The following is a 144,179-nucleotide window of genomic DNA, read 5'->3' as shown; positions in this document are numbered from 1 at the left end:
CAGAAAAGATCCCCACAAGAAACACTGGCTCAGGCAGGCTGTTCCATAAAAATATATAGTTTTGCCATTGCCTTGCAGCTCGCAGTTCAAGTGGTTTAGTTTTCCAGTAATGTCAGTCAAGAATACAAGTTCAGATTCACCATATTCATATTCACCATATTCAGCAGATATCTCCACCAATAGCACCTTAAAAATCCTGTTCTGTTTTGCTTTGCAGCTGAGGTTTTTTTTATGATTTTCACAATAGGAGTCTTTATGTGTCCAGAGCCAATCACTTCTGCACATAAGGCCTGCTGGTGAATGACGCAGCAGTAATGCAGACATTTTGGAAAGTCTGGGTCAGCTTTACAGCTTACAGTGAGTGATGAAACCTGTCTGCAGTCACTGCTACTGGCTTTTCTAATGGTACCTTTTTCTGCACAAAAACTCCTTCACCGTGTAATACATTTCAACTCCTCTTGTAGTTGTCTGTTAGGGCAGATGTGTCAGGAGTTCTTCTCTTGTGGAAACCAAAGGCTATGCTGTACTGTTGCCGTCCACAGACTCATCACACTGGACGTTAACCACCTGCACTTTGCAAGATCCCGGTCCAGCTAATTGGCCAAGTTATCAGACATAGCTGACACTCATCTAGACATTGTAGTGGAAATTGAATGAGTTCTATTGTTCTCATTCTTAGGAACAGTGATAGCAATTATCATCATTGCTTGTTTCTTAATCTGATAAAAACCTTCTTCTACTTGATGAGAAATTGAGCAGGTCTAAACGAGGCTTAGATTTAAGAATTTTTTTCATGCTATATGCATAAGTCTTTGTCCTTTAAGGAAACAGATTACAGTCCCCCCCCCCCCCCCCCCCCCCACAGGCTGCTGTCATATTAACATTATCTTGGAGCTCCAGAATGGACAAGAAAAAACAACGAGAATGGCTCGAGCAGGGCGTTGCCCACGGGGCGGTCGCTCGTGCCAGGCGGTCGCACGTGCTCGGGCCCGCTAAATGCTACTTGTAGCTTTAATTATTATTATTATTATTATTCTACCGGAAGAGTCGCCTTTTTGAGGCCTTTAACATACCCCAAAACTCACCAAATTTAGCACACACATCAGGAGTCGCGAAAAATTTCGTATTTTATAGGAGATTGGCATGGGCGCAGAAAAACGGCTCGATAGCGCCACCTACAGTGACTTTTGTCCCGACGCCCCGCATACGCTTTAACGTACAAGCTTGATTTTTACAGGGCATGTTCTTCAGATGGAGACCTACAAAAAAGTCTGAAAGGACCCACCTGTCACTCGCACAGGAAGTCTGATATATTGAGGTCAATATGTCATTTTTGCTTCATTTTGGACATTTGCAGGCCTCACTCTAGAGCGAACTCCTCCTAGAGATTTGTGAATAATGACTCCAAACTTTGGTTTTGTAAACTAAACACATGTCCGATGTTAAATTGCGAAGCTTTTACGTTTTTACGGTTGTTTGTGACCGTGGCGGCGCGTCGAAAATGGAGGTCATTTTGAAAACACGCCATGAAAAGAAAAATGGCCATTACTCAGCCATGCAAAATCCAATATGATCCAAAGTTGATATGCATGATTGTAATCTGACTTTGAACACATCTGCAGTGGAAGAATCTGGAATAGGTGTAGCGCCACCTGCTGGTAAAAGGAAATGACATGTTTTACTTGGAGCATCACTGCTCCAAGTAGGATGAGCCGACACACCTCAAAATGATGTCCACCTGTTGAAAAGCCATTGATGTTTACTCTGATAAAAAGCCATAACTTTCAATGCGGGGGTGTGGTCGTGACAGAGCGGCGAAGTTGGGCGTCTCGCCATGCACACAAAAGTTGCTCTCACGTGCACATTCCTTGTCCAATCTCACTGAAATTCAATAGAGGTGATGAGGCTTCCATTCTGAACCCATGGATATGACAATCTTGGACGAGCTCCATAGCGCCACCTAGATATTAACAAATACATTTTATGTCACATTCTGACCTATCTTTTCTCTGTGCTTTGTCCGACATTCATAAAATTACAACAGGAGATACTCATAAGGGTCTTCTCTCATCGTCTAAAGTTTCATGGGTGTACACCTGACGGTGCCTGCGCAAGCCACCACCAAACAGGAAGTGGTTGATTGCGTTGCAGTCAGATAATTAAAAATTCATAAAAAATCAGCCGTTTTTATCACGAGGCTGAGATTTCAGAATGAGAGGCCTCTTACATATCTCCAACTTAGATACACAGCACTTGCATGGGTGAACAAAAAACGGCTCAATAGCGCCACCTACCATGTTTGTTTTTGAGAGCCCCGCCATGTTCTTTAACATACAAGCTTGATATTTACAGGACATGTTCATCAGATGGAAACCTACAAAAAAGTCTCTTGGGACCAAGCTGTCAGTCGCACAGGAAGTCTGCTATATTGATGTCAATATGTCAGTTTTGCTCTATTTTGGTCCTTTGCAGGCCTCGTTCTAGAACGAACTCCTCCTAGAGATTTTTGAACAATGACTCCAAACTTTGGTTTTGTAAACTAAACACATGTCCGATCTTAAATTGCGAAGCTTTTAAGTTTTTACGGTTGTATGTGACCGTGGCGGCGCGTCAAAATTTGAGGTCGTTTTGAAATCACGCCATGAAAAGAAAAATGGCCATTACTCAGCCATAAATAATCTAATCTGATCCAAATTTGTTGTGCATGATTGTAGTCTGACTTTGAACACATCTGCAGTGGAAAAATCCGAAACAGGTGTAGCGCCACCTGTTGGCAACAGGAAATGACATGTTTTACTTGGAGCATCACTGCTCCAAGTAGGATGAGCAAACACACCTCAAAATGACGTCCACCTGTTGAAAAACCATTGAAGTTTACTCTGATGAAAAACAAATCTTTCAACGCGGGGGTGTGGTCGTGACAGAGCGGCGAAGTTGGGTATCTCGCCATGCACAAATGTTGCTCTCACGTTCACATTCCTTGTCTGATCTCACTGAAATTAAATAGATTTGATGAAACTTCCATTCTGAACCCATGGATATGACAATTTTGGACGAGCTATATATGTTCATAAATGATCATGAAGCATGATCATATAATCAAGCTTCATAGGAAATCAGCCGTTTGTCTCAGGAAGCTGAGATTTCAGAATTAAATGCGTCTTACAAAGCTTCACGTTTGAAAAGCAGCACTATACGTACGAGAAACATTTAACCACCTTAATCACCCTATTGTGCTGAAAGCAAATTTTTGGACATTTTGACTCAAACAAATATTTTTATCATAACATCTGTTTAGTTTATCAGCACCAAAATAAAAAATATTTACATTTATAAAATGAACTGGTCAACTCTAGGATTTTATTTATTCAATCTTACATCCTCAAGCTTTTCATCAGACTCCCCTGCTGCAGGAGTGGAGTTAGCCCCCCCCCCCCCCCCCCCCCCCCCGGCTGTGTGCTCACATGTAAATTAGCCAGGAGTGGCAGACAGAAAGTAGAACAGTTAGAAAGCCTAGTTCAACACTAAAATACAGCAATTTCCTTTGTTTTGTTTGTCTTTTATACATCCTTAGCACTAATCATTGCTTTTTTATTCATCCAAAATACAATTAACTTTATATTTTATCTTTTTTTTTTTTTACAAACAAAATATATGAATGTGCTCCAAAACAAAACCCAGTCTCAGTACACTCCTACAGATGTAACATCAGACAGTAAATGTCTCTTTTATGCTTTTTTAATCAATGCTGCAACTTCTTTTCATTTCCTTTCAATACATCCAAAGAAATTAAACTACAACGACAACAAACACAACATATAGCAAATGTCTCTAAGAAGATTGTGTATATACATTATGTACCACCTTTAAACACCAAATAAATAACAAATCTTTCTAATACAATCACAAAAAATGGAACACAAAATGTAAAACCCAAATTAGAAATTGCAATTTTAAAAAGATACATTTTTCAGCAGCTTTTCAAAATCAATCACATATTTTACTCTTCTGTGGATGAAACAAAGAAGTCCAGAGCAATGTAGCCACTTCTCCAAAGTCTCTGTCACCTTCAGTTTTACACAAAGTCTGTGAAAATCCACCATACATTGGTCACATGTATTCAGAGACCTGCTAAAAGTCCACAATTGTAAAAGCTCTTATATAGACAACTGTTTGTTTGCTTGGAGCTCTAAATATAAAAAAATGCTTTTCTATCACCTAGACACAGATGGAGAACCATATCAACTGGATTAGTAACAGGGAAACATGTTTAGGTTTAAACTTACATCAATAGACAACATGAAGCTGTTCATCACATTTTTGACCTAAACATGTAAACACATCCTTGGCTCTGCGGTTAGGAAATGGTACTTGGGAATCTCTTCATACCAGGAGCCAGCCTGAACATTGGAACATCACCACAGTGCCCATCCAGACTGGGACAGCAACGGGGTCCACTTCAGAGCCGTGAGCTGCTGTGTTTAACTCCAGCTGTCCCAGCAAGGGAGACAACTTCAGCAACATCCACTGACCAAGCTGACAAGCCCTGGCAGAAAAGATCCCCACAAGAAAAACACTGGCTCAGGCAGGCTGGTCAATAAAAAAATATAGTTTTGCCAATGTCTTGCAGCTCGCAGATCAACTGGTTTAGTTTTCCAGTAATGTCAGTCAAGAATACAAGTTCAGATTCACCATATTCAGCAGATATCTCCACCAATAGCACCTTAAAAATCCTGTTCTGTTTTGCTTTGCAGCTGAGGTTTTTTATGATTTTCACAATAGGAGTCATTATATGTCCAGAGCCAATCACTTCTGCACATAAGGCCTACTGGTGAAAGAAGCTGCAGTAATGCAGACATTTTGGAAAGTCTTGGTCAGCTTTACAGTGAGTGATGAAACCTGTTTGTCTATTGATCATAGCAGGAGCCCCGTCTGCAGGTATGGCTACCAGCTTTTCTAATGGTACCTTTTTCTGCACAAAAACTCCTTCACCGTGTTATACATTTCAACTCCTCTTGTAGTTGTCTGTTAGGGCAGATGTGTCAGGAATTCTTCTCTTGTGGAAACCAAAAGCTATGCTGAACTGTTGCCGTCCACAGACTCATCACACTGGACGTTAAACCACCTGCACTTTGTAAGATCCCGGTCCAGCTAATTGGCCAAGTTATCAGACATAGCTGACACTCATCTAGACATTGTAGTGAAAATTGAATGAGTTCTATTGTTCTCATCCTTAGGGACAGTGATAACAATTATCATCATTGCTTGTTTCTTAATCTGATAAAAACCTTCTTCTACTTGATGAGAAAATGAGCAGGTCTAAACTAGGCTTAGATTTAAGAATTTTTTTCATGCTATATGCAAAAGTCTTTGTCCTTTAAGGCAACAGATTATAGTCCCTCCCCCCCCCCCCCCACAGGCTGCTGTCATATTAACATTAGCTTGGAGCTCCAGAATGGACAAGAAAAAACGACGAGAATGGCTCGAGCAGGGCGTTGCTCACGGGGCGGTCGCTCGTGCCAGGCGGTGGCACGTGCTCGGGCCCGCTAAATGCTACTTGTAGCTTTAATTTGTTTGTGTTTTCTCTTGCAGTTTGGTGTGTTCATCTTGACCAAAGCTGTTTTAGCCCAAAAAGACTCACTGAAAAATGATCTCTGAACAATACTGAAAAAGTCAACCATCAGAACCTAAAGCATCAATGAAAGATATTTTGAGACTTTTGTCCTTTTTCTATGTGTCATTGTTCTGTTCCACACAGTGCCTCACCTGGTGCCGTGTTAACCTTGCTGATCCATCAGCCTTGAGTTCATATGAGCTTAACAACACCTTGCCACCAACTCAAAGAGCCCAATCGTACACGTGGTTAAATATATGGCACACGCCTGTATTTATTTTGCCTCCCTCTAGTGTTATGTACTATCCATCCATTCTTCTTGTAAACAGGCTTAATCCATTTTGGGGTCATGGGGTTGTTGGAGCCTATCCCAGCTATTGTGGGTAACTTCCTAGAAACTGTACAAGTCTTTCACAGGGCCATTATGCACCACTAAGATAATTTAGTTTTAGTCTAGTTTTGGCATTCTGGTTCTTTTTCTTTTTTTTTTCCGTACTTTTAGTGGTGTTTTTTTGTTTTTAAATTTTGGCTTGGGTTCACCTAACTCTCAGACTGACTTTTTCCTGCACCAGTTTTTCCACTTTTTTTGCTTACCATCTCAATAAGGGGCTCCAAAAAAAAAAAAAAAAGTAAAATGTTTTTCTCCAGAAAAATAGTATAGGTAATCTTCTGATACCCCGGAAACAAGAAAAGCAGAACTACAGTTCCTGACCTGCTTTTTAAACCTTCTAAAAAATATAGAATAAAAAAAAAACGAAGCAATAACACAAGAACCATACAATAAAATTATGACTGTTAATCTTTAAAACAGATGAGAAAAGAATTAGTACATTGGGATCAAACAATTGTCTTTTCTACGTTTGCAGTGCATCACAGTCATACTCGGAACATGTAGTATGAAGTCCATAAGCGAGCTGTTGCATGCTGCATGGTCAAAGACTATTGTCGCTCAGCACCCTCTTTCATGGCACACCCTCTGTCTGCAATTGGCTTCTGAAGCTGCAGCTATTTGTTGCTGTCTTTTTGATGACTGTCCTATTCCCTACAACCCATCTAAAGAGGGTGAACCATTCTATAGGGGTTGATTTCTTGCAGTCCATGTTACTCCTTTAACCACCTGTGTCCAAGCACCACTAATACAGTACAAATACCAAAACAGTGGTGGGGGATTTTACCTCTTCTGTCAGATATGAAAGATGTCACAACTTGTTAACATCACATAGACTTTTTTTCCCCCCAATTTGTTAAAACATTGTTTGGTTGTACATTTAACCACTTGTTTTTCGCTTTAGCCCAAATAAAAATGTATATGCTTGAAATGTATATGCACTTGAATGAAGTTCAGAAAACCAGCATGCCAAATGGAACCAGAAAGCAACATGCACAAATAAACCAACTGTCAACCATTCCCCTACAGACACTCTTAAATATGTCAAAAGTTTTCCCACGAGAGCTGAAAATGTTAAAGCACTGAAGGAGGGGGCTAACGTCATATTAGAGTTAGACCTTATGGAATAAGGTGGGGTGCCTCTTTGGTTTATTTTTGTGTACAACCAAAGGGGCAAAAATGTTAGTCAATATATTATTCTTTGAAATAAGTTTGAAGATTACCAAACAAAAGTAAACATAAATAAATTACACCAAACTGTCCTGATCTCCAAAATTGGTTTATTGCGAGTTTTCTCTGCCTCTAACTGTTCCTTCCACAAATGCCTTTGTAAACATAAGCAGACACTGACTTCCAGCCAGGGGACTTTTGAAGAAAGCATTTTCTCATAAGACATCACCCTGGGGACTTTGTGTGCTCTAATCAGTAGTGCTAAAGAGTACCTTGCAGTTACATTCTCATCCTGAGAGGAAAAAAAATCAATGGGTCTTAGTGATTTTTTCTCTCTCGTTCTTTTGTTTCTCATGGAAGTTAGACCATTGCTCTTGTTCAGAGCTCAACATCCTACTGCACCTCCTTCTGCAGACCAATGGCTTCCCTGATTGTGGAGTCTGTTAAGTGTTTGGGTTTCATAGTTTCCTTTGCATTTTCTGACTATGGAGAGCTCTGCACATCATGTTCTATTACAAAAGAGGGAAATAAAGGTCCTTGTCTCTTCTACAGAACTTTAGTTAAATCCCATAATAGTAAATCAGTGTTTTGTGTCACAGACTTTGTCCTTTACAATAGGTGGAGAGAGTTAAAAAGCTCCGTGCGACTGTGCCTGCCTCTATGGAGGACTTATTTAACCCCTAAACCTCTGTACATTGGAGACGAACACACTCATCCCTGTTGATCCTGAAACAGAAGAGCCTGACACTAGTCAAAGCCTTGAGCATGACACAGAAGAGAAGAGGACACCACCAGCTACACCACTGTAAGAGGTAGGGATGGCCCATTTTACACGACGCTTTGGCGCGCCTTTCACCTTCATGAAACAGAGTGGTTCAGCACAATGTTTCGGGGCGTGTGTCAACTAGCGGTTGATGATGTATGAAGCGCCAAATGCATCGTTTGGTCAAACCACGGTTCAGATGTGTTTGAACAGTTGGGCGCGTTATTCTCTGTAAATACAAATGAATCCCGAAGGTTTCCCGACAAGATCTATTGTTTCCTCTGTATTGGAATCAGCTCAGTTCATTGCATTTTACCATGGTTCCTGGTAACAAACAAAAAAAAACGAAGTATTGTGGCTCAGGATCATTTCAACTCTGTTTCTCCTAATAAGACAATTCACCATGAAGGTTGTTTAGAAGGAAAATACTTCTACGAATATATGAGGGAAATGTATCATTTTTTGTGCTGGAGATAGCTCAGTGGAACAGTCATGGGGTCTGCATCAAGACTTCAGGAGTTCAGAATCGGTGTTTTACATTTTTTTAATTTTTATTTGCTTTGCGTTCATTTTCTTCATGGAATGTGTGTTTTGCTGTATTAAGCACTTCTCACAGAAAACATAACTCGTGTTGTTTTACGCTGTTTTTAAAAAAATCAATAGTAACAACATTGTTTTGTTTTACGTTTTTTCATTAGGAGGAGCTTAGTTTAGGCATATGACATACGCCCAGTCTGCCACCAGATGCCGTTGTTCTGTGTGGTTTCAAAGTCCTTAATGGTTGGTTCATTTTTCTGGCACAATTACATAAACCCCTAGGAAAGCTTCATGGGGCTTCTATTCCCATCCCTAGTAAGAGGCATTATGAAGAGGAGCGCACCTATGAGACACTGCTGAGGGTGGAAACAGAGAGCACAGAAAACAACCTTCTTAAAGGTGTCAGGGGCAATGAGTTATATCACTAGAGGAGACATCACGTGGTTCCTCATCGGAGGAGAGCACCGCCATCTTGGTGAGGTCAAGTTACTACTGCAGTGAATGCATGTGAACACATTTTTTGCAAAATGCCAGTTCATTGTGCGGGTTTCAACTGCCAAAATCAGATACATGAGTCCATGAAGGAGGTAGGTGTATCATTTCACAGGTAAGTATTTTAATTTTTTTTCTTTTAAGGCTGCAGGGGCTTCATTAATAGAACACATGTTGACATTCATGATGCTGCAGGGCTGTTATCAACATGCTGCATGATGTACATTTATTTTGCTGTCAATATAAATGTACATTTTATTTTGCTAAACCTGTATACAGCATACTAGGCTATTATAGTAATATAGATTTATACATTTCTGACTCAGTGACTGAACTTTTCTTGCAGGTATCCAATGGATTCAGACTTAAGGAAAAAGTGGGCCTTGGCTATCAAAAGAGTTAACCCAGATGGATCACTGTGGTACCAACTAGCAACACAGTCTGGCTGTTCAAAACATTTGTGGAAACAGATTTTGATGAGAGGCCAGACTGTTTTTTTTTAGGGTAAATCTGTTGTTCACTTTTGGACTTCTTTTGAATATTATTATTATTATTATTATTATTATTATTATTATTATTATTATTATTATTATTATTATTATTATTATTATTATTAATAATAATAATTATAACTATAATAATAATATAATTATTATGGCCCGCAGCAGTCATAGACTGCAAGGACCATATTGTAACTGGTACGAGGGTCGAACACTCAAAAAGTCCAAAACGTCAAAAAAACGCGTCAAAACGCCAAAAAATGGGGTCAAAAGTCGCCCAAAGCAGACAACGAGACGACAATTGTGTAACGCAACAAAAATACACACACACACGCACAACACCACCACACAAACGACAAATTTGTAGTCGCAAAAATGACGACAAAAACACAAAAAAGCCCCAAAAAGCCCTCAAAGAACGGGTTTAAAGCCAAAAAGACATGCCCAGCCTATAGTAAAAGACAGGCCTCATTGAAATACATGGGAAATCCTAACCGCAAAAACTTCTATATTGTTTCTGCTTCGTTTCATTATTATTATGGCCTGCAGCAGTCATAGACTGCAAGGACCATATTGTAACTGGTACGAGGGTCGAACACTCAAAAAGTCCAAAACGTCAAAAAAACGCGTCAAAACGCCAAAAAATGGGGTCAAAAGTCGCCCAAAGCACAAAACGACACGACAATTGTGTAACGCAACAAAAATACACACACACACGCACAACACCAACGCAAAAACGTCAAAATTGTAGTCGCAAAAATGACGACAAAAACCCAAAAAAGCCCCAAAAAGCCCTCAAAAGACGGGTTTAAAGCCAAAAAGACATGCCCAGCCTATAGTAAAAGACAGGCCGCATTGAAATACATAGGCCACCTGACTGCAAAAACTTCTATATTGTTTTTCGAAAGTTTTTTTATTATGGCCCGCAGCAGCAGTCACTGACTGCAAGGACCATATTGTTTTCGCAGTTGGAACGACGACTTCGCCGCCTTTCAGCGAGAATTTGACCCCCGCCGCATGCTCGAAAAGTCACCAAAACGTGCACACACCTGGGATAAATTGCAAATGAATTTTCCACAAAGTCAACGTCACCCCCCCGAAGACGATGACATCACGGCCAGCGATCCCGTCAAAAAAATGAATGGGCCGAAAATCGCGTATGGGGCCGAACAAAATGTACTTCAAAATACAGCCGCGAAACCAAGACACACGTGTCGGGGATATCCCAAAGATGTTTTGAAATCATTATGGGACGGCCACACGACCTACGGCTTGGCGGCCATTTTGTGGCGAACTCTGAGAATTGGCGATTTTCGTGTTTTCCCACAATATGGGGAAAAGACACTTTTGTTTGAACGATTTTCACGCAATTGCACACACTTGCTGCCAGCTCCAGTCTACAAACACCCCAGAAGTGTCGTTGACCTTTGACCTTGGGAAAAGGCCGCCATCTGGAATTTTCTCAAAAAAGCACCTTGAGCACCAGATACAAACGAAAACTCGTCGTTGGAATTTTCATCAATCGTCTCGTAACTTTTCGGGCACCAACGGCCAGCTATAATGGACAAAATGTTGGAATTAGAAGTTGTAGATTTTGAACGGCGTGCGCGTGGCGAGCTAGCAACCGTTGCCATCTTGGCTAGCTCGCACATTTTTCATCGGAATGTCGTGAAGAGGAAATATGCAATTCCTTGGCCCGCGCTGAACAAAACGATGCTACGCATGACAAGATCGATAAAGGAATGTGGGCGTGGTAAGCAAAAAACCGTCGCAAAAAAATGTGCCGACTCGGCAAAAACGAAGACATTCGGAACTTTTTTTTTGAAAATCGACTAACGAAAACAATATACCCTTGTCCGCGATATCCAAAGGACGTTTTGAAATCATTACGTGATGGTGACACGACCTACGGTTTGGCGGCCATTTTTTGCCAAAATCTGCCATTTTGCGTTTTTCGCGTTTTTACACAATATGGAACAATGAACCTTTTTTCGAGCGATTTTCACGAAATTTGACTCACATGTTGCTAGAGCCAGTCCACAACTATCTCTGGAGTTTCGTCCACCTTTGACCTCGGGAAAAAGCCGCCATCTTGAATTTTCTATAAAAAACACCTTTACCGCCAGATTCAAAAGTAAACTTGTCGTTGGTATTTTCATCGATTGTCTCGAAACTTTTTGGGCATCAATGGCAAGCTACTGTGAAAAAAATGTTGGAATTAGAAGATGTAGATTTTGAACGGCGTGCGCGTGGCAAGCTAGCAAAGTGGCGCACTGTTATAACTCCCATGCATTTCAATACAATACAGTGAAAATTGAATGCATGCATTAATGCCTGAAACTGAATACATTGAAAACCACTGGATATGGACATATAAGGAATGTGGGCGTGGTTAGCATAAAACCACTGTTGCTAAGGACAACAAAAAGTTTACTTTTACCGATTTGTCTGAAACTGACGTCAATCTGTTCGTCCTCCCGAGGGGACCAAAACATAAAATGGTTGCTATGGAGATAAAATCAACAGAAAAGCCGCCATTTTGGAAAAAGTGGGTTTTTTTATCAACTTATGACATATAGCTCTCACCAATGGAGGAATGTGTTTTTCTGAGTCAGTTGATGACGCTGATCGCTATGCTAGCACTTTTAGCTATGTTAGCATAACTAGCATAGTTGGCATAATTAGCATTTTAGGTAATGTGTTTTTCTGAGTCAGTTGATGATGCTGATCGCTATGCTAGCACTTTTAGCCACATTAGCATAGCTAGCATAGTTAGCATAATTAGCATTGTAGGTAATGTATTTTTCTGAGTCAGTTGATGATGCTGATCGCTATGCTAGCACTTTTAGCCACATTAGCATAGCTAGCATAGTTAGCATAATTAGCATTGTAGGTAATGTATTTTACTGAGTCCATTGATGATGCTGATCGCAATGCTAGCACTTTTAGCTACATTTGCATAGTTAGCATAATTAGCAAATCCAGCCTTGACTAGCTTTTAATTTGCGGGCTGTGAGGGCGGTGAGGTCAGCGGTGGTGCGTAGAGTTGGGCGTGGAAGGCGGGTTGCGTCTGCGGGCCATACAACGCCGCTTGCGGCTTTAATTATTATTATTATTCTTCTGGTTTCTAACGGACAGTTTGAGCTCAAATTTGACCCCCCCCACATACCCGAAAACTCACCAAAATTGGCACACACCTAGGATAAATGTGAAATGAATTTTCGGTAAAGAAAACGTCAACCCCCCACGACGATGACATCACGGCGAGCGTTCCCGTAAAAAAAATGAATGGGCCGAAAATTGCTTATGGGGCCAAAAAAAATATTTCAAATTAGAACAACGAAACCAAAACACACGTGTTGGAGATATCCCAAAGAAGTTATGAAATCATTATGGGATGGCCACAGGACCTACGGCTTGGCGGCCATTTTGTGGCGAACTCAGAGAAATGGCGATTTTCCTGTTTTTTCACAATATGGGAAAACAACACTTTTATTTAAGCGATTTTCACGAAATTGCATACACATGCCAAAAACACTATTCTACAACTACCAAAGAAGTTTGGTTGACCTTTGACCTTGGGAAGGGGCGGCCATCTTGAATTTTCATAAAAAAGCACCTTTAGTAACGGATACAAACGAAAACTCGTCCTAGGGATTTTTTTCGATCTTTTTGAAACTTCTGGGGCATCAATGGCAAGCTACTGTGGACAAAATGTTGGAATTAGAAGTTGTAGAATTTGAAACGCATGCGCGTGGCGAATTCGCAACCGTCGCCATTTTAGCTAGCTCACACATATTTTATCGGAATAGCCTGAAACTGAAATATGCGGTTCCCTGACGTACACTGAACAAAACGATGTCACATACGACAAAATCCATAAAGGAATGTGGCCGTGGTAAACAAAAAACGATCGCAAAAAAAAGTGCTGACTCGGCTAAAAAAAAAAATTTCGGATTTTTTTTTTAAGAATCGGCTAGCGAAACCCAGATAACCTTGTAGGGTATATCCAAATAAAGTTTTGATATTATTACATGGTGGCGACACGACCTACGGTTTGGCGGCCATTTTGTGTCAAAATCTGCCATTTTGCGTTTTTCGCGATTTTACACAATATGGAAAAATGAGCATTTTTTCGACCGATTTTGACGAAATTTGACTCGCATGTTCCTATCGTAAGTCTACAATTACCTCTGGAGTTTCGTCGACTTTTGACCTCGGGAAAAGGCGGCCATGTTGAATTTTCTATAAAAAACACCTTTGCCGCTGCATTCAAACGTAAACTTGTCGTTGGAATTTTTATCGATCGTCTCGAAACTTTTTGGGCATCAATGGCAAGCTACTGTGGAAAAAATGTTGGAATTAGAAGTTGTAGATTTTGAACGGCGTGCGCGTGGCAAGATAGCAAAATGGCGCACTGTTATAACTCCCATGCCTTTCAACACAATGCAGTGAAAAATGAATGCATGCACTCATGCCTGAAACTGAATACATTGAAAAACACTGGATATGGACATATAAGGAATGTGGGCGTGGTTAGCATCAAACCACTGTTGCTAAGGACGACAAAAAGTTTACTTTTACCGATTTGTCCGAAACTGACGTCAATCTGTTCGTCTTCTCAAGGGGACCAAAACATAAAATGGTTGCTATGGAGATAAAATAAACAAAAAAGCCGCCATTTTGGAAAAAGTGTTTTTTTTGTCAACTTATAGCATATAGCTCTCACCAATGGAGGAATGTGTTTTTCTGAGTCAGTTGATGATGCTGGTCGCTATGCTAGCACTTTTGGTTATGTTAGCATAGCTAGAAAAGTTAGCATAATTAGCATTTTAGGTAATGTGTTTTTCTGAGTCAGTTAATGATGCTGATCGCTATGCTAGCACTTTTAGCCACACTAGCATAGTTAGCATAATTAACATTTTAGGTAATGTGTTTTTCTGAGAGTTGATTATGCTAATTGCAATGCTAGCACTTTTAGCCACATTAACATAACTAGCATAGTTACCATAATTAGCATTTTGAGCGGTGTTTTTCTGAGAGTTGATGATGCTAATCGCAATGCTAGCACTTTTAGCCACATAGCATAGCTAGCATAGTTAGCATAAATTAGCATTTTAGGTAATGTGTTTTTCTGAGTCAGTTGATGATGCTGATCGCTATGCTAGCACTTTTAGCTATGTTAGCATAACTAGCATAGTTAGCATAATTAGCATTTTAGGTAATGTTTTTTTCTGAGTAAGTTGAAGATGCTGATTGTAATGCTAGCACTTTTAGCCACATTAGCATAGCTAGCATAGTTAGCATAATTAGCATTTTAGGTAATGTGTTTTTCTGAGACAGTTGATTATGCTAATCGCTATGCTAGGACTTTTAGTCACATTAGCATAGTTAGCATAGTTAGCATTATTAGCAAATCCAGCCTTGACTAGCTTTTAATTTGTGGGCGGTGAGGGCGGAGAGGGCCGCGGTGTTGCGTAGAATTGGGCGTGGAAGGCGGGTTGCGTCTGCGGGCCATACAACGCCGCTTGCGGCTTTAATTATTTTTATTCTTCTTCTTTCTTTCTTCCACTTTGAGCGAAAATTTGACCCCCGCCACATACCCGAAAACTCACCAAAATTGGCACACACCTAGGATAAATTCAAAATGAATTTTCGGCAAAGAGAACACCACCCCCCCGAAGTCGATGACATCACAGCGAGCGATCCCGTCAAAAAAATGAATGGGCCGAAAATTGCTTATGGGGCCAAAAAAAATATTTCAAATTAGAGCAACGAAACCAAAACACGCATGTTGGAGATATCCCAAAGAAGTTATGAAATTATTATGGGATGGCCACACGACTTACGGCTTGGCGACCATTTTGTGGCGAAATCAGAGAAATGGCGATTTTCGTGTTTTTTCACAATATGGGAAAACGACACTTTTGTTCAAGCGATTTTCACGAAATTGCACACACATGCCAAAAACACTATTCTACAACTACCAAAGAAGTTTTGTTGACCTTTGACCTTGGAAAGGGGCGGCCATCTTGAATATTCATAAAAAAGCACCTTTAGTAACGGATACAAACAAAAACTCGTCCTAGGGATTTTTATCGATCTTTTTGAAACTTCTCGGGCATCAATGGCAAGCTACTGTGGACAAAATGTTGGAATTAGAAGTTGTAGAATTTGAAACACGTGCACGTGGCGAATTCGCAACCGTCGCCATTTTAGCTAGCTCGCACATATTTTATCGGAATAGCCTGAAACTGAAATATGCGATACCCTGGCCCACACTGAACAAAATGATGTCACACACGACAAAATCGATAAAGGAATGTGGCCGTGGTAAACAAAAAACGATCGCAAAAAAAAGTGCTGACTCGGCTAAAAAAAAAAATTCGGATTTTTTTTTTTAAGAATCGGCTAACGAAAGCCAGATAACTTTGTCGGGTATATCCAAAGAAAGTTTTGAAATCATTACGTGATGGCGACACGACCTACGGTTTGGCGGCCATTTTGTGCCAAAATCTGCCATTTTGCGTTTTTCGCGTTTTTACACAATATGGAAAAAGGAACTTTTTTTTGAGCGATTTTGACGAAATTTGACGCGCATGTCCGTAGTGTAAGTCTACAATCACCTCTGGAATTTCGTCGACCTTTGACCTCGGGAAAAGGCGGCCATCTTGAATTTTCTATAAAAAACACCTTTACCACCGGATTCAAACGTAAACTTGTTGTTGGAATTTTCATTGATTGTCTCGAAACCTTTTGGGCATCAATAGCAAGCTACTGTGGAAAAAATGTTGGAATTAGAAGTTGTAGATTTTTAACGGCGTGCGCGTGGCAAGCTAGCAAAGTGGCGCACTGTTATAACTCCCATGCATTTCAATACAATACAGTAAAAATTGAATGCATGCATTAATGCCTGAAACATAATACATTGAAAAACACTGGATATGGACATATAAGGAATGTGGGCGTGGTTAGCATAAAACCACTGTTGCTAAGGACGACAAAAAGTTTACTTTTACCGATTTGTCCGAAACTGATGTCAATCTGTTCGTCCTCCCATGGGGACCAAAACATAAAATGGTTGCTATGGAGATAAAATCAACAGAAAAGCCGCCATTTTGGAAAAAGTGGGTTTTTTATCAACTTATGACATATAGCTCTCACCAATGGAGGAATGTGTTTTTCTGAGTCAGTTAATGATGCTGATCGCTATGCTAGCACTTTTAGCCACATTAGCATAGCTAGCATAGTTAGCATAATTAGCATTTTAGATAATGTGTTTTTCTGAGTCAGTTGATGATGCTGATCGCTATGCTAGCACTTTTAGCCACATTAGCATAGCTAGCATAGTTAGCATAACTAGCATTTTAGGTAATGTATTTTTCTGAGTCAGTTGATGATGCTGATCGCTATGCTAGCACTTTTAGCCACATTAGCATAGCTAGCATAGTTAGCATAATTAGCATTGTAGGTAATGTATTTTTCTGAGTCCATTGATGATGCTGATCGCAATGCTAGCACTTTTAGCTACATTAGCATAGTTAGCATAGTTAGCATTATTAGCAAATCCAGCCTTGACTAGCTTTTAATTTGTGGGCGGTGAGGGCGGAGAGGGCCGCGGTGTTGTGTAGAATTGGGCGTGGAAGGCGGGTTGCGTCTGCGGGCCATACAACGCCGCTTGCGGCTTTAATTTTTATTATTATTTATTGACTTATTATTTATTTATTGTTATTTATTGTTTGTATTGACTTACTATTGATTTATTATTATTATTATTTTTATTATTATTGACTTATTGTTGGGTTTTTCTAAATAATTTAAATTACATGTCAAAGAGGTCTAAAACTTCTAAATGTTTAGAAATTAATTTTAAAAATTCTTTCTAATATTTTTTTTATTTGTAAGAAGTCCTGCAACAATGCATTTTCATTCAAGTTTGAGCTTTGAAGGCATACTGTTTCTCTTCTTTAACAACAACAAATGATGTATATATATATATATATATTATATACATAAAATATAAGATATTTATATATATGTATAAATATATTTAAATCTAAAAATATATAGAGTTTATAAAAGCTACTTAGACACCACTAAAATCAATTGAAATCAATGTCATGTGGATGTCGTCGACCTCACCAAGATGGCGTCGCGCTCCGCCACCGTCGGCCAGGCTTCTAAAGCGGGCGTGTCTCCTCTAGTGATATAACTCATTGGTCAGGGGCAGGTAAGCAAGTGAGAACCCAAACATAGGGAAGAACCACATACAAAGGCATAACAAGGTCCAAAAGTGTGATTACACACCACAGGGCCACAAAGCATGAACACAGGACAAGCCAACACTAGCCGCGTTTACATGGGCAAAAGTAATCGGAATGAACGCCTGATCGGAAAAAAAATGCGTCATGTAAACACGCCGTTCGGAATACTCTGCCCCGATCAGACTCGTTCGGATCAGAATTTCTTTCCGATCGAGATAGGTGGGTTATACCGATCGTGGAGCATGTAAACGGTCATTCCGATCATGTGTCACTACTGCTCTGGTTTACGTCATGCATAGATGGTGTTTCGCTGTGAGAAAGCTTTGGAGCTCAAACAGGACCGACCAGCTGCTCTGCGTACGCCCCGTGAAAAGCGCCGCTCCGCTCTCGCCCCGCTCTCGCCCCGCTCTCGCCCCGCTCTCGCCCCGCTCTCGCCCCGCTGGCTCTCCCCTCTCTTACACCCCTCACGAGGGAGATGCGGGGCAGGAGCGCTTCGTGCCCCCCGACGCTCACTCGGTCCACTGGCACCCGAGTGAGCAGAGCAGCCGGATTAATAATTTTGTGTCTGGGGGGGAGGGGGGGTGCTTTTTTACGTGTGCGTTTTGTTGTTTTGTTATGTGTGGGAGAATTAAGACTGCGAACCCTCCCGCCGCTCTGGGTTAGCGGCTGCAGTACTCAGCACAAAACTCAGTACAGTTTTACTGTAATTTTATAGACATTTTCTTTTGCTTGTTTTCCAACTTACTCTATGTGCTTTTTGTTTACCTACTTTAGCAGTCTACATGTAAAATGTCTTTCAGGGGCCTGTTTCAGAAAGGAGGTTCAACCAACTCTGAGGTTGAACTTGAACTCCGAGTTGGTCAATCGGGAGATTAACAACTCTGAGCTTTCTGTTTCAGAGAAGCTGATCCGAGTAAGATCAATCAACTCTGAGTGGACTGATTCGGAGGTGAACGTGAGCACCGCGACTATAAGAAGCCATTATCAATGGAGCGCAGATATCACGAGTCACCATGGCAACCGTGAAAAAAAGAGGTCTGCGTATTTTTCGCCAGCTGAACTTGACGTGCTGCTGCAGAGTTACAGTGAATATGAGCACATATTCCAGAAGAAAAGCAACACTGCTGCATCTGCAAAACAGAGACAGTTAGCGTGGGAAAACATAGCTGCTCAAGTTAATGCCTAAGTTTGCATTTAAATCATTGTCATAAAATATTGACTGTAATAATTTTTTAAATAGCGTACGGTGTGAAATAAAAAATGGGGATATTTAGGAGTACTTTTGAAGTGTTATTCCTGGTGTAATTGCATGAAATGCTGCATAGTGTACAGAACCAATCTGGGGAAAAATGCCTTTAACGTCGGTAATGTTAGAGGACTTTATTGTTAACCTTCCCCTCTTGCAAACGTTGGTCATTTTAATATTAATACATGCAATTGTGTTTTTCAAAGTGAACTTTTGTCTACTGTTGAACCTTTCGCTGCGCGAAGACTCCTCCTTTCTTTTCTCTCGTCTTTCCGACCGACCGTGGTCACAAGCGCAGGGGAGATTTCCTTCAGGGCCGAAGGGAATTCTCCTTCGGGGTTCACTTCCCGTTCGAAACCCTCAACCTCCAGAGCGGATTAAGAATGACTCCAAAACAGTTATTCTGGGAATGACACCTTCTCTTTATTTAACTAAGTGCTCCGTCCTCCGAACACACAATATATACAACGCACACACCTCTGCTCCGTGCTCACCCCCCCCCCCCCCCCATCTGCACCTGCAATCGCCCCTCCCCTTGTCTCTCGTGGCTCGCACCCCGCTCAGCAACACACACTGCAACACTACCCTTGTATTGATCAAGTGGTATAGGTTTATATGGGATTAAGAAAGTAAGCAGTGCTAGAAAATTGTGTTTCCATAAAATAATTGTTACATTAATCTAATTCAATGTCCCTGATTTCATTTTCATGTAGATGCAATCCTGCAGGAATTTAAAGAACATGGAAGCAGCTAAAATTGAAAAAAAAAATCGAGTCTTCTCAAAATCCTCGTAAATGTAATTCTCTACAAATTAATGCAGCCTCCTCGTCTATTGGGTCCTCCAAAAAAGGAGCCATTCTTGTCACTTAGACCGTCTCTGTGTGACGGACATTTGGGCAATGAAGGTTAAAGCGAAAAATACCGCTTCGTCTTTAAAAAGGGGAGGGGACCGGCAGAAACTTTGAGTTTGAAGAATAAAACCTGCTCCCGACCAGGTTAGGTTCACAGCATAAGTAACCATGGATACTGACTCCGAGTAAAAGTTACCCCTCTTTCAGAAACGGGTTTGACTTACTCTATTTACTCTGGTTTAACAAACCTCCCATTCTGAAACGGAAAACCCAGGGTTTCCCTGATTTCAGGGTTAATGCACTCAGAGTTTACACTTAACCTCCTTTCTGAAACAGGCCCCAGGTGTTTGAGGATATTTGTTTTTTCCCCTTCATACCATGACTAACTGCTGGAAAAAATTGATACAAAATATAGCTGACTCAAGACACTTTCCACTTTTTGAAATGCAGTGTACATCTGTCATTGCAAAGTTGTGCAGATCATTTAATTGATTCCTTTGTACCAAACCTTTCATGACCACCTTGTTTTTCCAAAATGTATTCGCAGTGATGGAGAAAAGCAGAAATTGTTCACACACTCAGAAAAACAGTTGTTATTTGTGCAGCAGTGACCTGGCCAAATCTACAGATTAGAGATTTGTAATCTCATTAAGAAAGAGAGGCTTAAGACGTTATCACAACTTCAGAGAACTGAGAGCCGGCATTATATTGCAAAATGTCGAAGCTATGAGGATTAATGTGTTTGTTGAAGTTCCCTTTTGTTTTTGCTATGCCTAGCCTGTGTTTGGGTCTGCATTCATGTTGTTTTGATTCTGTTCTCCTTTTTCTGCATGTTTCCATCCTGCTCTTTGGGTTATTCACACTGAGTGTGAATCAGAATGAATCAACACATCTACTCTTTTTCCCCCACTTTCATATGTGGACACATCTTACTTTGAGTTTGTTGTCAACAGATCAATTTGTTCTTATGTGTCAGTAAATGTATTTATTAATTTTTAAATATTTCTCATCTGATCTTTTTAGTTTTGATTGTCATTCACTTCACTTGTTTCTGCTGTTTATTTTATGTATTAATATTATGTATTAATAAATTATTTTTTGATGTTTAATTTTTTTTTGTTTAATCAATCTTTTGCCTCTCACTCAGATTCTCCACAATTAACCTATCAAACAAGATACTTACTGGACGCATCATAAACTGCTCATTCAAACCAAAACTTTTCAAGTTAAACTAACTTTAAAATAAAATAAAAAGTTTATTGGCTTGTTAAATGTTTTTGATGGATTGTGTCCGTGTAACAACAATCCTTATGATTTTGGCTTTACCTCTGGACTGGCCTTTTAAATGGTGCCATACTTGTAAAGAACATGCATTTGTGAATAGTTGATTGTCAGGGTTAGCTGATGAAATATTTGGCCTAATAATTTTCAAATTTGCAAAAGGTTGGAAAAGTTTGTTCTTGGCTGACAAAGCTTCCACAAAAATAACTGCATGTAAATTCCAATGTTTTCATTGGAATTTATAAAAATCACTACTGCTGAGTCTGGTTGGTGGAAATGTTTCCCCCTTGGTGTCATTTCCATCTCATGCAAGTTTAGAACAGACGTGACGTGAAATTACTCAAAATATCCATGAATACGTTTGGCGGTGAGAATTTCAATTAGGCTAACAGGATCAACATTAACTTTAGGTATGTGTGATTTATGTCTGTATGTATTTGTCTTTATGCCTACTTTCTAACTGGTACAGAATAAATAAACTGAATTAAAGTTATTTTTACTTGAAGCAAAAATAATTTCCTTTGCTGCCAACATCACCGCTTCCCAGTGAGCGTCTCTCAGAGTCAGCTCACTGTGGATCATGCTGAGCCACTAAGGTTTCTTTGCCACAGTTTGGTGCTGCTGAATAAGAATTACAGTGACAATGTTGGCTTCAACCTTTAGAATTTTAGCTAAAACTTCACTATTTATTTCAATACATTTTTGTTGTATCTTGTGTGAACTTGTGTATACTTAATTGCCCTTTTTTAATTCACTGCATTTAAGAATATATAAATGCTTTTAATAAAGCAACAACTTTTCTTCTTTGGAATAAGTTTTTTTATTTTTTATTTAAAAGGTCTAAAAAATTTTGGTTTTTTTTATTCCTAAAGGACTTTAGTTAACCATTCTCGTAGCTTATAGAAGGATTTATCAATAACACTATGCTATTTATGTCTGATTTGAAGCCTAAAATAAAAGTAAAACAAGGAGCTTGTAGTTGTGAAAACAATGATAAAATGTTTGATATGATTCATAGGACCTGCAGCAATTAACGACTGCTGGAAAACCAGAAACAGGCAGGGAAGAGGAGTTTAGATAGAAGTGGTTCTGACAATAGTGTTTAAAAACAGAGTGGGACTGAGCCAAAAGGGAAGCTGGACCAGTTCTGTCCAATTAAAAACCACATGGATGGAGCTTGTTCTATGCTATGCAGTTTCCTTGTGGCTAATGTGGCCACCTTAAGGGACGTCATGCAAATGGAATTGTCATGACTTGCTAGGCGAGGCAGACCCAGACGCTGGAACCCGGAAGGAAAACACATGTGAGTTATGAGGTGAGTAAGAGTGTTTATTTTGATCCGGCGTGGCTTGGAGTCGTGAAGAAGCAGGAAGCTGGATAGTGGCTCGTGGCTGGAGGTTCAGCAGTGGCTCGTGGTGTGACTGGATGAATCCTGGAAATCCATGAGGTACTTCTGCTCAGGAAGCCGGGAGACTCAGGTCACCACTCGTGGTTTTGAAGTCCAGAAGACGAGGCGTAAGACAGGGTTAGACAAGAGCATAAACACATGAACTGAGAATAACTTGATGACCAGACTATGCACCATCAGGGGTAACGAACTGGCGATGAATACTGGATCTGGATCTCCTTATGAAAGTCTGGAGGGTAATGAGGTGAGTGGACACAGCTGGTAAGAGTCAGGAGCAGAGCAGAGAGGGGAGGGGGAGGAGAGCTGCCAGAGGCACCATGACAGGAATGTACCACTGTTGAGCCTGTGATAAGAGTATTGGTACCTGTTTGTAAGGGTAATGTAAGTTACACGCACTTATGACGCATAGGGGATGCTGTCGAATACCCCCTTGACAATGCTGCACACACGGGGTGTACAGGTGATATGCAAGTTCCCCTAAGCGATTGTAGGATGGCCACACAAACTAAATTCTGATTGTTTCATTTCATAATTTCTAACAGAGTGCGAAAGGAGCTTGCACTTCACAGCACCAATTGGGCCTTTGCGCAGTGTGCAAGTTTCAGGGGGGTTTAATTGATAAAAAATCTGTATGACACACCTGCATTCCACATACTTTACCCTTTTGTGTTGTAAAAATGTTTGTTATGACTTGTCAACCGCAGCATTCCTGTTGAATGTTGGTTAACTGTACCGGTTCACTGTGCGGTCTAGGATCTTAAAATTCTATGCAGGCCATGTGCTTTGTACAGGTTTGCCCCTTTGTATCCCACAGAGAGTCCGTATCCACCCTTAATGGCATTTGTGTCTATAGCGTTAGGTGTCTGAAAGGGCCAAGTCTATATAACTTACACTTCAGAGGTTAAAGTCACACCACAACATGGCCTATTGAGTCAGGAAAGAGTATGGTAGACCTTATTTAAACTTTAGGAAAGATGGTTTCTGAGAAAGGTGGAGGCATTTTCAGGTGCTTGCATCAGGGAAAAACATCTATTTTATCTCACTGAAAAGCAAACACAAGCCTCACTCCAGTCATGACGTTGTTTTGTCTAAGGGTGAGGAAAAGGCCGTTTACTTCTCAAAATGTCAATTGGGCTGCTGGCCTTACCTCATGATTGGCAGCTGAAGGTTGATTGTATCTGTATGTGTTAAGCTTTTAGTGGGATGCCGTGAGAATGCTGAATATCTGCGCTGTCCTTTGACTGCTGTAGACAAGAGTTCTTGACTTTAGCCATCTTTAACTGAATAATTAATAACTAATCGTATGTTTGTGCTTAGAGTTTCACAAGAGTGAGCAAAATAATACAAGGTGCTTCCAAGTTTTGCTGTCCGGATTGGATGTGATGAATTATTCTGATGGCGTTCAACTGTTCTTAATTTCTCTTAGAATTTTCTAACTTTGTTCTTGTCGGCGGATTAAACAATTTTTATGTGGAAAGGTCTTTTGCCGTGTTCCTCTCCTTGCAGCGACATTTCTTTTGCGTTCGCTGTCCCTCAGAGAGCAGTCAAGAACCTCTTGGATCAACCTCTCCTGAGGTGAAAACCTTTACTTTGGTAGGTCCATTTTCACCTCACATAGCTTTATGTTCACTGTTCTCTTCTTCTTTGTGGTATGACACTCCATACATGTATAGGTCACCCCCACCACCCCCGACTTGTGGTACAGTCAGAATCACACCTAATTCTTTTTTCCCCCAAAAGAAACTTTGGGATAACTTAGCGTTTGGTTTCCACCTCAAGTTTCTCTATCCTCTTCTGCATTTATTCACATCTGACAGCTAGTTCCATAGCAAAGCCGATCTTCTCTCAAAGCGGCATTTTCAGGTTTCCAGCTCTTCAGACTCATCAAAGTCAACCATTGCAGGTAGACACTGACGGGTAGGTGAAATCTGGAGTCAGGCTTCCTGCATGCTTAAGGCAATTTGGGAGACTGAAGTGATGTCTCTTTAGATGAAGATCTTTTCTGGGGTCTAAGTTTATGAAGAATTTCACAGAAACTTACAAAACAAGAACAAAACATTCGTAACAACATTTTATATATTTTTTAGATTTAAAACAATTTCCCTTTTAAAAAAAATGTAATAAAAGACAATTATTTCAAGTAAACTGTTATTTCAAGTCAACTTCAAGAATGTAAAATATATTTAAAATACAGTTTTACTTAATTTTTGCATCGATTATTATTGTTTGATCCAGTAAAACACAGTACAATAAAATTCATACTTTTTTTTACCTGCTACAGACTGTTACCAGCATAAAAACAACAATAAAAAAAGAACATGCATCGCATTTTCTTTCCATTGTAAAGTTTAGTCTTTGTGTTGTGTCCTGATTGACCTTGCCAATCAATCTCCTCTGCGCAGTGTCTCCAGTGAAGAATGTAATCAGTTTTCCTAATGTACACAAATCTTCAATCGTGAACTGATCTTAGTTTTTATTCTATAACACTAGACTATTTCTCAACAAAGGTTTAAACTTTGACAGTTAAAATAAGAGAGTCTAGTGAGAAGTTTGACAGTTTTAAAACATTTATCATTTTATTTTACAGATGCACTTATTGCAAGGTATTTTTAGAACATAACTCCTGCAATAAACGAGAGATAACGGTATTTGTTTTTAGTGTTAAAGATTGATTAAAAAAAACTTGTCTTTATGTGTTTTTAGTTAGGATTTGAGCAGTTAGTCTGAAACATAGAAGTAAATAATATCAGTCATTAAAACAGCTTGCAGGGCTTTTGACCAAATATTGGTTAGGCGACATGACAAGAATAAAAAGGAGTTTTCTGATGAAAGCTGGTGCCAGTATTCTAAGTAGGCTAAATTGTTGGTTTTAATTGGATATTTAATCCAAATGCAGAGAAAAAGAGAGGCAACATAACTTAATTACAGACTCCACACTAATGTATTCTGGTTCACATTGTTCTAAGCATTTTCCAAGCCACAGTGATTTAAATTGATGGATTAACTACTTAAGCAACCATTAGTTTCAGTTCTTAGCAATAATAAAACTGCTTTAAGTTAAAAGTAGCTGGTATAAACTGGTAATTCATCAATCAAAATAAAATGATGCTTAGTGGATAATTGGTTACAAACATTTACAGTTTTAGATTGTTGTTGAATGAAAGCTGTGCAAACTATTATTTAAAACCGCAATTTATTGCTGTACACACGATTCCAAATAAAATAGATATAAATCATTTAGACGTTTTGGTTCCTATATTGAAGATTAATTGATGTATTCTGCAGAAATGACAAGGCAAAATAAAGGTGTGCACATCTTTGTCTTTGATGAACAAAAATTATGTGCCGGTAGGTTTGCTAAAACTGGGATCTTACAGAAAAATAGATGAGCATCTGATAAGCCAGTGGTAATCTTCCATCCATCCATCCATCCATCCATCCATCCATCCATCCATCCATCCATCCATCCATCCAGCCATCCAGCCATCCAGCCATCCATCCATCATGTTAACCCACTGTATCCCTTTTGGGGACATGGTGTTGCCCAACCTGTCCCAGCAACTGTGTGCCCTGTACAGGCCACAATCACCACCATACACAAGCATACCTAGGGAGACAGAGTAACCACTATGCGTTAGAAATTACACATGTATCCCACTGCTATTTAAAACCTTTAGGCAGGGACGGCCATGGTGCAGAGGTAGAACCACTAACCTCTGATCAGAAGATTGCAGGTTTGGTTCCTGGTCAGCCCATCCTTGTGTTGAAGTGTCCTTGGGCAAGACACTGAACCCCACATTGCTCCTGGTGGTTATAGGTTGGTGCCAGCAGCAGAGCCATCATCAGTGTGTGAATGTGTGTGTGGGGGGTGAATGGGACTGTGACTGTAAAGCGCTTTGGACCTTCTAAGAAGGTAGTGAAGCACTATATAAGTATTCATCATTTATAATTAACATGAATAACAAGGTTTGCTAACTGTTGTTTACTGCAACTACTTCAGCAGAGTGACTACAAAAAACTGAATGGTGCACAGAGTCTGTGATATCATTTGTTCCTGAATTTACAATTAATTCATTATAACCTTAGCTGATGATGTGGCTTTACCAAGTTTAGGTTTGTGATGCACTTGCTGAAGTTTAAAAGCATTAGCATATTATTAATCTGCCAGCATAGTGTGCTAATACTTTTAAGCTATTTTTATGTAGTATTCCTGTGTAAGTATAGGTAAACTATGTATATTATTAACATGAGAATGAGCAAGCCTTAGTTGGCTGGCAGTAAAAGCATGGGCTGGTTGTGAACCAATGACTTTGAAGAGGACATTTTCTTTTTCTGCAAAGAGAAACCACACAGGGGGTTGAAACACAAGATAAAGCAGAGGATGGAGCAGGTAGGGGTCAAAAAAAGGGAGTACAGATTAGTATCCAGGGTTCACACCCACATCACAGTGACTGTTTTCTCCCCTGACACTCAGCTGCTGAAGAGCACGCCAGCTAACCGGTGTGGCTGATGTTATTTTCCCTTTATTAGCAACATTTTATAGGTCAAAAAAATAATAAATAATAATAATAAATGCATTGAAACAAAATATGAACGTAAAAGTGAATTATAAAAAGTGTGGCAGAAAACAGAGTAGCTGACTCTAATTAACAGAATACTTTAGGTTAATTAACTGAAATCAAAGTCAGCTGAGGATGACTCAAAACTCAAAGCAGGGTTAACTGTGACTGAGAAAGAACTGAAAGCAGAAGCTATACAACAGGAAAACACGACTTAACAAATTATGACAACATTTCTGAAAAAGGTATCCCCCCCAAAACAATCGATATAATCTAACAGATCAAGATTTGTGCTCTATGGCTAAACAGAAAAGGAGGCTAAGTCTGAATCAGTTTAGTTAGTGGGGCCCAAAACATGCGTTTACATTGAGGTAAATGAGAAGCACATACTGTATGAGATGACCTATCCTGTTTGACAGCCCAGTGCAACACCTTGTGGATGTCAGATACAGGTTGCCTGGATTATCAAACAAAGGTGCTGATCCCAATTACTCTAAAGAGCAGCTAGAGGATATGTGGTTCACACACCAGAAATGTCCATGCAAGCTAAGGTCAGACACTGAACCATAGTTACAGAGCTGATTCGGTAGCTCCTTTAAAAATTATCAAATTTAAATAATAAACATTGTATATATAAAACTGGATTATGAATGTGCAGAATTGGGCAAAGCTGTGGGTGCCCCTTTTACAGTCATGAGCAGGGACCATCACAGTTGGTACTTTTCACCTTTTTTTTTAAAATAATAAATGCACTGTCATGGTGCCCTGGGGGGGATCTACTTTTGTTTCCCCCCCTTCCCTTCTTTTCTCTTCCTCTCTGTGCTGAATCTACTACATGGGTTCTATCATTCCTAATTGGACTTACCTGTCGGCCCTCACCTCATCAGCACTCTTGCTCTGAACTCTATTTAAGATGTGCCCGCTCCAGTATTCATCGCCAGTTTGTTTGCGCTCTATGGTGCAGTACTTAGTCTCAGGCAATTATAGAACTTCATGAAGTTATACCTTGAGCTTCGTTCTACACTCTTGTGTTCTCACGTCTACCTCATTGTCTACAGGATCTACCACCAGCTGTGCCAACTGGGTCCACACAACCTCCAGCCGCGCCACAACTTCTTGCCACGCAGACGCTACCATCATCCCACAGGACAAGCACCACTGGTTTGGTCCACCGGTGGACTGCGCATCACAACAGAACAAGGAATATGCCACTTACCGTCTTGGACTGCATCCTGCACTCACTTCCTCCTCCACTTGGAGTCGCTCTCACCCGTCATCCCATGATGCCATCACGGATTCCTCCTCGAGCAACAGAACACAACTCCTGAATACCAGTTTCCTCCTGGACAACAGTGAGTGTTGATGATCTTTCCGGGTTGTTTTTCGTTCCTCCGCTAACATGACATGCAGCAGTTTACTAAACTAAAACAGATTACATGTTTGTTGTTAAAAGAAAAAATAATGACGATGTCTGACTTATTCTGATTTTATCACACATAAAAATCTGTCAGGATCTGGTTGCGGACACAAACGCAGGAATGCAGAAGCAAAGTCTTTAATTCAGCACTGAACTGAATGATAATAAACAAAATCAATTTCTGGCAGTGGCAGCACAACCCACTGAACCCACTTTTGTGGCAAGTTAGAGGCAAGGACCCATGCTTCTGTGACTAGTGCGGGTGTTGTATCGGGCCTGATCACACTTCTTCACGCGGGGATCCGCACAGAGGATCTGAATCTCTTCCTCCAGAGGAAGGAAATTGATCCCGAATCAAAATGTCGAGAGGTCAAGTTATTGCACCTGCGTGTGTATGCCCGGGAAAGCTGGGAAAACCTGCTGTTTCCAGAGTGTCCCTGATCCCAACATATCCTGCCGCTTTTCCTCAGTTTGACGTGAGTAAACATTTCACTCTAATTCTTTCCTTTAGAGAGACTGAGATTGAATCCTTAATTCTTTTGAGAATATTTTCACAACTTAATGCTGGCCAAGTAATATGTGGAGTTAATGTTACTAAGTGCTAAGGGTAATCTTGGATGCTGAAAACTCTCTAAGACTGAGGGTGGTTTCCCAAAATCAGTTTAAGTTGTTCGGGAGGTCAAGAGACAGTGCAACCTCAACTGTACCTTCAGACTTCAGTTTATGGTGAAGTATTTCAGAAATGTGTTTACAAACCTAACAAGAGTGGAAGAACGCAAGGATAAGGGGGCAACTAAAGTAATCCAGATTGAAAATTTCCACTGTGAGGAGACTATTTTCATTCTGTAGTTCAGCCTCCGCTTGTTCACTGTCCCCTGTTCACTGTCAGTTTCTTCTGGGTCTATAGATACAGATTCTTTCCTGTTCTGATTCTTCAAGCTTAAGAACATCATGGACAGTCAATTTTAATGTTCCTCAGTTTTCTTGTGATTCAGAGCTGAAACTTCAAAGAGGCACTGCTACATACAAAAAGAATGACACTTTACTTATTCCTGATCTAAAACTTAAATCAAGCATTATTGAAATCCTAGTGCAACAAATGATCAGATACTTACTTTACCGCTGTGGTAAGGAATTCAGTGCTGTTCTCACTATCTCACTATCCTATCTTGTTTTAGACAGGTTCTCTCACTGGACATGCTGGATGGAAGATCAGTTTTGCTAATAAACATGCTCTGTACTACACTCATTTGAGAAAACTGGAATACTGAAGAGACTATCAATTACCTGAAGAACAAGCCAGAAGGAAAAACAATTCGTCCAGCTTCCATAAAGAAATCTCAATGGTCAGAAGTTAATTATTGCCCCTTCAACCTATTGGATTCCGACTCCAGACTCAAAAGACTAAGTTTAACTTCTTGATGTTGTGAAACAATCAAAAAGAAAATGGACTTTTCATTCAGGAGGCAAGAAGTCATTTCCGGGGAGCCAATGGTTCAAAACTTCAAGGCAAGATGCATAACATTACTACACGAGTGAGGTTTGTAATATATTGGTATGTTTCTTATAATTATACGCATTAACAATTCAACTGCTCCAGTTTAGTCCCTTTGACTTTGCATTGACATTTTTTGCATTTTTGAGTGTTAATACTTTATCTGTGTGCTTTCAGACAAATGCTGAATTTAGGACAATAACCATGCTGCTCCAGTCCAGAATCTTTTCTCAGCTGGATATTCACACAGACAAAATGATCACGCCATTCAGGAAACGAGGAGTGATTGGAATTGGTATTGATCAATTGATAACCTTTTTTATGCTCTAAGGACATTTCTGTCAGTTTTGAGGTGCATCTATTCTGTCTTTGTATCACTTTAATACAAACTTCTTAAATAAGGGAGTTAAATATATTCCAGAAAATGTAATAATGTCTCACAATTTCATAGTAGTTTAAGGGTGTATTAGTAAGAATATTTGCTTCAAAACAACTGATCAAAAACATTTTATTGGACAACTCAACTGTAAAAAAGATTAACTTAGCTGTACCTCTACAATTCAGATGTTACCAAGCAGTACTTTTAGGAAATTTCCATTAGACATGTTAGTCACAACTGTCCTTATGGGTAGATACAGGCTTTCTGCACAAAATAGCAAGGTCGGAGTCCACTTTTTGCTCGAAGAGCAAAAATATTTGTGCACCTTTTTTCTCCAGGGGCATGCTGTGGGCGACAGGTCATAGCGAACACTCATGAATCACGTAAAAGTAAATTAAGGGTGAAGTGGGTGAGATTCGGGCATTTTTATTATATTGACCCTTTTCTTGTCATCATGGCAGCTGTGACTAATGCTTTGCCAACAACTAAAGTGTGACGTAGAGTGCTACATAAGTGCGTGCTACTCACATTAGCCTTATGAATACTTTACTCCACTCACCACATGGGCCTGTACAACCACAAGACCAGGAGGATACGTACAGGTGCATGTGTGACATCTGACAAGAACCAAAACCAGTGTGTGAGTTTCCAAACATGGATGGAATAATGATAGCAACTAATGTATTTTATAATTGTTTTTAGTTTTCATTATTTATACTGTAAAAATAGTTACAGGTGGCACATTTATACATTGTTTTAGGTTAACTGTGTAAAACTGTAAATCATCAACTTAAACCCAAAGAAAGATTTTGAATGTCTCTTCCTTTGCAGAAAAAGAACAAAAGATACATTTATCCATTTCCTGAATCCCTTTCAAATTTGTAAGGTTGCTGGAGCCTACCCCAGCTACTGTTGGGCAAAGGCAGAACAAAAGATTTGATCTTTTTTTCCCAAATATTTCAGAATGTCCAACTTGATAAAAGAAACTGATTCAGTTAAAAAAATTCTAACAAACACCATGTGGCACATATATTTTATTAATAATAAAGTCACAAAATGTTAATTTGATCATTATTTGTTACTGCTTCATTGAGTTGTAACTCCCACACAACCAAAGGAAAAAAAATGCCTATTAGATGCTCTTTTCTCTTTGTATTTTTTCTTCTGGAAAACTGCTTATCTGAGTATAAAAATGACAAAAACATTTTCTCTGAGGGATTGGCTTGACTGACATCCCTCTAAAGATATTTTTTTCCTAAGACAGCTATTATTCTTTTGACTTTTTCATTATTGTAACGGTAAAATTTGATTCAGCTCTTTCAGTATCCTTTTTATTTTGTGCCAAAAGAGGTTTTCTTCATGGGTTTAAAGAAGCTGTTTTTCTGACTGACTGGCTGTCAGGAATCAAGCTACAAGGCAAATACAACAAAAAACAAGAACCTTCTTCGCCCATTATATCGTAAATTAAAGAAAGATTTGACAGACTTGATTTGGTCAAATCTATTAACCCAGTATCATAATCAGACACACTAAAAAAGCACTGTCACCTTTAAAGCATTTAGCATTAAAATGTCCATGTCCAAATCTGCAGCAAGTTAGATGGTCTATTCCAGGGATGTCCATCAAAATCCAGGCCTCGAGGGCCAGCCTCCTGCTTATTTTCCAGGAACCCAGCCTTATCTGCTGCTGATTACCTGGATCAGATGTGTTTACCCAATGAGGAGCTTCAATAGCAGGTTGGATGGAAAACATGTAGGACACCGGTCTTCAACAGCTGGAACTGGCCATGTCTTATCTATCCTTTTTTCTGTCACTACTAATAAAATACGTTATATTCTTTTTTCAAATTGTTTGTTTAAATTGTATCCTTTGGGAAATGATTACTAAGATAAAAAATATGGACACATTGTAAGCGCTTTGAGCATCTGGAAAAGCACAGATAAATCTAATCCATTGTTTTTATTATTATTATTAAGATAAAAAAATATATCTAAGTTTTTTTTTCCAGAACAATCAACTAAATGATCTGTTGCTCAAAGTGTTAATGGTTAAGTTCCCACACATAACAGTTTATATTTTGATGCACCCAGAAACATTATATGTTTGATATCCTACAATCAGATTGAACACTTAAAAAGGTTGTTATATTTTAGTCTACATAAAAAATGGTCTCCAAGGATCTGCATTTATGCTGCCATACCCAGTATGTAATCCTGGGAACACAGCCACTTTGTGTACAGTGATAGCTTTTCAGGAGTTCTTTAACTTTTGATATTTTTTTATTACAGTTTTATTTTTGTCATCCCAGTTTTGAATCTAAATAGGGAAATACTATTTTCTCCTTTTCTGAGATTTCTATCTGCTTCAACTAAATATTTCAACTTCCCTTAGGTCGGCTGCCTTTTATGCATGAAACATCCGTTGCCAAGTATCTGCTATCAGGCCATCTGAGTTTACTGTAGATAGACACACATTACCCAACAGTTATGCCTCATATTAACACACATGAATAGTGATTACACATATGGACAAACACTCTCTGACCACTTCATTAGGCACACCTGTCCAACAGCTTGTTGACGCAAATTTCTAATCAGCCATTCACATGGCAGCAACTCAATGCAGTTAGACATGTAGACATGGTCAAGGCGTTCTGCTACAGTTCAAACCAAGCATCAGAATGCGGAAGAAAGATGAGCAGAAGACCACACCAGGTGGCAACCCTGTTAGCTAAGAACTGGAAACTGAAGCTACAATTCACACAGGCTCAAAAACACTGGAAAAAAGTTCCCTGATCCTCGTTTCTGCAGTGACATTCAGAGGGAAGGGTCAGAATTTGGAACCAACTACATGAAAGCATGGATCCATCCTGTCTTGTATCAGTGGCTCAGGCAGGTAGTGTAATGGTGTTGGGGTTATTTTCTTGGCACACTTTGGGCCCCTTACTTCCAGTTGAACATCATTACAACTCCACAATCTACATGTTGTTGCTGACCATGTCCATTCCTTAATACCACACTGTGGTTCTGAAGGCAAAGGGGTCCAACCTGATACTAGCAAGGTGTACCTACTAAAGTGGCCAATGAGTATATCATTTAACTGAAGGTACGGCTGATGGTCACACATGTGGAGAGCCAAAGAGTGTATAGACAGTACTGATGGAGAGGAGGTTGGATTGGACTGTAAATTAGGTTGTTTCAGTGATACTTTGAAAGAACTTGTTTAAAATCTCATTTGCAGTTAATTCTAAATGTTAAAACTAGCAAAGTATTAATGAAAAAACAGCAAAAAAACGTATAATGGCCTCCTTTAATGATTTATTCAAAATTGCTCTCCTACCACTCCACAGTCTCTTCTCTGTCTATTAACACCTTTTTACGACAGCTAATGAGGTTGTAAGCAGTTGGCAAGTCTGTGAAGCTTTTATCTGCAAAATTAACATAGCAACACACCTTATCACACCTTACCATGGCAACACACAGACAACCTTTACTAAGTGGGTTTGAAAAGGAGGCTTTTGTTTTATAGTGTGGATCTTTGACGAATATAAATTTGCAGAGTGAAAGGATATGCAAAGTGTCCCTACAATATGCTTGCAGGTGGGAGGATTTGGTTTTGTCTCGTATGAAAGGTGTACAGCTTTTGTTTTGTCCATGGTTGAAAAGGCAGTCACACTCATGCTTGATAGGGAGTGTCTGATGATTGTAAACTCAAAAGCCTCCCTCCGTAAAACTGCAGAAAGGCTGGGGCCAGATTGTCGGTGCAAACACTAACACAGGAACAACCAGATGGCACACTGGCATCCAGAGCACAAACAAACCAGGTGTGACGCAAAAACGTTTTGAAGTTTGCAATCTTGGCGCAGAATGGTTATAACCACATTTAAAGTTAGTGTCAAACAAGAAGAAGACATGCACGTAATTTACTGGTCGGCATGAGAGTCCTCAACCAGCTAGAGCTGTCAGAATATATAGAGGTGTGAAATGAACTGCACTTCGCCTGAATGAGCAGCAGAGCTGATGTAGGATGGTTGCTTTTTGAATTTATTGAGACTGCTTCAAAGAATTTGAATTTGCTTTTCTTTTCAGTAATTGGTTTTCAGTTCTGATCCACAGATCCCAGACTTGTTTATAATTGACTGGATTAACTTTGTATAATTTTTCAGAATTGATACATCATAGAGTAACATTTTTTAGTTAGTTTTGACCTCGTAATGTCTGCAGCTACCCTTTTCCTAGAATTCCAGTAAATTTGACACCCCTTTTAAACCATAAATAAAAACAATTGATTTTTGCTGCAGTTAAAAGTTTGAACTTTATGTGCATTTCAGACACAATTTATCAATAATAACAATATGTGACAAAATGTATCCAATTTGTTTTACCACAGCTGGCTTTTTTATTAATGAAATAAAAGCACTGCAGTTTTAGACGTTTCTCAATTGAGATCTGGAAAAAGAAAAGAAAATCATTAACATTACTTATGAGAATTAACTTCTTTTTTTTCTCAGAAAAATCCATTATCTATTTGCTCAACCCACCCATTCCTGTTCAAGGTCACAGAGGTCACTAAAGCCTACCCAGCTACCGTCAGGCGAAGGCGGGGTACACCCTGGATAGTTCACCAGCCCATCGCAGGGCAGAAGAAGATGTACAAGACAATTTCCAAATCAATCCTAATTTTTCATTCTCAGGAAAAACATTTTGCTTTCTCCTCAACATGCATGAAGCTGCAAAGTCCCACTGAGTCCATAATGTTTCACACTTTACCAGAATTTACTTACAAGTTTGGAAATACTCTGAACTTAAGACTGATTGTGTCCAGATTAGATTATACCTGTTTAGATTACATCAGAGGTCAAATAAACTTTCACATTTGCTGAAAGAAATCTGATAATCCAGAGACATAAACTATTCCAATTTGTCTTAAAATTATCATCTAATTTAAGCCATTTTGAGAGTATCAAACCTTGGAGTTTTTAAATTACCAGCTGAGACCGGTTTCAAAAGAAAACAATTACCTACTCATACCCACTTTTTGATTATACTACTTTATTTTTAATTCTTTATAGCTGTGCGTGTAGAAGGTGGATTATTATTAAATTAGCTTCTTAACTTTTAGGCTAGCTCAAACTTTTACGTAATTATGAGTGTATCTTTTGATGGACAGGTGGGTTTATCTAAGGGTTGACTTGACCAGTCCGGTATTTTGAGCAATTGTTTTATGAATTGTTCCCATCAAGCTAGACCGAATCGTACAGTTTTTGGGCCCCCATTGGTTGTAGGTTTATAGATAAATGGAACGGTCCAGTCAGGGCGGCGCTACTGTTGAAACCCGTTGATTAGCTGATGGTCACTCCAACAAAAGAAGGCTCCAACAAAGTTTTCATGATCTCATAAGGATGAGAAACCCAGATGCTGCAACCCAGAAGGAAGACAGGTAAGTGGATGATGAGAAAGGATATATTATTTTCTCCAGAGATGAAGATGGTTGGTTGAAGAGAGTCCAGACTAGACGTGGCTGTGGCGAGGCTGGAGGGTTTAGAAGCGGTTAGCGGGTGCCGAGGGTTTCCGATCTCCTGAGCCGTAGAATAAAAGGTCCGCGCTGCCGTCACTCGTGGGAGGTGGATCCTGAGACAGGGAACATAGAATTAGTAGGAGCCAGAGACTTTGAGCAAAGCAGTAACGAAGCTTAGAACCACAACAGTCACCATATGGGGTAACAAACTGGCGTCGAGTAGTGGCATTGGGCTTCCTTTTGAATCCACAGAAGATGATGAGGAGAGTGATGGCAGCTGGTGGTAATCAGGAACATCAGAGCAGAGCTGGAGGGGGGAGGAGACTGCCAGGCACCGTGACAAAAGTGGCTGTGTTCCTCTTTGGCGCACACAATCTTCTCTCAAACGATATTAAATGACTTGTACATACGAAGTACCAAAAGCCAAGAGGGAAAAAAAAAGAGCTCCTGGAATGACCTCCATTGTTATTGTTGTTAGCTTCACCCCTCATGCACAGTGACGGTCTAACTTTGAGTAGAAATGCTCACCTGAATTTTTCTGATTATGGGGGACATACATAAAGAAAATTAAGCTAAAAATAGCATTTCTGAGTATTTCTTTATTCAAATCAAAACAGAGAAAAATACTGTTTAGAGCTTATTTGTGACATGGAAAATATTCTGGGCGTATCCAAAATCTTGCTGTGGGTCCAAGCTTGTAGTAGATGCTTTAAGCAGTACCTTCTTTTAACTTGTGTCTCTAAATATTATAGTCATAGTAGGTAAAACGTCTGTTCCTTTGCCTCCTAGCACGTAATTCAGCAACAACACTTTTATGAAAATGAAATCAGTATAATAAACATCTTTATGACAGTTTTTCTTTATTAATAAACAAACATATATTTGTTGACTATTATTAACTATTATACTGTGTAATCCCAACATTTATACACTTTATTGAGTCTTCATCTCCTGTAGTTGACACTGAGGCAATTTAGCAGAAACCAGCAACATTTTCAGCAAATCAGCATTTAAATGTACATTTAGCAGGATTTGCAATCTAGTTTATTTATATTCTTTCCCCAGCAGATACCCTTGGCTCATTGTTGTGTTTGTGTGTCTGTTCTGTCCTCTCACCCAACAGCTGGTCAAGACAGATGGCCACTTTTCCTTCTGCTGGACTTCACTTCCCGGTAAAAGGATGTTCTTCTCGCCACTGTCCAGAAAGACCTCAACCTAAAAAAAATAAAGGGCATTGAATATATTTTCGTGTGCAGACTGTGTTGTCTATCATAATGCACATAATTTGCTAAATCTTTTGAATAAAACTGCAGCTGAGCATTAAAAAAAGTCATTATTTATTGATTTAGTTTTTTTATATTTTTATATTTTATATTTATTTTTCAGTTATTTAACAGGTTCAAATTCATTTTTTATGTCATGAGCACTTCAAAAAATTGTTGCCCACAAACAGTAAAACCAAGGCAACAAAGAGACAATTAGAGAACTGGTGGACTGTGTGCCAGCAGAATGAAACAAAGGTTTTGGACAGCTTGAAAGGGCCCACATACTGGCAGAAGGCACGCTTTTGGACCATTGGTTCAAGTCGCCTGTCTTTGCAAATGCATTTAGAATATTTAACAGTTTTTTTGGCAAGAACTGTGCATACTGATAAAATATGTGTAAATATGCTGGAATTAGCTGTAGTGACAAACTCTAAAGTCCATCTGCAGTCCTCACTCCTTTTTAACTGTGAACTACCAAAAAAGCGTCAGACGTGGCAGTGTTGCATTTCGGGGAAATTCAAATGTTTTTTTTTTAATCAGATGATAAAAAACTGATATTGTCAGTTACATTTTAGAATCCCACGTAGGTGCTGACATAAAACTTTCATAGCTGTGACGCTTCTTCATCATTGAAGTGTTTTTGGGCAGAGTGTGCTGAACATTTTGACTCATTTTGAGATGTTGCAGGGTGATTGTGTGGGTGAACTGGCATTACTCACTGTTAAGAACAACGCAGTTACTTGTAAGTGTCCACTATTTCTCTGGGGAAAAGTAGTTCCTATTATCTTAATTCAAGAAATTTCCAAGAAATAGGTGTTAGAAAACAACTACTTCTGCCTCTAAGGGGAAAGAATGGTTAGTGTGAATGCAAAAAAAACCACTCAGGGTGTTCAAGATCTTGGACTGATTTAGGAGTTCGGGGTCAGATCCAGTTGTTATAGAAGATTTTATTCTAAGAGGATTTTATTGAAAATTGTGTATGGAGTTGTACAGAGGGGAAGGTCAGAGTGGTTCTGCAGCTCTTTTCACAGGAAGAGTGGCTGCCCCAAGGCACTTATGAGATCACTGTGCACATATTTAAAACCTGAAATTTGAGAGAATTTAAAATAATGTCATGACTATAAATATCTTAACCCTGTTCTTGGGGAACTTTTCCAATATTCTAAATGTCTTGTCTGTTTCAAAAAATAAGAATTTGACTTGCCACAATTTTTTGCCAAATCCAAAATGAGTTGTCAGTTTCTTGTTGTTTTAATCATCATTTCAAGTAAAAAGTTCCTAATTTAATGCTGATCAAACCCCAAGCCTGACGGTTAAAGAACTTTTTTGAGTTGTCTTAAATTCCCACACTGGTTAAAACCCGTGTAGGTGGACAGATGAGTAACAGAGTTTTCTCTCCCTCTGCTGCCCTCGAAGCGCCTCCAAGCGAGTCGGTGTGCATCAGTGCTGGACCACTCAATAAACCCCCACTGAGTCACTGTGAGATTGTCTGAAGTTTTCCCTCCTCTGCATATACATCCCCAGGCAGTTATAATTAAGGATCTGTGGTTAAATTCTTTTCCTGCCAAAGCAAAGGTTTGGAAAGGCCAGTTTAGTAGATGCTGATTCTGTGTGAGTGTATATGTTTTTCTACCTGTGTGGGCCTGCAGGCAGGGTAAGTCATCCTCATCTGAATGTATGAAGTGCAGCTGGTCCACAGTGTGTTTACAGTTTAAGTAGTAACCCCTTTAGAGCATTGCCTGAGTCACCATAGAGGTATTAGCTCTCCCTCAGCTGCTGTAGGGTCAGCTAGGATCATGCTGATCAACTGTGGCAGAATGTGCATGAAACATTTGAGTGGTTGAATAAATAAGAACTCATGTCTAATCCCTTCAAAATAGATGTTACCTTTTTTGCATTTCATCAACAAGGCAATGCTGCTTTAGAATAAAAAAACAGGACAATCTAAGGCTAATATTATCACTTCCAACAGTTTTTCAGAATTCAAAATGACTTTAGTTATTCAAAATCATTTGTTTGCTAGTTCAATTCAATTCAATTCAATTTTATTTGTATAGCCCAAAATCACAACAACAGTCGTCTCGATGGGCTTCGAAGTAAAACATGAAATCAAAAGGATCACGAATACAAAGAGTTCAATAGAAAAATACTAAAATGAACTAACAAACTGACTAAGCTATACTGGCATCCCTGCCCTTAGACCCCCCTTCGCGGTAAGGAAAAACTCCCAAAAAAAACGGATTCCGGAAAAAACGAAGAAACCTCAGGGGTGCCCACATGAAGGAGGGATCCTCCCCCAGGACGGACAGGCGATTTACCAGAAATCTTAGAGAAGAATTAACTTATCTAAATCTACAACTACATATATAAAAGTCCAGCAGACGAGCTTCATCCAGCCGTGGTTGTGGGGACAGTCAAAGGCGCGAGTCGAGCCGGAGACAGGAACCACAGCCAGGTGTAGGAGCAGGAGCAGAGACGAGGTACTCGGTCAGGTACAGAGCAGAGACGAGCCAGAGATGAGCCAAAGGCAGGATCCACAGCCAGGTGTAGGAGCGCGAGCAAAGGTGAGGTAAACGGTCAGGAACAGGAGCACGGATGAAACAACTGGAGTCTGGAAGCACTCCCACTCCCCAGGAGGGGAGAGGGAAAGAGGGACAATACATGAATCGCACTGCACCAAACAGAGGCATGGAGAACTAAATGATAAATTATGATCAAGAATAGAGGAGAGGAAGGGTAGAAGTAAAAACAGGAAAGAGGACAGAACCCCAGTGCACCATAGTTACCCCAGCTTCAACTTCTAGCAGCCTTTTAAAAGAAATAGTTATTATTAAGTTTAATTTAAACAAACTAACATTAAGTTAAATAATCTCTGAATACTAACTAGTCTGACAATAAGCCTGTCCAAAGAGGAATGTTTTCAGTCCAACTTTGAATGTAGAAACTGAGTCGGCCTCTCTTACATGAGCTGGGAGTTTATTCCATAAGACAGGGGCTTGGTGACTAAACGCTCTACCTCCAACCGTACTTTTACTAATTCTAGGAACCACAAGCAGTCCTGCATTTTGCGAGTGAAGTGTTCTGATTGGTTGGTAAGGGACTATGAGGTCCTTAATATAGGACGGGGCCATTCCATGTAAGGCCTTATAGGTTAACAGGAGGATCTTGAACTTAATTCTAGAATCAACTGGGAGCCAATGGAGCGAAACTAACACAGGAGTGATGTGATCTCTTCTGCTGGTTCCAGCTAACAATCTAGCAGCTGCGTTCTGAACAAGCTGGAGACTTCTTAAGGAACTCTTAGGACACGCTGCTAACAAGGAGTTACAGTAATCCAGCCTCGACGTAACAAATGCATGGATGAGTTTTTCAGCATCACTCTTAGAAAGTATATTTCTGATCTTAGCAATATTCCGCAGGTGAAAAAAGGCAGTTCTACATGCCTGAGATATGTGAGCCTTAAATGATAAATCCTGGTCAAGTAAAACCCCAAGGTTTCTAACTGTGGAATTGGGGGCTATACTTATGTCATCCAGGGAGACTATCTGAGCAGACAGAGCATCTCTGAGGTTTTTAGGACCAAGTATAATGACCTCAGTTTTTTCTGGGTTCAAGAGGAGGTAATTAATTGTCATCCAGGTCTTGATGTCACTGATGCAGGCGTTCAGTTTCTCTATCTGGTCATTCTGGTCAGGCTTCATGGATAAATACAACTGCGTATCGTCGGCATAACAATGAAAATTAATGCTGTGTTTCCTGATTATGTTTCCTAGGGGTAACATATAAAGCGTAAACAGGATCGGTCCCAAGACTGAGCCCTGTGGGACTCCATAGTTGACTCGAGTGCACTGAGAGGAATGGCCATTTACATTAACGAACTGATACCTATCAGACAGATAGGATTTAAACCACTGGAGAGCAGATCCTCTGATCCCTATGTCCTGCTCTAATCTATGGAGTAAAATACCGTGGTCGATAGTGTCAAAGGCTGCACTGAGGTCCAACAGGACCAGAATAGAAAGTAGTCCCTTTTCTGAGGCCAATAACAAGTCATTAGAGACTCTAACTAGTGCAGTTTCCGTACTGTGATCAGGTCTAAACCCCGACTGAAAGTCTTCAAAGTGGCTGTTGTCCTGTAGGTGGCAGTAAAGCTGCTTAACTACAACTCTTTCTAGGATTTTAGAAATAAAGGGCAGGTTTGATATCGGTCTATAGTTGGCCAAGATGCTAGGATCCAAACTGGGCTTTTTCAGAAGAGGTTTAACAACTGCATATTTAAAAGACTGTGGCACGTAACCCGTTTCCAGAGAGGCATTTATCATTGTTAATATGGGATCATTAATTAGGGGAAAAGTTTCTTTAAAAAGTCTAGTGGGAATTGGGTCTAACAGACACGTTGAGGATTTGGAGGACGTAATAATTGATGTTATTTCCGCTTCATCCACAGCAGTGAAGCAGTCTAATGTTACAGAGGTTTCTATGGATGCCTCCATTTCTACCGCTTCAGCCTGTTCTGGGCTGATAGTAGGAATAACTTGATTTAACTTATGTCTAATATTTGAGATTTTACTATCGAAAAATGTAATAAATCATCAGAGCTGAGAGAAACAGGAACATGTGGTTCTACTGAGCTCTGACTGCGAGTTAATTTAGCTATAGTGCTAAAAAGAAATCTTGGATTGTTTCCATTCTCTGATATTAAGGTTGAATAGTACTGGCTTCTAGCCCTACGCAGAGCTTTTTTATAATTTAATAGGCTATGTTTCCAGATATCCAGAGACTGCTCTGAACCGGAGCGGCGCCATTCTCTTTCCAACTTACGGGTTTCTCGTTTAAGAGAACGAGTTTCAGCGTTAAACCACGGTATTACTCGGTTTTGTCTGACGAACTTAGGTTTCAAGGGGGCAACAACATCGAGTGTACTCCTGAGGGCTTGTAAGGCATCATTAACAAAGTGGTCATTTATACTAGGACTGATACTATGGGAGCTGGTCTCAGAGTATTTTCTCAGAATATCACTAAGTACTGGCTGAACTGTGTGTTTAAACTCAGACACAGAACGGTCAGTTAAGGTTCTTCTAAGCTGTTTCTTATTCACTGGGGCAGAAGGATGTTCTAATGTAAACTGGAAGGTAATCAGAAAGTTATCAGAAATGATGGGGTTAAGAGGAAGGACACTCAGCTGGCTGATCTCTATCCCATGGGTTAGAACAAGGTCCAGGGTGTGCTTATGACAGTGAGTGGGTTCATTCACACTTTGGGTGAAACCAACATCATCTAATAAAGCTGCAAAAGCCGTTCCTAGGCAGTCACTGGGGTCATCAACATGAATATTAAAATCCCCTAATATTATAATTTGATCAGAATCTAAGACAATAGTCGATAGGAAGTCGGAAAACTCAGTTAAAAATTCTGAATATGGGCCAGGGGGGCGATAAATAATTATGAGTAAAACAGGTTTTCGAGTCTTCCTGTTTGGGTGATTTATAGACAATATGATGCTTTCAAATGAATTATAAGCATTTTTAACTTTAGGGCTAAGAAGTAAGCTAGACTGTGATATTACTGCCAAACCACCTCCTTTCCCTGAAAGCCTGGATTTCTGATAGTTAGCATAAGTGGGGGGGGTTGCTTCATTCAATCTAACATAGTCATCCTGATGGAGCCAAGTTTCTGTTAAGGCTAAAAGACTGAGGTTGTTATCAGTAATTAAATCATTGACTAAGAGGGACTTGGAGGAAATGGATCGAATGTTTAATAAACCGCATTTAATTACATCATAATTCTGCTTGTGAGAACTGCTGTCTGTCACTTTAAGGTTTCTATGACGCGCTCCTTTCATTTGTCTTTCAGCACATAAGCTAAAGCTAGGACCTGCTTGACTTTCCCTGCATGGGTTTTGCACCGGCACTAACCCTAAGGGAGGCTCAGAGGAGCGTTTTACACTGCTGCTCTGCGCCCGGGTCTCGTCTCTGGATTGTCAGGTTGACAGACTAAGGCTAGCAGAAATGTTTCTAGAAAGAAGAGCGGCACCGTCCCGGGTGGGATGGACGCTGTCTCTCCGCATGAGACCGGGGGTCCCCCAAAACGCGCTCCAGTTATCCACAAAACCAACGCCGTTTTCTGGGCACCATCTAGAAAGCCAGCGGTTAAATGATGAAAAGCGGCTGTACATTTCATCATTGACTAAGTTCGGCAGGGGACCAGAGAAAATTACAGTGTCGGACATCGTCTTAGCCAGTTTACACACCGAAGCTACGTTTAACTTAACCACCTCTGACTGTCTCCGTCGGGCATCATTACCGCCTGCGTGAATCACGACTCGACGGAACCTGGACTTACTCTGAGCTAACAACCTAAGGTTCCCCTCGATGTCACCAACTCTGGCCCCCGGATAACACCTGACAGTAGCCGCTGGGAGCTCCACGTTTCTAACTTCAGAAGAGCCTATAACCAGAGTTGAGTGTTCAGCGGGTGTGTCGCTGAGGGGGGAGAACCTATTACTAACGTGGAGTCTCGGGTGCTCTAAGTTTTTGCGTTTAGCACTATGTTTCCTCCCAACCGGTACAAACCCCTGACTGTCTCCCGGCTGTTGGGAGGGCGCTGGGGTGCTAACTAAGTTAGCCCTGGTAGCGCGGCCCGCGCTACGAGTAACGACCTGGCTAGCCGGCTTACCTTCCACTGTGCGGAGCCACGCTTCTAACTGCTCCAGCCTGGCCTCCAAGTCTAACACAAGACTACACTTAACACACCTACCCCTATCTTCACTAAAGGAGGCAGGGTCATCACTAAACATATGGCACATGGGGCAGGAGAGAGGAGGAGAGGCGGAAGGAGTGGTGGTGGCCATACTAGGTTCTAAGCTAAGGCTAGCGGTGTTTAAGTAAAGAGAAGTGGTTTATTTAGCAAAATGAGAAATGAGAAAAGTGAACAGCAAGCGGTTTAACAGTGGTGAATTCGCTAATAAAAGGTACTAGATGTGAATATTAACCCAGATAACCCTTAGAGTAAGCAATAGTAGTAAGGCTAATGCCAAACAAGAGGACAGCAGTCACACAACTAGCACTGGGAATAGCTCACCCGGAAATGACGTCACAGGAAGTCAGGAGTCAGGAGTCAGGAGTCCTGACTCCTGAGTGTTGTGTGTTCCTTTTTTCAGGGGGTCGAACATTAGCTGAGACATGATGTCATCTTTTATGTTGCAACAGTTTGCAATCCCTTTACCTTTCATTCAATAAAGTATGATAGCAGCTAAATGAAACAGTTTAACTTAAACATTTACAAGACTGAAATATTTTTGAAGGAATTTGCCGTTGAAGTCTGACAGGCGATGGATTTAACCCTCCTATTATCCTTGGGGTCAATTTGACCCCAATTTAATCTTTAACATTAAAAAAACAATAGTTCATCTTTTTTCTTTTTACTTCATATTTAATGACTTTTCCTAATTTGATGGGGACAACTGATTAAGCATGAAATTGTCATGATGATATTTTTTTCAATGTGCTAAACACATATTGCATAAATTTTTGTTCCTCGGGGGTCAATTTGACCCCAGGCTGTTTTATCTGTGTAAAACTTGTCTGTCTGTCTGTTTGACCTAACATCCCCACACCTGCAGGCGCAGAGTTGATACTTTTGAGTTGATACACAACGGGGGGGGGGGACTTTTCCCACGAGAACTTTGATATTTCTCGTGGTGTGGGCATGTGGGAAACGAGATGACTTGTTAAAATCCTGCCAAAATGAGGAAGCCAATGTAGGCTTGTGAGTTGATCACATCCAAGTCTTTCTAAAATGCCTCCCCTCTAAATTTATTTTCTCAAGTAAAATATTTTCAATTGATGGTTATATATTTTACGTTATATATATATATTATATTGTTGAACTGTAACACTTGAAGGTCATTTTAATTTGCTGAACGTCACTTTGCTGCTGCCGCAGACAACAGAATTTCCCCATCGTGGAATAACTAAAGTTTTATGTCATCTCATCTCTTAAATGAAGAGTTTGAATAATGACTTTGTCTTCAACATGGCTGACTGTGTGTCTGGTGGGACACACCCTTAGCAAGAAATATGTCTGCAAGGAGCATGCACAAAGTCTGCACATCCTGTGTACAGTAGTGCAGACTAAAATCTCGACTTTGGGCATAAAGAACTGTTCCATGTTCTGACTAATGTCCTCATTATGATTTTCTGTTTCACTCAAAAACATTTTTTTTTAAAAAGGAGAAAAAAACTCTAACTCTGCCACTGCCACTCTGTCCCAAGCCCGGATAACAATAGAGGAGGGGTGAGTGAGACTTTATGGTGACAAACCACAAGTATGTCAGAAAAAAGGAGATAAAAATAAGTAAATAAATATGTTCATAAAAGGAAAGGGAGTCACTAACATCAGCCGATATGCTTTCTTCTTTGAGATTTATGAATGTGCACCCCAGATTGGAAAAGATTTGAATAAAAAAATTTCATCGTTAATAACATAAAAGTTTAACCTGATGGTGGGACAGTAAATTTGAGAAGATTTGTATAAAAACTTTTCAAGATACATTCATTCAAATTCAAAAGTTTGGCCTGATGGTGGCGCTAGAGAAGAGGTCACTGATCTGTTTCATTATCAAGGGGTTATTTATGTATTCAACAAATAAACAATGTGCCTGACACAAAGAAACGTGGTTAACAATTTTATGTAAATCATTTTCTGAAGGCAAATGTCCCTGGGGTCAAATTGACCCCAAAGGTGAATTGTGTGAGTAACATTTGAGGATAATATGAGGGTTAAGCAAATACCTGGTCTTCTCTGGTAAAAACAGCCAATTTATAGGACTTTTCCAAGGCAACCGCTCTAGGCACTGATCAACACCTCCTGATGTTCCTCAGTGTTAGAGGGACACAACAGATTCAGTTCACAAATTTAAGAACCATGTTAGCAGAGATAGGAAAAGTGAAAGACAGGAAAGGAAGTAGACAAAGAAAACCCTTTTGTTAATGTGCTTGATGTCAACACTAAGAACCTGGAGAGTGTTTTAGACATAGATAAGCCTTAGTCACATACACCCCTGTACGGGGGATTGACACATATGGGTGCTGCGGGTTGTTGGGTTTTCTGGATTCGTGGAGGTGTTGTAGGGAGGAGGGCAGGTGTGTCTTGCAGTTTTATTGTCGGTCATGTGGTCACGTTATGGAAAATACTATTGTTGTGCCTGTGGTAATTGGATTGTGAAGTATTCATTCGGATAATGTACAGTAAGTTGCACACACCTATGAAGTACGGGTGACTCTGGCATATGGTGCAAATACAGGCAACTCACTAGCCCTGCATGAATGCTGGATGCACTGGGTGTGCACGAGAGGCGTAACTGTCTATCAGATGGCTGTAGGGTGTTCACAAAAATACGCCTTGATTGTGTAATTTCCTCATTTCTTACATTCCGGCTTCGCGAAGGGAGTGCACCCTTCTGACATGAGAAGCACAAATGGGTTTCTTGCACAGTCCGAAGGCTTTGGGGGAGAGTCAAAAAAAGAAAAGAAAAAATTGTAGGACATACCTGCGTCTCACTTATTTCCCCCTTGTGTGTTGTCTGGGTGTTTATCACCAGCCCTTTGAAAACAATTTATTTATATACCATTCTGCTCTATGGGCTTACTGAGCAGTATACTAGATATTTCTTTGGCAAACCTGTGTGGGGCACATGTGTGCTCTGCACATATAAAAAGAGATAAAAAGAGTTTACCTACCTGTGAAACCTACTTGCTGCACAAAGCCTGAATGAACTAATGCATTCAAAAAACCCTCAATTGACAACACATGTTGTCCAGGGACAAGCGAGCCCCTTTCTTTGAGATACTGGAGTGTGTCATTTGGGATCAGGAATGGCTGAATGAAGGTTGGGCTCCCACAGGGATCAAGGATGTACTCCACTTCTCTACTGAGCAGTGACTCATTACTCAAATTTTACCCATTACTCTTCTAAATGGAAGATTGCAGGTTCAGTTACCGCCCAAGTGTCCACGGGCAAGACACTGAACCTCGCATTGCTCCTAGTGGTTATAGGGTTGCGCCGTTGTTAGGCAGGAGTGCCGCTATCAGTGTGTGTGTGTGAATGGGTGAATGGAAGTGTGACTGTAAAGCACTTTGGGTCTTCCAAGACTGTAGTAATAGTAGTAGTAATGTAGTAATGCTCAATAAGATCCTTTTACTGAGTAATATGTATTTAAACTTTATATATAAATCTTAAAACGTGCGTTGACTGTGTGTATGTGAGGTATATTGATGATCTTTACCCCCAGACAATTCCAACTGTGCTTATAAACACTGTATAGATTAATTACTACTAAATAGGTTTACCTCTGGTAAATAGAGGATTGATGCAGGGATATTATAAGTAGATCTTTTGGTATGAGTGAAAGTTACTGTGTGCTTTCATAGGTATTAAAATAACCTTCATAATTTTTTGGGGTTTTATTTTGTTGTTTTTCTTGGTCCCAATTTCTTTCTGCTGAAAAAAGAAATCTGTTTTTCTGTGGGGAGTTGATTCTTCTTGTGCTGTACAGCAGGCACATGAACTCTTTCAGATGAACCACTGATTACTTGTGTTACTGATTGGCTTCTAGTTTAACCACTTTTTCTGAGAAAAACTGAGGCAAATTTAATCTCATTTTTAGACCAATAGACCAAAAATCCAACTTCTAACAGAGATGGGTTTATTTTCCAAGAAGAAAATAATCTTACAAACCTTGAAAGTGGATGGAGAAAGTAATAAAATAAGTTGAAAAATCTTACATTTATGTGTACAATTTATTCAATTATCCATGTCCAGGTTTTGGTGGTTCGTATACCTGTATTATTAACATATTGAAGGGATGTTTTGACACTGTTAGTTGAATTACAAGTATAATTTACTATACAAGTTGACATCTAATAATTTATTAAACCATGAACATACAGCATTGTTGGATGTGTGCATTTCTAGTTATGAAAACACAAACAAGGCAGAATAAAATGCAAGGATTGCATCCTCCTTTGCTAGCAGTGGATGGCTTTTTGACCTTGTTAGGATTATGTGTATGAGTATGTATGCATGTGTGTGTGTGTGTGTGTGTGTGTGTCTGCGCACATCCAACTTCTCGCCAGACAGCATCAGCACAAAGTGCTAGCTTAACCACATCAGCAGTAAAATTTCATCATCCCAACTGAGAGCAATCCATCATGAATGTAAGAGGAGCCAGGGTGGAGTGTGGCTTTGTGAAATCAACCCAATATAAGGATCTGACTTTTGAAAACAGACTGTTTTGGAATGAAAACTATGGTTTAGTAGCATGTTTGCTACCTGTTTTCTGACTATTTTTTCTACTAAATACTAAGCTTTATTTAATAGGGACAGTGAACATTAATTAACATCTACCAAACAATGATAGGCGTAAACATGCTGGATTATAGCAATGATGCTAATTTGCATCCATACTAAAACTAATACTAAATCAAGCAGGAAACTTTAGAGGTATTAGTTGAAGCACATAACTGACTATAAATTTGAGCTTTTTTTCTCTCCATCGGATTGATTTAAATATGAATTACATCTCAAAAAGTAGCTAAAATAAAAGTAAGTCAACCCACAGAAAAAAGAAAAAATGTCCATTTTGAAAGCAGTTTCTATAGTACTTCTATCGTAGTTAATTTAAGCCAGTAACTGTATAGATTAACAGAATATGCATGTAACGGAGGGATTGGTGTAGCACTGTCAGTTTGTTGCTGCACGTGCACGCACATACGTGCATGTACGTGCACTGAAGCGTATTCTTCTCTCCATTCCTGTTGCATTGCAGGTACCCCTGGGTGAACACAGGGGTTGCGGACTTTTACACATAGCTTGCACACTGTCATCATTAGTTAACTAGGTGACCAACCCCGCCGGTCACATGACTCACACAACACTGAGTTTGTATTTATTTTTGAGGTGGATCTTTGTAATTAACATAGGTTATGTTCTTTGTGGGGACTATGAAAAGGTTTACAGTGTTTCCCTGTGTATTTGCATTTCACTATTCGTGGTTTCACATATTCCTGGATTTCTTTTTCAGTCACGTGACTTCTCCAGTTCATCACAAAACTCAGCTGAATATGCTTGTATGAGACTTTTGCATCTGAAGGAAACACTCTTCAGGGAGTTTGGTCCATATTGACATGATAGCATCACACAGTTGTTGCAGATTTGTCAGCCGTGCATCCATGATGTCAATCTCCCGTTCCACCACATCCCAAAGGTGATCTATTGGTTTGAGATCTGGTGACTGTGGAGACCATTTGAGTCCAGTGAACTAATTATCTAGCTTTATGACATGGCTTGTTGCTCTGCCCACAGAACTACCGCTCAATGGATATTTTTCTTTTTTTCTGACCATTCTCTGTTAGCCTAGTGATGTAGTTATGGGTGAAAATCCAAGACGATTACCAGTTACTAAAATACTCAGACCAGCCCGTCTGGCACCAACAACCACGTTTAAAGTCACTTAAATTACCTTTCTTCCTCATTCTGATGATCGGTTTGAACAGCAGAAATTTGCATTAACAAACAACTGGACAGGAGTGCCTAAAAAATAGCCAGTGAGTGCATTTAGATTCTTTCAAAAAAAAAATCTTAATTCTTATAAATCCGTTCATCTAATTTCTAAACCTGTTTCTTGCCAATGGAGTCACAGGGATGCTGAAGCAGACCGACAGGTGAAGGCAGGGTATACACTGGACAGTTTATCATGTTATCACGGGGCAACATTGAGAGAAACAGCCACACACACTCACAATCGCACCTACCTAATTGACAATTTAAAATACCGTAATTTCCGGACTACAGGCCGCTACTTTTTTCCTGCGCTTACAGCCCTGCGGCTTATTCAGTGACGCGGCTAATTTATGCATTTAATTAGCGGCCACCATGTATATATTTTCAAACTCAGTAAATAGTTTGAATTCTTTATCTAACACCACGCTCAAGGCATTTATATTCAACACACCTCTAAGCAGCCAAACAGCATGGACTTGACTTCAGGTCTTAGACACTTCAGTCATGGTTCAACAAAATGAAACACGCATGCCCGGCCGCATCCCAGAATGCTTTGGGGCCATTAGACCCAACGTGCACCAGATCGCCGCTACAATATGATGAAGCTTTCAAGTTAAAAGCAATCGTTAAAAGCAGCGTAAAAAAGTCCACCGTCACCAACGGGTTTGGAAAAGCCGGTTTGCTGCGTGACGGAGAGAACAGCGCATGGAGTGAATGTACACTCCATTTACGGTTTCTAAGGAAACCTTAAAAGCGGAATTTTGCTTTGAAAAACTCACAGCCTCCGTGTGAGCTGGAGACATCTTCTCCTGCTGATTGAGCTGCGGGGCCGATGGCAGTCTGAAGGCTCCCACACGTAACAACGCATCCGCCCCTCATACACAAAACGTACAGTATTAAGTCCGATTGCTTTGCACAGAAACGATTTGCTCCATCCACCGGCGCAACGGGGACGAAGTGCTCCTCCTTGAAGCCGCCCTGGCCAGAGGTGTCGGAGTAGATAGGAAGGGGAGACAAGGAGCGCGCGGGGCGGGAGCGGAGCTCAGAGGCGTCCGCGGAGTGCAGAGGCTTCTGAATTCTGACGCACGCACCGCACTGAGGCGCGCGTATCACGCTGAGGCGCGCGCTTTTCAGTCGCCGCTGCTGTATTTTACCGTTGTGTTTTTTAACCAGCCCTGTTACTCCCATAACGCTGCCGCGACACAAGCGGAAGGAGAGCTTTACCCGTTAACCCCTCCATCCACTGCTGCTCATTCTTAAACACGTACAAGAGAATGGCGAGCCGGGCGTTGGCCCCGCCTTTAGCCCCTAAGACTCATGGGAAATGTGGAATCGCGGATGTAAATTTCCTCATCATAACTGAGGGATGTAATGTTGATTATATGGTTACTGTTTGTAATTGGTTGAATGCTGTAAAGCATTCAACCCTTTGTTTTCCTGTTTCTCTTTATTTATTTATGGTATCTTCCGCCGTTTTTTGGCACCTAACTCCTCCTACAGCTTTTATCCAATTTTAACCATTCAACTATTAAAACGTTCAGCTCTTTCAGCTTATTCCAGCTATGACTTTTGGTTTTTCAAATCCTTGTACTTTTTAAGATATTCCAGTTTTTCCGGGAATTTTTGCCCTATTAAAATGCATTGGGAAGTTATGGCGCAAGAGGTTCCCGGTTCGACCCCCCGTTCGGACACTTCAAATTTTTCTACCATCCAACTTAAAAAATGTTCAATTCTTTCAACTTATTACTGCTATTACTTTTGGACCTTTAAACCTTCAACTTTTAAAGAAATTCCAGGATTTTCCAGAATTACTGCTCCATTAAAATACATTGGGAATCCTTGTGTTTAACTTCTTTTACACTTCTTCACCTATTTTACTTTTGGTCTTTCAAATACTTGTACTTTTCCAGATATTCCAGGTTGTCCAGGATTTTTCCCCCATAGAAATACATAGGAAACCCCCCCCCCCCCCCCCCTGCAGAAGCTCGCCGGTTCAAGACCCGGCTCATCAGCTTTTACAAAAATATATATTTTTTTAGTTTGCTTTTCTTTTTAACTTTATTTATGGTCAACTTTGATTATTTCTTAATTTAAACCTTTTTTCCCACACAAATTATCACCGTTTAGACCAGGGGTCGGGAACCCTCGCGATCCAACTGGCTCTTTTGATGACCACATCTGGGTTGTAGACAAAGCGTTTCATCGGAGCGTTTCACCGGAGCGTGTCAGCGTGTTCTGTCGGTCCAGTTGTAAGAACGAGATGTCAAGACCTGCTTAGTTAACAAGATCCATCATTTATTTTCTTCTTCCGTTTTGTGATGACACTCTATAATAACACCACACAGCGGTGACTGTGTCGCCGGCGACAAGCGGAGCTGGCGAGCCAACAGTGGGAAGAAATGAAAAAGCTGACACGCAGACCAGTTGATCATCAAAACTTGAATCGCGCTTCCTGTCACACTGACGGCTAATTTGACACCGCAGATCCGAATGATGGCTACTTTGTCTGCAGTTTTCTAGTGACCCACATTATTTCAAGAGAGGATCATGCGGTGCGAAGCGATGCCCGCCGGTACCACGCGATCCGAGGCACGGGGCTTTTCGCAGCGCATCCGCGGCGGATCGCGCGGTGCCGGCAGCTTTCCATTGCTTAATGCGCTGCAAAAAGCCCCACGCCGCTGATCGCGTCCACCCCGCGATGAAAGGCTGGGTGTTTGCACAGCGTTACCGCTCCGCAGCCCCCGGTCCTCTCTTGAAGTAATGTGGGTGACAAGAGAACTGCGGTCAAGCCAGCCATCATTCACATACCACACACTGCAGCGTGTGAGTATTGCTGTATTGACAATGTTTGGCTCTACGTCTGCACGTGAGCAGTATTTCTCACATCTAAAGAACATTAAGACTAACCTACGATCACGTTTAACGGGTGGACGTCTCAACGCCTGCATGAACCTTAAACTCACCATGTAGGTATGGTGTCAAATTAATGCCTAAACTTTTTGGCATTAAAACTGTAAAACCAGGAATCAAAACCCCAAATCTGTGAATCAAAATGCATACATTGAGAACCAAAACCCATAATTTGCAACCAAAAGCTATAACATAAAGTGCAATCATATTTCTGTGGTGCTGATTTATTTTCTCGCCGTTCTGAAATCATCTCTTTTTGAGTTGCGCTTTTATTTTATAATCGTCTTTTGAGTTTAGCTTTTATTACGGCTGAACCAGATTACAAGACCATGAGCAAAACCATGCAGCACCAGAAGTCGCATAAGAAATACTTATCATTAATAGCAACAGCATCACAATGATATTAAGAAATAATACACAGACATTTTATACTTTAAAATTGTTGAAATTACATAAAATTCACACATTCACTTAAACATATTGTATGGCTCTCATGTAATTACATTTAAAAATGTATGGTGTTCATGGCTCTCTCAGCCAAAAAGAATCCCGACCCCTGGTTGACACCTAAATCTGTGAAACGTTCTTTATGTTTTTGCATTATAAAGGTTATATGTCCTTATTGTATCACCCAAGCAATAGTACAGTGGTTTAAGAAGGGGGCTGCTGTTGCAGGGTAGCCAGTTTAAGACCTGGGTTCACCATCCTTTACAAAAAATTGTTTTACGTCTTTTGTTTTTGGTCATCTCAGCCATTTCATATCATTTCACAAACCTTTACAAAAAAAGACCAGGTTTCATTTGCCTATACCAAAATAATGTTTTTGTTATAGTGCTTTTTTTTAAACTTTATGTATGGTCAACTTTCATTATTACTTAATTTAAAACTTTTTTTATTATCAGTTTCATTTTTCTTCAGGAAAACACCAGTCAAACGTGCATTTTCTTTTCTTTTACTAAAGTTTCATCCACCATTTTTTGGTGTTTCAAACCTTTCAATAGGGATATTGTGGCTCCCTTCCCCAGCCTTCCCATGTCTTTCCGATGTTCCGATCAGCTTTCATTCAGCAGTACAGCATTCAACCCTGCATTTTCTTCTGGAAATGCAGACTTTCTAGTTTTATGTATGATACCTAGATTGTCAATAAGTAAAAAAAAATGAAATAAAAACACCATAACTGAGGAACTTGTGAACAGAATAGAGGTCCATGCTTTTTAACAGATGTCGATACACTCAAATACATGAGCCAGAGGCAAAGCTGGCACCACCCACGATGTGCTAATGAACTGCACTCACTCTGGGATGTTGGTCGTGATCTGTCAGAATAACAATAACAATAACAATATTGCCTAACACATGCGCGGCTTGTACTGTGACGCGGCTTGTGTATGTGTAAAGCTAATTAAACACGTGAAAATGGGTGGGTGCGGCTTGTAATCGGGTGCGCTTTGTAGTCCGGAATTTACGGTAATCAATTCATCTATGAAGCATGTTTTTTGGACACCGGAGGAAGACGGGGTGCTCAGAGATAACCCATGCGGGTGCATGAGGAGATTTGCAAAACGCCATCCAGCTGGGATTTGAACCAAGGCTTCTGGCTGTGAGGCTAGAGTGTTAAAAACCACACTACTGTGCAGCACTAATCTAATAAATTAAGAAAACAAAATGGGAAGTTATAAATTCAGGACAGAAAAACACTACCACTGCAGCTTAAATTATTTGCCAGAGATGACCAATTACATGCTGATGTTACTTTAGTGAGGAAGAGCTTGTAGCAAAATCCTGCAATATTTTACGACTTTATCCAACTAATGATTGCCTAAATGATTGCACAACCGAACCTTGGAGGTGATGACAGGAATAAAACTGAAGCAATCACATTTTCACGTCAGCCAGGACACTCAAACAAATGCAAACAGTTTTTTAAAGCTTTTTTTCAGTTACAAACAGAATGATGTGGCCAATATTTATCCTTAAAAGCCTAACAAAAACTCTACAAGCAACTGGACAGCAGGACGTTTCTGAATGGCATCTTTGTTTTATTTCTTTTAGGGTATCTATGCACAGATGAGCTTGACATCCAAGTACTAGAGTGAGTGCCACTAAAACCACATAATATTTCTCTAAAACATCTAGTAAAATTCTGTTCAATAAAATGGGTTTAAGAAAAAGAATTGTATGTGTAATTATATTGATCAAACAAGAAAAAGACACTTTTTTTATGTTAACACAATTTTTCTTTGCAGTAAATGAGAGTTAGTTGTGCTGTTAATTGTTTGCAATGGTAGTAATGACATACCAAGGTAAATATTTCACCAAATTAGGATTTTTCTTTTCTTTTTTTTATCTCGTCCTGTCCAAAAGCCGAGCAGATGACAGCTGAAAACCTTTTGTATTGGACATATTTTACTGTTACAATGGGGGCTATGCGTCTTTTGATACACTAGGTGTATATTTGAATTAACCCTTTGTTTAAATGCTCCTTGTGTCTCTTCAACTCCTGTTGTGTCCTAAAAAAAACAATGATTCAAATCTAACTATAGTCATACATATGAATGAATTTCACAACTTGAAAAGATAAATTTATGTAATTAAAAACAAAGTAAAAAAAGACATTTTATTCATCTGCACCAGTTTTTAAAGAGCGTATGAGACCAGTAGGAGTTTTTTTAAATGCCTAACCCAAGGACACCTTTAACTCATGAGGCTCTGCTCTATTAAAGGTTAGTAAAGCAGAAGTGAGGAAGGAATGTTTATGACGGAATTGACCAGAAACTTTTGTTCCTGGGATAACCATTGTATAAAACCAATGGTCCTCTATCTAATCTCACATGTTCATTGGATTTACTGAATGAAGCCACCTTAACAGGGCTTTTGATTGCCCTGGTGTGGAGGTAGACCAGTCAACCCCTGATCGGAAGATCACAGGTTCAGTTCCCACCCTGCTAGCCCTTGTGTTGAAATGCGAGACACTGAAAGCCACATTGCGTCTGGTGGTTAAAGGTTGAAGGCAGTGTTAGACAGCAGACAAACCATAATTGTGTGAATATGTCGTGCATGGGTGAATGGGACTGTGTTTGGTGCCTTCTAAGACGGTAGAAAAGCATCATATACATTTAAGCCATTTTACCATTTTTTCATCTTTATTCTCAACAAATTGAATTAAAAGTTTAAAAAAAAAATGTAAAAGTACGAAAGTTGACAAACATGCACACATGAGCCTTGAGAAGTAACCGCCAATAAAACACTCCTATACAAGTAAAATATAAAAAATACATATCAGTAATAATTAAAAACACCCAGGTATAAAAACAAGAAAAATGAAACAATTTTATTTAATTTGAGCAGGTTTTAAAAAGGAAAGAAAACAAGAAAAAAGCAGCAATCACCTAGATACTAGCTGTGTTTCCATTATGCACATGTGCAAAACTTTATCAAAATCATAGAAAAACACAATTTTACAATTACACTGTTTGGGTGGATGCAAACTGGCTTTCTGTGCAGAAATGTTGCTCATTTAATTCAAAAAAAGTTTTCCTATTGTAGAATTGCCAAACATGTCAACGCCTTAAAAAAATGACCTCATCCAAGAGCGAACATTTTTTTAAATAAATGCTAGAGTTAGAGTTTTTTCCAAAATTGACATGTTTCTGTTAAGCAAATTTATTATCGCAAATCTAATTTGTGCAATTTCATAGTCAATGGAAACCTATCGAATAATGCCTTAGTCTGCAGGTTTTTGTGTTCTCTGGGCAATTAGAGGGTCGTAGAATGGAGCAGCTGCATCTTAAAGGTAGCGCAGATGGCTTGCAGTTCCTTTGAGACCACTCTGTAAGGAACGTCATGAAAATGGAGCGCAAGATTTCCGTGTGTGTGGCAAGTATATCATGAAGTTTTTATAAAGATAATGTAAGTTGCATGCATTCAGGAGCTATGTTGTTGGTGCCCTTTTGCCTCTGTGTGTTTACTGGGAGGGGCCACTTGTGTGCCCCCACAGACAGCTTGTATCTACCTGCAAGAGCAGTTATGACTGAGTCATAATGTTAATTCTTCCTTGGCTGGCAACAGCACCAGTTTTTTCGATGGCTATACAGATTAGCATAACATGCTTGGTAAAGCATAAAATGTCAGGTAATTGCTGTGGCATCAGATGCACCAATCTCAGAGGAAACAGTCTGGGACTTTTAGAATTTTGTATGTGAGAAAAAGGGAATGAAGTTTCTGTAGAGCTGCACTGGAATAAAGGAACAACTGGGAAACTGATTTGCCATCTTGTTGCTTACAGAGCCGTAAAAGCCACACCGGAACATCTCTTGTGTCCTCCAGACAGACACACATGTGACGTGACTGAAAGTGATCTATAATCAAAACATAGTCCTTGATGAAACCATATGGGCAGTTTTTGCCTGACAATAAACACCCAAAAATATTTAAGCCAGGTTTAATTAGTCTGTTTGACTTTTTAGGGGGGAAACGCCATTTAAATAAAAATGGAAAGGAACTGAAAAGGTTGGCTCCCTTGAGCAGAAACTAAATTACAAGCTCAAAATCTTCTACATCAATTTCCTACACAGAGGGCCAAAGCCTTTTTTCTCATCCCGTCTCTTGTTAATTACAGTTCACCATTTAATTAAATTCCCAAAAAGCCATGGCTTTGATTTTACTTGACCTTTGTCTGTGTTTTTTAAATGTTTACTACACCAACAAGAGTTTTTATTGGTTTTGAAAGCACATATTTGGCAGCTTTTGTTCAAGTGTAGAATGCAACAGCTGCATCTTTCTAAAGAAAACTAATTTACTGCTCTGTCGTGTTTGGGAGGAATTGGTTTCCTCTGAAGTTAACCATCAACAATTTTTCAATAGTTTCCAATAAATGTAAACTAACATGTGAAAAGCAGGAGATTTGAAATGATTCTGTTAAATAGAAGAAAGATACAGGGATGAACCTAGTGATTTTCTGAATGATAAGCTTTATTTTATGCTAAAACACTATATGAATAAAGCTACTGTGAGAAAATCAAAAAGAAAAAAAAACATGTAAAGTAATGGAAATTGTTAAAGTAACACCGTGTTTACAGCTATTTCTGTTTTGTTAATCACAAAGACTCAGAAAAAATTTGTTTTGATGTAAGAAAAAGTCTCTTGCTCTGCTTCATGTATGTCTTTGTTTTCCTCGTCATCTGGCTCAAAACTGCATCTTGATCGCTTTAATATTGTTTCCCAGTTTTGTTGCACCACTAGTGTTAGGTTTGGGAGTGTGAGGCTCTGTAAGCTCGCATAAGAGCACATAAACAAAAGCATGATGGGAAGTCAGGACAGGCTTACTTCCGACAGTCCCACCCACAAGAGGCAAATTTATGAAGAACTATTTCCACTCTGCAGAAACTACGTCCTGGAAAAGAACGCAGGTTTTTAGATTTTTAAAACCACAAATTAATGCTTTTACCCACATAGAATACTCAGGGAAAACTGTCCAGCTGAGGAGAAAGCTGCCTAATAAAGCAGTTAAGAAGAAAACTTCTGTTTGTGTGCTAGTTCATTCAAATGAATGACACAAGATCCCTTCAGAGTCCAAAGACTTATCAGATCAGTTTTGTTGTGGACATGCTGGAAACTCTGCTCTTCAAGATCATGTATATTCCTGGTGACTACTTGAGATCTTAAATCACCGCCGATGTATTTTGTTTAGAAATGCTAAAATGGAGACTCTTTGAAACTCATTGTGAGCTGTTTTCTCCTGCTGTCTTTCTTCTTCTTTTGAGATCCCTTTTTTTTCTCCATAGACATAGAACATGTCTTCTTCTATGTATTACTTTTGTCTCTTATTGTGTAGAATACTGACCTGATCTGGAAGACCACAAAGCAATTTCAGAAAACAGAGATTTTTTTTTTTTTTTACAAGAGGTAATTTAGCCCGTCACCTGCACATACACACACATCTGTTGCTTTTTTATAATGAAAATACTCTCCTATGAGATTTCTCCAACTGCAGCAGAGAAAGGATGACATTGTGTGCATATGCAATGAATGGCATATGAAGTTAGTTAGTAGATCTCAACACTGATGCAATCTGTGTTCAAGAGGATTAATATGTAGTCAGGACGGAAGCGAAAATCGGGTGTGGAGAGCTATGCTGTTGAGTGAGGTATGGGATAGAAAAAGACATCAATTACATGGTACTGCTAACCTAATCACCCAAAAGACATACATCACCTGGTTTTTCTCTGTCTCTGTTGATGACCACACATTTGTCTTTAGCCAGGTTAGAGGGGAGCAAAGGCACCAGATAATGAAAACACCAGTTGTATAATAATGAGGGAAAGCTAGTCCTACCAAAAACAGGCATCAAACCAGAAAATACACAATGATAATTAGTAACGACTACATTAAACTATTCAGAACACATCCATTTGAATTAAACCAGTATCTTTAGGATTCCCTCTGGTTTACTTTCATGTCTTTTTTTTTATTACACTGTTATAAAAATTTACCGGTTGATCGTTCTTCCAATGCTCACCTATGGTCACATTGGAAACAGTGCACTGATAGAAAATGCAGCTTGACGCCTTGTGCCAGCTGAGACCAGATCCTTCATGTGGTCTCATGTGCCAGCTCCAGAAGGCAAAACGAGGGTAAAGATACAGAGGAGGATGAGTCATCAGTTTTGTCAATTGAAGTGTGTTTGGGTTGGGTAGAGGTAGGAGGGCTGGACAGTATGACAATAGATTTCATTTAGACTTTAGAAAATCTAGCGTTTTTGAAACAGTTAGGCAGTTTACAGTCGCATTTTATGTCAAAATGGGCCATACGTGGCAAATGAACATGGACAAAGACTTTAGTTGACACACTTCAGATCAGAATCATTTTAATCAAGATGACCAGTCAACCCAAACTATTGTTCTAGTAGTATTTTATTACCAATATATGTTTTCTAAAATTCTTAAAATAATTTAAGACCCAATGAAAGACTAAGTGCATATCTTGTTAAAAAAAAAAGGTCGTGCTGGCCTTCATGTCCATTATCCTCTTAAAATGCAAATTAGGATGGGTAATTTGAAACCAGCACTGAGGTTGTAAACATTTATAGCCTGCTAAAGTGTTTTTTTATTTTTATTTGTGTGTGTGTTTTGATGATTATGCAGAACAGAAAAACAGGTTCACAACCCCCACACATTGGGCTCAGGAGTGTTTTTTATGGCCTGCATGGAGCAGTCACTGACTGCAATGACCACGTTTTCACCATGATGGAATTCTTTTTAAAAAAGGCTAAAAAAGTCCCCAAAAGTCTTCATAAGAAAGAAATAAGCCCAAAGAGACATCAACAGTGTGTAGCACCAAGAAAATACATCCAAAGACACGCTAAACATGGCTAAAAAATCTTCAATATTGCAGGTGAAATGTTTCATTACGATTCTTCTTTCTTACTTCGCCTTTATCCCTTGTGCTATCTAAGATGACCCCACCCTTACATTGACGTGTTCTTCCTACCATGACAAAGGTGGATAAAGGTGGAAAGATTTCATGTAATCCATGGACACCAGTGAAGATCACAAATCATTGAAGAAAAAAGGTTCAGCGCACTGTCTAGTGGGTCTAGATGACCCAACTCCCAATGTTAAAGTGCCTAGGATAGCACAATGGTTAAGTCAAAACCTGACCTCCACCACATGCTTAAAAACTCACCAAACTCACCAAAATCTGCACACCAAGTACTTGCCGAAAGTGAATTTTTAGTGAGGAGGGTTAGGGTTACAGACATTTTCAGTTCAGATGATTTGGTTTCACAAACTGGAGCAGGGTGTATTCCTCCATTCATTGTATCAAAGCACTAATGACAAAATTTCTTGTTATTCAAGACTTCAAAAGGGCTAACATTGAAACAAGAGATTAGAGGGAAGTGTCAACAATTTATATTACAAGGGGCTGATCACTGCACACATTGTTTCAGGTGTGTGAAAGAGCAGGACAGAGCTATAGGTTGCGTATAAAAAAACAGTTTGTCAGGAAACCCGTGGGGGTCACTGGGAAGGAACCAGTAACTGGACAGCCAATAGCATCCCAAAACACTAAAAAACAGAAACTGCATCTACAGCTAAAATCGGTTAACCACAAAATGTTTCCCACAAAAAGCACATGGCACAACTGATTGGTGATAGATGTATGATCAATTGCTGTTTAAATGATGAACAACTGCAGAAGTTGTTGGACAGTGGAGCACAAGCGAGTTTTGTGGAAAAGTCATGGGCGCAAACAAACTTACCAAATGTGCAGATACAGCCACTCGAAACTATCCACTTTAGTAACTGCTGCCAATAGTTTTCGTTTAATCGTTTTAAAGGATGAATAAGAGTTCTGCTCAAGATAAATTAAAAACATAGTTCTGTATCTCTGCATGTTCCATTGTTTGTTAGTCAGAGTGCCAGCAGTCCACTGCTGGGTTTTAAAGTCATACAAAAGATCTACAGGAAAAACAGTGGTCATAGGGAAAACATTAGTTTAGTGGCAGAGCCAGGTGTAAAATGTAATTTATCGGGGGATTGGGGATTGGAGTTATCCCGGCAATTTTGGTGCTTCAAAAATGGTTAAAGTCCCAATCCAGAAGTCAACTAAACAGAGCATTTTCTTGCCTCCACAAATCATTTTTGCCCTGATTGTAAAGATCACTGAATTTAGACCTATGAAAATTTGCAATAATTTGCATTTAACTTTAATATTAAATTATCTACTATTCATGGGGCATCTCCACCAGAAGTTTGTCAAGCTTACTAACCAAACTGAAATCAGAGATAATTAGGAGACCCATACTGTTTTTTTTAAACAATAAGGTGCACTTAAAATCCTTTAACTTGTTCAAAATTAGAAAATCCACCGTATAATCTAGTGTTCCTTAATTTTGGTCGTGCTTATTAACCTCCAACTGATTTTCTGTGGGACACAGAGCTTATAAATGTTGGGGGGCTGTACAGGCACCAAGAACAAAAACAGCAAAGGCAAAGCAGCAGGTCACGTGACGGTTAATGGCTGACGAAGTGTGCATCATTACTTTTTAACGCACGCCGTGGAAGCCTGAACCGTCTGACGCTTCGCCTCCGCGAAGTGTGTCACTTACAAAAGCAATACATAGTAACTAGTTTTTAGTCCTTAATTCTTGTTTTTTTTCCGATTTGGATCACTTTTCTCGATCGCTTTTCTCGTGATGCGGCGCCATGCACAGCAACGCCGCTGTAGTCAAGATTCGGCGATATATATATGCTGATCTTTCCGATGGCTTGAATAAAGCATCAGTTCAGAGAGAAAGTTCACCTCTTACCGCTTGTTTTTGTCCAGATGATGACGCAAAAGGTTATTTTAAAGAAGGCGGCGCAGTGATACAAAACATTTAAGCTAGGTGACCGGAACTTCTTTTTTTACCGTGCGGTTATCAGATTTTAATGCACACCCAGCAGCCAATCAGAATCGAGTATTCAACCGGAACATGGTATAATACCGTTTTTACGAGGAGGCAGGGACGGCGTGCAGTAGTGATGGGTCCGGCAATACTGACGCATTGGCTCACGTGTTGTTTCAGGAAAACTCGTGACCAATACAGCCACTGTGTCGGTGTCTCACAGAGGACCCAAACACGTAGGCGCATCTACCAGCAGTGTTGCCAAAATTCTGGGGTTTTCCGCCAAATTGGGTGGTTTTGATTTTGCGGAGAAATTTTGCTTTGTTCAGGTTTCGCGTCAATTTTGCGGGTTGTAGTTAGTTTTATTATGAGTCTACGGTTAAGCTATATTTTATTTTTAATAATATTTTATTTTGAAAAATTACCGGATCTCCCCAGTGACATTTCTGTCACTTTGCTAAATCACTCCAGCGGCGAGTTTAACAGAATTGTAAAAAACAAATTTTCATGCTCCGGATGCACGCCCAGCTTCCAGCTGTTGAACGATTCTTGCACTTGCGCACCCACGTTTTTCCTTCCCACCTGTGTCTGATGTTTAATTTGACTGAATCTTTCCTAAAGGTGGAGAATGTGGACTTTTATTTAGGTTTATGGAATTATTTAATAGTTCTATTAGTGTTCATGACTTTTTGTCCCATCCATTCCTCTCAGTTTCCGCTTGATCTAGCAGAGTACATTTTCATTTCCACTAATTTGAAATTAATCATTCTATGTTTTTTACGTTAAATGTCACATTTGTTTAGCAGAACTGTCAAACTTATAAGCATGACAAATATTGTGGTAACACTAATTTATTTAATCAGTATGTCAGTGGAGTTTCTTAACTTGGTTGCCTGCAATGATGTTTTCAGTCCAGCAGTGGTCAGTATTGAGGGACACAGTATCGACACAGTATCAATACAGTTTGGACATTGTGCCAAAACTTTCACAAGGCCTCATCTACCCGTCACTAGCGTGCAGCAAAAACACGTTTCAGTCACTGAGAAGAGGCGGGTCTAGGTGAAACAGTTCGTCACGCTTGCAGGCTACTGACGCCACACTGCAGATGCGCCAAACCCAACTGACTGCCCGTGCTCAGGGAACTGCCTGCCCACTCGCGCTCCCGTCTTGTGCACAGCCTTATGATTAGTAGGCGTGTCCTACTTACCACCTTTACTTTTTGTTATTTTACAACTGTTTAGATCTGTGTGCTTCTCTCCACATTCTGGTCTGTTACCCTCTGCTGGTCCCGCCATTGGTTCAGCAGTAGTCCATTGTCCCTCATCAAAGCTCCAGTTTATAAGCCTCACCTTTTGCTTGCACGGGTTGCCAGGTTGTCTTCTTACTGGCTATAGCTCAGCCAGTAGGATGGGTTGGCTCCAGAAACCTTTGTTTGGGTCTATCAGTCTGCCTGAAGCTGTCAGCCCAGTTACAAGCCATCAGTCCCAATAGAGGGATAAAAGAGCCACAGGTAGCTCTGTAGCCTCAGGTTGCAGACCCCTGGTGTAGTGGTTAGCACTGTCAATTCATAAGCTTCAAATTAATGCTAATTCAGATTACAACGGTCCAGAAGCAAATAACAGTACCAGTTAGAAAATCAAACGAAACTTACCTATTCTACAAAGACTCATAAAACACAAAAAGCTTGACTTGAAAAGGATTCAATGTTTTCACAGTTTCCTGTGGTTTTATCGGCTAAAAGAAACAAAGGAAAAACAAATGCTCCCATGATGACAAAAAAGACAACAAATTTTGAATCAATCAGATGTGAAAGAATAAGAGCTATTAAAGAAAGTTTAGTTGCTACACTTGACTAAGCAACTGGGTGTTTAGTTACAGAAAATAAAAAAGTTTGCCTTTGATTTTAGTCTAACCCTTAGTATAGGCTCAAGTCCTACGTGTCAACTTAAAAAAGCATACTGTCACACTGCCTTGTTTGTCATGACTAAAATGTCTCAATAAAATGACAGCACAGAATATTTTTAATGCAGCCACTATATAGCAGTTAGTCTCTTTAAAGGAAATGCTGAGAAATGTTCCTTTTATTCTTTATTTTTACACAGCTTCTGCTTTGAAGGCATGAAATACTACAGACATGCGACAGCCACCACACCAAATTTCATAAATTCATACTCAAAATTCAGGGAGGACACATAACAAAATAGGAATGTGTTGTTAAAGAGCTCAAGTCCAAATGGCCAACAAACTCTTATTTATTGAATTGGTGGCTGCTTTATGCAGGGTTTGCCACAGCCATTTTTTTTTTCTATCCACTGAAATTTTCTCAGTCCTGGTCAGTCTCTGTACTGTCATGTTGGTGCTTAGATGAAATACACGCTCAGCAAACTGCGCTCCTACATGATAATCCAAAGCGAAACCCATGCTCTCTAAAATGTAGCTCTCGGCTGAGAAAAATAGATGTTTTTTTTTATTTCATACATTTTTGAGATACCTGTTTCAGTTTTTGTCACAGAAGAGTGCTGATACAATCTCGTGTTTCGGGGATGATCCAGATGATTTACTGTTTTGGTGTGCCACACTCAGGGCAGAGGTTGATCAAGCAGGCTTCTGTCTCAGCGTGTCTTTAACAAATTCACTCTGGCTGAGATCTCTTGACGAGTTTAAAATCATCAAGTGTTTTCCTCATTGTTCAGTGTCATTTCACACCATGAAAAATCTGACAGCACAAAAACATCTCACTGTAATCCCTGTGAGAACATTCTCACCTTCTAGAGGGAACAAATAAACAAGACTGTGTTTACTGGATCATTCTATAGGGATGTTTGTAGAATCACCATAAAGTTTGCAAATTAAATGCACTTTTACCAGCATGGACTACTGATTAACTGCATAACAAAGCTGCAGTAAACATGTGAGACTGGTGGTTTGTTTGACCCTGTTATTTTTATTTATTTTGGTTTTCTTACTCAAAGGTTGGCACTGTTTTTTGCTATTTGATTTGGAAACCATTCTATGTGGATTGGTTCTGTTTGCTTAGTGCTTTGGTCACAAATCGGTAAGGTGTAATTTTAGCAAGGGAGATTGGTATCGCAACATTTATTTTGATGGATTATGGCTTGCTATTTCATTTTAAGTTTTTCAATTCTCCTTCAATCCTAATTTTCCTGTGTTCTGGACCAATGGGGATCCCATCTCCTTTTCACCCAGCCAGTCCATTAATCCTCTCATTTCTTTTAAATTTCACAATCATCCATTTTTGTCATCCTTCAGGCTTTGAGCAAGTCATCATCATGCAGGGCTTGTGGTTCACAGAATTTGTAAAAGTAGAGGTGGGTGTAAAGCCTTTAGCCACCAAGCCCCTGTCTTGTGAAATAAGCTCCCAGTTGATGTAACAGAGGCCGACTTAGTTTCTACATTCAAAGTTAGGCTTAAAGCATTCCTCTTTCCTGGCTCATTGCCAGACTAGTTAGTAATCAGAGAATATTTAACTTATCATGTTTCAATTAAACTTTATAAAAACAACAATTAGTTGCTAGTGTAGGCTGCTAAAAGTTTGAAGCTGGGGAAAGTATGGTTCACCAGGGTTCTGTCCTCTACTCTCCTCTACTTCTCCTCTCCTTTAATCTTGATAATTTATTTATCCTTCAGTTCTCCATGCCTCTGTTTGGTGCAGTGTGATTCATGTGTTGTCCCTCTTTCCCGCTCCCTTCGGGGGAGTGATTCCTGATTCCAGTCCAACAAAAACATCTAAATACATTTTTTACCCAAATTGCAGTGACTTTCTCATATTAAGACCATGCGCCATTCTCTCCCAGTTAGCTTGGCGTAGTTAGCATATCTCGGCTGGTATTGCAAATCAAACCCGGACAGACACAGGTGTTTTGTATCTCACCAGAAAACAAAAAAGAAACTCAAATTTCCACTTGTCCTGAAAGCAGCCCTCACTGTGAACTTCCTTCTTTTTTTTTTCTACTCGGAGTAAATATTGCAGAAATAAAAAGGTGTCACAAAAGGGTCACACGAGAGTGTATCCACAGGTTTACTACAGCTTATAAAGTAATTTAGACACAAAAAATTCTACAGAGTTTTTAGAAAGTTCTAGGGCTCACATAATACTGATTGTATGACAGTAGCCTGCGGGCCGGTGGAAATTTTGACGTGGGCTGCATTTGAACTACATGCTGGACTTCGGAAATTGTGGCCTTAAGGTATCTAATGAAAGACGCCAAACCTCTCGTTGTTCCGCTTCACCTGCATTATAGTGATTGAACATTTTGAAAGCTTATGAGCAGAGATCCATACTCGGGATAACTTCAAAGGTCTAAGCAAAAGTGGGAAACTGCATGTCTCTGTGTTGAGACTTGAACCTTGAGATTGTTGTGAAGAAAAATAAGAGCCACACGCTGGTCAGAATGACTTTGACTGTGGTAAAATACATCTTGTGTTTTTTTTATTTTTATGATGTCATTCCTTTGACATCTTGTTTCTGACCATGCAGTACTGCAGGTACAGGGACACCTGAACGGACACGCTTTGCTTTACCGTTAAAACATTCATTTTATTGAAGTTTTTATTTAATCCTGTAAAAACAGAGCTTTGGCTCCAATGTTGACATTCTTTCAGTTACAATAACTATTACACTGTTTATGCAAATAATGTAATTCCAGCAGATCCTGACGCAGTGGAAGGCGGCTTTGCACTAATATACAAAGCCGATATTAACCCTTGTTCTATCTTAGATGACCCCACCCTTACATTGACGTGTTCTCCCTACCATGACGAAGGTGGATAAAGGTGGAAAGATTTCATGTAATCCATGGACACCAGTGAAGATCACAAATCATTGAAGAAAAAAGGTTCAGCGCACTGTCTAGTGGGTCTAGATGACCCAACTCCCAATGCTAAAGTGCCTAGGATAGCACAAGGGTTACAAGCTGCTTTTTTCTGCATCTGAATCAGCTTATTTATGTTTATTGCATTATTTAGGTGTTGCCGGTGACATATCAGGGGTTAAAGATTTAGAGACAATTTAAATGCCAATACCAAAGGATATTTGTCTCTAAAACCATATTTTCCTCTCCTGCAAAAATTCACCCAATCTAGTAACAAAAATCTGTCAGAAAATCTTGTCAATATAAAAAAGCACAAATTTGCCACTGCACATAAATGTTACAGCTCTCTGTCTTACCCAATCTACCAGAACCACATTCAACTCTCAAGAGGCGGTTCAAAGACATAACAAAGTTTATAGTATTACTATGGAACGGGCAATTTCAAACAGCACAGCTGGACACAAAAAGATGCCTGAAAGGCTTTTTTAAAACTTCTGCATGAAACGGGGCTTGTGGACTTGTTGGATATGCACCCTGCTGTGTAGTTCTGTTTTCCAGGCCCGTTGCATGTCCTTAATCACTGACATATCTTGCATTTTCACTTTACAAATATATTTTGTCGTTCACATTATGAATTTTTGAATGAAGGTAAAGAAAAACAAATAAAACACAGATTTAAGTTTCTGAACTTCAGAACCAAAGGTAAATAAAAGGGAACCCTTCCTTCATACCTTTCTGTGTTGAACTTTTTAACAGAATTAAACATCTTTGCACTTCAGTTAAAAAAAAAATTGTCTTTTACTCTGTTGGTACATTTCATACACCACTGCCCTCAATTTTATTTTTCAAAGGACTTGGAAACTGTACAAACATGGGTTTATGTTTCTGGATAACAGCTGGGCTCTAAAACAGTGTAATAGGCAAGTGAACCAGCAACCTTCAAGTTTTTGTTTTGGCTTTTTTATGATTTTTGGAAAGGTTCTGATTTAGTGAAGTCATATCCCATAAAATATGTCCTAAGTAATGGGTAAAAAAAGTATACACCAGATCTCTTTTCAAACCAGTGGATCACAAAACGGCTCTTTTGAACAGGAAACTAAAGCTGTCAAAAAAAGACAACTAAATCCTTACACTTTGTAACACATAAACACTACAGAGGCAGTGTTTAGTTTTTTTGGCTGCATACCACATTTTAGCTTGACTAAAGTAAGACATGATAGGAAGTAAAACTATTATTTAGTTAAATCTGCAGTAATGATATTACAGAAAGTTATACACTGCTCAAAAAGATGAAAGGAACACTATGAAAACACATCCTACATGCAACTGCATGAAGCATTCCTTTTTTAATGCTTTATTCTTTACATAGTTTCATGTGCTGACAGCACAGCCACACACAATGATTCATTTAATTCAACGTATTAGCCTGTGGAGGTCTGGATGTGGAATCACACTCAAATTAAAGTGGAAAAACCCTACAGGCTGATGATCCACCTTGGATGTAATGTCTTTGAAAAATAGTCAAAATGAGGTCCAGTAGTGGGTGTGGCCTCCACGTGCCAGTATGACCTTCCTGCAACACTTGGGTATGCTTTTGATGAGGCGGAAAATGGTCTCCTGGGGGATATCCTCCCACAACCAAAGCATCTGCCAACTCCTGAACAGTCTGTGGTGCAACCTGCCATTGGTGGGACATGATGTCCCAGATGTTCCCAATTGGATTCAGGTCTGTAGAAGGCAGACCAGTCCATTACATGAATACGTTTGTGTAGCAGAAACTGATGACAGCCACAGGTCTAGCATTGTCTTGCAGTAAGAGTAACTCAGGACCAATAGCACAAGGGGTTTGAGGATCTCATCTCGGTACCTAATGGCAGTCAGGCTGCCTCTGGTGAGCAGATGGAGAGCTGTGCGTCACTCCAATGAAATGCCACCCTAAACAATTAGTGAGTCACTGCCCAACTGGTCATGTCAGATGATGTTGCAGGAAGATAAACCTTCTCCAAGGCATCTCCAGACTCTGTCATATCTGTCACATGGGCTCAGTGTGAACGTGTTTTCAACTGGGGGGCGGATCTGGTGCAGTGCAGGGCGGTCGACCTCTGATTGGAAGATTGCAGGTTCATATGCCCATATGTTGAAGTGTCCTTGAGCAAGACACTGATCCCCATCTTGCCTCTGGTGGAAGGTTGGCGCCAGTGTTCTGCAGCAGAGCCGCCATCAGTGTGAATGTGTGTGAATGGGTGGATGGGACTGTGACTGTAAAGCGCCTTGGGCCTTCAAGGAAAGTAGAAAGTATACGCCATTTACCATTTATCTGTGGAGAACACAGGGAGCCAGTGGCTATAAGCACAACTCCCATATGTGGACGTCGGGCGTTCATAGCACCCTTAGTCTGTGCCTTAAGTCTGTCCCTAACAGTTTGAGCAGAAATGTGGACACAAAAAGTAAAAAATGGAAGTTCTTGAGTGTTTTAATTTTACTGCGTTTTCATTTCAGCTGTGCGTGGTCAATCATAACTAGAACAAACGTTGTGCTTTAGTCTGGAAGCCATGTTATGTTGTTTATTCCAACAATGCAGGGGTCGCTATTCAGTACTGGGGTGGTTTCAAAGGGAAAAAGAAGAGGGTTTGTTCTGGGAAACTCCTAAGAGACAAAGATCACAAAAAGTGCCCTCAAACCAAAACATCAAATGAGACCTTCTCGTTCGCTGTCCTCCCACACAAAAACAGTAAGCCTCTCTGTCTCGTTATCTCTGATCTCTCCCTCCTTCACACACAGTTTGACTGTGGCATTTTTTTAAATTCATTTTTTCTATGTGATCTGTGGTTCTTCATTACTGAGCGGAGCAGCGCTCTTCTGCACTGTTACCTTGTTCAGTTCTAATTCCTTTCCTGGAGGTGGTTTGATGATTTCAAGTGCACGTCAGCCAACACTGCATACGAGAGGAAGAAAATGAAACCAGGTTCTAAAACATTAATTTAATTGCAAATACCTCCTCCTTTTTCTTAATCTGTAAACTTCAAAGAGAAAGCTTTCTACAGAAATTGTGATATTTCATTGACTAACAGACCACAGTAACCATTGAATTTCCCTTCAGGGATTCCTGAAGGATTTCTGAGTTTGAATCTTACAACCAATCAAATGCTGTAATAACATTTCAAAATGACAGCGACAACTATCCATTTCCCTTTCTTAATATTCCAGTGACATTATTTTGAATTGCTGTATTTTTGGAGTTTAATGAGTCTTTTAGAGGTATTTAGACCACAAATAAACCATAACCAGTGCTGGAACCAGTTTTACTCAACGGAGCATATTATCATTTTCAAATAAAAAAACTGTGACATCACTGACTGTCAAGGGACTCGAATGGATCCCTCTATATTTCATTTGATGTTTTGCATCAGGAGTCATGGCTGTGAGGATTGTGCATTTGGATATTTGTGATGTTTCTTTGTTTTTTGTTATGTTCCGTTCTCCTCCTCAATAACATCAGATTCAGGCTGACAATCCCCAGCTGTCTTCAATTAGTTAATTACCTTCAGTTTATAAAAGTCTCTGGATTTCAGTTCTTTTTTGTCAGGTCATCTGCTTTTTGACCTTTTTGTTTGGTTTCTTTTTTCACACGACCAGTTCCTGACAGCAGCTGTACCTCCATTAGTATCTGTTATTGAAGATTTATTTTGGTTTTGTTGTTTTTTAGGTAGACACTTTGCTTAATTTCTTTCAAATTCATAAGGATGTTGGAGCCTATCTGACACTATCTGAACAAATAAATGGAAGAATGAATTTTGGTGTAAAGTCATGTATGTAAAGCATTTTGCCACTCAATACATGTCTATGGGACAATGCAAAAAGGCCAACTACCTCTGTTGGACATTTTTGTCCTGTTGACCAAGAGGAAAATTGCTTTTTAAGAACTGTGGGCTGGTTGCTTTCTTTTCACAATACTGAGATTTTAATGTTAATTAAAAATGCACAATAGTAATCCAAGAAAAACTCTGTCTTTTTATATACCAGTAATATCAATACTGGTTGCTATTGTCTTTAAGTTTAAACTAGGAAAAAAAAACGGCCAAACAACACGTCTAGTCTTGAATTAAGTTTAAATTATTTAAATAGAAACTGATACATATTGTTTCATTGAATGTCTCAAAGTAACAGTGAATGATTGAATGATGGACATGTATTTTTTTTTAAATATAGGGCGCTTATTTGACAGGTAAGTCTAACAAATTAGTCACATAAATTATAGGATGTAATAGTAGAGGAGGTACTATCCCTTTATATAAAAAGTGAATTTTGTAAAACGAATTAAGTTGAAAAGTTCAAACCAAAACTCCTAAGGAAGACTAATTAGGTGATACAAGTGTTTTTTAGATCAACATGCTACAAAAATTAAACATGTGAGTTGTTGAATCAGGGAATAGTGTTTCTCAGCATTTATTTCTTTTTACTTTTACAATAAATATGAATAAACAATAGCAAGATGTTTCCTTTAGCTCATTTGAAGAAATAAGATTTTCTTTGATAACATTCAACAAGAATATGAACCCAATAGTTTAGCTTTTGCTCCCACCTCTCAAAATCATTTGTTGAATTCTGAAAGCCCATTTTTCTCATGTCACTCTGCCTGCGTTTGGTGATGCCACCATTCTGTCGTGATTTCTTGGTTTGCTTTCGGTGTCCAACCTTTAACTTCTCTCTTGCTTCCTCTTTTTCTAGCTGTTGCTAACTTGATGACAGTCTCATTCAACTGGCTTACTCCGCTGGCTTCGGGGGGTTTTGGTTTTCTGCCTGAAATGTTCTGTATGAAATAAACACAAAACCAACAGGAGGATAACAGTCACTTTCAAAATAAAAGGTTTGTTTTACAAATGTTTTTAAGTTTACCATTTTTTAGACATTTAAATGTAAATTGTTTTAAAAAAAATGTGTGCCTTGGATTCAGGTCAGATCTCAAAACTAGTTGTAAACAGACTTAAAAGTCTTGGACTATAAGGGATTGTAAATGTAAATGTGAAATCATAGATGAAAAATCATTTTTGCAGCTCAACCTGGAAAAACCTGAAATTGTAGTTATTGGTCCTGAAGCTAAGAGAGAGAAATAGTTTCTGAAGTTAAAAGAACTTAAAAGAAACGGTTAGAAACCTGGGTGTTATTTTCAACTCTAACCTAACTTTTATCCCTCATATAAAACAGGTGGTTAAAACTGGTTTTTATCATCTTAGAAATCTGGATAGGCTGCGCCCACTACTCTCTCTTGCAAATCTGGAGATGCTAATGCATGCTGTCATCATCAGTAAAAGTGATTATTGTAACGCCCTGCTTGCTGGTCTTCCAAAAACTAACATTAAGAACCTTCAGCTTCTCCAGAACTCTGCTGCTTGACTTCTCACCAAGACCAGGAGGCGGGCTCACATCACCCCAATTTTAAAATCCCTGCATTGGCTCCCCGTATGCTTCAGGATTGATTTTAAGATACTTTTAACAGTTTTTAAATATCTTAACGGTCTTCCTGTCACGGTACCCCCAGCCAGCTCCTCCTCCTCGTCAGGTCCACCTGCGGACACCAGCTGTGCCGCCTCTTCCTCATCAGCTGCTGGACTCATAAGGAGAACCAGGACCTGTACTTGACGCTAGTTCGTTGTACTCCACGGTGCACTCTCTGGCCTTGCTCGCTATTCTTGTCTATGTGTTATTTGCCTCGCCTAACGTTGCCTTGTCTCTGCCTGCCTAGGATCACGTCCACGTCTGTCACGCTCTGGACTCAGACTCACCTTCTCTCTGGTCCCTCCTCGTCGCCCCTCTGGACATCCTCCGGGAAGAACGGTGTTTGCCGCCAAGACCCTCCAACCATCCTCTAAATGTTCTCTCCTGGAACTCTGTCATTCCTCAAATTAAATCCATTACTACTCATCCTCTTCGCCTGCCGAGTATTCGTTCCGGGTTCCAGCATCTGGGTCTGTCACAGTCTCGCTAGCCATGACACTTCCGCCTTCTTTTTTATCAGATCTTTTAGCAAAGTATAAACCCTCACAGACCCTGAGATCCTCTGGACTGGTCTTCTAACCAGTCCAACTGTAAAAACCAAAACCTATGGAGAGGCATCTTTTCAGCACTATGGCTGGCAGTGGACATGAGAGCCGCAGAGAGCATTGATGCTTTTAAGAAAAGGTTCAAGACCCATCTTTTTAATCTAGCCTTTAGCTCAATTTGTATTACTTTTATTTATTTAGTTATTCATTTATTTTTATTTGTTTATCCATTTAATGTTGTTTTATGAACTTAAACTAGATTTTTAATGCGTGATTTTAATTTACCTTATTTCAATGTTTTATTGTTTATTTTTGTCATTTTGTTGTTTATTTTGTCATTATGTTTACTTTTTCATTCTCATTTTTATTATGGCCCGCAGCAGTCATAGACTGCAAGGACCATATTGTAACTGCTATGAGGGTCAAACACTCAAAAAGGCCAAAAACGTCAAAGAAACTCGTCAAAACGCCAAAAAATGGGGTCAAAAGTCGCCCAAAGCACAAAACGACAGAACAATTGTGTAACGCAACAAAAATACACACACACACGCACAACACCATCGCACAAACGTTAAAATTGTAGTCGGAAAAATGACGCCAAAACCCAAAAAAGCCCCAAAAAGCCCTCAAAAGACGGGTTTAAAGCCAAAAAGACATGCCCAGCCTATAGTAAAAGACAGGCCGCATTGAAATACATAGGCCACCTGACTGCAAAAACTTCTATATTGTTTCTGCTTCGTTTCATTTTTATTTTTTTTATTTTTACTTCCGGTGCTTCATCAGTTGGATCCTCTCCCTCTGGGCCTGTGATGCTGCATTTGGCTGCTATGCAGCATCACAGAGAGGGAGGTTCCAATTATTAGCGTTTCCCACAACTTGTTTTCATGCTTAGCCCATTTCTCATTGTCTTTCTCCATCAGTTAAGGGGTGGGAGGTGTAAAGGAGTGGGGGCTGTGTGTAGGTACGGGGAAGGGGACGCTATTTTTTAATTTTCATGCTTGTTTTTATCTTATTTATTTAGTTTTGTTTTAATGTAAAGAACTTTGTGTCATGCTTTTAAATGTAAAGTGCTTCATAAATAAAGTTTGATTTGATTATTGATAATATTTTTATTTAGATTTTAGTATTATAATGAACTGAGTGTCTTGTGGTTGACTGTCTTTACTAAAGGCAAAGGGAATCCCTATGGAGGCCTTTGATGCAAATCTATGTAAAGATAAGTTTGGATATATACATATATATACTCAGTATTTTCTAAAATCAAGGGGAAAAATTGTAAATGCACATGTGGGTGTGTTGGTTTTTGAAACAAATAAAATAGGAGACTGAAAATGTGTCGACATATCTTCCTTAGGCTAACCAGCAGCTGCTCTGTGGCCTTCATCCAACAACACTTTCAATTAGGGTACAAATCAGTGTCATTATTGCTTGTGACTGAAACATCTATTTCAATGAAGGGAGCTTATTACAAAGGCCTTTGAGATTTTGCTTGCTGTAAAGTAACAAATGTTGCACAAACTGTCGTTTTCTAGCATCACTCGCTAACTACTAAAGAAAATTGTCTCACAAAAGTGAGAAAAAACGTTTTCAAAACCTTATGATCGGGTAGGAGGCACCTTCTTTTATTTGAAAAAAGCCTCCAGAAAGCATATTTTGAAATATACACTATTTTACCAAAGTAGTGGCTCACCAGGCTAATCCATAGAGTTTAATATGATTTTGGTCTATCTTTATCATTAAAGCTTCAACTCTTCTGGGAAGACTGTTCACAAGGTTGAGGAGTGTGTTTATAGAAATTTTGATTCATTCTTTTTTTTCCTTCCATTTCATTTCATTTCATTCATTCCATTCTTCCAAATCAAATCGCAGTCATTGCGCGCTGAATGTTAAAACACACTGCTTGTCAAGTGTGATCACCATGGGCTAAATAAGTTTAGCATGTTCTCGTTCTCAAGGTAAACATTAATGCACCAAAAAAACAATAACAGGAGAACATTGACTGTCCGGAATTTAAAAAGAGTAAACCCCGGGGATGCCACTGCCACTCATTTGTCTGGCGTAAGCTGATACGCGCAGCATGCATTTTTATTCTTTCCATCTGGATCAGCCTGGTGTCACTGACAACATATTACTATTTCAATGTTAACATGGAGTACCGAGCAACATTTATCAGACGGAAAGACCATAGAATACATTTATGTACCAATACAGCAAATACTTGCTAAGTTTAGAAAAGATAAATGATGACTTGTCAATACTGTTGAATGAAATAAACTTACAATGCTGTAAAACAGAATTTTCTTCCTTATTTTCGGATTTATTCTTTTTTACCAAAATTGTTTGGGACACTTCTTTTTATTTTAAGATATTGTAAATTTTGATAAAGCACCTCAAAAACCACAAGAATTTCGTTAATAATTGCATGAATGCATGTACCATGAGAAAAAGCTGCCCAAAGGCAGGTATTTTCACCGCCACCAACTCTTAATGGCTGCTATGACCTTTACCTTGAAAAATTCTGTGTTCAATGGTTATCATTAATTTCATGAGCCCACAGAATGTTTTCAGAAAGGTGTAAAATCAAGATTTTGTGATCTTTTTTTTTTTTCTTCTTAGCAATTAATTGTTTTCTCCTTGACTCAATGCTGAGCACTAATCTTAGCTTTTCATTAAGAACTTGATAGGTTGGAAAAGTCTTCTTTAAAAACTAATACCATTAACACAGCTTTTTGGAATCAGTTTGTTTGTGTAAAACCAATAATTTTTCGTATAGAATTTTTTTTTTGCGTAGAAAACACTTTTTCAAATGTTTTTCACACTGTTCCGCATCTGGGGTTTTTGTAGCATTTTACTTCTGATGAAAAAAATATGTAAAATAACTTAAAGGTCAAGTTGTGTTTCTGAGAACTTCTTTATTCAAACCGTTTTGGATCAGGAGCTGATCAAAACCCTCTGTTTGAAAAAGCAGCCACTACGATGGGTGGGCCAAAGTCTACCTGTTCTGTTCCGTCTTCGTTTTCCCTGTCGGAGCTGGAATCTGGCTCAAAACTGTACGGCTGGATAGCTACAACATTATTCGCCATTTTTGTTGCACCAGTAATATTAGGTTGGGGTTGTGTGGGTCCGTAAGCTAGTGGGAGAGCTTGTAAACAAAGGGATGAAGGGAAGTGGGCGTGGGGTTGCACCGCGCCAATGGTCCTGCCCACATCTCAGAGGGGGAATTTCTAATGAACCACTGCTCTGCCAAAACCATTTAAAACTACAGTTTGTTTGTTTTTTGGCTAAAAAATGTAAATTCATAATTAAAAAACACTGAAAATGCTTTTGTGATAGATAAAAATATAGTTCGAATGGGATTTTAAGCTAGCACAAGCCTCAATTGGCTATTTAACTGTTTTCACTTATTTCTCACAAAAAAAAACATTACATCATGACTAAAATGCTTTAAACCCTAAAATATAGTAAAGTACTTCTGTGTTGTGTTCATGTGGTGTGACAGCTAAGTCAGATTCTTTATTTGCCAATGTTGTAAAGTTTCAACCAGTCCTGCTGTCACCTACTCAATGTGCATTCTGGAGTTTCTGCGTAGGAAGACAATGGGACATTGTGGCATAATGAGCAGTTAGGTGAAGTACATTATTAGAGGTATTTACTTCCCCCACAGGTTGCATGCTGCTTTTCTAAGCCTTGTTAGTGTTGCTGGGCTTAATGGTCCTGCACAGCTATGGAACCACACACAAGTGTTAATTATTGAGCCTGATTAGAGCTCTTGTCATGACTGTGTAGGTGTCAAATATGGACTGACTGAGATGCCTCTAAAGCATACTCAGCGTACAAATATATATATTTTTAATTTCTCCTTTAGTTTTAAAAACAAATTTTATGAAATTGTAGACAGTTCTTCACTTTTCAAATGCAGTTCTGTTTTTTTTTTTTTTTAATTAGTCCTTTTTGGGTGAAAATATTGCAAAGGATATTATTACAAATTTTTCTTTGCTTGTTCTTTCAGATGTTACTCCATTTATTTGAGCTAAACTTCTTTAAAGTTTTATAATATGCCCCAACATGTCAACCACAATTAGAAGAAAATTGCAAAGTTTTTGAATAGATGTAAAATACTAAACATTTTGCCAACTAATGTGCATTATAGTCAGACAAGGTAAAAAATAAGAAACCCCATATACATTGATATTCTCTATATATTGAACATAAACAACAACTTTAAACAATTTTCTTCCTGGCCATTAACCCTTACACACTGGTGCTTTAGCTCCAATGTTAAAAGAGTTATTTCATCTCTTAAACTGTTTACGTAATTAGCACAATTTCAACGTATCCTGAAGGTGAGAAAAAACAGCCATGCGCTGATACACAACACTTTACAGCAGTGAAGTTTTTGTGCTATCAACGAAAGTCAGCTGATTCTGTCACAGAGAAAAGCGGCACTGCGCCGTTATACAATACTTGACCTAGGCAAAGCCACTTACACTGACCAAAAATATAAATGCAACACTTTTTTTATTGCTCTCATTTTTCATGGTATGAACTCAAAGATGTGAAACATTTTCCACATACACAAAATAACCAGTTCTCTGAAATATTGTTCACAAATCTGTCTAAATCTGTCATAGTGAGCACTTCTCCTTTGCCAAGACAATCCATCCCACCTCACAGGTGTGCCATTTCAAGATCCTGATTAGACAGGATGATTATTGCACAGGTGTGCCTTAGACTGGCCACAAGAAAAGGCCACTCTGAAATCTTGAGTTTTGTTTTATTAAAGGGGTGAGGGGACTTAGACAACCAGTCAGTATCTGGTGTGACTACCATTTGCCTCATGAAGTGCGACACATCTCCTTTGCATACAGTTGATCAGGTTGTCTATTGTGGCCTGTGGAATGTTGGTCCACTCTTCTTCAATGGCTGTGCGAAGTTGCTGGATATTGGCAGGAACTGGAACACGCTGTCGTATACGCTGATCCAGAGCATCCCAAACATGCTCAATGGGTGACACGTCCGGTGAGTATGCTGGCCATGCAAGAACTGAAATGTTTTCAGCTTCCAAGAATTGTGTACAGATCCTTGCAACATGGGGCCGTGCATTATCATGCTGCAACATGAGGTGATGTTGTTGGATGTACGGCACAACAATGGGCCCCAGGATCTCGTCACGGTATCTCTGTGCATTCAAAATGCCATCAATGAAATCGAATCTGTGTTCGTCGCCCATAACACTGCCCATACCATAACCCCACCACCACCATGGGCCACTCGATCCACAACATTGACATCAGAAAACCGCTCACCCACACGACACCACACATGCTGTCTGCCATCTGCCCTGAACAGTGTAAACCGGGGTTCATCCGTGAAGAGAACACCTCTCCAACGTGCCAGACGCCATTGCATGTGAGCATTTGCCCACTCAAGTCGGTTACGACGACGAACTGGAGTGAGCTCGAGACCTCGATGAGGACGACGAGCATGCAGATGAGCTTCCCTGAGACGGTTTCTGACAGTTTGTGCAGAAATTCTGTGTTTATGCAAACCGATTGTTTCAGCAGCTGTCCGAGTGGCTGGTCTCAGACGATCTTGGAGGTGGACATGCTGGATGTGGAGGTCTTGGGCTGGTGTGGTTACACGTGGTCTGCGGTTGTGAGGCCGGTTGGATGTGCTGTGTGATACAACTGAAGATTTCATAGCGGCCTTTTCCTGTGGCCAGTCTAAGGCACACCTGTGCAATAATCATCCTGTCTAATCAGCATCTTGATATAGCACACCTGCGAGGTGGGATGGATTGTCTTGGCAAAGGAGAAGTGCTCACTATGACAGATTTAGACAGATTTGTGAACAATATTTCAGTGAACTGGTTATTTTGTGTATGTGGAAAATGTTTCACATCTTTTTTTTTTTTTTTTAACTTGTCCTGTCCAACAGCTAGGCAGACAGATGAGAGCTGAGGGCCTCTTGTGTTGGACATATTTTACTTTAACAAGAGGGGTTATTAATCTTCAGACAAACCAAAGGTATGTCTGAATAAACCCCTTTTGTAATTGAGGCCAAACTTTATTAATTTCAACCATGTTTGAAAATCTTTGGTGTTGGACCGGACGGAAAAGGAAAGAGGGGAAGAAGAGAGAGGGACGTTAGAGAGAGGGGGTGATAGTGAGGGGGGGGGGGGGGGGGGGGTAAGACCATGAAGCAGCATAAAACAGACAGGTTTACTGGTTGTTTATCATTACGGTACGGTTCAAATGTAGTACAAAAAGGGCGGGGCCTGTCCACACACACTCAAATGTTATCAACACACCTGCTAGCTGCAAAAATGTCCACATGTCAACATGTACACAAAACAGAAAGTGTTCACAAACGCATACTTATGCCTTTAAACCAACTAGTGTGAAATTGTTCATTCATTCAATCATGCAAACTATTAGTGCAAAGGTGAGCTAACACCAGTGCTCAGGTGAGTGTTTATGTTCTTCTAAAATGGATGGTGGAATGTGAAAAGAAGGAGGAGGAGCGCCCAGCCACCCCCACACCCAGACCCCCGCCGCAGCAGCAGCGGCAGCCGGAATCCCCCCATCGCCACACGGGAACAGGCAGGGAACAACCGCCCCCCGGGCGACCAAGACCGCCACCCAGGCCAGGGCCAGCAGGACCGCCGCGAGGCCCCCAGAGCCAGAGAGCAGGGAGGCGCGGAGGGAAAGAGAGCGCCGCCCCAGCCCAACCAGGAAAGCAGCCCCCCCGCCGCGCCGGGAGAGCCCAACGCAGGGCCCCACCGGAGAAGGACGCCCACAGCCCCAGACGAGCACCCCACCACCACCCAGGAGTTCTGGGCATCCCCCCGCCCCAACCCCAGGTACGAGCCAGGACCCCCCAAGGAGACCCGCTCCGCACTCCAGGCAGCCACCCACCCGGCCCACGGCCCACAAAATGTTTCACATCCTTGAGTTCACACCATAAAAAATGGGAACAATAACAAAAGTGTTGCGTTTATATTTTTGGTCAGTGTATGTATGCATCAGAATTAGCTTGTTCACATTGATGGGGTAAACGGTTAGAGAGCTACTGTGGGTGAAAAGCATGTGGTATCTAGGTGTCACCAGCAACATCTTCAGTGTTAAAGGGTTAAAGGGGACACATATTGGCAACATGTGATGTCCCTTAAAGCACATTATTTCTTATAGTACAACACACAATAACTGGAAAGTGCCGTGTGTGATCCTGAGTGAAAACTTCTACATTAATCCATCAACCCCCCCGGTTGTTCCAGTCTTGACTTTCATTTAACCAGCTTTTGTTATTTGAAAGGTATGCACCAGTCTGTCATCTGGAATGAATCCATCCGAGGAACAACCAATGTTAGATGGTTTGGAGAGAAACAATGATTGTGTTAGATCAAGGAGGCAGAATGAGCAACTAGGAAAGAGGCCCGAAGAAAGACCAAAGAGGAAGTTTTATGGTTGTAGAGAAGGAGGGTATGGGGGTGGTTGGTGAAAGTGAGGAAGATGCAGAAGACAGGGTTAGATGTGGCAAACCCTAAAGGGAGAAGCCAAAGAGCAAAGGAAGAAGAAAGTTTAACAAATCTATTAGGCTCACACTGTTAATTATATTTTGCCTTTACATGGCTTGGGTGAAAAAATTATAACTTATTCTTAAGGTTTTTTTTTTTTTTTATGTGTGTGTTTAAAAGGATTGCAAATCTTCCCAGAAGTGCAAATGAAAGTTAGCTGTGAGCCCATATCTTCCTGGAGATTCGTTTAGTGGAATTTGGTGGAACAACAGTTTTTTGAATTTACCTTTGAATAGGAAAATAAATGAGACTTATGTAAAGGGTGTTTATTGATTCCCTCATGGTTTGTGCATCTATTACAATTTATTAACAGACTTTAAATGGGGCTATTTTCCTGCCTATTTATAAGATCCCAATGATAACCATTTATCTTTGCCCCCCTATTGAACTCACTTAACTTCTTTGTCCCCTGTGTTCAGTTTTACATTATTGTAGTGTATCAAACACAATTTCTGGATTGGTGTGACTCTCTTTGGGTTTTTATGAAAAATTCTTATTTCAAATTTTAAAAATTTCATTTGGATGTTCCTGTTTTGAAATTATAATTTCTAAAATTCAGAACATTTACACTGCTAAGCTTTTTTTTTTTGCTGTTTTCACTTGTGTTGTGGCTTTTCTATTTGAGTTTTGGTATGGCCCTTTTTACCCACCATAAATATTAACTGAAGAAATAGAAACACTCACAATTAATGAATGCCTACTTTCAGAATCTACATTTATGTTCCACTGAGTCCAACACATAAGAGTTTGTTTTAGTGTATGACGTGATTGCATTTTAATACAGATTAAAATGATGTTTTAGATTGGTTTTTACTTTTTTAAGAGAAAAAAACTCTTCTGAATGAAGATCTAGCTCTACCCTATTTTGCTCCAAAAGACATAACATAAAACAAACAGGAAGTGACCCCATTTAGAGAAAAAAAAACAACATAAACCTTCCCCTTTAACTACTGAAACACTATTTGGTGCAGAACTGTCTAATGCCCTGGATTTTATAAGCTATTCGGACATCATGCTCGCAACTTTTTTTTTTAAATAGGCAAATATGACATCAAAGATTTTTTAAGTAAACATCTAATCAATATGCTCATTTTACAATTTGACAAGATAAAAACATTGTTGTTTAATTAAAAAAACATACATTTAAATACACTTTTTTGCACAAAGATTGTTCAAATGCAGTGCATTGTGGTCTATATTTACCAATCTAGTGAGCATCGATGCACACTGGTTTTTTGCTGAGACTTCTGTGAATTTTCTAGTGCAGTCAATTTTGGAATTGTACATTTGGACAGCCCTGAGAAAAGGTGAAAACGCTATTTAGTGCATTAAATAGTTGTGAGTAATTCGGGCACAACTAATGTGTTTAATTCTTAACCCTTTAAATGTCTGCTCAACTAATTGTTAGAGCACATTTAGAAGAAATATTATTAGAAACGTTGATTATGCCCACCTTCGATCGAGGCTGGTAAAAAATGCATATGCTAAATTATGCAAATTTATAGTGGTTTTTCTAATGTAGCTTAAAGTGCAAGTATTGTGATCGGCATCAGCAAAAGGGGCTTCAAAAAAAATGCAAGATGGCAGCCTTTTCCCAAGGTCAAAGGTCATCGACACTTCTGTTGTGTTTGTAGACTGGAGCTGGCAGCAAGTATGTCCCATTTCGTGAAAATCACTCAAACAAAAGTGTTGTTTTCCCATATCGTGGAGAAACACAAAAATCGCCAATTCTCAGAGTTCGCCACAAAATGGCCGCCAAGCCGTAGGTCGTGTGGCCGTGCCATAATGATTTCAAAACTTTTTAGGGATATCCTCAACATGTGTGTTTTGGTTTCGTAACTGTATTTTAAAGTAAATTTTTTCGGCCCCATACGCGTTTTTGGCCCATTCATTTTTTTTACAGGTCGCTGTGATGTCATCGTCTTCGGGGGGGGGGGGGGGGGTGGGGGGGGGGGGGCGTTGACCGAGGCGTGTCCACCTGTTTTGGTGACTTTTCGAGCATGCGGCGGGGGTCACATTTTCCCTGAAAGGAGCCGAAATTATTCCAACTGCGAAAATAATACGGTCCGAGCGGTAAGCGACTGCTGCTGCAGGCCATAATGAAATGTTTTACTTGACCATGTCTTGGTTGGCCTGGGAATGGGTGAAGCAAAGCCAAAAAAAAGACAATTAAAACAAACAATGATTTCTTTATGGTTGATCCTTCACAACTTGTAAAAACAGACATACACAAAAGCAATTTACTGAGAAAGGACATTTTTTAAAGCTTGTGCCTGGGTATGCTCTGCTGTGTTGGTGTTAGGAGATAACATACACCTGTGCTGAGTATTTGTTTTTAAATCAAAAGGTTCAAGGACAGAAGGTTCTAAGCACAACCCTCAATATTGTGCTGAAATCTATTGCTCCTGTAGATTATTGATGGAGTTCAGCCAAGGTCAGGTTTTCTGCTTGGATGCACCTTGCAGAAGACCATTTCAGTAAAGGACAATGAGAAGCCATAGATGCATGGCTGTAGCTTAACCTGCACCTGCCATCCACTTTGATTAACTTCAGACTTCTATTTTTGTATAAGGGTGCTGTGCAAACAAACTTCAATTATTGAGTTCAATTACTTCCTTCCACTCCCATGTCCGTGTGTGTTTGGTGAGGACTTATAATTGAGCTCCTCAGTGACAAGCGCAGCACTCATTTTCTGCAGGAGAGTAAACATTGTTTAATATTTGTGTTCTAAATTGAGATTTGTCTGGTGTGAAATGAATCAGAAAATGACTGCACACAGCAAAACTTCTCCCCAAGAATTGTCAACAACAAAAATCTATTTTTTGACAACAAATTGTCAAAAACAAAAAGCAGACATGAAGCTTTTAGATTTAAGAAAACAATATTTGGATCTCTTTCAAATTAAAAAGTCCTGAAATAAAGGCAATTCAATTTTTAATCAAATCAAACCCTTAACACTATAAATATTTATACGTTTAGAATGTAAGAAACCAATGAGGGAAAAAAAGAAAGAAAAGAGGCACATTCACAAAAGTAATTGAAGACAGAACACTTTATTATATAATCATTATGGGTTTCTTACAAAAACAATTCAGTTTTTATCCATTTGTCCATCCATTTTTTATATCTGCTTATACTTGTTTAGGGTGTGCGAACATAGCATTACATTGTAATTCAAATAGTTTTTCAAGAAGTATTAAAAGAGAAGTCTACAAAGCCTCTCTGAAAACGCATTTGCACTAAGTTCTGTGTTCCAGCATTTTGCGCCTTTTTTTACCTCAGATTTTTACAGCATACATACGTTTTTTTCCTAGGCAAGAATGAAGCTCCAGAAGTTATTTTATTTTTTTTGCAGTTTATTAAGCTTAGCATTGCTTTGTGGTGGACTGGTGGAACATCCACTACTAGGAAAATTGGTAATTGCCACTGCAGTGCAGCTCAGCAGTGCATCAGCAGGACCCCTAAAAACTTCTAAAATGTTCAAAGTCCTTGCGAAGAGTTTCTAAAGGGTTAACATGTAATTCAAACCCCCAAAGCAACAACCTGCGGTATCCAAAGCCAAGCGGCTTAACCAAGACTTAAATGAACTGGTGTGCCTAGATTGAAGGAAGAAAAAAAGACTAAAATTAAAGATAACTACAGTCTAAGTTGTAAGAAATGTAAAGTTTACCACAATGTGAAATGAAAAAGTTGAAGCTCAGACTGCACAGTTTCTGTTTTCTGACACAAATTTACTGTGACAAAGCCAAGCCACAATTTGCATGAAATGAGAGACTGTTTCTTTCTTTTTCTTTTCTTTTTTGGAAGTAAGGCCTGTGGGAGGATCAAGTTGGAATTGAACTTTTTTGGACACAGTCATTCAGGGTATACTGTGCGGAAAAAAAGAGGTAACGTTTTCATTTTATGACACTTCTTGACAGCCATTCAGTAGACAGAAGGACGTTTCTTTGTATGAGGTGGAATGGTTGGGGAAAAAAAACACCTGTGCAGGGAGATGGAAGAAAGAATGACATAAAATGTCAAATTCTAAATGTAAATGTGATGCTGTCAGTTAAAATGGAAAGTAAGAGTATTGTCTTCATTGAAACCATTTAAAGGAGATTAATAAAATAATTAACAAAAGTATTTGAAATTTCCCGATGACCACCCCTCCAATCTAAACAGATTTATAAAATCTACTTAAACATGCTTCGATAAATTAGTATAATGGCAAAAACAAAATTTGAAACAGTGGGTGAAAATGTTGCTCAAGGCTTCATTTCTGCAGAGAAAAAGTTTCAGGAGGTGAGATCTGGTAAATATTGTTTATTTGGACAACCAGTAGGAACATCAAGTAGTCCACTTGAAACAGGCTGAGCAAGTGTTAGAGGTTTGGTTTTATAGATTTGTTTAAAATTTCAGTTCCATTAACTGTTTTTTAATTTTTATTTTAATTCTCAAAAGAATTTGCAGAGCTTGAGAAAATATTCATTTTTTTCTATTCAGCTTAAATCCAATTGACTCAATTCACTTTAAGGTGAAATTGATACAGCTGTATTAAGTGTACATAAAAAAGAAGAACCCTGCCTCGAGAAAATAGACGGTAGTCCGTGAAGCAGGCTGTGGATGACGTTTTGGGTATTGGAATGATGATGGATGACTTTAGGCAAGCAGGGATGGAAGCCTGAGCTAGCGACAGGTTAAAGATTTTTCTTAAGACCTGGGAGAGCTGGTCGGCGCTGGCCCGTAGAACCTTACCAGGAACTCCATTGGGTCCAGCCGCCTTCCTGGGTTTTACCCTGCTGAACATCTGTGCCACGTTCTGTGTCTGCACAGTCAGGGGTTCGGAGCTGGAAGTAGAGTGAGGATGAGGTGATGGGACTTCAGACTGCAGTGGTGTGGTCTTGAAGCGCAAGAAAAACGTGTTCAGCTCTACCGCTAGTGCAGTGGTGGAGTGTTCTTCTGTGCTGGTCTGTCCACTGTGTTGTAGTCCCTGCCACACCTGCTGAGGTTTGTTGTTGGAGAGGTGGTCCTCTATTTTTATTTTGTAGTCCAACTTGGCCTTTCTGGTCGACTCTGTCAGTCCTGTACAGGTCCTTGTTCCCTGACCTAAAGGCAGAGTCACGGCCATTTAGGAGCAACCTGACCTCTTTTGTTAACCAGGGTTGTTGGTTAGGAAAGACCCCGATGCATTTCACTTCCATGACAGTCCCCATACAGAAGGTGATGTATTCCATCACAGCCTCTGTGAATACTGTTAGGTCCTGGTGTTCAAAATTACTCCAGTCAGTGTGTTCAAAGCAGTCCAGTAGCTGGAAGAGTGCATCCTCGGGCCAGGTTGTGATGGTCTTGACGTGTGAGGTTGAGCTCCTTCTCAGAGGTGTGTAAGCAAGGGTTAAGAGCAGATAGAGGTGATCTGACTGGCCTAGGTGTGGAAGCTTAGTGCTTTGTATGCATGTTTAATGTTTGTGTAAACATGATCTAAGGTATTTTTCCCTCTGGTTGGACACTTAACATGTTGGTAAAAGTTAGGCTGGACAGACTTCAGGTTGGCCTGATTAAAGTCGCCAGCTATTACGTGAAAACTGTCGGGGTGAATCCTCTGTAGTCTGTGTATTGTGTCTTACCAGTGAGAGAGCTATGCTAGCGTTAGCATCGTGTGGTATGTAAACAGCTCTGATTAGCACGGGTGTTAGCTCTCTGAGTAGGTAGAATGGACGGCATTTAATGGAAAGGGACTCTAAGTCCGGCGAACACTGTTTGTGGATTATTTGGCTGTCTTTTGACCAGTTATTGTGTACGTACATGCACAGGCCTCCCCCTCTGCTCTTACCCGAGCCTTCTTTGTTACGGTCGCTGCGGTGAAAAACGGGGCTAGTTAGCTGGATAGCCGCGTCGAGAATCTGCGGGTGTAGCCAGGATTCTGATATAACCAGCACACATCAGTCACGGACATTTCCTTCCATGAGTAGTTCCAGCTCGTCCATTTTGTTGTTCAGGTATCGTGCATTGGCAAGGAACATACTCGGAAGATGAGGCCTATGGTTTTTTTTTTCCTCAGTCTTTCCAGCAGACCTGAGCGGCAGCCCCGCTTCTCCTTCCTGTCTCTCCTCTGTCTCAGTCTCCTGCCGGCACCGAAAACAAACCAGGCGGCACCCACTGGTTTCGCTATCTCTGTGGGAATGCCGTGTGCACGGCGAAACTCTTCCGTGACGGTTAGATGGAATGTAGAACCAATGTCCAAAAGCTTCTGTCGACTGAAGTGGTTGTTTACGTGTGCAGAGGAGCACATAAAGCAGCACAAAAACAATACAAAAGTAACTCCACAATCCAAGAGCTCCGAGCCGCTGGGTCCGTACACGCCGCCCATTTAAAGTACTGATTCCATCAAAAAAAAAAAAAAAACTGGGAGTCAATCTTTTTGTCAGAAGTCAGAGATCTGTCTCTGCACACAGTTTCTGGATGCCACACACCTGACTTTCATTTGCAATCACTCATAGTATACTTAAGCACTGCACTGAGGCTCACTCAGTGCAAAGTATCGTTTTTGTCACTCAGCCTGCATAACCAAGTGTTATATCTGGACCTGATCTTCTGATTCCCTGACCCTGTTTTGTCTCTGACTCTGTTTGCCTGCTGCCTGCCCCGAATCTCACCTGGATCGTGACTACTCTTATGACATCTCTGATGCTCAAACACTCGTTGTTTGACTCCTGTGTGCCTGACCCTGATTTAGCTTTGTGGACTTTTAGCTGACCTAATAAACCTGCTGCATTTGGAACCTGTCGTCTGCCTGTTATGTGACACATCAGGTATTCAGCGTTCGCTCATTCATTGTGGGAGTTACGTTCTTAAAAACAACCTGCTATACATGAAATCCAATGAAAAGATTTAAAAGCCTTCAATACACACTTTATATACTTTTCTCAGACAGGGATGAACATTTTCACACTCTCCTCTCTCGTTTAAATTCTTAAAGTTCAAACGTTCAAACAAATATACTTCTAGAATTATAGAACGAAAACAAAGATCTGCTTGCGATTGAAAGAGTACATAAATTTGTCAGTCTGAATGCATTCAAGACATGCCACGGAGGAGATTGATTGTCAAGGTCAACAGCCAATCAGAACACAGTGCACTGTGGAAAAAGGGGAAAAAAACATGCAGAATTGCACTGAAAAATATCCACGAAACAGCAAGACTGTGAAAGGTAAACCGCAATATAGCAATGGGACAGTTGGATATGTCATAGCTTGGACTTAGACTGACCAATGAAGTCACACCCGTTTTTTTTAAGTGCTTAACTGTTTTTTAAGTGTTGAAGAGCTAATTTAAAGCAATTTTTCCTTCTCTTGTACATGGTGAAACTAAATCATACAATTTTATTTTAACTTGCTACAGTTTTGAGACAAACAGAGAAATAAGAGAAAAATTGCAGATTTAACTAAATCCATTAGATAAAATGTTATATCAACACAAATTTGTCAAAGATTTAAAAAAAGTGTCAAACAGGATGGACTACAGTTAGAAACAATGTTCACCTTCATATCAAGATGTAAACATTGAGCCATAATTCACAATCATAAGCAGTGGACACGCAAGAAACATACAAAAACAAACACATAAACTCATATTAATCTAATGTGGTGGTGAGTTACAGTGGCTGACTCAGCACAATAAAATAGTAATGAAGTTGTTGAGTAATTTGGGGTGGCACTGGAGGGTGGGAAGGGGGGATGAGGAGGCAAAGGTAAGGAAGCACCAGCTGCTCTACCAGATGATCCACGAGGGGGGACACAGCTGTCCTCCTCCCAACGCTCCACCCTTCTTTCCTCTTCACACCAGCTCCAGAAACACTTCAGCAAAACGACTTTAATGAAGATATATTACTCCTAGACGGGTATCATCCATTGTTGCCACATGGATCAAGTCCCCACACACACCTCTCCCCCACTGTGTGGGTGAGAGTTAGTCTCCATCTCCATCATGCTCGACAGCTGCCCGCTCTGCCGGTAATGTTTATGATGCTGTTGAAAGCAGGATGGAAAAGCAATAAATAGCATGTGTGAAATTAAACATGGAAAAAAAGCTTGAGAACTTTCATGCATTTTAATGCTGAGAACTGAAGTGATTTAAGGCTCAGAATTTCTTTCTGCTTGAAATTTAAGTGCCTTTGGGTTCATTTAATTTTTCGTCCAGAAGTAAAATATTTTGTAATTTTACAGTTTACCAAAGGAAATGAAGCAAACACATGGTAAAAACAACACAAAACTCTCTCTGTGTTTGCTTAAGTAGCCATTGTTTGCATCATCCAACTCGTTTTTTTCTCCACAAACACAACCAGAGTAAGTCTATGTGCAAAGCATCTTAGTGTCTCACATGAACATCAAAAGTTAGTTTTAGTGCTACCAAATCAGTGGGATCAGTCTAAGTCTTGCTGTTTTGAAAAGAATGGACTTTATTACTTCACCTTGAAGGGAATTCTTAAGTAAAACCCATCAAGCAGTAAAAGAATAGCGGTAAAGAAAGAGTAAGCTAAACCACATGAGGGGAAATCAAAATCCTAAACAGATGTGTAAAAGTGCAAACTATTATCGAACACACAGATGTGCAAATTCTGAGCCTTAGCATAAATACATTCTTGTAATAAATACTACGCATTGTGACTTGCCATATCCATTTCTTTTTTTTTTTAACTTGTCCTGTCCAACAGCTGAGCAACAGATGAGAGCTGAAGGCCTCTTGTGCTGGACACATTTTACTGTTACAATAAGGGCCATGAATCTTTTGAAACACTAGGTATTTCGCACAACTCGCGCCCCCGACTGCCCCCCCACCTCCTCTGGATGAAGCTTGTCTGCTGGACTTAAAATTTGTAGTTGTAGAGTTAGATAAGTTAATTCTACTCTAAGAGTTCTGGTAAATTGCCTGTCTGTCTTGGGGGAGGATCCCTCCTTCATGTGGACAACCCTGAGGTTTCTTCATTTTTTTCCGGAATCCGTTTTTTCAGGAGTTTTTCCTTACCGCGAAAGATGGTCTAAGTGCAGGGATGCCAGTTTAGCTTAGTCAGTTTGTTAGTTCATTTTAGTATGTTCCTATTGAACTTTATGTATTTATGATCCTTTTGATTGTATGTTTCACTCTTTCAATTACCGATACGAAGCCCATCGAGACGACTGTTGTTGTGAATTTGGGCTATACAAATGAAATTGAATTGAATTGAATATTTGAATTAAGCCCTTTTGTAATATACTATATTACTATATTATAGTATATTACTTTTGTAATATACTAAACATTATTCATCTTACTTATATTGTAACAATTTTTTGTTGGACCGGACGGAAAAGAAAAGTAGGTAAGAAGAGAGAGGGATGTTAGAGAGGGTGAGATAGGAGGATGATTAAACAAGGGGGGGGGGGTAAAACCATGAAGCAGCATAAACAGAAACAATAAAGGTGGATATCCTGTGTGTTCAGGAAATCAGATGGAAAGAGAGCAAGGCTTATAGATTGGGAGCAGGTTTAAGATTTTTTAATATAGTCTGGATGGAAAGAGGAGAAATCCTGTAGTGAAGAGTAATACTGATGGAAGAGTTTGTGTAATGTACTTATGATCTAGAAGTGATTCTGTTGTAGTGTCCTAACACTGCACTCTAGCCATAAGTGAGGTATTTACACTGGCTCCTTACTTACTACTTGTAAATGGTGCCTGCACAGGGTGTGCAGGTGATACATTGAAACATTGGATTCCCCCACAAACTACCCTCTGATAGTCTAACCCAGAGGTCCCCAAATCCAGGCCTCGAGGTCCTGTGTCCCACATGCTTTCCAACCAACCTGCCATTGAAGCTCCCTATTGGCTAAACACACCTGATCTAGGTAATCAGCAGCAAATAAGGCTTGTTTTCTGGAACACCAGTAGGACACTGGCCCTCGAGGTCTGAATTTGGGGACCCCAGCCAACCCCTTAATTTTTAACAGTGAGGCTGCAAGCAGGGAGGCCACACTTACAAGTTGAACAGCACTAAGGGACCTATTGTGCAATGCGTAGGGTTTTGGGGTGTTGAAAAGGAAAAATCCAAAAAAACATGCTTGCGTCTCACCTACTGCACCCTCACTTACCTTTGCGTGTTGTAGAACTGTTAACTACAACCTGTCACCTGCATCATGTCCGTAGAAAAAAATGTGCATTGACATTTTCAAGGAGTGATCTATGATCTTAAAATTTTGTGAAGATTTGCCCATTCTTTTGCCCCCAGACAGCCCATATACACCAATAAGGGCAGATGTGAATAAGGCATTAGAGATGGCAGATGCTAAGGATCAGTTATTTTGTGGCAGTGCCATAAATGGGTGGAGACATTATTCGCATATCAACTAATTTTCATGTTAGGATGAACATAAAATGAGACATTTATGTTTTAGGATAACAAAACACTGGATCACATTTTATGACAGTTTCACAGTGAGAACATGCTTCACTCAGACACAACATGTTTGTCTGTTGGACGGCAAACAAGCCCCTGACTTGTAGCTGCATAACCAAAACAAGAACATCTTTAAATCTTTGCTCACCTGTTGCATAAAACTGTTCACAGTGCTATTTTGTAATTAAATTTTAAGATGTATCCTTTCAAATTTAATAGAGATTCAGTTCAAGCCTAAATTATGTTATTCATGGCTTGTAAAGATGAAACAGTGTGGTGCCATCACCCTAAATCACCCATCTGGCGTCCAGCTGACTCTGATCAGATGAGCATTGTCTCTGATGTCTCTTATAGATACAGCTGGGTTTATTATCAGGAGTTACCAGACTTGTCTTAACCCTGAAACCTGTTATTATAATCTCATCTTAAATCACCAGCATTAGAATAAGAGCTTTCAACCTTGACTAGGTTAATGAGACACACGCCTTCACAGTGCAAACTTGCCTCATTGGGTGAATTGAACCTGCACATTACTGACAGTGACTTTAACATTTGATGGATGCTCCGAGCAACATCTGAAATGGAAATCACATTTCATAGATCAAATACATGTGCTTTTAGAGATTTAGCCTTAATATTAAACTGTATCTGTAGAGAGTCAAATGTAGTGTTGAGAATGTAATTTAGATTTTTCTCTCATGCACTATTAATGTTAGCTGACATTTAGTAATGACTGAAAAATGTTCATTTCAAAAGGGCATTTTCTGTAGGTTATGCTTCATCTTTTGCATTTGGTAGATAAAGCCTTGGAAACATGGACCTGTATTAGTTGCTGTGAGTTTTTGGGTTGTCTGCAGGAACAACCTGCTATCTCCTCATTTCTAACAGTCAAGGCCTGTTCACACCGTGAGCCGACGTTTAACGCCTTGTGACTAAACAAAGGGCACCAATGTGAGTGTGTACACCGACGCGAAAAACGCCTCGCGTAAAATCGTCATTTTTTTAAAAATGCCTCGGGTTCGTTTTTTTAGTTTGACGCACCGCGTCAAAAACTATACGACCAATGAGAATGCCACTTTTGCACACGTGTCTGGAGCTTCTGAAGTTACAGTAAAACACAACTTGGGGGCGCTCAAACACAAAATTGTCTTGCTTAGCACACATACCAGCGAAGAAGATAGACGCGATAGTAGCGTCGACACTGCCGTGAAGAAATAAGACGAAGAAGATGCACTCACTGACGGACATTCTAAAATATCCCCGAAAATGCTCTTGATACATTTTCAGCTCTTGTACCAGTCGATAAAACTCCCCATGTTCTTCTCTTCTCGTAACTATGGGATGTACCCAAAATTGGCGTCTTTTCCAACGTCTTTCATCATTCAACAGAACAATAATTTCTTCATCGCTGGAACTGGAGCTACTGGTGCTTGAAATATTCTTGTTTTCTTTGTATGATTCTGACAATGCGTAAATACTTGCTCTCTTCTTCTCAGTGAAAAACGAGTTTAAGAAGCGTAAAGTTGCGCAGCGCCACCTTGTGTACAGGGGTATTTCTGTTTTATATTAAGCGCCATCTAATGTCAGGGAATGAATTTGCATGTTCATTCGGCTCATCGTCAGCGAAAATCACTTGGGTGTGAACACAAAAAGCTGGCGAATAATGTGCGCCGATATTCGTCCCGGTGTGTACGGCCCGTCAGGCTGTGCACAAGGAGCACACTCATGAAGGCTCATTGCGCAGTTCACAGGATTTGGGGGTTAAAGACACGAAAAATCTATACGTAAAACCTGAGTCTCACCTTCTTACCCTTGAGCATTTTATAAGTGTTTGCCATAATGGTCTAGGTATCATAACTGTTCAGCCTGGAACTTCAGTTTCGGGGTCCTTTCGATTGGAGGTAACATCACACTACGGTAACCCAATTTGGACAAACTATGTAGCGTCGAGATCTTCTCGGGCTCTACAAATTTTCATTTCACATTCCCTTTTGTAACCTAAAGTTATTTTCCCTCATAAATTGTGTCTGACAATATTCTTTGTAATTTTTATAAAGAGCTTTTGCCACAATCCACTTGTTATTCAAGTTTAAGTTCAACCGTGGCTGAAAACGTTGTTAGCACGGCTAAATGTTCTTCTTCCAGGTCCGTTCTGCCAATTATAAAGCACTGGGCGCACCGATTATAAAAACTATAAGCGAACATGCATTTAATAAAAATTATAATAATAATAAAGGCACATTTGTTTACAACAGACTTCATAATATTTTCTATGATAGGATCGTAATTTGTTCAGACCAATCACTATTTGACACGTCATTGGACCAACGCACAGCCAATCACATAATATGACGTCAGCATTAGTCCCAAGATCCCGAACGGAAGTTCCAGGCCAAACGGTTATGGTACCTACAACGGGTTGCCCGCAGCATGACCATAGAGCATTTTGAACATTTTTACTCTACAAGCTCACCAAGCAGTCTGCTAGCTTGATATTTCCTGCAGGTCACCTACAAACAGGTTTTCCCATTTTTCACCCACTGACAGCCTGTATCCAACCGTAAAGGCAGTTGGGTTTAAGGTGTTGCATCTGCAACTTTGCTTGTAAGGTTAATGGTACTTTTTGAATTTCAGTTAAAAACTCGTATGAATACATGTGTTAAATTAAGTAATAAATATGTATCAGTCCCAAAGATTGCCTTTTCTCTGTGTATTTTAAACCGAGAGTTGCTTTGTCCAAGGAATTTTTCAAATCCTTAATGGTTTGATGTAAAGCTTTTTTGGCACCACTGATGTCATATACTTTAGTATTTTAGATATTTACAACTCTTTCTGATTAGTTTTAATTGACAAAACAATTTTGAAGCAATTACTACTATTACTACAACATGTAGTAATCGATTATTTAAAAAACAGTTGTTTTTTTTCGGTTTAGTTTAATTCCAGTTAAAAAAAATGTAGAAATGGGAACAAAGCTGCAAATTTGACATGCTTTACGATCACTCAGCATGGTGATGGAAAATGTTGAAGGATTTTTAGTAAAACACTTTTTAGTATCCAGATGTAATTACACACACAGAGATCTAATTGCATTTATCTATCTAGAAAAAAATGGGAGGGGTCAAATCCAGAAAAATTACATTGTCTGATTTTTAAACAACTTTTTTGCGCATTATGGTGCGTGGTTGCATACCTGTTAATTAAAAATTTGCAGTCTTAAGTTTGGCTTTTCTCATAAGACCTAAACTGGAATGTACTCATTTTTGCAGCATGGGCTTGAAATAATTTGTTTGAAAAATCACATTTTTGTGTGTGCAAATCAACATATCTTGTTAGCAATCAATGGCCCACCTTTGTAAGTGTATTTTGATATATAGTTTTTCACAGAAAATGTTGATTTGGAAAGGACACTAATGGCCTTGACAAATGTAGTGAGGTGCACTCTTTTATCTTGAGCACTGTATATACATATGTATGTATATGTATGAAAACATGTATATCTATATCCCTATATATCTATATCTCTATTTCTATATATATATATATCTATATATAGATATAGTACAGACCAAACGTTTGGACACACCTTCTCATTCAAAGAGTTCTCTTTATTTTCATGACTATGAAAGTTGTAAGCTGACAGGTATCGGCAGTCTAAGCGAGCTGCGGCCCGGACTGCTGCGGAGTCAAAAACTCTGGTCTGGGAAGAGTTCGGTGAGGCCACGGAGAAGGACTATCGGTTGGCCTCGAAGAAATTCTGGCAAACCATCCAGCGCCTTAGGAGGGGAAAGCAGTTCTCCACAGGCATCGTTTTCAGTGCAGGTGGGAGGCTGTTGACTTCGACAGGGGACATTGTCGGGCGGTGGAAGGAATACTTCGAGGATCTCCTCAATTCCACTGACACGCCTTCTTTTGAAGAAGCAGAGAATGAGGATTTGGGGGTGGGGCTGTCTATTACCCGGGCTGAAGTCACTGAGGTAGTCAACGAGCTCCTCAGTGGCAGGGCCCCGGGAGTGGATGAAGTCCGCCCTGAGTACCGCAAGTCTCTGGATGCTGTGGGAGTGTCTTGGCTGACACGTCTCTGCAGCATCGCGTGGCAGTCGGGAACTGTACCACTGGACTGGCAGACAGGGGTGGTGGTTCCCCTCTTTAAGAAGGGGGGACCGAAGGGTGTGTTCCAACTACAGGGGAATTACACTCCTCAGCCTCCCTGGGAAAGTCTATGCCAGGGTACTGGAGAGGAGAGGCCGTCCGATAGTCGAACCTCGGATTCAGGAACAACAGTGCGGTTTCCGTCCTGGTCGTGGAAAATTGGAACAGCTCTACACCCTAGCTAGGGTGCTGGAGGGATTGTGGGAGTTCGCTCATCCAGTCCATATGTGTTTTGTGGATTTGGAGAAGGTGTTCGAGGTATCCTGTGGGGGGTCAGGAGTATTTTATAATTGATAATAAAACGTAGGTTTTCGCTCTTCACATAGTCGAATACGTATTTTTTCCTTTGTATTGATGTTCGAAAAAAACAGCCTAGACAAAAGAGCCACAAACTATACAATGACTAACACTGAGTTGGCTCTCAAACTAATGTGTTAAAAAGATTTGAGCGAGTGGAGAGTGGGCTGATTGAAGAGGAAAGATAATAACGTCACTGGGTGAGAAATAGTAATTGGGAAACTATTACTCCACATCCACCTAATTTTGTGACAGCTATTTGAAATGGTGCTCAAAAAAGTAGGAAGCTCATGCTTTATTTTGGTTTTATTTTTTCTATTGACACTTACTGGATTACAAAACTGTTAGATAAGGATATGACGCCATTGTATGTTGTTTTAATCTATGTGATGAAGAAGGGCTTGAGTGGGTTGGTAACTGAGGAAAATATTAGATGGAGGCAGATGATCTGCTGTTGCTACCCTGAAAAGGAACAGCCAAACACAGAGAAGAAAAGAATTATAACTTAACATAAGTACCACTGTATAAATTACTTTGTATGAAAAATGAGAATCATCATATCTGATATTTTATATCAGCTCGTTTTCTCGAGATGACAAGATAAAATGTGTTGCAATCAAGTCTTGTGATTAAACAAAAACTAAAGTTATTTATTGGAAATTCTGACTGACGACATAAACACAATTTCTTCCTAGTATGACCACAACTAAAGTAATCAATGATTTTAGAAAGTAATTCCCTGTTGCCATAGATAAACTTTGCTTAGTTATGCAAGGCCGTGTTTATGTGCAATGCGTACAAGTTAGTGTGTTGAGTTCAAAGTTTCCGGTCTCGTATCATTTTTGTGTCTAGTTTGGTGTGGGTGGTATTTTCACATAAGCTGGGACAACTGACACACCTGCAACCACAGAGTTAACACATAAGCTAATCAATAAGTGATGTTCTTTGTTTGATATTTTAATTAACATCTATGCTGACTAAAAATATAAATGCAACACTTTTGTTTTTGGTTCCATTTGTCATGAGATTAACTCAAAGACTCGAAACATTTTCTTCAAACACAAAACAACCATTTCTCAGGCAGTGCAACACAACTCATTCACATAGAGTTGATCAGGTGTCTAGTGGCCCATGGTGTGGTTACGGCATAAGTTATGAACAAAGAAGACATCTCCACAGAGATACCGTGAATAGATCCCGAAAGTTTGAAGCTGTTATGTCTTATTGACCAGGAACAGCACATACGGCAGGGGTGCCCAAATCCCGGCCTTGAGGGCCAGCCTCCTGAAAGTTTTCCAGAAACCCAGCCATATCTGCTGTTGATTACCTTGATCAGGTGTGTTTAGCCAATGAGGAGCTTCAATGGCAGGATGGTTGGAAAACATGTAGGACACTGGCCCTTGAGGCACCCCTGACTTGACCCTGTGAAGGGTTTGGGGGGTTTGAAAAGAAGAAATCTGTACAACACACCTGCGTCCTACCCACTTGACTCTTATTTACACCCTTATGTGTTATATAAGCATTTGCTATGACCAGTCATCTGCAGCATACCTGAAGGGAAAAATGTGCATACTCGCTTTACGGACTCACAAGCAGTCTATGTATGACCTTCATATATTGCCTATTTTTCATCCGCTGACAGCCCGTACCAGCTGTAAGGGACTTACAGACTAAAGACTAAACTGGAAAAGGTATCAATACCAATAAGTAAGCTCCAAGTGATAATAGTTTACATCTAATTTGAAACTAATTGCATGAATCCTAACATTTTTTTCACTGAAAATTGATGCCAAAGGAAACAGTATTCCACATTAAATTTGTCACTGCTTTGGCTTCCTTGTAAATCCCTTTAGACTCAAAATCTCCATACCTGACCGCTTCAATAGCCTTGTATGCCAGTGTTCATAATCATCCGTCACAGATAAAGAGATTTTCCTCTCCACCAGGGAATGTTTATTTAGCAACGTCAACACTGCTGAAAAGAAATTTCAGATATAATGTACATTACCTGTGATGTTCATAAAACATATTATAGAGACCTCCATCTCCATATCAGCAAAGTGTCTCACTTTATTGGCTAGATTAGCATATCCTTCCTAAACATACCTCTTTACCTGTTTTTGTTAATTTTCTGATTTAAGTTTATTTTAGTTTAAGGGGGTATTCACACTAAGTAGACAGTTGATCAACTTTTTTGTGTCAAAGTGTGTACTTCATTTTTGTTTGTTTTAGTTCATTTCATACCATCATTGCACTCTTTGAAAGTTTACAAAAATGTGTGAACAGAAGGATGACTATGACAATTGCTGCACCCTCTGGCAAGAAATCACAAGGGCGTCACATTTTCGCTTATCATGAAAAAGGCTGCAAATACTGTGCTTTCTGTAATAGCTGCATGTGTGCATCCAACAACTTGTATGAGGCACTGTGTCTGCTTGTTGCTCCAGGTTTGTCCATGGCTCATAGCTTTAGTGTGACTTTCACAGCTGTTCATTCCCTTAATGGTGCTCAGGAAGCTGGTAGGAGCTAGTCATTTCCAAAAAAGCTGATCATATTCACAGTTAGGCAGGATCATGACTGGTTCATATTCTCACATTAAGCAAACCGTATCAAACTACATTCAAACAAGGCATGTGTGGTTACACAGATCTATCGCTCACCAATTCCATCTACATCTATTCCCAATTGGAAGAGGCTTGGTGCGAAATGTCGAAGTGGTGTAAATCTCACGAATCTCGCTCCAGGCTTTACCTTTTACAGTTCTGTTTCAACATATGAAAGACTTGGTGTCAAAGAATACCGGCCAGATGCAAATTTCTCCTTCATAATTGATTTTCAAACAGTTGGCACTTCCATATTTTGAAAAGGACACTACTCATATGTCACTATCAAAGCCGCAAAGAACGCAAGAGCTTTGAATGCAGCAGTCCAAAGTGTGCATATACACTCGTACACATAGACTTTCCATTGAAAGGGGTTGCTCGAACGTACGTTTCTGACCCCGGTGTGAACGCAGCATCATCGTCTGTTTGGAAGAGGGATGAGATCACCTATTCAGAAGGACGTCAGTCCGTTCATTTGATCCAGACAGGAGTTTGCATTAATGCATTCACACCTGCACACTAGGTTCAGACTAATGTTAAAAAATCAACTTGGGTCCATAATAACTGAGCCAAATGAGGTAGTTATAATTACACTCTTAGTTAATTATCATTCTACTCAATACAACAGGCCTTTTCATCTACCCAATTACCTTATTTTATAAATTTTGAGAAAAAAGTTAAGAGATACAAAAAGTATGAAGTTAAATGGATTGAATGTGAATTATCTAAGTAAATCTAAAAAACGTGAATATTTTTTAAGTTAAGTTAGTACCTTTCTTAAAGTGTCTTCCCTTAAAATGACAGAAAAGTACTAACAACTAGCTAGATAAATGGTTCCCAGTGCATCAGCATAAGGAACTGTTTGGACCAGGGGGCTAATCGTTATTTCCCCCGTATCTGATTATTCAACAGTAAACATCCTGCATCCAGCCTGTCGATGTTGCCTCTGCAGTAATGGATGCTTTTATTAAGGCTTATTAGATTAATTGCAGGGAAAGAAGACATATTTTCTAACAGCAGACCCTCAAGGATAGGAGGAGAAAGAATCAATCAAATTCCATCTTTCTCCAATCTCATAATGCACTAATTATTTGAAGTGCAGAGCTGAAGAGATTAACCAAGACAACAGGATGGATTTCCCTGATTTCTTCTGTTCTATGCTTACACACACACACAACAACTACAACAAAAAATCAAAACAAACAAAAAAGGCGATATATTTGCACACGTAAAAATAGACTGCGTTAAACCAGAAAATGTATATCTTATAAGACATCAAGATAAACATGTTTAAAAAAAGACTCAATTATAAGATACTGATTAAGTTCTATCCAGATGTATAACACAATTTTTGTAATTAGTCAATCAAGTTTGACCAATTGTGGGCAGTATATCACCAACCCTCTATATTAGTGTGTTTAATCATGTTTGTACTTTGTACAAAGTTTTAAATTCTATTGTCTTCTTTCTGTCTTAGAGTCTTGTTTCTTTGCCACCAAACTTTTCTTCCGTCCATCCATTTTCTGAACTTGCTAAATCCCTGATCCCTTGTGCTATGATATGGTGTGAAGATGACCATCGACGTGTTATTCATGACAAAGGTGGATAAAGGTGGAGAGGATTTCCTTTAATCCATGGATACCAGTGAAGATCACAAATCATTGAAGAAAAAAGGTTCAGCCCACTGTCTTGTGGGGTCTAGATGACCCAACTCCCAATGTCAAAGTGCCTAGGATAGCACAAGGGTTAAGGAGTCATGGGGTTGCTGGAGCCTATCCCTCTGCTCTTGAAACAAGGCAGAGTACACCCTGGTCAGGTCGCTAGTCTTTCACATGGCAGCTAACTATGGAATTAAATATCTGCCATAAACTGAAAAGGCGTAAAGACAACTAAGCGGGCGTATTTAGGAACTGAGTGAGTGAACCTTAAAACCGCGCAGGCGCAATTCTAACTGAGAAGTGATCTTGCGCGGTCAATTCCTTTTTGCGCGCTCATGTGGATTTACGCTCAGTGTTAAGGGGGCGTTTTTGTCACTTTTGGGGCAGGAACCTTTCTGGTTGATCTGATTGGCTGAAATTTACATGTCTTATCGGCGAGGCAGAGGGGCGGGACCTTCATTTTTCAGTGCAGGGGGGTTAACAGGCGGCTCTTGAGCTGCATGTGGCTCTCTGCCTTTTATCATATTTTCTATATACACAGTACTTTCACAACCATAAGGTGAAAGTCTTACATTGTCTCCTACATGTACAGAGCACCCCTAATGTGTTGTTGTGTGACTTCGGTAAAGAGGATTTAGGAGAGAACAGCATGAGAACGGTACGGAGAGAGGAGAGGACGTGAAAGAAGACCCCCCCCCCCCCCCCCCCCCCATAGTACAAAGGAGCAGATATGTAAATAATGCAGAACAACTTCCTTTTGGAAACCCTGGGAATGCAAGGAGTCATGATTATGAGGCACAGTTTAAACTGCAGCTATCAGCTACGCGGAGGAACACGGGAATAGAGCAGCTGCAGTTCGGTTAAATTAGATCTTCACAGATTCGGACTTCCTGCGTCAATAATTCCTCTGATAACCTTTCAAATGTGTCAGCAAATATCTCAATCATTTTGTATTAACATAGAGAGTGAATCAATCGTGTTTTTTTTCTTTTAATCAGAATTGTTCGTTTCAAGGTGTGAATGCAGACAGAGCAGCGAGCCGGCTGCCAAGGGACCGTCAACAAAGTTCAACCTCTGTGAAACACCATTCTGTAAAAATCAATAAACTTTTAAAAAGCAAATAAATGTCTATATTTATATGAACTGGAAATGAAGACTCGTCAGCATAGTCATGCTACATTATTATTTATAATACTAAATTTTGTTAGAAAGTCAACTTCTATTTTATAGTTTATAGTTTTTAAAATTTAATAGAGATATGAATCATAACATAAATGCACAGTAGCTCTGAAGATACTAAAGCTTCTGTCACCAAACCTCCTGTACTGATTAATCATGACCTCATTGTCCTACTGCAACAAAGATTATGTCATAATTCACGTTGTTTATTGTTAGGAATTTTTCATATTTAAATATTGATCAGATATGGTCAAAAATGCTCAGTAGCTTTGAAGATGCTATAGTTACTGACACAAAACTTCCTGTACTGACTAATCATGACCTTATGTTCCTACTACAATAAAGATTATGCAAAAAAAAATGCTGGCACCTTCAGAGCTTTTCAGGATTTTTGACCAAATCTGATCCATTTGTAAATATGAAAAATTCCTTTAAATAAACAAAGTGAACTATTGACATTCTTTATTTTAGTATGACAAAAATGTCATGTCAAGTTACTGATAACTTTAGTCATGATTCATATCTATTAAAATTTGAAAAAGTATATGAAACGAGATAAGCTCTATGGGTTAGAGACGGTAGCAGTGAGACAGAGACAAGAGGCTGAGATGGAGGTAGCGGAGATGAAGATGTTGAGGTTCTCCTTAGGAGTGACCAGGTTAGACAGGATAAGGAACGAGTACATCAGAGGGACGGCTCATGTTGCCTGTGTCAGCGACAAAGTCAGAGAAGCCAGACTGAGATGGTTTGGACATGTTCAGAGGAGGGATAGTGGATATATTGGTAGAAGGATGTTGGAGATAGAGCTGCCTGGCAGGAGGGCAAGAGGACGGCCAAAGAGGAGATACATGGATGTCTTAACAGAGGACATGAAGTTGGCTAATGTTAGGGTAGAAGATGTCCATGATAGAGTGAGGTGGAAAAGGATGATTCGCTGTGGCGACCCCTGATGGGAAAAGCCGAAAGAGAAAGAAGAAAAGATATGAAACGAGATAAAATAAAGATGGGCCTTCCTATAAAATATGTATTGTAACAAGAATATGCTTTATAATAATTTTATGATTTTTTGTGAGATTATTGATTTTTACACTGTGGTGTTTCACAGTACACAGAGGTTGCACTTTGTTGACGCTCCCTTGGCAGCCGGCTGCTGCATGTCTGCATTAACAGCTTGAAGCTAACAATTCTGATTAAAAGGCAAAAAAAAACGATCTTTTTTCTTCAGAAATGCATTTGTGGTTCACTCTTTGTGTTAATGCAAAAGGATTGAGATATTTGCTGACACATTTGAACGTTTATCAGAAGAGTTATTGAAGCAGGAAGTCTGAATCTGTCAAGATCTTTCTACTTATCGAACCTCAGCTGCCAGAGAATTTAAAATAATGAATCCATGGTTCGGAAGTGAGGACGCTGGAAAACCAACTCCAACAAGACAAGAAGACGCAGCAGCAGCTGAGTTTCCGCGGAAAAGGAAAGGTCTGTGTTGGAAGATCGACTCGAGGCTCAGCGCTGCTACTTCCAGCAGATGACCGTGGAAAGCTGTCCATCCTCCCCCTTACCGGGACGCAGCGCCGGCGAGTTACGCTACACTTTGGGACTGCAAGACTTAAACTTGATCTGAGGTGTCTGCCTTCACTGTTCTTTGGAGCTGCATAGCAAAGAGACGGACTCTGATGATGAGGAAAGGGAAGCTGGCGTGTTTGATAGAGATGTAGTCCAGCTGTTTCAGATGCAGAAGATGAGGACTTTGATGGATTTTAAATGCTGATTGATGACTGAAAAAATAAATCACAACCAACTCAGTTTCGCGCTCGCTGCCTTTTTTTAAACACACACCAGCGTGCACGTTTCACCGGTATATGTGTTAACCAGTGACGTGCGGTGAGGTTAATGGCTGGTGAGGCACTGACGTCATCAGTCAGATTTACAAACATATGAACCATACTGAGTAACTTATTCACCATTTAATTGACAACAGTTAACGTGTTTTGTTTAAAATATCATTTCAACGTGTTTTTTTTTCATACACAAGCTGCAGCATAGAAAAAAGCACAAACGTTATTATCGTAAGACGTCCATCCGCCGCTCCTTCTGAAGAAAATGACTTGCCGCTTGCTATCACTTATTCTATTGTTTTTTAGCGTCATAATCTCAGGTCTCACCGGCGCCCCCTAACATGAGGCACGAGAATGTCTGGCCTCACCCAGCGGCTTTTTTGCCGGCGTTTAGCGCTCAGCACAAGAAACACGTCCCTCACATACAGTTATTTATAAAAACAAACACTTTACATCATATATATCTGCTAAATTATGTAAACTCAGCTCATATAGTACAAGTGATTGAACCGACACACAGAGAGACAGCAGTACAGTCTGACTGCATAGTTATTGCCTCTCCTGACTGCACGTCACTGCTGTTAACGTTAAATACAGAAAAAACACTCAAAACTGAAACGGCCCCGTTTAATCCAGCACTGTTGTAAGGAGAGGACGGGGTTATGAGAAATAATATGGTTTTAGCTTTAGTACCGAACTGCTTTAATTGTGTGCTTGTATGTGTATGTGGATTAAAATATTAACGAACGACCCAAAACCAAGGTAAGAAAGTGCAGCGTTTTTTTTGTGCTGTAATTTTTTTTATGTGAAATTCACTGCATTTGTTACCGTTTCAATGCTTTTAATCCACGTTACAGCCACCGTTCCTTTTCTATTAGAGCCCCAAAATGAAAGTCCCGCCCCGCTGCTTGACATGCAGATTTCAGCCAATCAGATCAACCAGAAAGATTCCTGCCCCTAAGTGACAAACACACCCCTGAATGCCGCCCCCAAGTGACAAAAACGCCCCCTTAACACTGAGCGTAAATCCAGGTGAGGGCGCAAAAGAGAATTGACCGAGCAGGATCACTGCTCAGTTAGGATTTCAGCCATTCAGTTGTAAAATACGGGGTCGCTTGGTTAGAATTGTGCCAACACGGTTTTAATGTTCACTCACTCAGTTTCTAAATACGCCCGCTTAGTTGTCTTTACGCCCTTTCAGTTATTGGCATTTATGTAATTCCATACTAACTTAGTTGTACAACCTCATTCTTTGCACAAACAGATATTTTGACTTCCTGTTTAAAGCAGGTTTAAAAAAAACAAATGTGCAGCCAATGTAACATTCATGTGTTTTTCAAAAAGGTCACAGAAGGTCAGCAGAGAAAAAAGGTAAAATTCTGGGAAAAATAACTCACAAATAATTCTACTTCTGGGGCTCCAACCGTGTTTTTTACATCATTAATAATGCTCATCAACCTTCTAAGCCCAGTTGTATGGCTACTGTCTAAAAAAAATATACATAAAACAAGAACTAGAACTACACAACCCAAGTGTCACAATCACACACAAAAAAAGAGAAAAATACAGTACAGCAATCTGCGTGTTTACTTCAGTCCAGAAAGGCAAACTGATGTCTTCATCATTAAAGGACACTTAAAAGTCCCTAAGAAACAACTCCATCCTTACTACGTCACGCCTTGTAAGTCTCAGAAGCCTCTGTCTACAAAAGCAAGTCAGTTTTTATTCACTTTGGCAGTACAGTTTTAAACTGAAATGAACAAACTTTTAATCCAGTTCCAAAAACGTTTTTTGCGTCTATGTTAGAGGTTCAGGGGGAGCAAATAAGGGTGTTGCTTTTAAAGGATAGATAATCATCAAATCCTCAGGTCAGAGCAGTCATACAGGATGTCAGCTTGTCTGTCCCTGCTGTTTGCTCGCTCTGATAAGAGTTGTGGTTTAGTGAGATGACATCCTGCCAAGATGATGACAACCAAAACAAAAACCAGCCTTAACCCTTTAAGACCAGAGTTTTAGCTCCAGTGTTGACGCTATTTGAACTACTGTAACTTTTTAAGTGTGTATACCAGGGATGTTCAAACATTTTGCCAAGAGGGACAGATTTTGGTGAGAGGGCCAACTAATCAGCCATTACAACATTAAATGCAAATGAACTATTGTATTATTTGTATTGCAATGGGATACTTTTCATTCCTCACATAGAACAAAAATCCACCTGAATACAGTTTTCTGAAAATTATTGTTAATTTTGAAGACTTAAAAAGACGAAGAAAAGCCCATAAAAACTGAGTTCATATGAATTGTGGGTGCTGCATTCCACCACAAACCAGACTTTGGACATGCTTTGTTTTCACAATTTCCATAATTGCAACATAATCTAAAGCAGAGAGAAGCAGCTTTGTACTGATGTGTATCACTTTACATTAACGTAAACCAACTGTCTCTGACGCTTTAGGATTTGTTGGAATTATGGAAATTGTGTAAACAATTTCAGAGTTACAGTGATCCAAGCATGTCTTAATCTGTGTTACCTGCAACATGTCTGTTATCTAAGGGTTAAAATTGCCTGCGACAAATCACTGACATTATGCATTGTCCTGGGTTCCTCAGGGATAAGCTTGTCAGGCCACACAATGAACACAGATGAGCCAAGGTAAGAGTTTTCTTCTTTGTTAAGAAGAAACAGAGCTCATCCACTGCTCATCATAAAGGCAAAATCATCCCCAGACACCTCCCTTTAACACTAAACTCCTCCTACTGGGCGTTGTTCTCAATTAACTCAGGGTTGAACACATAGTTTTACAGTGAACCACATAAATTAAACGATACAGTATTCCACCCAACCTTGTTAAATCTATGCCACCGAGGATTAAGACAGCTTTGAAGACAAAAGGGGTCCAACTCGGTGCCAGCAAAGTGTACCTAATAAAATGGCAAGTGAGTATATGCATGCAAAAGACTTTTCAGCTCTACGGAGTTAACATGAAAAAGTTCGCTAGTAGTATAGTAATAGAACTGCACATTCTACTTTATGTATCTAAAGAAAAAGAAAAATGGCAAAAACTGTTCCTGTTAAGAAAAAAGTGTACATTTTAGGCTTTCTTAAAAGCAGGTCACTATGATGTTTTATGTGTTTCTAAGTGCATCTTGACAGTCTACAACAATGAATTAAAAACATAAATGAATATTAACACAGAGGTGTGAAATTTAAAAAGTCTTGGAATATTCCACTAAAAAAAGACAATAATAGAAAACATTTAACAAACACACTCACTGGGCTTAAATGGTTTGCTTAAGCATCCAGGATTTACAAAACAAAGTGTCAGTTCTTGTCTTTCCTGGATTTCCTGACATTTCCAGAGGTTTGCTGGGACACAAGGTTTGAAACTGTTTGGGTTAAAGTTCAAATCTGAATGAACACTTCCAGCTAAAAGGGGAATACAAAGCATCAAACAATAGAGAAAAGGCAAAGGAAAAAAATGTTAATAGTGTGACACTCTTCAAAGTATTTTAAAACTAACAAAAAACAAACAATTTGCATCGTTTTTTTTCCTCAGTTTCCCCAGTCCCTCACTCGATACACCAGTCTTTTTATATTAGTTTGTATTTACACAGTCACCGTCTCTCCTTGGCATCCTCCACCCTATATATGAAAGCAATCCAAGTAAATCGTGGGACGTCAAAGTTCCGTCCGTAGGATGAATATAGGCAGCTGCGGCTTAACACCTCTGTCCACAGTTGATAGTCTTTTCAGTCATTCCATGCATGTGGAGGGCTCACCCGATTGATTGTGGAAACAAAAGGCCTGTATCTTCCACAGACGCGGTTGGACCGCCCTCCGATGTCATGGTAATCCTCAACAGTACGTGTCCTACGGCTGTCACACCCCATGTCTCTTCATCACCCCCGCTCTTCCTAGTAATAATCAGTATTTCATTCATTCATCGTATTTGGTGTCCAATGGTCTCTTGCTAACGTAGTTAAAGCATCCACTGCTATTCATTCAAATTTGCATTCAAACATAAACTCCCAAGAAAAAGATATAGACACAACCATATCAACCAGGGTTTACAAAGGAAAGTCATTACTGAGTTTTCTTTACAAAGAAATTGAGACGTTTGTGAGTTGTTTGAAATGAACTAAAAGTACAAAATGATACATAAGCCCGGAAAGTTTGAAACTGATTAAGAGAAACTTAAAAAACAAACAAAAAAAAAAAAAAACACACACACACAATACCTCTAACCTCCACAAAACTCAACACATTTGTAGAACAATTAGTTGTTACTCAAACACATTCTCTGGAATAAGTTGGGTTAATAGAAGACTTAAAAAGGACCCTCGTGGGAATAAACACATTTCACGCTTCACTGTCTTGTAATTTTGGAACAGTGATACAAAGAAGCAATATAATCAATATAATGAGCAATAAACTCCCACCATCCTGTGCTGATATGTTTCCATGGTTACTACACATGCTTACATGAGCAAACAAATCATCCTTTTTAGCAGGATAAGTTTTAGAAGGTACGTTTTTATATTTTAATCTTTTTATTCTTTGTTCATTAGTGTGATTATCCAGACTCAAGATTGCCACCTCTTGCCTGGATTTCTGTTCCTCATTTACTCACTTTCATCTTCTGATTACATTGTCCCCACCATCACTATCCTGCCTTTTTTTTCACACTCTGACACATTTTTTTTTAAACTCATCTATCAGTTTCTTCTGGTTTAGCGATTGATGACTTTCCCAAATATTTGTTTTTTCTCAATTGCCAGATATTGGTTTCTGTTCTTTAACTAAAACTCACAAAAATGATTTTTAAGTCTTATTACTAAGCCCAAAGTCTTAACTTTATTTATTTTTCGAATTTTGCATTGAATCAATAAAAACGAATTTAACCGAAGAAACAGAAAAGTTCAGCAAAAATAGTTTATAAAACTTTCATTGCATCAGGTAAATAACTGGCTGTCAAAGTCTTAAATTTTACTGTTCAACATTCATCTTTTTTTTTTATTTATCAGCAGGACAAGCTCTTTTCAGCTGGGTGATTTAATTTGAGTGCTCAGGCTCAGTGGTGTGTTTTATTCCTGCAATATAAAACAGGTTGAAGCATAGTGCTTCATATGTTTGCTTATATTTTCAGCTTTTTATGGCCACAAAGCAATATTTCTAAACCTCTTATAATGATCCCCCCCCCCCCCCCCAACTAGCAGACTCCGTGTTCTTCCAGTGATGGGGTTCTAGGAAAGAAATACCTAGTGCTATAAATGTCATGCTGAAAAACTCAATCAGTTGAAAGTGTCAATTGCTTTCTGCTGTCAAATTATTCATCCTCATTTTAGTTTTACTGAACTTAAGTTGAACATATATTTGGATATTAAGAAAAGTCATATGCACTATAGCCTAGATTTCATTTGGATTTTTCATGTTAATTTCATGATAAACAAAACGTTTTGTGTGTAAAAAGTGGAGAAATTTGACACCGTTGCCAGTGACAATATTCGAATCCGAATAATTTACCGTATGTCCAGGACTATAAGGCGCACTTAAAAGTCTTATATTTCCTCCAAACTGTAGGGGGCGCCCTATGGGGTGTTGTGCCTAATGTGTAGTTGTGGGACTTCGGCAGAGGAGTAGTAGATGACGGCACGAGAACCAACTCAGTTTTCTCCCGCTGCTTTTTTCCACAATGAGTGTGTATGTGTGTGTACTGAAATGTGTGTGTGCTGAGTTCCCGCGTGCCGCTCTCCCCCGTTTGCAAAAGGAGGGGGCAGACACTAAGCCAAGTGAGTGTGAGCGGGTTTGTGATACTCGGTTAGGGAAAAAAAAAAGGTTTTCCTCCAAAAAAAACCCCAGAGACTGGCTCTAATATTAACCCGCTCTGGAGGCTCTGAGGGTCCGAACGGGGAAGTGAACCCCGAAGGAAGATCCGCTGTCGACCCTGGAGAGGATCTCCCCCGCAGTCAGAAACGTCATCGCAGGAAAGGTTTAACACTAGCATTTATGTTTTACGGGTATGTTTTAACGTGCCCTCGCCTTTACACCCGGTGCGCCTTTTGTATGTGTCAAATACCGAAAAATTACCCATAGCTGAGACTGTGCCCTATGACCCGGTGCTAAAGGTAAGATCGGGCCTAAAAAATCCAACCCAGCCCGAACCCGAGCAATTACCATGATTTGTAGGCCCGAGCTGGAAGCAAACCCGAAATTTCAATTGATCCCATAGTAGTTTTGGCAGAAAAAAACGCAAGGTTTCTTAAGGTTAAAATAATCTAAATATTTTTATGATCATAATAAATGCATTTGCACAACGGAAATAATGCTGGAACACAGAATAAGAGGCCAGACAAAGAGAGTGAAAGAGAGATCTTGATGCGCACTCACTTAATTACGCAGAGAAATACTGCAGCTCTGCGTCTGCGCTTCCTGTTTAGTAGTAGTTATATAGCAATTACCTTACAGCACCTTCTCTTTTTTAACCAATTAATTATTTATAACAAGTCTTCCTTAGTTTAGTATCCACACATTGTTTTAGTATACATTTTTATTAACATATATTCATTAAAAAAGTCAGCGAGAGAGAAGCCCGGCCAGACCCGACCCAAACATAATGATTGTTATTTTAGTCCCCTACCCGGCCCGAATTTCGGACTCGGGCTTAAGATCTTACCTCTACCCGGTGCGCCCTATGGTCGTGAAAATACGGTACTGTCATAACAATTGTAAATTGTAACAAGATTCTTTGAGATTAGGGAGTTCTACCACCAGACAGATTTAAATATTTTCGTATGCAGTCGTATATGCAAGCAAAAAATAGCTTAGAAGGTTGTGTCAAGCCTTTAACAGCAGAGCTGTAGCTCCAGTAGTGACATTTTTTAAATAACAATAACTCCTTTATTGCTTACACAATTATTGTAAACGGACGGATTCTGACACTGAAAAAGCAGCTTTTTGCCGAAATGCAACACGTGTAAAGTTTTTCATAACAATGTTGCTTTTTTTACCTTCAGAATCTGTTGGAATTACATTAATTGTGTAAACGGTTGGAGAGTTACAGAAGAGTGTGTGTTATTTCCTGTTGCTGGCAGGAACAGCTCCGATGTTAAAGACCTAACTTAACTTATATGGCATTACTTAGATTGAAGTAACAGAAGATTATAGGATAGTTGAATTTTTTTTAATAACATTAAACACCCACTCCCATGAAAACAGTGTTTTGGTGTTTTTAACATGCTACAGTTAACGTGCTACAGTTGGCTGGCCCAAAGCTCCCTGCTCCGCTTTATTCTGATGCATCTACTTGAAGACAAACAGATCCATGTACATCTTCATTTTCCTCATCTGAGCTGACTTTTGAATAAAAACTGTAAGGCTAGGAAGCTTTAATGTTGCTTGCCATTTTTGTTGCATCTCTGTTGTCGTACATTTTACTGTGTGTTTAGTGACATTATAAGATATTACGCATTAGGTAGAATGAGGTAGAATGATTCTTTACAGCAGGAACAGCTGAATGCCAGCAAGGTAGATAAAGAGAGCTGCAGGAAATATTTGAGTTTTCACACCAATCTGTTTAAGAATGATCAGAAAGATGAGATAATAAGAAAGGATGAGAGCAAAAAACAATATCTGAAGAACAGACAAGCAAAATATGGAACAGGAAGGACACCTGATTACCTATTAAAAAAAAAACAACTCAATTTTTAAAATCTAGAGAAGGTAAGGTATGGGAGGGCAAAGTAGAACTTTCCATATAATTTTTACTTTTGTTTTGTTGTTTGATATTAGTCAGGCTCATGTGAAACATGATTAAAGCCTGAATAATCCAATGTTTTGCTCTGAAGTTGGGTTTAATGTAAACTTCATATGACCTCTAACAGCTCTTATTAAACTACACATACTTACTTTGAGGTTTATTATGACTTATCAAAACCAACAATCACTTGTATCTGCATTTGAAAAGGACCCTTTTAGTGCTGCACATCAGGCACTTCAACTATAAACACCGACCTTGTTTTTGATGCAGTGGCTTACAGTGGTTTCTTCGGGTCAAAGGATAACAGCTTTCTGTCTCCCCCACTTGACAAAATAGAATCTGCAGAGAGCTGTGGTATTGTCAGTCCATTTCTATCAGTGCAGCAGCCCTGTCTGTGCCCTAGCACTTTTTCACCTCAGGTAGAAGAAGAATGATGAGCTGTTAACCTTTACTTAGATGGAAATGAAAAGGCTGACATATATCACTCAATGCTGCAGTTCTCCAGCCCAACGCAATCAGTCAAGTCCACATGGATAAATAGATAAAGGTTGAATGGAAAGTGAGTGAATTACATGGCTACTGTTTTGAGGTGAATGTGCAGTTAAGAGGTGATCTAAACGTCAGAAGGACAGAATCATATTACTCACTAACATCATAATTATTATTTTTAAATGTTTTCCAACACCTAGTTCATCAGTAATGGTCTGGAATTGTGACTGTTTTACCAAATACTCCAGTTTACAATCAGAATAGTAATCATATATACACACCTTAAATATAATACTTGCTATTAAATTATATCTTAACTGAATCACAATTAGGATTAGTCAACATGGGAGGAGCTAAATACATGGAATATTGTGATTCATTTTTTTTTTTTTTATTTATTTGTTTTTTTTACTTATTCTGTCCAACAGCTGATTGGGGCCAGCGGACACCGAGACAAGGGCCAAGGACGAAGCCAAATATAATACTTTATTAAATTATATCTTAACTGAATCACAATTAGGATTAGTCAACATGGGAAGAGCTAAATACATGGAATATTGTGATTTAACAGGGAATGTTTAAAGTTCCACTCCGATCAACCTTTGATCAATTTTCGAAGCATTCCCATTGGTCTTCTATTTATGGTTATGCAGTTTTTAGCCAAAATTAAAAAAAAAAAAAAAATTGTTTTTTTGGGATAGTTTCTGCAGAGCGGCAGGAGTTCATTAAAACAATTCACCTCTGAGTTATGGATGGGACCATTGGACTGGAGCAAACCTGTGCTGATTTCCCATCATCCCTTTGTCAACACTCTTTCCCGCTAGTTTACAGCCCCTCACACCCCCAAGCGAACATTACCAGTGCAACCAAAACGGCGAGCAATTTCTGAACTATTTAGCCGCACGGTTTGGAGCCAGATTCCAGCTCAGGAAAACAAAGACGTACATGGATCTAGTCATATACAGGTGAATGTATCAGAATGGAACAGGCCGCGGAGTTTTTGCACTGCCGATTGTAGTTTATATGTCACAACTACAATCTTATTCAAACTGCAGTTTTTAGTCTGCTCCTGATTCACTAAAATTTTAATAAGGAAACTCCCAGAAATATAGGTTTAATCTTAATTTTCTTTAAACATGTCCTCCATCATCAGAAAAATGCTACAAAAACATGTTAAAAACACCAAAAACACTATTTTCATTGGAGTAGGTCTTTAATCATTGAAACAGCTTACATGCAGTCCTATGTGCTTTGGAAATGGCTTGGGCAAACTCACTTTATTTTCAGATTAATGCATGACTCCTGTCATCAACTGATGAAGTTGAAGTTAAATATCTGTTGGATTTAAGAGAGCACAAACATTAATAGCTGCTTGTTGGTGACATAGGAAAGTCAAGTCCTATAAACAGGTAGGCAGGGTGTTGTAACCTGCACAAATACACTAACTTATAATTAGATAAATATGAATTAGTAAGTGTATGTACATATGTACAGTCTAAAATGTGCTTATAATGCGTATACTGGTTATAGGTTTCAGACTGTTTTTGTTTATGCACATATAAGAAATTGCGGAGACTTTATAAATTCTGACTAAACGCAAAAAATCTTTGGATTTAAAGTCTTGTAAGAAAGAGATGTTGCATTAGGAGTTATCCTATTTAATCAGATTTTCTTTCTTTTTCCAGCTCACAGCTCTAATATGTTCAAATATGTTCACTTTTGAGGGATGATGAAGAGTCTGAAATAAACAAACCCTCCAAATGGGAAAAAAAAACTCATTTTGATTAATGTATAATGAAAACCCAACATGTGGTGTTTAGAAAATGACAATGTTGCACCAGAGCACTCAAAAATGGATGTTTTCTGCACAATTGTTAAGCTTCTGAAAAGTATTTTTCTTTCTATTTCCGCCCAACAGCTTACCTGCTCATGTGGGTCACATATTAAATGTTGGCCATACATCTTCTACCCTCAAAACTCATTCCAAACACAGGCCACCTCAATACTACCCTTTGCATTATTAAATGTGCTTGGCTCCATATGTGTCCTAGTGTTGGATTTATCTGCTCCTATATAGTGAGACTAAAAATTCGTCAATATATTGGTCACATAACAGTAGAAAGCTTTCTCATAAAACCAATTCTTCCTGTTCTCTTCAAAAAATAAAGATGGACACACTGCAGGGTAAACACTGAGAACTGCCCTTGAGGAATACTGAGGGGTTTCAAAAAATAGTGATAGAGGTTTAAGATAAAATGCAGCACTTACAATGATACTTTTATTACTGCTTGTGTTGAAAGCTGAATTTAATCTGCGTGAATTTCGGATGCTGGTGCCCGTTTATCTTTTGAGAAGCATTCCTTCTTGTTCTAGACTCCACTTTGTCTCTTGTCTTTCTGACTAATTCGCACTTCATTTACATAGATGAGCTTTTATAATAGTAACATTCTTACTTGCAGATGGCCCACATGTTGAGCCCATAGAGCAAAAATGTTCATGCCCTTTGTTTTCTACGGGCATACTACGGGTGACAAAACAAACAAATATGACACATAAGGGTGAGGGATGTGAGATGCAGATCCATCAAATCCTTTACACTGCGCAAGGAGTGCTCTACACATGATAGGTGCATGCTCCTTACATGCAGCCTTACTGTTCAAAATGAAAAATGTAAACAACAAGATAGTAGTCTGTGTGGGAATCCCAAAGGCACTAATCTGTCACCTGCACACTTGTTAGTGCCATTTGCACGTGATAAGTAAGGGACCAGTGTGCACACCTTATCAACTGGAGAGTAGTGTGAGGGCACCGTACAAAAATTATCCTTTGTGTTATTCTCTGTTATGCAATGATTGTGGTATGTTTGTTTTAACAATGTAATTTTATAAGCATTTCCTTGGACACTTTGAATCTCTTTTATCAGATTTTATAAGTTTTTATTCTCTGCCCTTTTACAGGACTTCAGGTCTGAATGGGCAGTTAAAGGGGCTTTATAAATAAAGTTTATTATCATTATTATAAGTGGATGCAACTTACATTTGCCTTTCAGCTATTCCACAATATACTTATCCCACGTGCCACAATCATACATTCAATTTTCATTGTCATGTGCTCTATCGATATCTTATGATTTTTAATTCTGTCTGATAAAAACTGGGAACCGGATATTGATAAATCATGTAATAAAATGGTTACAGTATAATCGGGGTGGGATTATATAAGTTCGCTTCCTCCCACTCCCTTTCAAGCAATATTTATTAATATGTCTAATTATCCTAAGTTTGATTAGTTACTGTATGAATGTATAACTGATGTTCATATTACTGTTGTGTATTATTTCTACTTAATTGCTTGAAATAAACCATTTCAAATCAAATCAAATCAAAAAAAATTTTCATGATGTCCTTTGAGGTGGCCGCACCAGCCTCAAGGGGAACTTGACCCTCCATGGGACTCGATAACCGTAAAACCCACAGGACCCGTATCATTTTGACTTACTTTCAGTTTGTTGTTCTTGTCAGTTGATCGGCTTTACTAGTTAGGGAGCATAGATGCTATAAAAGCTGCTTGATATCAGCTTTGGGAAAAGAGGTTGGTTTTGAACAGGGATGACTCTGTACAAATTAAAGCCAGCATGTGTGTGTGTTTATGTGTAAGTGGTAGTGGCAGGGAGGTGGTGTCTGAATGAGAAAAATGTTTAGTCAGACACTGCCTTTGTTGTTGGTCTGGTGTCTGGAATGAAGTGACACAAACAGGATGTAAATCACTTACATAAATTAGGATGCTGATTGTTACTTATAGATTATCTTTATTCGTGTATTCACCTTTTTTTACATTTTGCATCCACATTTGAAATATCAAAACTATAAGAAATATCAGAAACTTAATGTCATATGGCATAAATGGAGCATTTTTTGTGATTTTCTTTCTTCCATTTAAAGTCCTATTATTTGTCTTTCACCTAGGTGTGTGAAATCTTTGCATTTGACCCATCCCCTAGCCCTTGCGCTATCCAAGGCACTATAACCCTTGTGCTATCCTAGGCACTTTAACATTGGGAGTTGGGTCATCTAGACCCCACAAGACGGTGCGCTGAACCTTTTGTTTCTCCGATGAGATATGATCTTCACTGGTGTCCATGGATCACATGAAATCCTCTCCACCTTTATCCACCTTTGTCATGGTAGGGAGAACACGTCAATCGTCATCTTGACCCCATAGGAAAGCACAAGGGTTAACGTTAGGAGTGGGGTCACCTAGACCCCACAAGACAGTGCTCTAAACCTTTTTTCTTTAATGATTTGTGATCTTCACTGCTGTCCATGGATTACATGAAATCCTCTTCACCTTTGTCCACATTTGTGTCATGGTAGGGATAACACGTCAATCTAAGGGTGGGGTCATTTTGACCCCACAAGATAGTATAAGGGCTAGGGGAGCGGTGAGCTGCAGACACAGACGCGCTCAGGAACCATTTAGTGGTTTAACCCCTCCAGTCAAACCCTTAATTGCTGAGTGTCAAGCATGGAGGCACTGGGTCCCATTTTGGGAGTTTTTGCAGATGGAGATAGAAAAGATGTAAGAAAATGAATCTCACTTGAAAAAAACTGAAAAGCAGTACAGGTGAATTTGGGCAAATCCAAGAAAACTGGGATGAACTTAGTATTGGGTTTTATGTCATTCATGCTCTGTCTCCACTCATCTTCCAGAATATTTGAATATCCAGCTTCTCCAACTCAGTTCGAGCAGGATCTTCACAACTCATGGACCAAACTCCCTCACCTATAAATATAACTAAACATAGTTAGTTCCAAACTATTTTCAAACTATTTTTTAAATTGAGCTTTTAAGCAGTTGAATCCTTAATCCTTTTTTTTTTTTTTTTTTTTTTTTTTTTAACTAGTCCTGTCCAACAGCTAGGCAGGCAGATGAGAGCTGAGGGCCTCTTGTGTTGGACATATTTTACTTTAACAAGAGGGGTTATTAATCTTCAGACAAACCAGAAGGGTTTGTCTGAAGAAGGGAAGAAGAGGGAGGGTTGTCAGGGGGGGGGGGGGGGGGTGAAAGTGAAAGGGGGGGGTAAGACCATGAAGCAGCATGGAGCAGACAGGTTTACTGGTTGTTTATCGTTACGGTACAGTTCAAATGTAGAACAAAAAGGGCGGGGCCTGTTCACACACACTCAAATACTATCAACACACCTGCTAGCTGCAAAAATGTCCACATGTCAACATGTACACAAAACAGATAGTGTTCACGAACGCATACCTATGCCTTTAAACCAACTAGTGTGAAATCTTTCATTCATTCAATCATGCAAACTATTAGTGCAAAGGTGAGCTAACACCAGTGCTCAGGTGAGTGTTTATGTTCTTCTAAAATGGATGGTGGAATGTGAAAAGAAGGAGGAGGAGCGCCCAGCCACCCCCACACCCAGACCCCCGCCGCAGTTAAATCCTTCATCTAATTAGTAGACTTCAAATAGGTTTTCTGGGTTGTAGACTTCATTTAAGAGAAGGATTTGCATGCTAATTAAACACAGTAATTAAATACTCAGATGCACAATCAGCATTTAAAAAAAAAAAAGAAATGGCATGTTTTTACGGCTAAGGGAGAGAGTTGAAAAACTTAACCATCTTAAGGTACAAAGACAATGAATGTTTAGAAATAACACATTTCACAAGCTTTATTATTTTATATTCATGATGAATTATCTAAACATGACTTAATTTAAAATATTCAAGTGTTCTGGACTGATGCAGTCTTAACGTTAAACATTTTGTATTTCTGAAGTTTTGATTTGATGTTTTAAGTTCAGTCAAAATAACAAAATTTCTCCATAATTTTTAATTCAAACTGTTTCTGACCCATGCTGCAATGAACTAGTACCCTCTTCTTGTATGCTTCTGTGAATGTAAGTTGAGGTATATTTTCTTTTAAACTATACATTATGCATTCTTTTGTTCTCATTGTAAACTGTAATGCTGCAAAGTTTAAATTTCTCCACTAACGAGTAAATTAATAAAATTAATAAAACTCAGTATTTTAGAATGAGTACTTGTTAGTTAATCTTAATTTTAGAGTTCGTCTTTGGTGATCTAGCTGTTTTTTTACTGTCATTTTGCATGTATTTTTTTTTCTTTTTTACAAAGCACACTGTATTCTTTATTCTGATTGGCTGTTGACCTTCCCAATCATTTTCCTCCACGCTGTATCGCTTTCACAGAGTGTGCTCAGTTTACCAAATTTACAGAGATCTCTAAATGCCATCAGGTCTTTGTTTTCATTCTGTCATACTGGACTTGATTTTCTATGAAGATGTGAATTTGAGAGTTTGAATGAGAAAGAAAAGTGTAAACATGTTTGTGCCTTTCTGTGTAAAAATGTAAGACGAGTGTTGTGATGTTTTCTACAGCCTTAAAAATCTGTTATCCTGCTTTGCAGATTTCATCCAATGCAGGCCATATTCAGAGTATGACTCTTCGATAAAGAAGAAAACATTGTAGTTTCCAAAGCTAGTTTAGCTTTATAGTCAAATTTTGCTACATACATTCAGCATATGGCGTTCACACCAGACAAGCGGGGAGGGGCTTCTTCTTTTTTTTCTTTGAACCAGTACTATTTTGGTACTCAACTGACTACTCCAACACCATTGCTGACTATATACACACTGGACACTCAGCCTACTCCTCTGTGCCTTTGCCAGTGAGTACCATTCATCTGTGTGTAGAGTGAGTACCACTCACTTTAACTATGGATTGAATCTTGCATATTAAACTTTTTTTAGCTCTTGGAACTGGTTTTTGGATCACAGATAAAAATCCTCCTCTGCATCCCTGGAGTTCCCCTCCTTCTCTCTCTTTCCCCGCTGTGATTCCTTTACCTACTGTCCATCCAGACGGGGAATCATCGCCCTACACCAGCCAAAAACCTGAGCAGCCTCAAGGAATACTTCCATCTCTTGTGCTATCCTAGGCACTTTAACATTGGGAGTTGGGTCATCCAGACCCACTAGACACTAGACCTTTTTCATGGTAGGGAGAACACGTCAAAGTAAGGGTGGGGTCATCTAAGATAGCACAATGGATACAGTAAGCCACAGTGATGCCTCAGAAAAAACTCTTCTTCTTGTGAACAATAGGTCACCTGTTCCCACTTCCCCTGGTGGGTGGACGAGTCTATTGCACTGACTTACCTGAGCCAACTTGTCTTTTTCAGCTCAGATTAAAGAACTTGGCTTTTCCCTGAAACCACCAATACTGGCAGGACGCAGCAAATTTTATTTTTATTTGAAAGAAAAATCTGGATCAATGATTAACAGTCCAGTTATTTTTCTCCTCAGCCAAGGGGAGATGCTTCTGACTTTTAACCTGGTTCAGGAGAGGGTTGAGATACACAGACACCGCTCCATGTAGCAAAACATTTGGAAAATTTGCAGGTTTTGAGCTGCCTTGCTAATTATAAACCATGAGCTTCCAATGTTGGATTTTTTTCCCTTAATTTTGTAATTTCTCAAACATTGAATTTTGGGATTTCATTCAGTTTAACCTATTATCATTAAAATTACAAGTAATAAAAGCTTGAAATATGTTCTTTTCTTTCAGTCCTTCACATATAATCTATGTATAATGATTGTACACAAAAAACAAGTTTGACTTTTAAACTGACAAATTATATGGAACTTTTGAAGAGATTTTGAATTATGAGCGCAGGAGTATGAGTCACAAACTAATCCTTGTACTTTGAGTTTTGTTTTGTGCCTGAAGACTATTTTTTATTACATTTTTTATTTTTACGTCAGACAAAAACAAAAAGTGAAAGAAATAAACACAAGAGTTAAAAATAGTCAAAAAAAAACAAGACAGTGCTCTTGAAAAGGAGTGTGTAAAATTAAAATCTTGTATGTTCCCACCCCTTTTTACAACACCTTATGTTGCGTATATTTTTATTTACAGTTTCTCCTACTCAAAACATTTAAATTACCTTCTGTATGACATCTATGCAGAAGCGACATTTGCTTATTGGTTCTTATTGATCATTTCTATCTTTGTAAAGTTCCATCAGTGACAAACTTTTGCTTTGTCAAAATGAAAAAGCACATTTTCTTTTTTGTAATATGAATGCTTTGCTTTTTGAAGTTCAGAGTGTATTTGACACCATGTGAATGTCATTAATGTATAGGATGAACAGTGTTGGAATTAATACTGACCGTTGTGGTACTCCATGGATTAAATCTAACAGGGATGATTTAAAATGTTTCAATTTTACATACTGCTGCCGGTTTTTAATGTAACTGTTTGACCAATTCTCGTTTTCCAAATCTTTCCAGTTTGTTTACTAAAATGCTATGATCAATAGTGTCTAAATCGATAAACACTCCTACTGTGACCTCCTTAGTGTATGTGCAATTTCTGAAACCATCTTGGTCATCGACATTAGTTTTGTGATTTTCCACAAAATTTTCCAGCCTTTTGAAAAATACTGTTTGGAGTATTTTTGAGATTTGGCAGAGTAATGTTTGTCCCCTGATTTGTATAATACAATTACTTTAGCTATTTTTATTTTTTGTGGAAATGTTCCTGTTTGAAAGGATAAATTGCAAAAATAGGTACGTGGGTCAACAATTGAATCAATGACCTTTTTATCACCACCTTCATATTAATTCCGTTACAGTCTATGTCAAGGTTGAGACAGGACACAAATGCAGGACAGCAAAAGAGCTTCAAAAGCAAACAAGGTTTAATCACAATCTGTACTCGAAATGACTGAAGCGAACTCACAGAACAACACAGTGACAAGAAACAAACATACCAGGGTTTAAATACACAAAAGGAAATGACAAACAGGTGAGCAGACAGGTGCCGGTGATGACTGGTTTAGTTACCTAGTGAAACAAATGGGCGCTGAACGGAAGTAACAAAATAAAAGCCCAAAACTGGAAGTGAGAAAACACCCACCAAACCCGGCCTGGCTCCGGCTCCTGACAGTCTATAGCTGTTTTGTTTTTCAATTGTCGATTTGTAGAATTTCTTTTACTTCCACGGATTTCAAATAGATTGATTTTGGATTTCTCTTTACATAGTATTTGATAGTTTCCTCCTCTGATTTATTTGCAAAGTTTATTTCATCGGCTAACTTTGGCTCTAATTTTACAAAATATTCCTTATACTCCCTAGTCAAATCGTGAAAATTGTTGCACATCAATTTTTTTTCTCTTTGACTTTTCTAATTACACTGTTCAATACTGTTCAATATTTCTTTAGCGTATGTTTGACTTTTTTATAATATTTTTGAATAATGGCCTTTTTTGCTTGTTTACAGTTCCAATAGTTCATATTTCCTGCTCAGAAGTCAAGGAGACTTGGTACTTGTCACTTTTTACTTCAAGGAAGGAGCAGAAAAAAAGGGGTGGGAGGAAGCCAGATCCTCTGAGACATTTGAAAAAAGCATTTCCTTGTCTAGGAAAGTCATCTCTACAATGTAAAGCTGCCTAAATATTTAACACCCAGACACAAATGAATAAACTAACTAGCTTTAGTTGTGGTCTAACTCAGGTGGAGCTTTGTCTGTCAGAGACAAAATTCCAATTAGTCATCATTATTTCAAGGAAAAGACTGGTCTGGCTGCATCTGCGCAGAGAGATGAAATTTAGCTTCATTCTAACTTTAAATGATGCAGATTAAAATATTTCAAGTACTGCAAGATGGCACAGTTATTAGCCTTCTCGTCTCAAAGCAAGAAGGCCGTGGTCCCAGCTGAGCTATTTCTGCGTGGAGTTAACATGTTCTCCTTTGCATGCATGGGTTTCCTCGGTAAACTTCAGCTTCCTTCTACAGTCCCAAAAATACTTCATAGCCTTATTGGTTTCTCTAAATTAGGTGTGAATGTGAGTGAGTGATGCCCCTGTGACAGACTGGCGATCTGTCAAGGGTGTACCCTGCTTTTGCCCACAGTAGCTGGTACAGGCTCCGATGACCCTGTGACCCCAAAAGAGATTAAGATGGGTTAAGAAGATGGATGGATGGATGGATGGATGAAATATTTCATGTATACTTAAAGGAAATTCTTCTGCAGCTTAAGAAAACCAATACAAACCCCCCTTGACATTTGATAGTCAATTTGAAAGAACATAGACATGCTAATTATTTGGAGGATAGTTCACTTTCAGAAAATGTCAGCTGCACTGTTTAAAATAAATAAAACATGTCAATCATTTGTCTCCAAAGTTTAGAAATAAATACTTTTGACAGAAAGATTCTAAAAACATCAGGACTTAATACCTAAATGCTTAACACTCAGCATTTTGGGACTGGACAGGCGGGTTAAACCTTTGAAGGATTCCCGAGCACAGCTGCATCTGCAGCTCACCACTCTATCAGAGGATAGGTCAAATGTGAATCTCTGTGTGTGAATGGGACTTGTGACTGTAAAGCACTTTAAGTCTTAATGAAGGTAGACATGCACTTTTTAATTTATTGCCATTTACCAAAGGCAAAACAAATGGAGCGAGGAAAATCGCAGACAGATTGGAGATGCTCAAGCAGATTACGCCTTCAGGATTGAGGATGCAGACACTCAAATTCAGCAGGGCCGATGTGCATCATCAAGAAAGAAAGCCCGATGGTCAATAGTGGAGCTTCAGTCATGGTGCTTCTTGCAGCTCTCCCCCCTCCAAGCTTCAGTCATGGTGCCTCTTGCAGCTCTCCCCCCTCCCCTCTCTGCTCTGTTCCCAACAAGACCAGCTGTAACCACTCCCCTCATCAGCCTGCAGCCCTCGTAAGGGAGAACCAGCTCCAGTATTCATCACCAGTTCATTGTTCCTCTATGGTCCTCTATAGTCTGAGCTTCATGCATCTTGTCCATGCCTGTCTTCCTCTCGCTAATCTTCTCCTTACACCTCACCTACAGGAAAAGATACCTCACCAGTGCTCACCTGGTTACCGTCATCATTCCATGCTCCTCATCTTCGCCTCGATCCAATTCATCTCAAGCCCTCCAGATCCGCCACTGCCGTACCCTCCAGCCACACTTCGCCTCTCGCATCTTACCATTTACCATCTGAACTCTGCCTTCAAATTTGCCACTGAATTTACATTCTGTAAATTAAATATTCCTACTTACCTTATGCTCTCCTGGGTTTTCTACCGGGTTCCAGAATCTGGGTCTGCTAAGTCTAGTGATATCATGACAGCTTCTTTGTACATTATTTACAACACTGCCAAATTTAAGAGCGTTTATTAAACTTTTAAGCTGGGAGATGCATGGAATTAGCAGATGAAAACAGCAACACAAAGCAGTGGTGTGAGGTATGTTCTTTATTCCATTAAAAACCAAGGACATTTTTTCTGTAAATACAGCCATCACATTGAGAGCAACAGTCAATTTAGATAAAGACTGGACATGTCAATCCACAAAGACCGTAAAAACATTAACATTGATTTGCATGGAAAGTTATTTGCAAATCGTAGTGGAGGAAATGTCCAGATTTACAAACATGAATTGAGACTTTGGGGCATTGCAACTTCAAAGATGCAAAATTACAAACTTGCAAAAAGTCCACAGTGATACATCTAATGGGAACAGTCAAAAAGAGACGAGTGTAACAAGTGCCAACAGAAGGTATCCTACGAGGGAGATTCACACAGGAGGTTTTCCAACTGGCAACACAGATGAGATTCACACTAACACTGATTACTGCTGCAGATCATTATGCGGCATCCCGCACACATTTAATGAAGCCATAGAATCAGTTAACTCAAACCAATGGACGAAGAAGTCCTGTAAATAAAAGAAAACACCACTGTGCCCAGAAAATGGCAAAAAACACGACGGAAAAAGTTGGTGAATTCTTTAAAAAGTGATATTATGATCAAACCTCTTTAAAAGTTAAAAGACAAAAAAAGTTCAAAGAAAAAAAACTGCAGCCATTGTGTCTGGTGTCTAAAGCCTTAGTCATGTGCACCGGTACAGGAGGCTGGCCCATGCTGCAGGTTTTTGGGTTGTCTGTGAAGTAGACAGGAGCAGCTGCAACTTAAGAGAAGGTGTGTCTTGTAGGTAACTTGCAGCTCACACACCCACCTTAAGGGACATCAGGAAAAGGAAACCTACCATTATTGTGCGTGTGGTAAGTGTATCATAAAGTATTTGTAAGTTACATGCAATTATGACAGGGGATGCTGTCCTACGGTCTCCTTACGCCATCCTTTAGTCATTAGAAAGGTGTGTGTTGGGTCCTTACTGAAACACACAAATATTACCCACAGCATACCTGTAAAAATAATGTGGGTAGAAATGTTCGCTCTCTATGACTTTGACATTTCATGGACCTGTTTGCCCTCTACAGATTTGCCCATGTTTCACTTTTTTTACATTTTTTTATTTTTTTTAAATTTTATTTTATTTTATTTTATTATTTTTTTGCCAATGTTTCACTTGCAGACAGCTCATATCCAAAAGACTTAGGAGTGGATTTTTCTTTTCTTTTTGTTGCCATATTTATGCTTTATAGATTGATTCAATTTAAGGGCAAGTGGGGGATTAGGAAATATGATTTTATGTACTCAAATTGAATTGTATTTTGTGTATCATTGCAGATTTTGAACAAGGGGTAAATTTGGAGATCAGGGACGTACATGTATGCTATGTCATCACACTGTTTAGGGAAGCCACTAGTTTTGAGTAAGTCTTTTGCAAGAAAGCTGTTTGATTTTTCGTTTTAAAAGCAATTAGAAAAGCTCAATATAGTCTTTAGTAAAAAAAAGGAGTTACAAGTGGATAAAGTTTCCATTGGCTTACATAATAAATCGATTTTTCATGAGAAAAACATGACAAATCAGAGGAAAAACTGTGGTTTTAAGTGGCTTCTCAACTCATTTTAGCTGTAACTTACCATTACAAGGGTGCAGAAGTGGAAAGTTAAACAATAATAATAATGGATTGCATTTATCTGCGCTTTTCCAGACGCTCAAAGTGCTTCCAATGTGTCCATTCACTCATACTTGGTGATGGTAGAGGTGTGGCTGCCAGTTAGCGCCTACGGTCCCTCTAACAATCACCAGGATCATTCATGCACATTCATGCTGGTAGGCAGTGGCGTTAAGGGTATTAATGTTGAAAAATAGAAAAAAGAGTATCTAGCTTTTGTGGATTTACATTTTAGTCCTACATCTGTTTAAGATGAGAAAAAATCCCCTCCCTCTGGTTTATGTCAGTGATTTAATACTACCAGCATTCAGCCAGAATGTCTATTAATAACGTGACTACAGGGTGCCATGTATTATGAGGCCTGAATCTGCCTGTGGAGCACCTTAGGGATTCATAAGTTAACACTTATATTCAATATCTGTAGTTGTGATAGATCATCATTCAGGAAAGCCACCTGGTGTTTCCCACTGTGCCATTGTGTGGATGAGAGACGGAAGGATTGGAAGCATCTGCCGCACTCAGCCTAAATGAATATAGCGCTCTCCAGCTGCTCATTCTGCACAGCCTGTGTTTGTGTGTTGTCTAAGTCTGAATGTATGTGTGTGAATGATCACTTTTTATTTGTTGTGTGACTTGTAAACATCATAGGAATGCAACAACAGACAAGAGAAGCTGAATTAGAATAGAAAACCAATAAAGCGTCTTGACATTAGTCTGTCATTTACCAGGGAAAGAAAAAATTTAGAAAATGTTTCTTAAATTATTCCTATTAGACTTTTAAGGCTCTTTTATGTTATATTTTTACTGATGTCTAAATAATGCTGAAACATTTAATGGTTATTAAAATAATAATGATCTGGTGAAAATAAGGAAAATTACTTTCTCTTTCTCTGTTTTCTTGCATGCCCTGTAAAAAAAAAATCTTCTTTGAGCTTGATGCCAAAAATGCTGCTTTCTCTCTGTCCTTGATCTTTTGCAGAAACAGCCTTTCTCTGCTAAACAGTGACCCCAACTATTCTTTCCGCTTTCCTTTTCTCCAGGCAATATTTCAGCTTCAGAGGTAGTTCTGTTGTTGCACTTATGTGGTTGTGATTTTGACCTCATTTCTCTGTCTTCGTCTTTTCATTTTTTTAATGTAGTTTCTATATCTTGCCTCCATGCCCTCCTGGCCTTAGACCAATAGAGCATGGAGGAGGGAGAATCAATCCAGCTCTGATAAACTTGGCAGCAATGCAAGTATTAATCCCAACTGTTTCTGGGGAAAGTTTGTAAAACTTTGTCTTGAAAAATGAAGGAGGTGTTAGCTACACCACTCATATCTCAGTAACTTTTGCTCTCCATACACTCTTTGTAATACTGTGTTCCCACCGTGCATGTGAATGCGTTGAATGTTTTTTTTTAATGTGCTTTTAGCGTGTGGTATTCATTTTGGACTGTTGCCACCCGATACTAGCACATGAACTCACAGTTGGAAGAGGTTTGGTGTGAAATATCAAAGCGGTGCAAATCTTCCTCCAGGCTTTTTGATCACAGCTCTTTTCTGATATATAAAAGACTTGGTGTCATATAATTCCGGCCGGGCACAAAACACAATTATTAATGTCTCCCGAATTACCAATTTTCAAACAGTTGGCACTTTCTCGAAAATAAAAACGATGCCACTTATACGTCACTACCAAATCTGAGTCCCTGATTGGTCAAAATTGGATTGGTTTAACTTTCAACGCAGATTCAATGGTCACACATTTTGAACGTAGAGCCTGATAGCAGACCTAAAAATCGTCATTGTTCTCTTAACAAGTGTGCAGACCTCGGAATTCCACAGAAAATTGAGCCATTGGTTAATTGTTTTTTCCTTACTTATTCCCTTGTTTTAATGAAACAAACAGGTTGATTCATTTTTTTTATTTAAATCCCACAATCAGATTCACATGACTGTTGTGTTCTTCTGTTGTACTTTGTGTACCGATGAATCCACAGACATTGACGTGCTACATGTTAGGGTCTTTTATTAATGAAGCATACCATGTGACGGCATTCACTTCTGACACTCCACACACACTCAGGTGGATACATCACATGAACATCGCCTGACCCAAACATTGATGGGTAAACAAAACATAATATTCTGGGTAAATATTGCAGTGTCAGCTCAAGTTCTTCAAGTTTGAACAGCTTTGTTTGTTTGATGTGTTTATTCAGAAAAGGTATAAGGTATTGCTGTACTGTTTAGAACAAAAAGTAGACGAGAGTGATGGTGAATTCCTATCCCATTTAGTCAAAAGTACAGTCTGTGGGCAATTCTTGGAAGCGTACGGCCCAGACACACTGGACACTGCAGCAATTTTCACACTTTTATTTGGATTAAATGAATGTGGTCATCCCAAGACACATGATTGGGAGCAGTCAGGACAGAGTGCAGCTTGTCATTGGCCACAGCCAAATCATTTAATAATACGCAGATATAATCAAGCAAACGAAGTGTCCGAAAAGAGAACCAAAAAAGAAAATGTAGACTATTTGAATAAACTTATATTTATATGGCAATATTTGCTGAATGGACAGAGCTCTTTATCAGTGCTTCTTTATTTTGCATGCTTGGCAAAACAATTAATTGTACTTGTGATATATAACTCCTAAAGATTTACTAATTAAAATCAATCAAATAGTCAGGCTCAATGGCTTTGATGTCTATGTAACAAGGTTTTCTTTATTTAGGTGAATATTATCAGTGAAGAAACATCTGTCATTCTTGTGAATTTTTCCATTTTTCAGAGTTGTAACAATAACCCCTTCAACTGAAGTAAATCAGAGGTTGGGTCTAAATTCCTTCATTAATCACTACATAGAGCACTTTATAGTGTGTTCGCCATCATGTAGGACAAATCTACAATTCCAAAATTAAGTGCTCAAGCAATTTCCTAGAAGTCTCTGCGAAAAACCAGTGTGCATCAATTCTCCCTACATTGGGGAATATAGTCCACAATCGACCCAAAAAATGTATTTTAATATATTTTTTATATAAGCCATCCAAGTTTTCGTAATCAGAACACAGTGGATTTATAAATAGTGTTTATGTTATTATAATTATTAGGTCCTGATTTATTATGATGGCCATAAGTTGGTCATATTTGCTGTTTAAAAAAAAACAAGTAGTGAGCATGGTGCAGTAATAGTGCAGTAAAAGTAAAAGATGTTGGAACTATAGCCATCTGTCTAATAGCTGAATTCATCATATCATACTGAGTTCAGTGCACTCTAAGAAGCAAAATTAGAATTGAAACGTCTATTTTAGACTAAATTATTTGTTGCCACATTAGGATTTAATTATTTAAAGACCACGTTCACGCTAAGAAAACTTGTATCAACTATCTGATGTTGACTCTGAGAAGTGGAGTAGAAAATGAAGTGTGCTCTCATAGATCATGTAGTAATCCTTTTGGATTACTAAAACAAAAATCATTTTTCTTTGACTGTTTGAATAAAGAGATAACAATGCTTGACAGGTATCTCAGCAGATCATCAGTCAACAAATACTTGCTCAACATGGAAAACTGAATCTTATTTGTATCTTTATTACATATTCAGCACACGTACAACGTGAACAATTGACCCTATGTCACAGTCTCTGGAGACAAGCTTTCTATCTACAGAATTTGCCCTTCACTTACTGTTACACTTGAGTAACATGTGCAATCCACCATGCTACGCTGCTCTAATTCCCAAGACTCTGCAGTTTTATTTCGGGTTTAAGGTCTAGACAGCATGTCAAATACCAAGTATAATGCTGGCACTAGCTCCACAATGTGGAGTAACAAAGCTTGATGCGAATCAATTCCATTCGCATGGTTTATGTATGCACTTACTAACACACAAACATGCTTTGTGTTGTCTCTTTGTCAGTCCTACATTTTTATATGTTGGAAATCCATTAGACTAAGTAATATCAAGAGTAAAATGTAAAATAGAAAAATTCTAGTTCTCTATTAGATCCATTAAAAGATTGGAACATGCTGAGACTGTTTTCCTTTCTTGCTTTTGCATTCTCCTTCAACAGGTTAGTCAAACTAGTGTGTCAAAATGGAACCCCTCTAATTTCTTTTTGCCTGTATGGTGCTGTGGTGGAGTGGTAACCGGTGCTCCCTGTCTTTAAACCTACAGACACACCGGGCATGTGACATGTGGTCAAGAACCTGCACATGTTCTTGACCATGTTTTACGATGTTCACATTGGGCAAGAATAGACGGGCTTCTTCTTCTTCTACTGTTTACTAGCGCATGTCCATCACCTACAGTTGAAAGAGGTTTGGTATGAAATGTTGAGGCAGGGCAAATCTCATGTATCTTGTTTTTCTGACACAGTTTTATTCCGATATATCTAAGACTTGGTGTTATTTAATTCCGTCTGGGCACAAAATGCAATTACATAATTATCCTACATGATTGTGGTGGCTGCCTACACTGCCACCCCATCAGGGCAGTAACATCCTGCACCACACCCTACATATCTGTTCACTTTATTTTTGCATATACCTTTGGATTTCTTTTTCAAACATAACACACACATTTGATAACATTTATTAGCATGCTTCAGTTTACTTTTTTATAATTTGATGGTTTGTTTGAGTTACCAGTGCTAAGGGGAACCATTGTTGCTGCTGCTGCCATCTGCTGCTGGAAAATCAAGTCAGGCCTGACACAAGAATGCATCCCAGTCAGCAGAGGCCTTATATTCAGCAGGCAGCTAATTGGACTGAACCATCGCCCAGTGGACAAGGAACTCTTTCTGTGTTTCTTTACTTTAGTTTCTATTTTGATGTTCTTTATTTTCATTCTTTATTTTCATTCATTTGTGTATGTTAATTTACTATAGGTTGGACTTTAGTTTAGTTTGTTTGATGTATTTTGTCTTAGTCATTTTAAGTTCCCCCTTGTGTGTCTAGTTGGTTTGATCAGCCACTATATATGTTCCCTTGTGTTTCCAATTAGGAGGGTCAGTTTAATTATGTTGGTTTGTCTGTTCAGTTGTCCTCTGTTACATTTAAAAGCTCGAGTTAATTTTGTTACTTTGACCTCTTTTAAGGGCCCATTTTTGCCCATTTACACATTTTGAAAATTAAATTTCAATATTTTTGATTAAATTGTTTGCTGTCCTTGCCTTCTACTGCTCGGTCCACCACAATGATCAATTTAAAAATGGTTGACACTTCTGTGAATTAAAAGGGATGCGATGCATACATCACAATCAAATCCCTAATTGACCTGGTTTAACTGGTAAGACACATTCAATGGCCGCATGTTTTGTACTTAGGACCCAAATGCAAGAATACAAGAGTTTTGAAAACAAAAGCCCAAAACGCGCATATACGTGCATTTACCTAGTTTTTTCATTGGAAGTTGCTGCTTTGTTTATCATTGTTTTGGCTCCATTAACCACTGATACCAATTGTGTAAACTTGATCCAAACTTAACTTAATATGGCATATACCATTAAAGGGTGGCACTGGCTCAGGGGTTTGAGCAGGTCATTCAATTATCAAAGGGTTGGCGGTTCAATCCCCGCTTTCCCCAGCCAACTGTCGTTATATCCTTGGGCAAGACACTTCACCCTCTCTGCCTCAAGTGTGGCTCCACTGGTGTGTGAATGTGTATGAATGTCCTGCTGATGGTCAGAGGGGCCGTAGGCGCAAACTGGCAGCCACGGCTCTGTCAGTCTGCCCCAGGGCAGCTGTGGCTACAACAGTAGCTACCATCACCAAGTATGAATGAGGAGTGAATGAATAATCGACACAATGTAAGCGCTTTGAGTGTCTGGAAAAGCGCAGATAAATCCAATCCATTATTATTATTGTTGTTATTATCAAAGCAAAACTATAAGTAATTTTTTTAACATAATCATTGAAAATAACTGACCTAATAAACTATAAGATGATCAAAAGGAATGTAAAATCGTGTAAGTGTAACTGTCACAGAAGCACCAATGACCAGAGTCTGCAGCCTGTGGGTGAGAAAAAAGTTCTCATGGGATCTACTTGGACCAGAAGATCACATCAATTCTCACACGAGCATCCATAAGCCTAAAATGTATCTAAATTGGAGATTTACTGAGTGACATACTGTAAATCTTAAGGAGAGTTAGAAATAGTTTTGAATAGCTGTAGAAAGTTTCTTGATTTAAAAAGAGCCTTGATAGTTTTTTTTATCTCAAATCTTTAAATGGGCTGTGAATATTTCCATTGACAGTCTTGATTTGTGTAAGAAATAATATTAGAAAAATACACCATAGGGGTTTTAGTGGTATAAAAAGTCGACGTTGAGATTCCTTGATGCCTTGTGACAATAGCTTGTTTGTACTGATGCTTGTGTTCCTTCCACATCTTCAAAAGGGATAAGTAGGTTACTGTGCCTCTTTCCCATTTCTTCTCTTCTTCATTATAAGCCCATATATTTCTCCATCAGTCATTCTCGTTTTACTCTGTCTCCTTTTGCCTCTCCCTCATTAAAGGCTGCCTGCATTCAGAACAGGAATCCATACAAACACATATCTATTCATGAGTTTGTCTTCTCCTTGCTGTTGTTCCACCCGTGAAAATGTCAACAGCGGGTACCGTCACCCATGAGGTGCTTTACACAACACACCTCCAAACAAAAGATGCATCCATTTTTACCAGGATGGGTTTTTGTCCGGGCTCAACACTGCCGTTCAAAGATGCATAATTACAGAAACTTCAATTTTTGCCATTTTCAAAGGCATGGCATGTACCTTTTGATGAAAAACGCCACAATAATTATTGAATTGTGTTCTAACAAATCATGCAATACAGGTCAAATGACCATCCACACGTTATTCCTGTTTGTACTCTCCTGCAATCAAAGAGCGTCTGATAGACTTGTGTTTTTGTCAGACAACAACTGATATCGAAAACAGTTTATTTCAAGACTTTTTCTCCAGTGGTGGCAAAAGTGTGAGGCATATTTTTTTGAGTTAATGTGTTTGTTTAAGAGAATCCAACTATGATCGCCTGCAACTGTCCACCAAGGACTGACACATGGGAAATCAGGGATCGATTCCCAAGGGGTACGATGACTTTCATCTTGTGTGGGTCCTTGGGCAGGAACCGTTGCGCTACTGCCTAACTATGTAGCCACAAGAGGGCCCAAGTCTGGATCGCCCTGTGCTGGTCCACGTACAGGGTTATGTTACGAAGGGCATCCGGCGTAAGAATCTCTGTCTAACCCCTGTGCGAATCCGTAAAGGCTGACTCGCTGTGTCGACCCCTGAAAAGTGAACAGCATTTTTCTGTGACCTCTGTGGGCCTTGAAAGAGCAGATGGTACAATTTTTAATTAATCAAATCAGATGTATTTGTCAGAAACAATTTTACAAAACAAAAACCAAAGATAAATTACTATTTTAAAAACTTTATTTAACTGAGGAAGATTGAGAGATTTTTGAGTCAGTTGGCCAGATGCATTCCAGTCTACCATAATTCATTATAGTGATGTTAATGACTTAAAGCTATAGCTACTGTAATTGCAGCACCTAATGTACCAAAGGGGATTGATAGGGTATTTTTTAAATGAATTCTACCATATCAAATACAGCATAACACTGGTCAGCCATTTAAGGTTCTTCCTACTTGGGGAAATATGACCACATTTTGATATTTTTCTTTTTTTTTTCTAGTTTTAATCAGATTGTGTTTCATTCAAACATCGGAATCAAATATGTCTGACAGCTTTAGAGGTTTAACTAACCTAGGCAAAAATTAATTTGGAATAAAAGTAGATCAGTTAAAAAAATGTGGTTACATTTAGAACAAAAACAATGGGCTTTAAATCATTTGACATGAACACACCTGCAGACAGCTGCTCCTTCCTTATATGTAGAGCCTGTCTGTCTGTGCGCAGAGATAAATCAGCAAAGTCACCTTTCTCTTTCTGTTTTTTTTTTTGCTGCAATCCCAAAGCAGTCCCCCCCCCCAAATAATGTGTAGTGCATACACACATTAATTCAGTACTCAAAACATAATGTCAAGTACTTTGGAAGTAAATGGCAATATCAATACCTATAATCTTGCCTGTAGCTTATGCAGTCTTGTCGCTGCCCATATCAGCATTAGAAAGGATGCATCCAGTGTAATAATGACAAGATACGAGGACTTCTACAACAAGTCTGTTGTTTCCATAATGTTGCTGTTGCAAGTGATGAAGAGGCTCTATTCAGATGAAATGCTGAGTTCACTGTCTTCAGCTGGAGGCTAATCAGATACCTTCCAGAGTATCATTGACCGTCTCCTTGGGGTGGACAGAAGGTCACTGGTCAGCAGAAACCACAAAAGAATCAGATAGATACCAAAGCATGTGTGAGTCAGTGTTGGCGCTGAGTTTGGACAGAAGCCCCGGGTGTTTGTTTGGCATTAGTTCAAGGTGAATGGTCTGAAGGTTGATCATAGAGAATGTGGAAATCTGCCAGTTGCCTACATTTAAATGGCTGTAAGTTGGCATCTTTCATTTAAAATGATTGCTTCTTCTTCCAAACTTCATTCATAGATCTTGATGCTACATTTTCTTGTTCTTGCTTTTTTTATTTAATTCTAAGTCTTTTTTTCCCTCTGCTGTCGGTTGCTATGGTGACAAACAAATTTCCCATGTGTGGGATCAATAAAGTATTTCTGATTCTGATTAATCTAATCAAACTTTATTTATAGACCCTTTAATACAATAGCAATGCAAAGTGCTTTAAAGCCTTAAAACAAATAAAAATAAAATACACAAAGAATGCTCTCAACACTCCTGACCCCTGTACCCATCATAATGAAGCATAAATGACACGTGAAAAAAACATTGGTTTCTTTTTCTTTTAATACTTAAAGTGGAGACCTGGCTTGACCCAGTCATGGTTACAGACGACGTCACCATGGGATCAAAGCAAGATCAAAAAGCTATCAATATAACATTTAAGATACAAAATCTGAGTGTAGGTGATAAACACAGTCATTTTACAAAAGACATACAAAAGACATTACAATATCATTTCCATACATCCATCTAATTCAGGGCAGCTCATTCCTGGTCCTCGAGATCTACCACCCTGACTGTTTTCCAGATGTCCAAGACCTGCTTGCTTCTCATTAGCTCAATTGTGTGTTGTGTGTTCATTCTGATTGAATGAACACAATTCAATCAGTCCTACATATTTATATGTTGGAAATCCATTAGACTAAGTAATATCAAGAGTGTGTTCATTCTGATTGAATGAACACACCTGGTCCAGGTAATCAGCAATAAGCAGTGCAGGAAGAGCTGGAAAACAGGCAGGGTGGTAGATCTTAAGGACCAGGAATGAGCAGCAAATGGAAAAATCCATTTGCTCCTCTTGGCAGGGGTCCCCCCTTCCGGCGGGCTTCCTTGGCTGGTGCCTAGCAGCTGACTTTGAAAGTGGTGTGGATCAGGGAAATCGGACTGTTTAATTAAAATGAGCATCGCAAGAGCCCCCAGCTGTTGTTGACCATGGTACTGATGCAATGGGATTTCTGCTCATTGCTCGCAAAGAAATTCAATGAAGCGTGGGTTTAGGTAAGATACATCTGTGAAAATTTTATATAAAGACTACAATTTGTTTTATTTTTGTCACGTATATTCACGTATGACGAAGATTTCATTCCCTGCAAATTGTACATAGCGGCAGTGTGACACGGCCTACGGAAGAATCCCATTTCAGCCGCTTCTATTTGGAACCTCGTTCTTTTTGTCATAACCAAGAGTTCATGTCCATATTTGAGCATGTTTGGAACAAACATTTCCAGGGATATACTGGTATATTTAAAATTCTGCTGCATGACTTAGTTCTCTCTTCACCATAATGGACTGGCATAGTGATCGCACAACACTGTAATAACGCTGTGCCACAAGGTGCGTGCCTGTGAGGCTAGTGGTTGGGGTTCTTTCCACAGGCCTCAGTCAGATACAGCCTAAAGACGGACATGTGATTAAGCCTTCAAGAATGGGCAGGTGATGCTGGTGATGCTGTAGTATCGCGAGACCCAGCGAGACGAGTGTGGTGAGTTGACTTGGCGGCGCGTAAGCATTTGAACAAACATTTTCGATCTTGTTTCATTTTTCCGCCATATTAAAATATTTCCTGCTAACTAACATAACCTGTTAAGAGTATTAAGCTTCTGTCAGCCTGGACGACCTGGAGAATTTCATTGACGAGTGTTTTAATACCTGCAACATGGTGAAGCCCAGAACCGCCACCACCACCCCCTCCGCCAAGCGTGAACGGCCTGAGGACTCTCCCGGGGCTGTGTCCTCTCCAGGCAGCGGAATGAGCGATATCCTGGATTCGATTGACAAAAAGCTCTCCAGCTTTGATGGCCGCCTCAATTTGCTGGAGATCCTCCATAAGGAATTTCAAGGTCTGCGGGAGTCTCTGGAATTCAGCCAGCAGCAGGTGCGGGAGCTCGCAGCGGAGAACCAGGCCCTCAGAGAGACCGTGAAGACCCTGGGCAATGACACCGCCCGTCTCTCCGAGGAGAACCGATCCATCAAGGAAACCCTCCTGGATCTTCAGTCGAGGAGCATGAGGGACAATCTAGTGGTCGCGGGGGTTCCAGAGGAGGCAGGAGAAGACCCCGAGGCCACCGTTAGATCCTTTTTACAGGTCCACCTGAAGCTCCCCAAGGAGGAGGTGCAGAAGATCTCTTTCCACAGGGTTCACCGCCTCGGAGGAAGAAGGTCCGACCACCAGCGCCCGCGTCCTATTGTGGCTAAATTCGAACATTTCAAACAGAAGGAGTCGGTGAAGGGCCGCGGACGGGAACTGAAAGGCACGCATTACAGCGTTAATGACCAGTTCCCGGCAGAAATCCTCCGCAGAAGGAAGATCCTGTTCCCGCTGAGGAGGAAGCATCTTGCTGCTGGTTCGAGAGCGATTGTGGCCGTTGACAAACTTTACGTGGACGGCCGGCTGTTCCGGGACCCGGAGATCACCCCCTGGCTGTGCTGAAGGCTTTCAGATCCGCGCTGAGAACATCTGCGCTGCCCAGAAGAAACCCGCTAAACTAACTTCAATGAATGGAAAACCGGATCATCAATAATCCACACCTCGATCGCAAGAAAACAGTCTTTTTTTTTTCTTCGTCACCTCAGTCCCACTGATGTTTCTATTGTTGTTTTGTTGTTGTTTTCGTTTTCCCTTCTATCTCTTTTTTTCTTTCCTTTACTCCCCCCCCCCTTCTCCCCCCTCATTATATGTAAATCACCTGGAAGCAACTCATCCTCGGTAAGTATTTATTTATGCACGGAACGGGCGCGCGCACACACAAGCGCACACAGGGGCGTGCACATGCGATCCCGCACACACACGCCGACATACTGCAATCACCTCACACAGGCTCTCATAGGACGCACGCGACACGCAGCTCACATAGCCAGAAAACGTTCACGTGCACAGCGCTTCTCAATGCGGGCACGCGCACACGGACTGGTACACAAGCACTACTTAGCTTTACACCTTTTCAGTCAGAGCAGTTATGAACAGTCTTAACATCGTTAGCTGGAATGTGCGTGGACTTGGCTCTGAGCCAAAGAGACTGAAAGTGTTAAATCACCTGGATGGTCTAAAAGCAGATATAGCTCTACTGCAGGAGACCCATTTATCAAATTCTTTGAATCACCTTATGTGCTGCTTACAATTTCCAGTTATATACTCTGCCAGTTACAACTCCAAACAACGAGGAGTTGCTGTTTTAATTAATAAAAATCTTAATTTTACTCATAAGGATACAGTTACTGACCCAGAAGGCAGATTTGTAATCATTAATATATCCATTCAGAATAAGGACTTTTGTATAGTGAGTATTTATGGTCCTAATGTTGACGACTCTTCCTTCTTTCACAGATTCTTCACCTCACTCTCAGTTCACTCTGACTCCACAATCATTATAGGAGGAGACTTCAACCTTGTTTTGGACCCTGAACTTGACAGACTCAGCACAGCAGCAAACCAGCGTACATGGCGGTCTGCAAGTATTCTAAAGCAGTACATGAATGATTTGGGTCTCTGCGACGCGTGGCGCTCATGTCACCCAAGCACTAAAGGGTTCACCTTTTTTTCTCCAGTTCACTATTCACACTCCCGTTTAGACTATTTATTAATCAGTAACTCTCTTTTAAAAAATATTCAAAGCTCCAATATCCATCCAATTATTATCAGTGATCATGCACCAGTCTCTGTAAACATTTCTAGGGAAAAATCCACACCCTCTGGTACAACCTGGAGGTTTAATACGTCTCTGTTAAAGGACCAGGAATTTCTTGAATTCTTTAAAAAAGAGTGGGCAACCTTCTTAGACTTCAACAATACTCCAGACATCCCACCGTGCGTTCTTTGGGAAACAGCAAAGGCAGTCATGAGAGGGAAAATCATTTCTTATTCAACGCACAAAAAACGCAAAGAGAAAGCAGATTTATTAGAATTAGAAAATAAAATCAAAACCCTGGAGACTACTTATGCTGCTTCTGCACAGGAACACATTCTGGGAGATCTGAAAAATTTAAAGCTGCAGTTAAATGACATCATTAATAAACAAACACAATTTCAAATACAAAGGCTACGACTTGAAAGATTTGAAAACTCTAATAAATCTGGCAAATTTCTGGCTAATCAGCTTAAAATTAACAGAGAAAAATCATCAATCACCTCTATTATGGACCAAACAGGAAATGTCACCCATGACCCGGTCAAAATTAATAACGCATTTGAAAACTTTTATAAAAACCTGTACACACCGCAGATCAATCCGTCAGAGCAAAGTATTGACTCATTTCTTAATAATGTAAACCTACCCAGGCTAAATGAGGATCAAATCACAAACTTAGATTCTCCGCTCTCGCCGTCTGAACTTCATGAAGCTCTGTTACTTATGCCCAATGGTAAAGCACCAGGGCCTGACGGTTTTCCTGCTGAGTTTTATAAAGAATTCTGGGAACAACTGGCACCAACATTTTATAAAACTGTCACATCTATTAATGAGAGCCAATCAATGCCACCTAACATGAACTCAGCCAACATAATTCTTCTTCTAAAACCAGACAAAGATCCCACTAGTCCTTCAAGCTATCGCCCTATTTCTCTAATCAATGCAGATGTAAAAATTATCTGCAAAGCACTAGCACAGAGAATAGAAAAAATCACTCCTCACATAATTCACTTCGACCAGACTGGATTCATCAAAGGCAGACACTCGGATGATAATGTCCGTAGACTAGTTAATATAATAGACTTTGCCACCATTAAAAACCAGGAAATGACGGTACTATCGCTGGATGCTGAAAAAGCCTTTGACAGAGTTAATTGGAAGTTCCTTATTGCTGCCCTCCATAAGTTTGGTTTTGGAGAAGCATTCATCAATTGGATCAAAATATTATATCACAACCCCAATGCATCAGTTAGAACTAATAAACAGACTTCAAACAGGTTTTTTCTTGGAAGAGGAACCAGACAGGGCTGCCCACTCTCTCCTTCTCTTTTTGCTATATTCATTGAGCCTTTAGCTGCAGCAATAAGACAGAATGAGAGCATTATAGGAATAAAAACCAAACACAGCCATCATAAAATTAGTCTTTATGCGGATGAGATATTACTGTTTTTAAGGAATTTACATTCTGTAAATGAAACAGCAATGATCATAAATGAATTCTCCTCCATATCAGACTATTCCATTAATTGGAATAAGTCTGTTTTAGTACCACTCAACAGGAATATGGAACAAAGACTCACAATTCCAGTTAAAACAGGAAATATCAAATATCTGGGTATCTACTTTTCCCCCAAACTATCAGAACTGGTGCAGCTAAACCACACCCCATTACTGAAAAGCATACAGGACGATCTAACACGCTGGACCAACCTGCCTCTGTCCCTTATGGGCAAGGTAGCCACGGTTAAAATGAAAATCTTACCCAAAGTTAATTATCTCTTCTCAATGATTCCCACACAACCGCCATTAAAATGGTTCAAAACATTAGACTCATCCATATCAAGCTTTCTATGGAACAACAAACCTGCAAGAATTAGTCTAAAAACTTTAAAATCTGCAAAAAGCTGTGGAGGATTAGAACTACCTAATTTCCACAAACACTTTCTTGCAAATAGATTACAATATATCTTAAAATGGTTAAAAAATAATCCAGAAACCAACTCATGGTTAGACTTGGAACAGGTGTTATGTGGAAAGATCAACCTGTCACAGCTACCATTTATTAGCCAAACAGTTAAAAAACAGGATTGTTTCAAAAGCATTAATATAAATGCCACCTTAACAGCCTGGTGGGAATTTCTCAAAATATCAAAATCATCAATTCAACCGTGCAAAATGACACCCATCTGGAACAACCCGGACATCCTTATTAACAAAAAAATGATTCACTTCCCAGCTTGGCAAGCAGGGGGCATAAAACAACTAGAGCACGTAATTATTGATAGAAGATTCATAACCCCCCAGGAACTTCAAGACAAACATGGAATAAATAACTTCTTGGAATATCAGCAACTTAAATCAAGTATTACTAAAAAGTATAAAATTAAAGACGATGATTTAAAGCTACCAGATGTAGTTACCACTCTGATTAATTTTTCAATGAATAGAACTCTCTCCAAAATATACAAACTTTTATGTAATTTAGATAACAATATTGCCCTTCCAACAAAAAAATGGGATGCAGATTTGAGCATCAGCACAGATGAAAGCTTCTGGTCAGAACTTTGTCTAAACACCTTTAAACTGACAAAAAGTCCAAATCTGCAGCTAATCCATCTCAAAACTCTTCACAGAATTTACTACACTGGACAGAGGATGTTCAAGATGGGTCTCAGTAACTCAGACATTTGCGAGCACTGTGATAATAATCTACCCGACAGCTACATGCACGCACTGTGGTTCTGCACTCCTGTCCAGGCTCTCTGGCAGCAGGTATGTGCCGATTTATCAGTCTGGCTTAAGGTTTCAATCACTGCCTCACCGTCACTTTGTGTGCTTGGTGACATGAGTGCCATCGATATAGAAGAAGGATTAGCATCTATCATTTTCATAACTCTCTGTATTGCCAAAAAAACTATTTTAATAAATTGGAAAAACAAGAAAAATATAAACATAAGTCAACACAGAAATCTGCTGTTTGATCATATCAGCTTGGAAAAAATGTCAGCCCAAAGCTCAAGTAACTTTGAAAGAATTCAGTCATTCTGGTTTCCTGTGGTTGACTCCATGACTTAGGGGGTGGAGGGCTTGGTCGTCGCTGCTCCTTGCCCTTCTGCCGTGGTTTGGGGTGGGGGTCGGGGCTTCCGGTGCCTGGCGGGGGCGGTGGGGGGCTCCGTTGGTCGGGGGGTCGGGTCCGGTGCCTGGGTGGGGCGGGCTGGGGCGCTGCGTGGTCCTCTGGGCTTGGGTGTGGGGGTGCGTGGTGGGGGGGGGGGGTGGTGGTCTGGCTTGGCTTGGGGGGGTGGTCCCTTTGCCTGTGCTGGGGGGGGTTGGCGGGGGGCCCTGCTCGGGTGGGGGGGGCCCAGCGGCGCCGGATGGGCTGCCCATCTGCACCTGGGGCTGGGATCGGCCCTTCCCTGGCTCTGGGACGGGACGGGACAACCCTCTCGGGGCCCCCGGTCGCTCTGGGTGTCACCCGCTTCGGCTGCGGGGTCTGGGGTGGGGTGGGGTGGGGGGCTTGTCGGCCCTGTCCTGTGGGGGGGCGTTCTGGGGGGGAGGGGGGGCCCATTATTAGTACGTGTCGGGGTGGCTAGCGGGTCGGGGTCTCCGCTGAGGCAATCAGTGGTTGCCTCGGCCGGTTGGCCTCCTCGGTCCCGTCGAGGCCTGACCAGAGCTCTTCTAGGGCCGGCGTCTGGGGGTGGGGGCCTGGGCTTGCTCCGGGGGGGGGCGACGCTTTCTGGCTCCTCTCTCTCTGTGTGGGGTGGGTGGTGCCGGGCCTGGGGTGTCGGCGCCTCCGGGGGTGGGCCCCTGGGCTGGGTGGCCCTGGCCCCTTTGCTGGGGGTGGGCTGGGGGACGGCTGTTTGACCACCGGGGGACAGTCTACCAGCTGTCCCCAACTTACCCCCTTCCTTATATAACCTCATATTAGGGTGAGGGGGTGGGGGGTCTAGCCTGCGATGCGCCTTGGGGGAGGGCTACTTGGGAGTGGCCCCCCTCCTATGGTTGCCGTATGGAGTGGGCCCCCCCTCTTTCGGTTTTATTTGCACCTTAGACATGTAGGGTCCTTGGTAGGGGGGGTGCTTGGACATCACTGCAAACAAGCAGCAGATGTCCTCCTGGCACCCTACCCGCCAATTTTAACCGCACCTTAGACATTTAGGGCCCCTTGGTGTGGAGGGTGAGGGGACATCACTGTGAGTAATCAGGAGATGTCCCCTTAGTGCCCTACTCGCCAATTTTAACTGCACCCCCCTTAGTACACACACCCCTCCCCCTTCAATATATACATTCAAACATAAACACACACACATGCACACAAACACCCTCTCAAACACCCATACACGCACACACATTTTACAAGGAAGGTGGGACCTGGGTCCATCTGTCCCCTACCCCTTCCCTGGTGGGGGGTGCGGGCCCCTTGGCGATGGCGGCCGTGTCCCTTGGGTGCCGGCTCCCTGGGCCCGGCGGTGCTCTCTCCGCACGGTGGGGGGGTTCATATTACACCTGAGCCGGGGGTGTTCGTGTCCCTGGGGGGTGGGTCCTGGTCCTTGCCCCTGGGCGCTGGGCCCCGCCAAACTTCCAACATGGCCGAGCCTGGTCGGGCCATATTTATAACATCCCTTGTGGGCCGCCCTTTTTTTCCCCGGGGTTCCCCCCTCCTGGGCGGGGGCGGCGGGCCCCTGCTTTGCTCCTACCTGGACCAACCGTGGGCCGGGTGGGTGGCTGCCTGGAGTGCGGAGCGGGTCTCCCTTGGGGGGTCCTGGCTCGTACCTGGGGTCGGGGCGGGGGGATGCCCGGAACTCCTGGGTGGTGGTGGGGTGCTCGTCTGGGGCTGTGAGCGTCCCTCTCCGGTGGGGCCCTGCGTTGGGCTCTTCCGGCGCGGCGGGGGGCTGCTTTCCTGGCTGGGCTCGGGCGGCGCTCTCTTTCCCTCTGCGCCTCCCTGCTCTCTGGCTCTGGGGGCCTCGCGGCGGTCCTGCTGGCCCTGGCCTGGGTGGCGGTCTTGGTCGCCCGGGGGGCGGTTGTTCCCTGCCTGTTCCCGTGTGGCGTTGGGGGAATTCCGGCTGCCGCTGCTGCTGCAGCGGGGGTATGGGTGTGGGGGTGGCTGGGCGCTCCTCCTCCTTCTTTTCACATTCCACCATCCATTTTAGAAGAACATAAACACTCACCTGAGCACAGGTGTTAGCTCACCTTTGCACTAATAGTTTGCATGATTGAATGAATGAAAGATTTCACACTAGTTGGTTTAAAGGCATAGGTATGCGTTCGTGAACACTATCTGTTTTGTGTGCATGTTGACATGTGGACATTTTTGCGGCTAGCAGGTGTGTTGATAATATTTGAGTGTGTGTGAACAGGCCCCGCCCTTTTTGTACTACATTTGAACCGTACCGTAACGATAAACAACCAGTAAACCTGTCCGCTCTATGCTGCTTCATGGTCTTACCCCCCTTCCCCTCCTATTATCACCCTCCTACCCCCCCTCCTCTCTCTAACGTCCCTCTCTCTTCTTCCCCTCTTTCCTTTTCCGTCCGGTCCAACACCAAAGATTTTCAAACATGATTGAAATTAATAAAGTTTGGCCTCAATTACAAAAGGGGTTTATTCAGACATACCTTTGGTTTGTCTGAAGATGAATAACCCCTCTTGTTAAAATAAAATATGTCCAACACAAGAGGCCCTCAGCTCTCATCTGTTTGCCTAGCTGTTGGACAGGACAAGTTAAAAAAAAAAAAAAAGATACAGCCTAAAGACAATAAGTCACTCCCTTGAGGGCCCATCACCTGCAAGAGAGCTCAAAAGCTCCGAATCAATTCAACAGCACATTCGGGCTCAAAAGGGCCTTGAAATGTGGATTTTACTTTGAAAACTGTTTTTCTACCTTTGAATCACAAATCAAACTTACAACTAAATATTTGAAGTTTTCTAATCTTTTTCAGAAGAAACTTTTTTTTTCACAGACCTGAATGATATAGGTTAGACCTAAACAATAGCTTTTAGACTGTCAAAAGTCTTTTGTACGTTTATGAACTTCAGTGACATCCATCTATAACTCAAATGACTTAATGTAAAGTCAGCCCACCCTTTGCAGCTGTAGCAGCTTGAAATCCCTGATAAAAAGCATCACATTCCATCACATTGGGAAGAAATTAGCTTCAGATACATTAACAAAGGCATCAAAGTGTGAGTGAATGAGGCAAGCAAACATTAGACACGAGATTGGGTGACTTTTACATTTTTATATGTTTTCTATCCCCATTTTGGAACAGAGGGGGGAAAGAAACACAAAGACATTGCAGCCTAACATCTTCTCAGCAAATGCAGATACATTATTAAGAGAGCTTTTTTGATACACCTGGAAAAAACAACAACACAGTGGACCAGCTAAGTCAGGGGTCGGGAACCTTTTTGGACGAGACGAGAGCACTTCTCCCAACTTTATATTCCCTCAATGCAGGAACAGCCCTCCCATATACCTTATTTGGCCCATAGCTGAACCCCATTGGTCCAAACTCCCCAACGACAGGCTGAGTGACAGAACTGATGGCCAATCAGATCTCTGCTTGATGCATTCAATGAACTCCGGAATTTTGAACGCGACCCAACAGCCACCAATTTAACTCAGTCCGCTACAATAAGTTTAAAACTAAAAATACAAGTGAACGTGTGCATTTGATGTAATTTCAACACTTTTAAAGTACAATAAGTCTGTGGATTCTGTTTTTAATAACATTGTTATGCTGTTGCTAATAAATAACGAGAATTTCTTACCATTAATGTAACTTCTGGTGCTGCGTAGTTTTGCTGATGGTCTAGTCTGGTTTATACGTGGTGAGTTTATGCTTCATGCAGGCGTTGAGACTTTAAACGTGATCTTAGGTTAGTATGAATGTTCTTTAGATGTGAGAAAGACTGCTCACATGCAGACGCAGAGCCAAACACACACTCACAATGCAGTGAGTGACGGGCAGCGTGTTTTAAGTTTTGACAATCCCTGCGCGATTCACCTTGCTGCCTGTGCCCACAAACCACCCCCACCCCCTTTCTTCCTCACACATCCTGCTGCAACTGTGCGCTCTTTCTCAGAGATGGGAACGCGCAGTTGAAGGGACAGTGGTTCGCAGGTTTCAGGCTGTTATAAAATAATAGATGATAGTTAATTGATAGTGGTGCAGATTTATTTACTCCAAGCACTGCTACTACCACGCACCCCCACTGGCATCGCATCGCACCAGAGAAGGACTGGTATAATTAAAAAAAAAAAACTATAATTAAAGATTTGTCTGCGAGCCACGTGTGACCATCAAAAGAGCCATATATGGCTCGCGAGCCATAGGTTCCCGACCCCTGAGCTAGGTGCTGAGCAGGATATTCCCAGCACCTATAGCATTTCTTTACCACCGGTAGGAAAAAAAAAGTCCTCATTTCCTCTTTTTCCATCATTTCCGTTGTGCTGCGGTTTATTTCGTTGTGTTGCGTGTAATTTCGTTGTGCTTAGGGTAATGCCGTTGCATTGTTTCTTTTGTATGTACTGTGTGCCCTGTCAGCCACCGCAGAATACTCAAAGATATCACTTTGGGGTTGTTTTTCGTGAGGAATGAACATTATAAACCACTTAAAAGCTCAAAAAATTGATTTTGCATGGCATATGCCCTATAAGCTAGATACATTTTAGATTTTTTTCAACCTTTTTAAACACTCCACTGCCCACATATTTGCCCATGAGGTATAGAGCCAGTTTGTTTGGATTAAATTCACATCAGGACCGTTTTTTTTGTGGTTCACATTAGGGTAATCTTTCTAAACTGTGAAACGCCTCCCCATTCACCACATGCTGTTATATTTGGATGAATGCAGAAAGAGAACAGTTTTGTCAACTTGTTTTGTTCTAACAGGAAATTGAGATGATCCATCTTATCTTATTTGAGTGGGGGCGCAGGCTGTGCTTGCTTTTTCCTCCATTCATTTTCTTTATTCATTCTGAGAGAAAAGCTGCTGTAATCATAACAATCAGTCCTTGCTGGTAATTTCAAGTGTAGAGTTATCTGTACACTTGTTTGAATATTTTTGATCTGCTGAACATAGGGAAATGCAGGATGGGGCTTTTAATTGCAAAACCTTCACACCCGGCCATACATTTTGTCATGTCTAACTGCGTTTGCCATTTAAATTATATGCTTGCTAGACCTTTACCCAGCCTTATACCATGGTCCGGGTGAA

This window comes from Oryzias latipes, chromosome 10 (genome assembly GCF_053564925.1).
Source record: "Oryzias latipes strain Hd-rR chromosome 10, Olatipes_Hd-rR_3.1".
Classification (NCBI taxonomy): domain Eukaryota; kingdom Metazoa; phylum Chordata; class Actinopteri; order Beloniformes; family Adrianichthyidae; genus Oryzias; species Oryzias latipes.
This window is presented reverse-complemented; position numbering follows the sequence as displayed.